This window comes from Hibiscus syriacus, unplaced genomic scaffold (genome assembly GCF_006381635.1).
Source record: "Hibiscus syriacus cultivar Baekdansim isolate YM2019G1 unplaced genomic scaffold, ASM638163v2 tig00116997_pilon, whole genome shotgun sequence".
NCBI lineage: Eukaryota > Viridiplantae > Streptophyta > Magnoliopsida > Malvales > Malvaceae > Hibiscus > Hibiscus syriacus.
In genome coordinates this window covers 6,275,183-6,419,361 of record NW_024063513.1, presented here as the reverse complement: position 1 = coordinate 6,419,361, position 144,179 = coordinate 6,275,183, and the positions used below count along the sequence as shown (strand labels likewise).

General features: G+C 35.7%; 7 protein-coding genes, 2 long non-coding RNA genes and 2 pseudogenes across 11 annotated transcripts; 6 read left to right on the top strand and 5 right to left on the bottom strand.

The window, feature by feature from the left end:
- Positions 1-1,389: 1,389 nt before the first annotated feature.
- Positions 1,390-3,439, bottom strand: LOC120194015 (patatin-like protein 2). The gene is made up of 7 exons (XM_039196417.1): positions 3,113-3,439; positions 2,844-3,034; positions 2,567-2,753; positions 2,326-2,487; positions 1,948-2,250; positions 1,697-1,869; positions 1,390-1,603 (listed from the first exon to the last, which is right to left on the bottom strand). The coding sequence occupies exons 1-7, from the start codon at positions 3,287-3,289 to the stop codon at positions 1,489-1,491; spliced, it is 1,308 nt and encodes a 435-aa protein (XP_039052348.1). The 5' UTR covers positions 3,290-3,439; the 3' UTR covers positions 1,390-1,488.
- Positions 3,440-8,060: 4,621 nt separating this feature from the next.
- Positions 8,061-9,599, top strand: LOC120194016 (annotated as a pseudogene).
- A 1,467-nt stretch (positions 9,600-11,066) lies between these two features.
- Positions 11,067-16,143, top strand: LOC120193940 (probable protein phosphatase 2C 12). Its single transcript, XM_039196362.1, is given in 11 exon segments — positions 11,067-11,281; positions 11,619-11,781; positions 11,784-11,908; positions 12,161-12,332; positions 12,960-13,113; positions 13,196-13,259; positions 13,716-13,823; positions 14,397-14,522; positions 14,899-15,134; positions 15,363-15,565; positions 15,679-16,143. Coding segments are annotated over 10 exon segments (1,284 nt in total). The 5' UTR covers positions 11,067-11,281; positions 11,619-11,711; the 3' UTR covers positions 15,705-16,143.
- A 36,025-nt stretch (positions 16,144-52,168) lies between these two features.
- Positions 52,169-53,274, top strand: LOC120194110 (BRI1 kinase inhibitor 1-like). Its single transcript, XM_039196504.1, has one exon. The coding sequence runs from the start codon at positions 52,267-52,269 to the stop codon at positions 53,200-53,202; it is 936 nt and encodes a 311-aa protein (XP_039052435.1). The 5' UTR covers positions 52,169-52,266; the 3' UTR covers positions 53,203-53,274.
- Positions 53,275-75,086: 21,812 nt separating this feature from the next.
- On the top strand, positions 75,087-82,459 carry LOC120194066. Its single transcript, XR_005522934.1, has 3 exons — positions 75,087-75,369; positions 75,466-75,493; positions 82,446-82,459. It is a non-coding gene; the product is annotated as an uncharacterized LOC120194066 (long non-coding RNA).
- A 14,245-nt stretch (positions 82,460-96,704) lies between these two features.
- LOC120193934 (protein WEAK CHLOROPLAST MOVEMENT UNDER BLUE LIGHT 1-like) lies at positions 96,705-101,169 on the top strand. The gene is given in 4 exon segments (XM_039196354.1): positions 96,705-97,012; positions 98,165-98,861; positions 98,863-98,992; positions 99,151-101,169. Coding segments are annotated over 3 exon segments (2,676 nt in total). The 5' UTR covers positions 96,705-97,012; positions 98,165-98,184; the 3' UTR covers positions 101,020-101,169.
- A 1,551-nt stretch (positions 101,170-102,720) lies between these two features.
- On the bottom strand, positions 102,721-105,300 carry LOC120193935 (protein CYPRO4-like). The gene is made up of 2 exons (XM_039196355.1): positions 103,573-105,300; positions 102,721-103,165 (listed from the first exon to the last, which is right to left on the bottom strand). The coding sequence occupies exons 1-2, from the start codon at positions 105,196-105,198 to the stop codon at positions 102,884-102,886; spliced, it is 1,908 nt and encodes a 635-aa protein (XP_039052286.1). The 5' UTR covers positions 105,199-105,300; the 3' UTR covers positions 102,721-102,883.
- Positions 105,301-105,507: 207 nt separating this feature from the next.
- LOC120193937 (alpha-amylase-like) lies at positions 105,508-107,602 on the bottom strand. Of its 2 annotated transcripts, none has more exons than XM_039196359.1 (4): positions 107,439-107,602; positions 107,093-107,225; positions 106,031-106,809; positions 105,508-105,873 (listed from the first exon to the last, which is right to left on the bottom strand). In XM_039196359.1, exons 1-4 carry the CDS (start codon positions 107,523-107,525, stop codon positions 105,622-105,624), a joined length of 1,251 nt encoding a protein of 416 aa, XP_039052290.1. In that variant the 5' UTR covers positions 107,526-107,602; the 3' UTR covers positions 105,508-105,621. The 2 variants fall into 2 exon arrangements, with proteins under 2 accessions (XP_039052290.1, XP_039052289.1); XM_039196358.1 differs by having other exon boundaries at positions 106,031-106,821; positions 107,439-107,600.
- A 1,347-nt stretch (positions 107,603-108,949) lies between these two features.
- Positions 108,950-110,630, bottom strand: LOC120193938 (non-specific lipid-transfer protein-like 1). Of its 2 annotated transcripts, none has more exons than XM_039196360.1 (4): positions 110,357-110,617; positions 110,198-110,258; positions 109,343-109,445; positions 108,950-109,226 (listed from the first exon to the last, which is right to left on the bottom strand). In XM_039196360.1, the coding sequence occupies exons 1-4, from the start codon at positions 110,480-110,482 to the stop codon at positions 109,145-109,147; spliced, it is 372 nt and encodes a 123-aa protein (XP_039052291.1). In that variant the 5' UTR covers positions 110,483-110,617; the 3' UTR covers positions 108,950-109,144. The 2 variants fall into 2 exon arrangements, with proteins under 2 accessions (XP_039052291.1, XP_039052292.1); XM_039196361.1 differs by having other exon boundaries at positions 109,182-109,272; positions 110,357-110,630.
- A 377-nt stretch (positions 110,631-111,007) lies between these two features.
- On the top strand, positions 111,008-111,817 carry LOC120193939. The gene is made up of 2 exons (XR_005522917.1): positions 111,008-111,148; positions 111,380-111,817. It is a non-coding gene; the product is annotated as an uncharacterized LOC120193939 (long non-coding RNA).
- A 963-nt stretch (positions 111,818-112,780) lies between these two features.
- On the bottom strand, positions 112,781-115,468 carry LOC120193936 (annotated as a pseudogene).
- Positions 115,469-144,179: the final 28,711 nt, after the last annotated feature.

Sequence of the window (144,179 nt, the reverse complement as noted above, 5' to 3'; positions counted from 1 at the left end):
CAATTTCATCCGACTTATAAAAAAATCCCGGCCCAATTTGGTAATCATACACTATTTTTTTTTATTCATTAGTATTTAATATTAGGGTAAACTACACGGGAGACCACCAAACTATGATCATTAATCAATCTTACCACCAAACTATTTTTTGTCTCAATTCGACCACCAAATTTTTTAATTGATTCAATCAGACCACTCTCCGTTAAAAAAATAACGGATAATCTGACGTGTCCGTTAATAATTTGACATAATTATATATTTGGTCCTTAATATTGGCATAATTATACATTTGGTCCTTAATATTTACATATTCTATCAATTTAGTCACTATTTTAATTTAATTAAATAAATTTAACTATCCAATTAAAACGTGATACGTGTCAATATATGATTGGAAGATTTTATTTATGAATTTCAAATTATTTAATTAAATAAAACACTTTCTTGGATACATCGACGAAGCTTGGTCGACTGAAACCCCAACTTATGTTGTTTGCGACATGCATCATAAAACTGCAACTTTAAGAAAACTCTTCGGTTTGAAGGAGTTAATTGTAGATTTTGAAGTTTACTTTTCAAAATGGAAATGCTTTGCCCTATATTTGAAACTTCAACACGTGAAACTTGACCATATAGTATATGAGCAAATATGCAGTGGTTCAGACCCCAGATTGAAAAGCCTTCCATTAAATTATCGACAGGTGAACCACTGTCGATTTGTTATATGCTTTGCGGTTCAAAGAATCAGTAAAAAAATTAAATTATTGAGGACTTCTACTAATGGAGGAAGTGGTCCACGTTGACTGTACTTTTCAAACCATTCTACGTCACTGGCCAATGATCTGTACCGCCTCTGGTGTCATAATCAGAGTATGTTTCCATGCAAGTTTCTGTAAGACAAAGTAAATCATGCAAGTTTCTTGAACAAAGTAAATCACTGGCCAATATTGGATATTAATATTAGTATTAAGGTTAAAGTACATGTTTAGTCTCCAACTATCATTGTTGTTCCATTTTGGTTACCTAACTAATTTTTTTCAAAATTATATATTTAACGTTACGTTTTCTTTGTTTCATTTTGGTCATCCATATTAAAAAAATTAACAGAATTGTTAATGTTACATTTTTTAAATATTTTCAATGATGACATGGCATAATCTTATGGTTACTCATTAATGTTACTATTGATTTTCTAACGGTGTGTGACTAAAATGAAATTAAAACTAAATATTAGGTATGATTTTAGAAAAAAAATATTTGGGTGATCAAAACAAAATAAAAGTGATAGCTAAGTACTAAATGTGTAGTAGTTTACCATAATAATAATAATAATAATAATAATAATAATAATAATAATAATAATAATAATAATAATAATCGTATTGTATTTATGGTTACATAAAGAAGGCAGAAACACTTGCACCAAGTTATAAAATGCCAAAAAGGATTAGGAGATAACATAGAATTCTACTTTGAAAGCTAACTAAATTAGGTACTTGTGTTATTAATGTGAGCGCAGTCTTCATCTTCCTTTATCGAAAGCTTTCCATGGGGTGATCTCGCGTCGCGCAGCCGCTTCTCCTTGGAAAGAACTTGTGCTACTCTGTAGAATACTAGAATTATTGAAAGCCAACATATATATATATTTATATATGTTAAATAAGATAGACAAACAGACAGTGCAAATGTTGCATACCTGATGAGAGCCTCTTCATTTGTCCAGTCACCTGTCGGTTCAAGTCGGCCATTCTCCAAATTCACTACGGAAACAGGCTTTTTAAGCAATTCTTCTCCGGCTTTTACAAGATTCTCCAGGTTTTCCTTGGTGGCAATATCCACAGATGACATTTGCTGCGACAGTGTATCGTCCTGCATGATTTTGAGCTTTGACTTTGACTCATATACGTACATATGTTGCTTTTTTGGTGATAATTTTCTTGTGCAAACCTGAATTCGGAGATAGCACTTTTCAGATTGAAGTGCTTGGAAAACAGTGGCAATGTGAAAGTCGACCATGTCACTGCTTGCATCCATGAAAATGTCCACCAATGGAGTAGAGTGCTCGCCGGCCAACCATCCCAAAACACCCCATTTAGCTGCTACACTAGCGTCGTACTTCTCTTCGTATTTTGGTGAACCAGTCCCCAAAGATACAACCAGGAACCGAGTGTAATCAGTCGGCTTTATAGGGAAAAAATCAGGATTCCCACGAAAGATTTCTTTGGTCACTTCATTTATGGCAACCAATGTCTGAAAGAATAACATGCACGATTAAGATTTTCACCAGAATAACACTAAATCCCCATCATATCAATTTGCACGTACCGGGTTATTAGCAGCAACTCCTCCATCAATAAGATGGAATTCTTTTGGTTCACCAGTGGAATCTTGAGTTTGAAAATGATGGGCGGGAAGGTAAGTTGGAGCTGCAGAAGTTCCAATGCAAATATCCGATAATAGAGCATCTGTGGAAGGATCCATCCTTACCTACGTGATGGAAATTTCATAAATTCCAAAGCGGCATTAGACAAAAACAAAATAGTTTTTCATGTATTAATTCTTGCACCTCATAGCTGGAGAAAATTCTAGGCTGGAGTCGCTTGACGTCAAAAGTTGGGATCACTACATTTGTTAGGGTCTGGTGCAATCTAGTTTCTCCCAGCTTTTCCCTCAAAAGACCATGGAGATATCTACCGTCATATTTTGGTCCCATTAGAGATTTTACCATACTTGTAGCTGGTCCAAAGCAACAACTGAACGGAAAATCATCTTAATAACTGCTTGAGAAATGATTTATATTCATCTTAATTAACTTAATTCTAACTTGTTACCCTGATCATTACCACGTATCTTGTGGAAAGATTTTAGGACAGTGTTGAAGGTAGAAATCGTTGATATCTTTGGCAGCAAAAAGAGGGCGGTTCCCTTCTTTGGGGTTTGGCGTAGTTAGCATGGCGGTCACGAGGCCACCGGTACTAGTCCCGGAAATGACGTCAAAATAATCAACCAATCTCGCTTGCTCACCATCCAGCTTCTGTATATACCCCAAAACCTCAATTAATTCGTAAAAAACAAAGCAAAACATACATAAAATATCAAAATTTGAAGCTACCTGAAGCTGAGATTCTAAAAAGGCAAGTATAGTTCCGGGAATAAGTCCTCTGATGCCCCCGCCATCAATGCTAAGAACGGTAATCAAATTCCCATATGTGGGAGGTTGAAGGGGTGATATTGGACTATCCGTGCAAAGATTGCATCCAGGAATAATATGTTTCGGAATTCCTTCCATCGAGTAAGTTACTGAGTTGCACTCGTTGTTTCTTTTAGGGCAAAACAGAGGGACCTGCTATTTATTTAGGGTATTGTCAGGGTTACATTACTCTCTGCAACCTCAAGTCAATTACTTGTTCCAACCTCCATTCGTGATGGTGCTTCCCTTGTGAATTAGTCTAATCGTATAATGGTTACAAATTCTAATACTACTATAGTCTCCGGCCTACAGGCTTCAACAGATAAAAGGAGACTTGTAGGTAACTACTCTAGGTATGCACAATCTCTGCAATTCACAGATTCAATTACTTCAACAATTGAATGACCAAACTTGTGAAATGATGAATAAATCAACTCGCATTTGGTGAGGACAGATAGGATCAAGTCTTCAATGCTGATTAATGTTCATACGTCAATCATCTTAAATTTGCCAATAATCAGCTGCCACCAAATAGTTTGTCCGAAACAAGTAATTAATGACCTCTTTCTTAAATAAATTTGGCTAATGTTAGCGGAGGAAGAAATATCTAATTTTTATTTTATTTTTTTGGTTACAGTTATTATTTTATTTTCAAGTATGTGTATAAACATGACAAAGTCTAAGAGTGTGGATAAACATAAACATAAAATGATAAACAATGTAGTCGCACAAACTTTTCAACGATTTATATAAAATTCAGTTTAAATCGATTTGAGCTAACAAATGCTTGTGCTTCACTAAGAGCTTACTTCATCAATGCAAACTTAACTAAAAATGAACAACTCCAGTTCTACACCAAATTAACTTGCAAGAAATATATACATCTTAACTGTACGTTTCCTCGTTCTCGTCAGTAAAAAAATGAAAATGATGCGTCGTTTTTAATTGTTTTTCCCAGCTACGCAGTTTAAAGTATATCCTTTCGATATATCAATTAGCTAGCCAAGCCTTAATGATTAGAGTCATAACTTAATGTAATTATGGCTTGGTTATTTGGTTTTGCAGCCGATCTTATTATTTTGGAACCAAAACCTCTTTCCGTTATATATTTAATTATTTGTCAACGATATTCATCAATTTCTATTCTCATTTAAAATATAATATACTCTATGTTATCATAGATGGACGTAAAATTTTATGTTGTTGTGAATTTTTAAAATTTTCGAAGAAACAAACTTATAAAATTCTAGGGAGGAAGCAAAAATATATTTTTAATAAAAATACAAATAAAAAATTAAAATATATGATAATTTTAAAATTTTAAGAGAGCGACTGCCCCCACCCATCCCTCTATCACTCCATTCCTACTACTTGTTATCATAGACAAATTTAGATAAAAAAAATACGAAGGTCAAATATAGATAATAATTTTAAAAAAAGACCGAAATGTAATTGTTAAGTTAAAATTTAAAAATTGAGATTAGAATTTAATTTGTTTAGTTTTAAAATTTATAACTATTTAGAAAGATCTAAGAAACAAATGAACTATTTTTTTAAGAGAGAGAGAGAGAGAGAGAGAGACGGAGCTTAATTTACATAGTTTAACACTTTTATAAAGATTAAGATGTAGTTTAACTTAAAGATTGGACGACCCCTCCCACATTAATTGTGGCTTCAACCTTGCTCATTATGATTTGGGAAATAAATTTAAGATAAAATAATAATATGAATACAATATAATATAAAATCATATTAAAACATAATATAAAAGATATTTAAAAATGATGTAAATTTATATATTTCACTTAAAAAAATGTACACTTTTAAAATATATGTATTTATCACATATGTATTTGTTTATAATTCAAGAGGGGGTTTTATTTCTAAAGTAAACTCAATCAATAACTTTATGGAAAATTCTACAATGATCGACGAGCAGCGATGAACACCACTAACGACGAACACCATTAATTTAATTTATAAAAATATAAATTTTAAATGACTCAACGTACAATTATAAATTAGTTGAAAATTTAAAGATAAATTATTTAAAATAAATGGTAAACTATACCAGTGACCACCTAACTATTATCCCTTTTCATTTTGACTAATATTTTTGAAATTTTGTTAACCAGGTCACTCAACTATTTAAATGCATTCAATTAAGCCACTTTCCGTTAATATTTAACGAAAAAGTTTATGTGTCCGTTAAAATATTTAGTATAATTACACATTTTGTCACTTTTACTTATATATACTATCAATTTGGTCCCAATTTTAATAAATTAAAATAAATTAACCCTCAAATCTTTAATTTTAAAAGATTTTAAAAGTTACATATACTATATTTATAACAAAATAAAATTTTTACTAAAAATTCCATTTATGGTTCTCAAAGCATCCCTTCAATGGTTTCATAACCTCTTTTGGTTTTAAGGAAAATTTTCTAGAGTTTGAATTTTCTTCACTAATATATGTGTGTCCACCCTGAAATTTTATGGTGTCCACCTTGAAATTTTATCCTATCAAAAAATTTATATTATTAATATATGTGTGCCCACCCTAAAAAAAGTTTCTAAATCTGGCACGGCGGCTCCCTTTCCCTTCTTTGGGAGAATTTTGACATTTTTTGTTTTTATTCCAGGCCAAAGATGATGGTGGTACCATTCAAATTTAGGATTTGGCTGTTGGCTTTCTGGTGTGAACATAAACACACAACACGCTGGTTAACGTTTTCGCATTTTCCTGCATCATACAAATGATAGTACTTGCTATGTTATTGTTGCTTAGAAGATTTTCCTTTTTTTCATAGGTTTCAATGTCTCTGGTTGGTGTTATTACTTAGCTCACAATCATTATTTCATCTTCAAGCATGCATCACATGGGTCTGAAAATTTTACAAGAAATACCAATAAAAAATAGAGGATGAGAACATAAATCATAGAGAATGCAAAGGTTACAACTGTTTCTAAATGGATAAATCTCCTCGATTTGAAAATAAATGTATTTATAGACTGCTGCAAACAGGATTGGCGGTGAAATTAATACATGGGACTTGTATAGCTTCAATAAATCGAGATCCATTCCATACGATATATAAAGCAGATAAAAACGAACGTCTAAAATATTGTTTCAATATAAAAATAAGTACTTAAATGATACAATTTTTTTTATTTAGATGTCTGAATTTTTTTTTGTTAATCTAAGTATCTAATATTATAAATGTTATCATTTTAAGTATTTTGATTATAACAAACGTTAAAATATTTTGTTAAATAACACGTGACATATTCTGATAATTTAGAAATTTCATATTTAAAATAAAAAAACTTCAAAATATAATTTCTTTGAAAAACACAATTTTCAAAGAATCTAAAAAAGCTAAAACTTTGAATATTTTTATTATAATCCCTATAATTACGCCGGCCAAAGTCGTCACCGGAATTGAGATTTAAAATCTCAAAATATCATTTTACAAGGGCTTTAAATCCTTGGAGATAGGGAGGGGGTCTAGGTGCGGGGGCAGTGAGGGGGTTGTTTGGGGGACGCGGAACTGGGCGGCGGTGAGAGGCAGTGAGGGAGAGGAAGGAGTTGGAGATTTTTTTTCTTTAAAAATTTGATTTCTTTTAATATGTTAAAATTGAAATATTTAAAATAAAATTATTTCATTTGCATCAGTTGTTTTAATTTATTGTATTAAAACACGATCATTCTGAAAGCTTATTCAAGCAATAGCATCGACGTTCGAAACTTGTCAATTAATTGACAAGGCTGCTGTGACTGAGCTTATTAGTAAGGCTTCTGCCTTGCATTTCGGAAGAATTCAACAACTTGAGGTCGAACATTCAGCCCAAGTCTGAGCTTTCCTCTCATGCAAAGTGAGGTCTGTGCAAGATGAACTAGAGTTTGGGATATAGTCATCAGATTCTTTAAGCCGATGCCCTTGTACTTCTCTGCGAGAAAATTCCCATTTCAACCCTATCTGATGCATTCGTCGATCCAGACTAAGACATTTATTGCTTACTACTTTTAGCATAGGCTAGTTTCCATAATCTTATAGGCTTTTAGAATTTAAATGATGGACTATATATATACGGTTGTTGATATGTAAGTTTGTAGCCTCTGTATATTCGTAGATATTCATGTAATTTTTTATATATAATTAAATGTTTAATATAATAATTTATTTATTTAAATTTTAATATATTTATAAATTTATGTCAGATTAATATCTTATTCGTGTCATGTTTATTAGTTATTTTTCTTTTGTTTTTGAATAATTTTGGTTTGTGGGGAGAACTTTTACTTCTAATGAATATTTAACTCACAACCTAAAGAAAAAAAGTCAATTAAATCTTTTTTGAATTAATCATTAGTATCTCATCTGTTGATCAACTAATCCAAATTGAATTTTATAAAAGTCTAGAGACAAAGCATGATTTTATGTTAGGAGTGAACATGAACTTATAAAATCTCAAGAGGTGTGAATTTGAACTTATAAAATTTTAAAGGGGTAAAAACAAATTTTTAATAAAAATACGTAAAAGAATTTAAAATATATGATAATTTTAAAATTTCATGGCGTGACTGCTCCTATTCGTCCTTGCCTAGGTCCCTCCTTAAAATGGTTCGTTAGGGGCAATCATTCAAACTCAATTTGCTACATACGTAAATGTTAGGATTCAACTTCTTACTTTATTTAAAAAAAATATAGTATCTAATCTTGCTATACAACTAATTATTAATTCAATTGACAATTCAAAATAAACAAAATTGTTTACCAGGATTTTGTAAATCTTTTATTATTTTAAAATTAAAAAATTAAAACTATTAAAGAGGAAGACGGATCAGCCCATGTTCTTTTAAGAAAATATGAAGATAATGGTAACTGGCGCATCAGGATATCTAGGAGGAAGGCTGTGCCACGCTTTGGTGAACCGCGGTTACACCATCAGAGCCTTGGTCCGGCGCACCAGTGACCTATCTGGACTTCCTTCTTCTTCACCCACCAATGGCGCTTCTCTGGAACTTGCATACGGCGACGTCACCGACTACCCATTCCGTTTAGATGCCTGCTCCGGACGCGTCGTCATCTTCCACGCCGCTGCACTCGTCGAACCCTGGCTTCCAGATTCATCTCTGTAAGCCAAATCAAATTGCAATTGCCCACTTACCAATTACTTCTTTATACATATGTACTGAAATTCTGCCATTAAATTGTTCGATGAAAGGTCAACGTTGGGGGTCTGAAGAACCTGCTGCAAGCTGCTAAGGAGACAAAGACAATTAAGAAGATCATATACACGTCGTCCTTCTTCGCTATCGGTCCTACCGATGGATATATCGCCAATGAGAATCAGGTAAAGAAATAAACAGTTAATCACCCTAATTATTCAACGAGGAAAATAATTTTTTTTTCTGATTTTCTAAATTCTAATTGACAGACGCATCCAGAGAAATTATTCTGCACGGAGTACGAGAAATCAAAGGCCACCGCGGACAAGATTGCTTTGCAATGTATAGCTGAGGGGATGTCAATTATTCCAGTATATCCCGGTGTAATTTATGGTCCTGGCAAGCTTACCACCGGCAATGTTGTTGCTCAATTAGTAAGATTTTTTCTTTCTTTCAAATTTTGTATTTTTTATAACTTGCGTTAGTTCTATTAATTGATAAATTGAATGGCACATTATTCAGATAATTGAACAATTTAATTGGCGATTACCTGGTTACATAGGCAGTAGAAGTTTTCTTTCAGTCATGTGGATGATGTGGTGGAGGGCATATTGCAGCCATGGAAAAGGGTCGACCTGGGGAAAGATATTTACTTACAGGAGAAAATGCATCATTCAGGCATGTTTTCGATATAGCTGCCATTATCACTGGAACTGCTACGCCTAAATTCAACATCCCTTTAGGATTGATTGAAGTTTATGGATGGATTTCTGTTCTTTTTGCCCGAATTACAGGAAAGCTTCCTCTCATTAGTCCCCCGGTATGATCTCCTCAATGGCTTCTGTCCATTAATATATTAGAACATTTAAACCTGTTGAAATTTGTTATGATGTTCCCTACAAACATCATAATGTTTTGTCTTGGCTCTTCATATTCTTGGCTTTGCTTAACCATTTGATAAAGAACTCTGTTTTCTATGTTGTGCAGACTGTGCATGTTTTAAGGCATCAATGGGCATATACTTGCGAGAAGGCCAAGTCGGAGTTGGATTACAGACCTAGAAGCTTGAAAGATGGACTAGAAGAAATGCTCCCCTGGTTGAAGAGCTTGGGAGTGATAAAATACTAAACTCGATCTCACTCATTGGGCCAGTGAGAAGTATTCGATTAAATGTGGAGTGGAACCCTTGTTGTTTGTCTTGTAGAACTTTCTGCTCGAAGCATTGGCTTGTAATGGCGGTTATATGAGCAGGTTCAATTCTTTCTTGATGCTTGTTGTAAATGTATGATGTCTAAGCATATGGATTTGTCAAATAAAGACGATGGTTCAACCTCTTGTTATTGGTTGGTTTTTGCTGGTTTGTCTATTAATATAATCCATGGATTGTTTCCTCTAGGTTGCAATAAAACGAGACAGAACAATGAATGACACAACCACAATTATCACCAAACCTCAAACATGCCTGACGATCCACCCCTTTTTTTGCCAAAGTCTGGGTTCAAGTATGTTAAGTAGTCGATAACCTTGGCCATAAAGGAAAAAGTAGATGCAAGTTGACAACCATTGCTTAGGAACGTACGTCAGTAAAATACGGAGGAGGAAGGAATATCAAAATTAAGCAAATAAACTTAACGTGTGCTTTTCTTTAAGGGTTTTTCGGGCTTTTAATTTTTCTCTAGAATATAATAACTCAAACAATAGAGAAAAAACATGTGTATTGACATTGTTTCGAATTGAACGTGGCGAACGTTACACACTTGTTTAACTTTAAATGGTATGCGAGTTATCCATATTACAAGGACTAGTCTTTTTCCTACGTGCAGTGCAGGAGCTTTTATTAATGATGTGTTCGTTAATCGATGGAAATATCAACAATTGTTATCAAAGTAGAGTACATGTGTCCAGTAGAATCTTGTCTTGATAAATACAACCATTTCGGAGTCCTTATCTTTCTTCTCTCCTTGTAGCTTTCAATTAAAACATTCATTTTGTAGTTTTCTTTGTTAATCTTCAGACATTGGGACCTACTCCTTGAAGTGCTCTGGTCATGGACTTGTTAAGGAGACATTCACCTTGTCCCTCACTCTACTCATTTCAAGTATCAGCACATGGTTGCGTATTAGTAAACGTAAGAGATATTAGGAACCAGAAACTCCATCAAGCTATTTTATCTTTGTCATGTGCCTGAAAATGGGGTACCTGAAACTTCCGTTTTAGACTTCCACCAAGCTTGTTCAGCAAGAGATATACGCGGTGAGTCAACATGGATAACGCTAACATTGTGGTCTAACTTTTGATGACAGACAAGTGATAGCTGTACCTAGATTGTTATCTAAAGGTTTATAGCACAAATGACCTTTTTTTTTATTAATTTCCATTTTGCTGGTAAAAAGATTAACTTATTTGACCCGTAAATATTTTAATTTATATAAAAAAACAAAATAACATTTGACATGCAAAATAAAAAAGAAAATGGTTTAACGTGTGGCCCACGATTATATCTCGGTGTGGGCCAAACCGAGAAAAGCTCCATTCGTTAGATATTTTGATTCATATACACCTTTGATCGGACGGTTCAAAAATACCACTGCTCGTGGATTGGAGCATAAAATTAACAAAACACAAACGCCTTAAAAACGGCTCCGTTTCCTCCACGTCAGATATAAAAAAGGAGGCAAAATCAAAGAAGAGGGTCCGCTTCATTTCAGCAGTGTTTTTCTTTCTGTTTTAATTTCTCTCCGCAAGAGTTCGTTTTTTCCAATCGAGAAAGAATGGAAACTATACCGGGATCCGCGTTTCTCGATCGCAGCGACTAGTTCAATTCTCCGCGTCGTCGACTTCTCATTCTCTTCGCCCGTAATCTCTGCCATCAACGGATTTCTCTTCATTCTCCTTCCCTTCTCTTTTTTTCACGCTGTAATTTTCTCTTCCTTTTTTCCCCCTTTTAATATAATTTTTCTGCATTTCTCTTTACGAATTGATATTCGTTTCTTTGATGTTATGGTTTACTGATTATATATATATATATATATATCTTCCATTTTGTTTCTTTTTCGGTTTTGATGTAAAATCTGATTGTCAAAACTTCATGTTATTTATATCTTCTAATGTTTTGTCGAAGCTCTCGATTTTCACCCCGGCCGTTGCCGTCTGTGTAACTAAAAGTTGTTGATTGATCTATTCAATTTTTTATTTTGATTCCTTGGAGATGAGATTGGTCGTTGAAGCTTTCGTTGTTTTTTTTTCCTTTCAGGTTTTGTTATTGGAATTCATGGAGAATTAGAGGCATTGGTTTAGGAGGAGTTTCGCTACTGGTTTGTGTATTGGATTTGTAAAGTTCAGAACAATGTCCTCGAAAGGCGAACATCAAACCGTGCCTTTGTCGGTTCTTCTGAAACGAGAATCAGAAAGCGAAAAGATGACAATCCAGAGATTTTACATGGACAAGCGAGCCAGAGCAAGAAAGGCGAAGACTTTACGTTGCTTAAAACAGAATGCCAAAGAGCAATGAGAGATGGTGTTGCCACATTCTCAGTGTTTGGGGTATGAATTTTCTGTCACTTACTAACTAAACAACTACTAGCTACATTCAAAATGCTCAAGCAAAACCACCTATCTTCACATTAAAAGTTTTGAATTTGCATCAGTAGAATATAAATGTATAAAAGCTTTTGTCTGTTAGGTGGTGTTATTATCTGTACAATTTGTTTGGTTTTGTGCAAATATACTTGCCCGTGATCTATTTGCTTTTGGAAATCCTTTTTATAGCTTGGCTTGCTCAACTATTTTTTATAGCTCTTTGATGGACACAACGGGTCTGCTGCTGCTATTTACACTAAGGAGAATCTCCTAAATAATGTCCTAAGTGCTATTCCTGCGGATCTTAATAGAGATGAGTGGGTTGCTGCACTGCCGAGGGCTCTGGTTGCAGGCTTTGTCAAAACAGATAAAGATTTTCAAGAGAGAGGTATGTGTTTTTTAATGTGTGTAAACATTTCTGAGTAGATGTTTTGTAGGATAACCTTCGGACCAAAAAGGAATATATTCCTAGATAAAAAATTTATTAGATTTGTACACTTACTTCAGGTGTGGTTGATGCTATCATGCAAATTGCATCTGATTGTATTTGTATCCTATTTCACCAATAACATTTCAATTTTCTCCCTGTCAATTTAATTTTTGTCACTGCCTTTTGCTTTTATGTGAGGTCATGTAAGTGGGGTGACTGTTTGTGATTGTGTTCTACATTGGAACTGTTTGCTTTCTTTTGTACGACAATAGGCAGAAAACATATTTGAAGATAATTATTTATAGAGCAGTTTGTCCTATATTTGTATTTTCTTATTGCAGAAGCTCTTTAGTTTATGACTATTCTCCCCTCTATTTATTTAGAATGATTATACTTAAGCATATAATTCTATGTACATAAGCACGCATTTTGTTTTCACCCATTAAGTGGGAATTGAGAAGCAGACGAGACATATTGTCAAGTAGGTATTTTTTATTTAATTCGTAAAATTTTGGGTAATAACTTTTGTTGGGTTGTCTTCCGCATTTTTAGTAATTTGTATACATGTTATGTTTTTCGATTCAGCAAAAACTTCGGGAACTACTGTAACCTTTGTGATAATAGAAGGATGGGTTGTAACAGTTGCATCTGTTGGTGATTCCCGTTGTGTACTTGAATCGGCAGAAGGTGACATATATTACTTGTCAGCTGATCATAGGCTTGAGTGCAATGTAGAGGAGTAAGTTATTAACATCTTGTTTATTGTATTTTAAGAGTTTCCCTAAGTATTGATTTCTTACTTTCTGCTTTCATCCTTTTAGAAGGGAGCGAATCACAGCAAGTGGCGGTGAGGTTGGGCGGTTAAATACAGGTGGTGGTGCACAGGTATCTCATCTCCCATTACAATTATGCGACTTGTTTTTTATTGCTTCAACAAAAACTCTCTAGATTCTTAGCCATTTCTTTCCATTAGTGAAAGTGAAACTCGATGTCCTCGAGATTATTCAGGTGAATGGATGCGCTAACACATTACTTGGAGTAGAAGATAGTTTCATAGTTTACATGACTATAGAAAAAAGTGTTCCAAGAAGAACTTATAAGATAATTGATGTGAATTAGAGGACTCCTCTGTAAAACTAACTAACAATAGCTGTAGCATTTGTAATTGGCAACATCTTTTTCTGTATTCATCTTGTTTCAATTCAGATTTAAAAACATGGTATTGATATGCTGAGATAAATTAGTTCTTCATAGAGAATTTCAGTATCTGCAGTGAAGGATAGAACCATATTTGATTAATTGTATTTATCAAAGTGGGTGACTGGTAACTCTATTTTGTAGATTGGTCCTTTGAGATGTTGGCCTGGAGGCTTGTGTCTTTCACGTTCTATTGGTGACATGGATGTCGGGGAGTACATTGTTCCTGTTCCATATGTAAAGCAAGTAAAGGTTCGTCTTTCATATTCTAACTGCATTCTGTTTGATGTCTGTTGTTAGCTTGTATTCGTCTTTTTATTTAACTTCTGTGCTTAAGTAGTGTTTTCTGTGCATTTCCTTTCATGGCACCTTTTAAATTTGATTTTTCCTGCAACTTTGCTAAGAATTGGTTATATAGTTGGGTATGAAGGACTTCCTTGAACTTGAGACCAATATCTTTTCTGAATTCATGATAGCTGAAGGATATTGTTGGACCATTAATTTCGTATCCGCATGTGTCCTATACTCGCACATTGCTATTTTGCTAAGAAATATAAACTTCCTGGAACTGGGGTCCAATATCTTTTCTGAATTCATACTTGCTGAAGGACATAGTTGAGCCATTAAATTCCTATCCTCATGTGTCTTATACTTGCACGTCGATTTTCCTTTTTTAATTTTTTACCCTAACCAGTCCTTTGGAAAGGTGCTAGCTGTTTGACCAAGCTAGTTCCACTTCCACCCGTTCCCTGAAATTAGAAAACCTTTTCTTTAATTGTTATTCTTATTAATAGTTTATTTGACCTACTGGTTTATTTTCTTCAGTTGTCTACAGCTGGTGGTAGGCTAATTATCTCTAGTGATGGTGTTTGGGATGTGTTATCGGCTGAAGTAGCTCTTGAATGTTGTCGTGGGATGCCACCAGATGCTGCAGCTGCACAGATTGTGAAAGTATACTCCCGAATTACTTTTGTTCTAACACTTGACTTGTCCGAGGGCTAGGCTTCCCATGCACCTTGGTAAACCTGACCTGATTTAGACTGAGCACTAGACAAGGATTTTTTTAATAAATATTTTTATTTAAATTTTATTGTAAATATATTTAAAAAATAAAATATTAAAATCTTACTTGAGGTCTGACAGGTCGGGTGCGACTCGTGCAAGGATTTTGTCCATTCGAGTCAAGCCCATGGACACATTTAATCTATATTATGCTCTCCAAGTTCAAATGTTGCTATTGGGAGCACAAAGCCCTTCTGGTTTTGCAATATGTTAGTATCAGTCTTGTTTCTAAATGACTTTTGACTCTCTGGTCTCCACTGAGCAGGAAGCTGTTCAGGCAAAAGGTCTTCGAGATGATACAACCTGCATTGTTGTCGATATCTTACCACTAGAGAAGCCACCTCCTCCTTTGCCACCCCCAAAGAAGGCAGTAAAAGGTAAGTTGAAGGCCATGTTTCGCAAGAAGCCTTCTGAATCATCTTCTCATTCTGACAAAGAATACATGGAGCCAGATGCGGTGGAGGAACTATTTGAGGAGGGATCTGCTATGCTTGCAGAAAGGTTTGTGCATATGATAATTCTCTATTTGTTGAGATATGAAATTTGTTCTTCGTGTGTTGGATCAATCATCATGACTATAAACTCCTTTCCTTTCTACCCATTGTGGTGAATATAGGTTGCTATGAATGAGGAGTGTATTAACTATCAAGTACATTGTAGTTTTATCTTGTATTAACTATTAAGTACATTGTAGTTTTATCTTATTAGGAACCCTTCTGTTGGATGCAGGTTTGATACAAAATATCCACTGTGCAACATGTTTAAGCTGTTCATGTGTGCTGTCTGTCAATTAGAGATGAAACCTGGAGAGGGTATTTCAATTCATGCTGGCAGATCTGATTCAGTAAAGTTACGTCCCTGGGATGGTCCTTTCCTTTGCACTAGTTGCCAGGAGAAGAAAGAAGCCATGGAAGGGAAAAGACCGTCAGGAAGTAATGATTAAACTATCATATTCCTCTCTTTGTTCCTTGTAAATTTATGTAACTAAAAGCTCCTTGAAGTTTTTATTTATCTTTTAATTCTTTCTTGCATTCCTTGTTTTCAGATAGACACGATAGTGACAGTGATTAGCTAGAGCTCCCAAATTATTGATGCTTAATGGACTAACAATAGTTTTGGAGGTGGGCGTAAATGGGAAGATATCATAATCCCATATAGTTTCCCTTCAATTTCTTATCGGGGGTCATGGAGCTTTCTGGTCCACTTGCAACTGAGGATTCATTTAGATCTATGCTCCAATTCAGATCAGAGTTCAAATGTGTTTAGATTTCTGTTTTCTATGCTGAAGTTTTCATAGCTCCGGCATGCATCAGAGGTAATTCTTTTTTTTTTCATCTGTGTTCATCCCATTGTATACCAGTCGCTCCAATTTATAAAACTAACACTAAATGATAATGTACTTAAAAGTGTAATGCTTATACTACATATATAGGGAAATTGTTGACTACTCGAAACACCTGTCAGAAGCAGTTCTATTATTTCTTAATCAATTCAATGCATTATTTCTTGATGAGAAGTTTCTTTTAATTAGCTGTGGTTGATTAAACGTTTAGCCAGAAGTACACGTATGCTTAATTTATTTGTATGGCTTGATCTTTTATGATAAGGATGGTATTGCTAGTAGCTGGAACTTGCTGTGTCTGAGGATAATATGTTGAACACCAGAATGGAATTGCGTGTTCGTATGTTACAGTTGAGGCCAGCTTTGCTGTAGGGACGAATAGAAAAACGCGTTGCTGGAGGGTGTTTGGCTCTAATCAACATACATGTGGAGCTCGCTTTCAAGTTCTCGAATAGGACGAGTGGCCAATTTCTCTAACAGGAGGATTTAGGAGTTTTTTTTTAAAGTTATTTATATACAGAGAAGGTAGAGAGTGGGGGGATTGTTGGTTTTTCTTGTCCTCAACTAAGGTATTGAGTGGGCAAAGGCAAAAGCAGAAAAAGAACCGACCCAAGGAATAACGATAAAGGAGCGCAATTATATGGGTTTAGTTCTCCCATTCCATTCTTTAGAGTGAAATGAAATTATTATTTTGATTATTTTGAGTGGCGAAAATGAGCCTGTCAGGCCTCCAAAATAATGCCTCCATGATTGAGATGTTGACCTCTTAAGCAAATGAACAAAAATCCCCCCATAGGCTGCTGGTTGTGGAAGGGGACCATCTTCGTACACGTGCGTGTGGGTCTACGACAATCTCACCTAACTGTGTTTCTCTCTTCTTAATCGGACGATTCAAGCTTGCTGCCACATGAAACTTCTTCTTGACTGATGATTAAAAACCTTTGCCCCAAACCTCTGCTTGCAATTTGCTTGTCACAGCTTGTTAGTTCATGATGAAGCATTAATGGAGGGGTTGACATCCCTGCCCCAACAATTAAAACCATTCGCATTTGTATGGATCTATTCTTAAAAGTTAAAACAAAGGAATTCAATTTACAACTGTGAAGATGCCGTTGTCTTTTTTTACCATTATCACTTTGGGTTAACCCCCAAAAAATGACAAAGTAAGCTTTATAAATATTAAAAGCGGCATTTCAAATCGGGTCCGTTCGAAGAGAACTTCTGTATAAATGCATATGAATCTGATTAAGAAGAAAAAAAGGTGTATTGAAGTTGGACCATAAAAGTAGCAGATTCGGACTGTATTGAGCTCCACGGGACAAGAAATGGGGCCTCAGCTCAATGATATCATTTCCATTGTCAAAATGGCAGGTGAGCATCGTTGAAACCTCGTTTTACACACAGACATTATAGACCTAACCCGACCATTTCTCTCCTCATGGTTAACTTGCGTGCAAAAGAGAGGATAGGTTATTCCCAGTAAAAAGTTAAAAAGGATAACAGTGTTTTTGTTATTATATCCCAATCCCAGCTTTCTAAGATTCCTCTTGAAATGAACGCACATCTCTTTGTGCGTACACTGCGTAGTGTATCTCAACATGATTCACTTTTTGTTTGCCCTAGTCCGTCGTGAAGACATCAATTTTTTTTATTTTATTTTAAATTTAAATTTATTATTATTATTATTATTATTATTATTATTATATATAATTTATTAATATTACAAAACCCAAATCAGAGGCCCAATAATCTCGGAAGCCCAGACCCAATAGTAACCCTAAACCCATTTAGGGTTTGTTTCATCACCAGCAGCCGCCTCTCCAAGCTTCCAGAAGACCCCAGCCGCTCCACGTTGCCGATTCAGCTTCCAGCCGCCTCGCCAGAAACCTCTACGTCGTTCTGTCATTGCCACGACGCCAACAGAGGACTCCAGAAGGCCAGCTGCCCTCCACAAGTCGCGGCTATGGGGTGAGTCACCACATAGCTCGGTGACTCACCGAACTTCCCCCCTCTGGACCGGTCCGAGCATGGCTCTGTGGTGGCTATAAAAGCCACCGGATCCTACTAAAAAAAAAGAAAAAAGAGAGAGGAAGAACCGGAGATAACTGAAATAACAGCAAGCCAAACAAAACCCATAGCAACAAATCAAAAAGCAAAGAGAGAATAGAGTGAGAAAACTTACCACCGAGGAAGCTACGCCATAGTCAGAACCTCCGCACGCCGTAAAAGAAATTGAAATACCGAGAGTATTTCTGTAGATCTAGGTAACTATAAGGCTTTTTAGAAAAAAAGGACACCGGATTCGTCTTTAGGATGTTCGGATCTTTATTTTGGGAAATTTTGAAATTTTCCGGCCACCGGCAGTGGTGGCCGGCGGTGGTTGCCGATGCCGTAGCACGGCTGCCGGGCGGTGGCCTCTCTCTCAGTTTTAGAGAGAGGCGAGAGAATTCTGGCTCTCTCTCAGTGTTGAGAGAGAAGGGATAAAGGAGAATGAGAGAGCTGGCCCTTCGGGCCAACCGTTTGGGGGATTTATACCCCTTCCCGAACGACGTCGTTTTGGGAAGGGGTATATGCGTAATTTACATGTATGGCTAAACCCTTTCCGTAGCCATTCGAGTTTTGTAATTATTCATTTTAGTCACTGAAACTAACTTCTGAACGTTCTAATTCAGTCTTCGAATTTTATTTTATTATGTTTTAGTCCTTACCAGAATTTTATATATATATATTAGAGCAAATACCCATTTTAGTCCCTCATAGTTTAATTAATATTTATTTTAATCCCGTATATATTATTAAGGCTAAATTACACTTTAGGCCTCTGGATTTTATGATATTTTGAAGTAGAATACTAAGTTTAAATATTCTACATTTTAACACTATATTTTAATCATTATTTATTTACAATATTATTACTTTTATTTTTCAATTATTGCTTTAATTATTATTTTATTATTATCTTAGTCATATAAATATATATAATAATAATGTTTATTTATTTATTTATTTGTTTTCTATAAAATAAAAATCCTATTTATGAACTAGATATGTTTAATTTTATTTTATTATTATGTTTTAGTTATTTATTTATTTAAATATCGAAGGAAAGAGCTGTCTTAAAACAACTAGAAGCCCTTTTCTAATATTTTTAAATAAATAAATATCTTACTATATTAAAATAAATTATATAATTATTTATTTATTTTTTAATATCAAAGAAAAGAATGTCTTAAAGCACCTAGAAGTCATTTTCTGATATTTCTAAATAAGTAAATATCTTATTAATATATTTTCTTAAAATTATAAATTTGAAATAAAAGGATTATGAATTAAATATATTTTTAAATTTTTAATTTCCAATAATAGAGACAATTTATAATTAATAAAGTACCAATTTTGGGCGTTGTAGGGGTGCTAATCCTTCCCTAAACGTAACCGACCACGAATCCCTTTTTATTATTAAAAAGAATGAATTTTTGGTTAAAACGCAGATCAGTTTATCTTTTAATCGATGTTTTCTTAAAAACTCTTTTAAAAGATGATTTTTAGGTATTCGACCTACCTGACCCAAAAGGACGATGGCGACTCCCAAATTATTTTAAAAACCATTTATTCACATCACTTTTCCCGCCAAGTAAAAAATTCGTGCCCGGACGAAAACCGGTTACGACAGCTTGGCGACTCCGCTGGGGACGTCAAACTTTAAAATTAATTATAAATTGTCTCTATTAATTAGTAATTAAAAATTCATTTATTTAATTTTTAATTATTTTCTTTCAAATTTTTTATTACTTATTATTTTTATATTAATATTTTTTTCAGGTATTAATTATTTTATTTATCTGTTAGAGGTTTGAACATTTCTCCTCACACACAACACTTGCATTGCATAACATAAGCTTTTTAATCAAGCTTGTCCCTTTTAGGTGGGAGTGAAAGCACGTCTTCGTGAGAATTTATTCTCCGTGTCAGACCTAGCAAGTAACTTTCGGGGTTCATATGCTCTATGTCTTCGTGAGAATTTATTCTCCATGTCAGGCATAGGGAAATGTATCTCCTCGAATTGAACTCGATCCACTTAAGTCTATAATGGACTAGTATTGAGGGTTTGACAGCCTAAGGGGCATCAACAAGAACAATTTGAGTACCTTTATTTCTAGAACTGAAACTCTGCATATAATAAACCCTAGAAATTCACCTACAGTACTGAACCTCTGTTCATAGGTGTACACAAAGGAGAAATAAGTTTTAGCTTTTAATTTATTTTATTTCCTTTTCTTTTTCCTGAATAAATGCATGCGAACTAGAAATCATGCGGTTAGGTTAAATTTTCCAAACAAAGCATGGAACTAGAAAGCATAAGGTTAAGATTTATACCTTGATAGATAGATTTTTTTCCATTAGTTGGTACTAACTATTTTTTTATGCACATTACATTGCTCTAATCTGTTCATATTGATTTCTTTTGTTTACATTGCATGATCATGGCATAACCAAAAGGTGTTTACTTGAAAGACTGTTCATTATATTGGAAAGAAATCGTAAATGGACAAAAAGTTTTATGATCAAACAAAATATGATGCGACCAAGAAAAGGCATCCCGATGGAACTCATCGGATAGAAGAGAGCTATGCACCTAGAGATCATGTGTCCATTAAGGAGCAAGAGGAGATACGAGAAATAAGAGAGCAGATGTCCAAGATGATGGATAGAATATCTGTTTTGGCCAAAAGAGAAGAGATTCATGCACAGAAAGAGAGAAAGCTTAATGAACATAATCCTGCAATCTCAAATATACAAGGGACTTCTGATCCTAATCAATTGGAAAAGTTACAGACAATCATCATCCGTATTCACAAGTCATCTGGAGATACCAAAGAAATGATGAAAATTGTAAAAGCTTCCAAAGAAGAAAAGAAATCATGTAACCTGAAATCATCGAAGTTCAGTATGCTCCCGATATCTAAAACTCAGGTTCAATTCAAGACAAAAAGCGGTTCACATGTTGATGCTATACCTATATCATATAAAGAGTTGTATGAAAAGTTACTTGAAGCATGAGAAGTGACTCCATATTACATAAAACCATTCCAACCTCCGTATCCAAATTGGTATGACATCAATGTTCATTGTGAATATCATGCCGGAGCTCAAGGACATACCATCGAGAATTGTCTTGCCTTCAAACGTCGAGTCCAAAGTCTTTTGGAGCATGGAACCTTACAATTTATGGTAAATGATCGACCTAGTTTGGTAACCGAGGCTCCTGCTAGATTAATACCAAAAGTCTTCAAATGTAAGAATATCAGAAGGGGCGCCCATAGAGAAAAAGATTTGCTGAGGTTTGAAGCTCAAATACGTCATTTGAAGATTGAAAACGATAAATTGAGCACCAAAATGGAAACCATACATGAGATTTCCAGAAGGTCAGTCAAGCCTTTTCAAATGATGGCATAGGAAACACCCCAAAAGAGTGGATAGCAGGGGTCACCAAACTGAAAAAGAGTTGCAACATACATGAAATCTTGTCCAAAAACTTTTTGAACACAAAGGTTGTCTCACATGGGACAATGAGCAACTCCGAGAATTGACACAGGAGATGAAAGAACACCAGAATGTCATGGAAGAAGCTGCAGTCCAGACAAGCAATATGGCTCATAAGCTGATAAACTAACTTGGTTTTAGAGAAAAAAATAAGAAAGTTATTCCCTATATGTAAAGTTTTATTGAAGTTAGGACTGAAAGTTGTCCCCTATATGTAAAAGTTTTGTTTAATGCACGGAGGCTTTTATGTTCAATGAAATATGTTCTAAGATGATCACTCTTGAGTAACACCTTTTCATATATGCATTTTCATTTTGCATATTTGCATTTTTCATTTTGCATTCATACTTTTATGTTTGCCTTTGAATTGCACATTTTGCATTCTTATTTTTCCATTTATACATTTTTCACATTTTTATTTAAGTACTGTTATGTACTTTAATTATAAAAACATGTAAATAATTCATGAAAGGTTTTGTAACAGTAAAAACCAAGACCATTCATTTATATTACTTTACTAGCATCATGAAAATAATGGAGCAATCTTATAAGGGACTACAAGACCAGTGGCCAGAACAATTGACAGGGTTACCTCGGGATACAAGGAAAGAAGCGTCAGATTCAGTACCAGATGGATCAGATCAAATTATTCAGGGAATGGAATCTGATAAAGAAGAGATAACTGCTAAAGAGAAATCATGCTATCAGATTGAAGAGTCGAGAAAGATAACATACCCTGGGGCATCCCAATTGAACCCAAAGAATAGCCTTGTTCATTATTCACAATATGAAGAGAGAGTCAAGAGGACAGAGAAAGCAATCAGAAACATGAAAGATGTTAGTGCTCACCACAAAGAATTAGAAGCAAGAGAACTCAGTTTGGTTCCAGACTTGGTTATTTCCCATGAATTCAAAATGCATGATTTTGAGAAATATGATGGCACCAGTTGTCCCTTAATCCATTTGAGAATGTTTTGCAGAAAAATGGAAGGATATTTGAGTTATGATGATCTATTAATTCACTCTTTCCATGATAGTCTTGTTGGCCCAACAGTAGTCTGGTACAATCAGTTGACCCAAGAACAGATCAAGAGATGGGTAGATCTAGCTGATGCATTTTTGGGACAATATCGGTATGTTAAAGGCTTAGCTCCAACACGTATGGATCTTCGAAGAGTAAAGAAGAAAACCAATGAAAGATTTCAAGAATATGCCCTAAGATGGAGAGGAGTGGCAGCACAAGTTCAACCTCCCATGTTAGAAGTAGATATATCTCATATGTTTCGGGATTCCATTCCCGCTCCTTTTTGCGAATTGATGCAGCCAAATCCGACGAAGGAATTCAAGAATCTTATGACAAGTGGAGATTTAATTGAGAATGTAATCAGTGAAGAAAACTCAAAAGTCACATCCAAGAGCCCGACTGATCAGAAAACAAAAGCTGATGATGTGAATGTATGTCGCATCCAGAATCCCCGCAACTGCAAAAGAAAAAGAGCAAATAACTGTTCGGATCAACCAAAGAAAGTCATACGATCAAGAAAAACTTTGGAAGTGTTTTAAACTTCCATTTCAGACTTGTATCCTCATTTGGTTAAAGGTCAATACATCACACCAAGACCAACTAAAGTGACATCAAACCCTTCTGCTCATAGCTATGATCAAGATTGTGTTTGTAATTTCCACTTGGGAGTAAAGGGGCATTCTATAAGCAATTGTAGGCCACTATTAAAAGAAATTGAGATGCTTGTTGACAAAGGGGTTTTGACACAAGAAATGATCAAGAAATGGGGGGCGAATGAAGAAAAGAACCATGATCCTATTACATACCCAACATTATAGGAATAATGAGGCATGATAAAATAAATAAGTGGAAGTGTTATCTAGCACTGTAGTACCTTTCTACTTTCAGCATCTTGTTTGAACTTGTTTTTTGTTTCCTTTCTCGCCCTTTGTAATAAATAAATTTGTGTTACTTTTATGGTTATGAGCAAGGAATCAAGTTTAACCTTGAGATTCTTGAGTATCAAGTAGATTAAATATTCTTTTAATTTTTCAAGAGTTATAGATCTTTGGCAAGTGGTAAAATTATATCTTCCATATCCTATCCAACGCCAATTACTCGACCCTTACCAAAACCAAATCCTGACACTACATTTATCTGAGACTCTGAAGTAATGTCTCCACCTATTTTTGAGACACCAACTCTAGATGTTTACCTTTTCGGGTAGAGTTAATTGATGATACTACATTCCACCATATACATGACTTTAAAAGTCACACATTTGTCCTTCAAAACACAAAACCATCATAAACCAAAAGACCTCAAAAGAACCAAACTTTCAATTATCTGTGAATCTTACTGCAAGAAGAGACGAGATGAGGCATCATGGACCAACTCATTAAAGATAATTTCGAGTGATTAGGGCATACTCAAGAAGAAGGAAAAAGTGATTAATTAAAATAAATATATCATGCATTAATTACATTTTTCATGTAAGTAAAGTTAATCTTGAATATTCATCCCCCTGGAGATACCTCTTTTTACAAGGACTTCTATGTATGAGATGACTGCACTTCGCGCACAGATCAAGCACGCCAACTCAGTGTCATATCACCCAAAGATGAATGGGGCATTTGCAGGAGCAAATAAGAACATCAAGAGAATCATTACAAAGACCATTGAAACTTACAAGGATTGGCACGAGAAGCTACCTTTTGCCTTATATGCATATTGAATTACTGTGCGAACATTTAAAGGGGCAACACCTTATTGTTTAGTCTATGGGAGGGAAACAGTATGGCCAATTGAAGTTGAGATCCCATTATTTTGTATCCTAAAGGAGGAAAAATTAGAGAAGACTGAATGTATTCAATTTCGATTTGATCAATTAAACCTTATTGATGAGAACCAATTGAAAGCTATTTGCCATAGGCAGAGGTATCAGAAATGGATGATGAAAGGTCACGAACAGAAAGTACATCCAAGAGGCGTATGTTATAAAAAAGGCCTTTTCCCGAGAAGCGTTGATCTTGGCAAAAACGGATGGGAAAGTTCTGAGAAACCAAATAAACTCAGATTCTGTCAAGAAATATTATACTTGAAGAAGAAAAAAGAACAAAAAAGAAAAGGAGGTGTTCAAAGCAATTGAAATCTTATACTCATCCAGCAAAGAAAGAAGAAGGAAAAAGAAAAAAAGAAAGAAAAAAAATGAAAAATGAAAAATGAGAAAAAAAGAGAAAAAAAGGAAAATTGAATCAAGATGGGTGAATTATTGAGCCTCAAGTTACAAGGTTGATCAAGTACAAACAAGAAGAGCAAGAAATGCTGAAGATATGAGAAAATGGAAATGAATCCAAAATTTGGCAGTCTAGAGGGATCCAGATGATGGAAAAATCCCCAACAAAGTAGATCCAAGTCAAGCAAAGCAAAATTGAAGGCATCCAATTAAGAGAGAATATCTTCAGAATTCATTCCGCCTCTCAAGATTGATTTTTATTTGCAAAAATTGATTTTTAAAATCTTTAATGCATGATATAAAAAATGATAAAAGGGGGTTCAAGATGTAAATTTTTAAATAACATCTTGAAACCAAAGGAAGATTCGAGTTGGAAACCTAAAAAGGCGGCTCGAATATTGAATGGTGCAACAACGACATAAAAGACGATCTTAAGCTCTTAATGAAGCACCACACATCCCAAAAGACGTTCCTGATATTCTGGAATCAAGAAGCATCTCTACAAGATGAGCATAACAACCATTTCTTCAAGTTAGTGGAAACCCGAAGCGACATACTGAACCAACTTAAAAGAACCTACTTTACCAGAATCCACCTACACCTTAAATCAGTCAATAGTTTTGACACTTGCCATAAGACTATGATTTTTGAATGATTTAAAAGTGTAGTTGATTTATTGGATATTCATTAAACTTATTGTTTATGATTTGATTATATTGTGAACCTGAGAAGGGCATTACTTTTCAAAATTCTTTCATTCTTCAATAAAGAAAGGAGAAAAAACATTTTCAAACATGACAGTCTCAAATGAGGAAGGTCCTTGAAGCAATTGTTGCTTATTCTACTTCTGTTGTAGAAAAAGAATGAACGAGGCTAGAATAATGAAGCACTTCATATTTTTGAAGGCAAGTGGTCTAAGAAGCCAGAAAGTCTGGAGAATTGAACTTTTGACAGTCTCCTATGACATTATTAGCAGCTCATCAAGAAAGATTATTGTTTATCTCATACTGAGGATGATAAGCATCACCAGACAGATTATTTTCCCTAACCATCAATTCATGTTCTCTAGAAGATTACATCATAGAACCATGAATAAGTTACTACCTGCACTCTGGTTATACCATGATGTTAGCTCAAGTCTTGATACTTCATTGCTACTTTTTCTATGCCGATCACTTTCTTTTTCAAAATGATATCCATTATATCCTTCAGAAGATTGTTGAATTTGAATTTGAGGACTTATGGCACAGAATAAGACGTTGTAACAAATTCTACATTTGTATGCCGTACAGGATTCCAAAAGTTGAGATAACCAGTTTACCATCAACTAAACCTTTCCATGGTTAGGGAAGAGTAGGATATGGCAGTGTGTATTTTGGAGCAGCAGAAGAGACAGTCACTGTGGCAGTCATTGCAAGAAAATGCACCAACAAAAATCTTATATTTCATCCTGATGATGTTTATTTCTTCCAGTAAGGTTGTTACACTGGATACCATCGACAACAAGGTTGAATCCGCCAAATCTACTCATCAATTGCTCAAATCAATCATCATTCAGTTCTTGCACATCTGTTTTCAAAAATATGCCAAGACAGTAGAAGGCGACCTCTGCATCACTGATCCCAGAAAAAAAGACAGGACATTGATATCACTGGAGAACATGTCTCTAGCATATCCTCCTCCTCGTGTATGGTTTTTAGGGAAACCTAGAAGCAGTTCCACCTCATCAGGTTCAAGTGGAACAACTTTATTCCTTCCAACCCATACTAGATTCCATTTTCGGCATTCATCAAGAATATACTTAAGGACACTCGAAGATGGCTCATCATCACAAAAAAAACCTTGTGAATCCTTTCTGTCGATTTGGCACTTCTTGTACATGTTTGTAAATATTTCAACCTTGTTCGTGGATCCCAGGAAGGCCACCATTTTGTCAATGGAAAAGCATCATGTATAGTGCGTGGAGAAAACAAGATAAGAGGAAATCTGTTCTCAATTAGCAGATTATGAATATAGCCCTTTTCAGTGTAGCAGCATGAAAATACTTCGAATCTACAAATTATGGCTCTACATTGAATAAGTACTGTAATATTCCAGTCCAAACATTAACCGGAGCAAATGCCACGTTCTCATAGCAGAAATAAGAAGACCCAATAGCATCTTCTGGAATTGTTCTTTGAGTTATCTGATCCGGTTTGATATGAACCCAAAAACCAATCATTGGATTTGAAAGATGAATTTGCTTATAGCAGAAATAAGAAGACCCAATAGCATCTTCTGGAAGTGTTCTTTGAGTTATCTGATCTGGTTTGATATGAACCCTAAAACCAATCATTGGATTTGAAAGATGAATTTGCTCATAGAAGAAATAAAAAGACCCAATAGCATCTTCTGGAAGTGTTCTTTGAGTTATCTGATCTGGTTTGATATGAACCCCAAAACCAATCATTAGATTTGAAAGATGAATTTGCTCATAGTAGAAATAAAGAGGCTCAATAGCATCTTCTGGAAGTGTTCTTTGAGTTATATGATCTGGTTTGGTATGAACCCCAGAACCAATCATTGTAATTGAAAGATGAACTGCATGATTGTATTCATTAAGAAGCTTCTTTTCAAGCTTCATCTGCTTCTTCCTTTTCCAAAAATCATAGCCCAAGTTTCGCCTTTTCTTGTAATTGGGATCATTGTATAATGAATTCCTACCTTCTACTGGAAGAAGTACGTCAGCAGCCTTAGCCATTTGATCAGCACATATAAAATCTGTCAACTCTGCAATTGATGAATATGAACCACATCTCTTCATGGCTATTGAAGCCTCAGCCTCTGAGAATCCCATTTTTGTCAAGTATAACATTTTATTCTCCTCATCATAATCAGAATTCAGGATTTCCTCGGTATCAGAAAGAACTATCAATATCTGTGAAATCATCCTGAAAGATCGCTTCATAATCAGATGAGTTATTATCAGAATCAACATGTTGCATGGGTGTAGATTTTTCAAGAGCCTGTACCACTGTATATGTAGTCTTGCCATTGCATCAGATTACTATTCGCATAAATTGGTTTCTCTCCCACAGAAAAATATATTTCAGAGATGGCCTTCACTGAAATATGATAAGCCACTGTGTCAGCCTGGAATGGATTACCAAGCTATTTATATTGCTCTGTCTGACTAAATCCCTCCAGATACAAAAAAAGGTCACCTCATTCAGAAGACACATATCTCAGATGTTTCTGTCAGAATGATTGAGTACTTCTTAAATTTGTGACAACATGAAGAGAATTTCTCCAGTTACTTGACAACACTGCTGTTCAGTGACACTAGAATGATAGTATTTAAGATAAACAGATTTGGGGCACGAATAAAGCTACAAGTACCTACAACAGTTCATTGTCAAAATTAGACCTCATGGGGATCATGACATTTCAGTCAAACAGACATTGAGAGTGAATCAAACAAATCTAGAGGGACATATTAAGGGCCCATTTCAATCAGAAATAGAATATTGGGGCATTTTGAAGGCTCACAACAATATGAATATTTGGGAATTCTTAGAGGCTCATCTCAATAAGAAGTAATGTTGAGCACACTTTTAACATCTGTATCAGCAAATGTTGGGGCATTTTAAAGGTTCCTTCAGACAGATCCATGTGGGGCATTTTGAAGGCTCAGATTAACAAGAAGCAAATATCGAGGCATGCTGAAAGCCCATTTCAATTAGAATTAGGACCGTTAATGCATTTTTGAACGATCGTATCAGCAAATGCTGAGGCATGCTGAAGGCCCACATCATCATGTGCTAAAAATCATTGACTTGAGCAGATATTTCCAATGAGACAGAAAAATATGAAGAATGAAAATGGTGAAACAATAGCAGTCAATCTGACTACACATAATTGCTTCGTTCATCAGGCAGTTGCATTAGGGTCCTGTTGTTGAACAAATATTTATTCAGCAAGTATGGTTTCAAATACCCAATCTTTTTAAACCATGTGTCACATGACAGTGTGTTCTTTGTTAAGCTACATCATGGTTGCATGAATAAAGATGGTCCCTTTGTAGACCATTCGATCCAAGGATCAGTTCCTCGAGACCTCGAAATCTGAATTTGGCCTTTTGTGTATCGGTGATAATTGAAAATATTTCTTAGAGATTCCTGTCAGTTAGTTTTAACCATATTGTTGAGGTTACGAAGCTGTTTTTCACATCAATTTTGTTTACTTGATGACATTGAAGAGAGAAGCTCATGTATATTGCTCTTTCTCGATGTTATTGGGGTTATCATTGCCAGCTAGACTGAATCGAGTTTTCATTTATTTGGTTTATCATGTGCGTTTCATCCCCAGCATCAAGAATTCTACGGATATCTTTCCATACATGGCTCTTATAGTGGGTGTGTTTCTAATTCTTACCAACGTGCATTATAGAAGAAAGTGTGATCAGTATTACACTTGCCCTTGCCGAGATGATATCTAGATCAGTTGGTATCTTTTATTCAACTCGACACTAGCATATATCGTGAATTTGACCAACTTTTTGGTCATACCAACATCTCACTTGTATCCCCACTGAGTTTTGTTCTCAAATGGTCCTGTGACATCATACATAAACTTTGAACAACATGCAAAGAGATTCAATGATTGAGAAATCTTGGCATAAGCCACATGAAAGGATGAATGTGTTATCAAATGTTTTACGAACATCTGAGTAGAAGCCATAGGAAAGGATGAATGCGCTGTCAAATGTTTTACGAACCTGCTATTCTGATGTTGAACCAATGTTGCGATCATATGGTTTCCATTTATTGATCCAAGATGAAATCTGTCTTCTTCAACCCTAAGATTAGAAGTGAGATATATAATGATTTCTTTCCACAGAATGGAAGCATAAATTTTAACAACAAGAAACTAGTGGAGCCAACTATGGTTGAACGACATGTTGTTTTTAAGCATCTCGATATGATATGGTCCAAGTTGCCTTATTCGAGATCTGATTATATGTGAAGACATGAAAGGAATTAGAATAAATCTTCCTTTTGATGTGTTTCAAGAGTCAAATCAGAACAGACTCTACTCCCCTAATTAATCCCCGCTGAGTTAGACATATCTACATCTACACTCTTCAAAGATGATAAGTTCTCTTTTTAAAGATGATAGATTCTCTTTTCAAAGATGAAAGCTTTATTGGATTTCTACACAAGTCCAAGCAAAGAAAGTTGGTTTTATCAAAGACAAAATGGGGCATCAGGGTATAATTTTGACTACGACAAGAGTTCCACAAGTGAAACATTTCTTCTGAGATTTAAATGAAGCAAAGAAGATGCAAAGATACAAGTTGATCAAATGATTCTGTAGAAATGCAAGCTTGATAGCATAAGTTTCTATACTGATATCCAGAGGTAACACTGGCAATAAATGATGAAGTGAAGGAAGACCAAGTTCACCACTTTGAAGTCGAATGAAGATTGCATCAACATTCATGCATTCATAAGAATATCATTTACACAATAGACAATGCATCACATTGATACATTTGAGTGCATTCAAACATGAAGTTTTACAGATCTTTGGAAGAACAAGAAGATTCATGGTAAAAAACTACCATACAAGAAAAAGGTATTCAAAACCGCAAATACAGGAATCAGGCAAACATCTGAAGAAGAGATGGAAGCAATCCACAAAAATTAGCATTATCTTGAGATTGGGGCATGTTACCCAATCAACATGTTATTTAAAAAAAACAGAATGAGAAAACGATTTTCATAGTTTCTCATTTTATCTTTTCTAAAATGAAATTGTTGAAAAGTAAGAAAATGATTTTCTTAGTTTTTTACTTAGTAAACTATTTCCAATAGCCTTATCTTGAGATTGGGGCATGTTACCCAATCAACATGTTATTTAAAAAAAACATAATGAGAAAACGATTTTCATAGTTTCTCATTTTATCTTTTCTAAAATGAAATTGTTGAAAAGTAAGAAAACGATTTTCTTAGTTTTTTTACTTAGTAAACTATTTCCAACAGCCTTATCTTGAGATTGGGGCATGTTACCCAATCAACATGTTATTTTGAAAAGAAAAAAAATAATGAGAAAACGATTTTCATAGTTTCTCATTCAATCTTTTCTGAAAATGAAATTGTTGAAAAGTAAGAAAATGATTTCCTTAGTTTTTTTACTTAATAAACTATTTCCCACATCTGTAAGTCCTGCAGTGCATGATGTTTCCAAAAAGCCTTCGGGAGCTTTTTGATGTTTTCAAAGCCTTAGGGTTATCTGTAAGTCCTGCAGTGCATGATGTTTCCAAAAAGCCTTCGGGAGCTTTTTGATGTTTTCAAAGCCTTAGGGTCATCTGTAAGTCCTGCAGTGCATGATGTTTCCAAAAAGCCTTCGGGAGCTTTTTGATGTTTTCAAAGCCTTAGGGTCATCTGTAAGTCCTGCAGTGCATGATGTTTCCAAAAAATCCTTCGGGAGCTTTTTGATGTTTTCAAAGCCTTAGGGTCATCTGTAAGTCTGCAGTGCATGATGTTTCAAAAAAAGCCTTAGGAGCTTTTTGATGTTTTCAAAGCCTTAGGGTCATCTGTAAGTCCTGCAGTGCATGATGTTTCCAAAAAGCCTTCGGGAGCTTTTTGATGTTTTCAAAGCCTTAGGGTCATCTGTAAGTCCTGCAGTGCATGATGTTTCCAAAAAGCCTTCGGGAGCTTTTTGATGTTTTCAAAGCCTTAGGGTCATCTGTAAGTCCTGCAGTGCATGATGTTTCCAAAAAGCCTTCGGAAGCTTTTTGATATTTTCAAAGCCTTAGGGTCATCTATAAGTCCTGCAGTGCATGATGTTTCCAAAAAGCCTTCGGGAGCTTTTTAATGTTTTCAAAACCTTAGGGTCATCTGTAAGTCCTACAGTGCATGATGTTTCCAAACATTTTCATCCTACTCAATAGAAGCCAAATGAAAAAATTATTGTCTTTTTCGTCTTTGCTCTATTCTTGTTAACACAAGGATGAGCAAAGAGGGGCAGCTGAAGACATCAATTTTTTTATTTTATTTTAAATTTAAATTTATTATTATTATTATTATTATAATTATTATTATTATTATTATTATATATTATTTATTAATATTACAAAACCCAAATCAGAGGCCCAATAATCTCGGAAGCCCAGACCCAAAGTAACCCTAAACCCATTTAGGGTTTGTTTCATCACCAACAGCCGCCTCTCCAAGCTTCCAGAAGACCCCAACCGCTCCACGTTGCCGATTCAGCTTCCAGTCGCCTCGCCAGAAACCTCTACGTCGTTCTGTCATTGCCACGACGCCAACAGAGGACTCCAGAAGGCCAGCTGCCCTCCACAAGTCGTGGCTATGGGGTGAGTCGCCACATAGCTCGGTGACTCACCGAACTTCCCCCCTCTGGACCGGTCCGAGCATGGCTCTGTGGTGGCTATAAAAGCCACCGGATCCTACTAAAAAAAAAAAGAGAGAGGAAGAACCTGAGATAACATAAACAACAGCAAGCCAAACAAAACCCATATCAACAAATCAAAAAGCAAAGAGAGAATAGAGAGAGAAAACTTACCACCGAGGAAGCTACGCCATAGTCAGAACCTCCGCACGCCGTAAAAGAAATTGAAATACCAAGAGTATTTCTGTAGATCTAGGTAACTACAAGGCTTTTTAGAAAAAAGGACACCGGATTCATCTTTAGGACGTTCGGATCTTTATTTTGGGAAATTTTAAAATTTTCGCCCACCGGCAGCGGTGGCCGACGATGGTTGCCGATGCCATAGCACGGCTGCCGGGCGGTGGCCTCTCTCTCAGTTTTAGAGAGAGGCGAGAGAATTCTGGTTCTCTCTCAGTGTTGAGAGAGAAGGGAGAAAGGAGAATGAGAGAGCTGGCCCTTCGGGCCAACCGTTTGGGGGATTTATACCCCTTCCCGAACGACGTCGTTTTGGGAAGGGGTATATGCGTGTAGACATCTATTTTTTATTAGTATTAATATATATATATGTATTATATTATAATATATATTTTATTATTATTATTACTATTATTATTAATAATATTATTATTATTAATATATGTTACATTTTTTTTCAGACCCAATAAATGAGGCCCAATCCAGATTATAACTCACTCAAGACCCGGATCTACAATAGGCCCAATAACTAGGATGACCCAACCCGTTTAGGCCCAGATTGCCCTAACCCGTTAGGGTTTTTCCACCTTAGCTGCTAGCTGTTTGGGATGCCGACCGTTGGATCAGATTTGATCAAACGGTCCAAGATTGCTCCATATTAGGGTTTCCTAACCCTAATGTGAAGAAGCCGCCATCGCCGCCAGTCCTCAACAGTGACCAGTTCACTGCCCAAGCTGCCAACCGCCATAACAGTGAGCCACCGACGCCGCACGCTCCGCCGAGCACCGCCGAGTCACCAACAAAGCCACCAGCGTCATTGCATGCGTCAAACAACAACCAACAATCAACCAAACCAAATCATCATCCATCAACCGAAAAAAATAAATAAAAAACATTATCATCCATCCACCGAACCAAACATCCACTAAAAAATACTCTAAAAAATTTTTGTATCATGCTATGCCACTGCTTGAAAACCAGTGGAAAATCCACTCAAAGGGTGTTATAAATACAACCAGAAAAACAAAGCAAGAGGAGGGGGGTATTCGAACACCAAAACCAAAAAATACAAAGGAAAATAAAGAAGGAAAGAAAGAGCTTACCGAAGGGTTGGTTCGTCGGAAGCCGGAGAACGCTAAAAGTCATCAAATATTCGAAAGGTAATTTCTAGATCTACGTTTCTAGGGTTGGTTTTAGGTGAAATAAACCAGATTTTTGGGTCGAGGGTGACGAGAGGAAAATTTTGGGACCATTCGGTCCGTGCGCCGCCGTGCCGGTCGCCGTGGACCACCTACCGACGGTGAACTCTCTGAAGAGAGAGTTGAGAGCATTTCTCTCATACTCTCTCTCTATTCAAACAGAAATGAGGAAGAAATGAGAAAATTAAGCTTAAAATTGGGTATAAATACCCAAAGCAAAACGACGTAGTTTTGCCTTCTCCATTCCCGTGTTTTTGAGAAATTAGGGGGAAATATTGAATTTAGTCCTTCACTCTTTGTAGTCAGTCGTTTGTGTCCTGAAATAAAATGAGAATTATCGTTTTTAATCCTTTTTACTTTACATCCGTTTTATTTTAGTCATAATTTTAGGCTTAATTGCATGACAAGTTTTTATTAAAAATGGTTATTTTTTATTTATTCATATTATTTTACGCATATTCATTCTAGTCACTGTAATTAATATTTTTTATATCAATTTTAACTTAAAATTTTTAATAAATTATATTTTGACCACTTGAATAATATTATACGAATTTGTATACATTATAAATTATTCTATTGGTTTATAAAGTTTGCATTTAAGTCACTAATTTAATATGTGTATATTTTTAATATTATTCGAATTTGATTATGATATTTATAAATATATTGTTTTAATCCTTCTTTTATGTTTTGATTTAGCCTTCACATTTATATTTATTATATTTTAATCCTAAATTTTATTTTGAGGTTATTTTTATTTTAATACTTATATTATTTAATATTTTCAATTTTGAGAAATTCATTTATCTTTATTTAAAATTTAATATTTTATTTTTTTTAAATGTTAGTTTTTATTATTGTAAATTAAAGTTTTTATTATATATTTTTATTATTTTAGTTACTTAATTTTCTATTTTTTTTATTATTTTAGTCTTTAAACTATCTATTTTTATTATTTAAGTACCTTAAGTTTTTATGACATTTTGATACTTTTAAACTTATATCTTTACCATTTTTTTAGTTTTTAAATTTTTAGTTGTACTATTTTGGTATATTTATTATTTTTTTAAAAAAAATCCATGTTTTTATTGTTTTATGGGATCAAAAATCAAATTAAAATCGAACTTGTAAATTTCATTGTAAAGGAATTAATTAATCGACTAAGTACCGATTTAGGGCATTGTGGGGGTGCTAATCCTTCCCCACACGTAACTGACTCCCGAACTCATTTTCTGGTAACGTAGACATAAATTTGTCATTTTAATTAAAATTAATTTTTATTTAAAATGACAAAACATTTTTGGGTGCCCAATCACATCCTAATCAAATATTGGGGGCGACTCATCGAACATTATTTTTCTATCGTAAAAGGAATTTCCAAATTTTCGAAATTTAAGGTTTTTAAATCATATTCACTTTTAATTTAAATTAATCAATTAAGAAATAATTAAAAATGACATGGTTTTCAAAATCTCGCTCTTTTTTTAAAAAAACGGTTACGACAGCTTGGCGACTCCACTGGGGAACTTTTTTTAGAGAGTCAGGCCGATAGTCGATTAATTAATTGTCTTTGTAAATGAAATTTTTAAGAACGTTTTAATTTGGTTTTTGATCCTTAGTTTATTTTTTTTTATTTTTTTATTCTAATTTGTAATTTGATTAACGAATAAATAGTTGTACTAACGTGTGATTTACATGTTTCAGTTTTCTGACCTTCACTTTAATCTGTTGATTTTCTTGGATCGAGGCAAAGGATTATGAGTTTCCCCACTGTCGTTATAACCCTTATATATTTAGAGCCTTCTAACTGTGCTCTGTCCCGTTAGGTAGAGGTGAACGCTACGCTTACGTGAGAAAAATTGCTTTTCTCCGCATGGGCTTTAGCAAGTAACCTCTGGGGTACATATGCCTTATGTTTACGAGTGAAACATTGCGTTTTCTCGCATGGACATAAGGAAATGTATCCTCTCGAATTGAACTTGACCCGTTTAAGCCTATAATGGGTGAGGGTCGAGGGTCTGGAAAGCCCAAGGGGGCACCAGCAAAGGACAATTCGAGGATCCTGTTAGTGTTATAAAAACTCTGCCCGTCTTATGATGAAACTCTGTCCACAGACACAAAGGGGAAACTCATTCTAACCTTTTCCTCGAATTTATTTTTGCAATAAGTATGAGAACTAGAAAAACATGCGGTTAGGTTTTATATTTTTCGTACAAAGACTGTGAACTAGAAAAATATGGTTAGGTTTTTTTTGTGAATGACAAAGCATGTGGGTAGATATCATGTTGGGTAAATTCCATATGGATAAGGGTTAGGATGTAAATATTTTTAATATTTATTTATTATATTGTTTTTCTCGATTATTTATTATATATACTAACACATTTTTTTGTTCGTGTTTTTGTGTTTTATTTATTACTGTTGCATTACATTATCATTCATAAAGAAAGGTGTTGGTTCACGAAGTGGTCATCAAAGTAGAAGGCGGTCATAAAATGGACAAGAGCTTTCATAACAAGGAAATAAAAAAACGCGGAAGTGAGGTCGTGGTCAGAGGAAACTCAGAAGAAGAAAGGTGATAGTCTGACTGAAGGTTATATATCGGTACTACCAGAAGTTGCTCCGGTCAATCTAAAGCAAAACGATCTGCAAGAATTACGTGAAATTTGGGAGGGTTGGAATTCTGATGTGAAGTATGCTTTCTGGTAAAAATATGGTGACATAGCCCTGTTGTTGTACGTGAAAGTAAACGAACCCTTGATCAAAGCTCTTATCCAGTTTTGGAATCCAGCATATAGTTGTTTCACCTTCAACAAGGAAGACATGACTCCCACGTTAGAAGAGTACACTTCCCTGTTTCATTTCGACACGATACATTTGGATAGGATCTACTCAAAGGCCACAAGAATACAATCCTTCAAAAGTAAGCTTGCAAAAATTACCGGAATGGGGGAGAAGTGGGTTGCTGATCGAATCCAAAAGAAAGGAGAATCTGATTGTTTCCCTTGGCCGTGCCTGAAAGAACTTATTTTCAAACATGACGATATTGAGAAGAGAATGGAGATGTTTACTTTGGGAATTTACGGTTTAGTGATTTTCCCGAAAGTTCTTTGTCATGTAGAATCCGCTGTAGTCGATTTATTCGAGCATTTGGAAAGAAAAGTGAATCATGTTCCTACGGTTTTGGCAGAGACATTCAGGGCGCTTAATAGTTGCAGAAGAGCATAGAGTAGTCGCTTCACTGGGTGTATCCAGTTGCTTACTGTTTGGATACGTAGCCACTTCTGGAAGATAGATCGAGAGTACAGTAGTCGGTTTTTAATTGCCTATTAACCATTAAAAGATTTCCTCACCAAGGAATGGCCGGAGGATCTCACCAGGAAAGATTGGGTTTCACTCTTCAGAAATCTACAAGATCATGATATAGTGTGGCGTGTTCCTTGGTTAGATTTTGCTGATGTATTGTACAAATGCGGAGATTCTGATTGGGTAACCCTATTAGGGTTATGGGGTGGAGTAGGTTATGCTCTATTAATGGTATTATGACAATTTGGGGCACGCCAATTCGTCCCAATTACATCTGGTCTAAAGATATCTGAATTTGTGTACCACGGAGATCACTACAAGAAAACTGCTCGAGTGATGTCAGATGCATGGAAGTCAATCTTTAGAATCGATTTAGTAGCAGCCGAGGTCATGCTAACACCAGATTATGTGGCATGGAGAACGGTAAGAAAGAATGATGGCATTCCATTGGCAGATCGTGATCAAGTAATTTCTTTGGAAGCACAATTCAGACACGTACCATCTAAGTTAGAGATACTAAAGAATGAATTCGAAGCAGAGATCGCCAGAAAGGAGGCAGAGTGTAAGGCTCTTAGACAAAAGAATTTCGTGTTGGACAATTTGAGTTGATGCGCGAGAAAAAAGAGAAGGTGGAGGCTAATTTTGCTAACTTACAGAATGATTACCGAAGGATTGTTGGGCTCGAAAAAACTTCAAAACAGTGGAGGTTGGAGCTTAAGGTTGAAAGGGATCATCGTGTTAGGGATGTCAGAGCCGAAAAAGAACGCCGAGTCAGAGAATTAGAGGCGGAGAAGAAAAGAAAAGATCATGAACTCGAGTCAGAGAAGAAGTCATGGGCTAGTGCACTGAATAACGAAAGGAAAGAAGCTAAAGAGTTAAGACAAAGGCATACTTTGAGCAAGAAACGAGAAGAGTAGCTTACTTTTGAAGTACAAAGATTGCAAGCTAATATTGAGGAGCTCAAAGTTGAAGATCAAAGTAGATTAAACGAGATTAAGGAAGGAAAACGAAGGATGGAACAGTTAGAAATTGAGAAAAATAATATGTTTCAAGGGTTTAGAATGGAGGTGAATAGTATGCAAAATGAACTTGAGATGAGAGGACAAAGAATAAGGGAAATTGAAGCTGAAAAGAGACGAATCAATGAAGAATTGAAATTAGAAAGACAACATAAAGATTGTGTGCTCAAAGGCAAACAAGATGAAGTGTTCCTTTGGATGCAAAGATGTGTAACAAAGAACGAACGAATAGAGGTCCTTAATCAAGAGATGCAAGAGGTAGAAACAAGGCATGAGGAAAAGTTAGCTCAGGCTCAAGCAAAGAATGAAGAGTATGGTGCTTACATTCGGCAGCTCGAAAATTCCTTGTTCACAGAGAATAGTCAGCGCTGGCCGTCAGATTTAAGGGTTAGTCTCGAAAGAACGCTTCTTTGCGAAGAAAGGTTAATGATTTAGAAAATGCCTTGCGAAGCTGTCAAATACAGATCTCTGGTCTTGAGCGTACTGTTGAAAGTACCCGACAGCAATGGTAGAACTCGAGTGATCGTTTTGAAGACTGGAAAATGAATGTGAACAGCATAATCCTTGAAACCATGAATAAATTGAGCAGTGTTGCAAGATAATTAGGAGAAATGGACATTCAAGCGAGAGTTATCCAGAGCTATACAAGTCCAGCATCAGATGTAGGAAAAAGGGTCAATTGGCTTGTTAATGAGATCATGGAATTGAGCACTAGAGCTAGGCCTTTTCTGTAATAAATTTTTCTTGTAACGATGAGGCTTTTGTCCTAAATGAAAGTTGTTCTAAGACTGATCACGTCTTATGAATCAATGCCTTTCTTCATACATTTGCATTTTGTTTAAGTATTGTTTTCTGCATTTTATTTGCATTTTTATCATTTTATTACCACATAACATGCATTCATTCATTAAAACACCAAAAATAATATATAATTTCCAATCATTGTAGTTATTCTGGCATTCACCTCACACCCGTACGGTACTCGGAATTCAACTAAGAAAATGGAAGCTAGAATGATCCAACTTGAGCAAGAACAAAAACAAGCTCAAGAAGAAATGTGAGAGAGATTAAATAAGTTGGAAGCAGAGATAACAAATTCGCAAGATGGTCTACTACAAAGGATGGAAAAAATGTTTAAGAAACATGCTACAGGTGGAAGGGTTGCGGATGACCAATTAATGTCATCCGAGTAGGATCTATCACATCTTCCAGGGTTTGGAGCTAGAGCATCACATCCTGCGGGGTTTACTTCTGACCCCCAGCACCCATCAGGGTTTACACCAGAATTCCGTCCTCCTCCTGTTTTCACACCTATACACATCTCTGCTCACCCTTCGGTACCTCAAGTAGCCCAAACTCATGCATATGTCAGCAATGAGAATCAACAACACCACATGGGATCCACATTTCCAAATATTTATCAGCCTATTTCAGGTGTAAGGATAGGGGAATTTAATACCGAGCATTTAACCCCGGATCTGAACGAGTTAGCCGAGAAGGAAAAAGCCAATGAACAGATAACTCAGCAGTTGAAAAAATTGGAAGAAAGGGTTAAATCGGTAGAAGTGATTGAACCGTTCTATGGGTCTGATGCCAGAGAACTGAGTTTGGTCCCAGACCTGATCATCCCTGTGAAATTCAAGGTTCCCGAATTTGAAAAATACAATGGAACCACTTGCCCTTCATCTCATATTACCATGTTTTGCCGGAGGATGGCTGGCCATGTGAATGATGAAAAGCTGCTGATTCACTGTTTTCAAGACAGTCTGACAAGTTCTGCCGCCAAATGGTATAACCAATTAATAGGCTCATATCAAATCATGGAAGGACTTGGCAAAAGCATTCCTAGAACAGTATCGCCATGTTACAGATATAATTCTAGATCGGTGGACTCTTCAAAATATGGAAAAAAGAAGCAATGAAACTTTCCGACAATATGCTCAAAGGTGGCGTGATGTTGCTGTATATGTCCAACCCCTTTACTCGAAAAGAGGCTACTGTAATTTTTGTCAATACTTTGAGAGCTCCGTATTTGGGGAATTTACTTGGAAATGCCACCAAAAATTTTGCTGATTTGATCATCTCTGGTGAGCTCATCGAAAATGCTATAAGAAGTAGCAAGATTGAAGTAGTTGAAGGGTCTAGCTCCAGAAAACCTGTGTACCAGAAAAAGGAAAATGAAGTTGCAAGTGTCTACCACAAGAACACTGCAAATAGTGTCACGATAACCCAATCAAGGGCAGAGATGAATGACATGAACACCACCAGAAATGATTCCAGGGGACCTCGTAAGGAAAGAGAGAAGGTGTCCTTCACACCACTACTTGTACCCTATTCAGAGATATATGCCTCGTTATTCAAGGCAGATGTAGTACGCCCCTACCGTTTGACCCCTCTTCAACCATCGTACCCTGATTGGTATGACGCAAATGCACATTGTGATTACCACGATGGAATTGCTGGCCATTCTATTGAGAATTGTTTTGCCTTCAAAAAGATAGTGCAGAATTTGATTAACACAGGAGGATTACAGTTTGATTTGCCAGATGCATCAACATACCCACTACCGAATCATGGGGGTAAAGGGGTAAACGCCATCCATTAGGAGAATAAGAGGAAGGCAAAGACAAACATTCATGAAATCAAATCTCCCTTCAATTGGGTATTCCAACAAATTTGTCAGGCTGGCATGATTCGACAAGATCTTAAGCTAGAGACTAGTGAGGGTGGATACTATTGTGAATATCACCAAGAAGAAGGGCACGAAATTCATCTTTGCTCTGAATTCAGGGGGTTACTACAAACAATGATGGATAATAAGGAGGTAGAGTTCTTTGAGGAAGATAAGGAAAAAATAGAAGAAGATGTCTTCATGACAGAAAATTCTGAGCCCGTTCACAAAACAAACAAATCAGTAGACATCACTGTGAAACCATCAGCAATGAATTTTGGGTCGTCAATACCAAAAGTCGTAATCACAACTCCTTCACCATTTCCGTTTAAAGACACCCGCAAGGTGCCTTGGAATTACACTGCCAATGTTTCATTGATAAGAGAATCTGGTTCTCTAGAGAAAATAAAGGTAGTTGAAGGTGAAGAACCAGTAGTCAACTTGATGACTGGAATGGTGAATGAAGTCGGGCACTTCACAAGAAGTGGGAGGTGTTATTCTCCTGAGATGTCAAAAGAAATGGACAAAGTGAAGGCAAAAGGAAAAATTGTGGTGGTACCGCAAAAGATATTTGATGATGAACTCCCACCAATGATCAATGAGCCGGTAACAGAAACGCAAGCTCAAGAATTCTTGAAGTTTTTAAAACATAGTGAGTATAGTGTAGTTGAACAGCTACACAAGCAACAAGCACGAATTTTGATTCTGGATTTGTTAATGAATTCAGAAGTACATTGGAATGCTTTGTTAAAAGTTCTCAATCAAACATTTGTGCCTGAGGATATATCAGTGAACAAGTTGGATCGAATTGTAGGGCACATAGCTGCTGACAACTACATAACTTTCACTGATGATGAAATTCCTGATGGTGGAATGGGATCAGTAAAAGCCCTCAAAATCACAACTCATTGTCATGGTCATATCTTGTCAGGCATTTTGATTGACAATGGGTCTGCACTTAATGTTATGCCTATGGCCACATTACGGAGGTTACCGGTGGACAGCTCACATATGAGGGCCTACCAAAACATTGTTAGAGCTTTTGATGGAACCCAGCGGGATGTGCTTGGAAAGATAGAGATACCACTGTTGATTGGACCAACTGTCTACAATATTGATTTTGTGGTGATGGACATCAATCCCTCATATAATTGTTTGCTTGGGAGGCCATTGATTCATTCTGCAGGGGCAGTCCCTTCGTCCTTGCACCAAAAATTAAAATTCATGACAAATGGTCAGTTGATTAGTATTGGGGCCGAGGAAGAGATTATTGCTTCTGTGACGACTGACGCCCCATATATTGAGACGAATGAGAATGCCATAGAGTGTTCCTTCAGAGCTTTAGAATTTTTCAATGCTACTTTCATTGTTGAAGGAAATAAGATTCCTTGCTCACATTTATCTAATTGTACTAAGATGACTGTGTGAGAGACTCTCGGAAAAGGAGCCAAGACAGGAAAGGGTCTCGGTATATGCTTGCAAGGGACTTTATATCCCAAATTTGTCATGATGAAGAACGATCGCTTCGGGCTGGGATTTAAGCCTGATTTTCAGCAAAGAAAGAAAGAAATGAAAAAGAGAGGTGAAGTGAGAAGAGCTAGACTGAAAGGATAGGATATTCCATGGGAGCGTATGTTTTTCCCTCCCCTAGAAAGCTCTTTCAAGTTTGGGGGAGTTTTTGATATGGAGCAACAGTTAGCCAGATCAATTGATGAAGAAGAGCAGATAAAAGACAGAGACTTGTTCAATGAAGCTATAGAGGGTTTGGTCATTAACATGATAACTGGGGACGATAAAGCGGGAAGATATTTGGTTGGAATCCGTCCTTGCTTCCCAGGGGAAACGTTGAAAAATTGGACTGCAGAGGATCTCCCTGTAGTTTTTAAGATTAATTCAGAGTAATACCCAGTATTAATCCTTATACTTGTGCCCGCAAGTATTAAGGAATTTTCATAAGGGCAGCTATGTTAATTCTACTTGCTTTCAATAAAAGACAGTCTTTTGTTTCTTAAATGGCTATCATTATTTACATTTTCATTTTCATTCTTTATTCTTTATATTCATTTCATAAATTTTGGTCTCCTTTCAAATATATATTCGATTCAATTTTTCCATTTGCAGGTGTCACAATATCAATAGCATGAATGTTTCTGAATTTAATAATGAGATAAACTTTGAGCAGCCCATATGTTTGGAAGAAATCAATGAATGTCAGGATGAGGTAGAATGTGATGTTCCTAACGAATTATTAAGACTGGTAGAAAAGGAGGACAAACAGATCTTACCTCACCAGGAAGAAACTGAGGTTATAAACTTGGGAACTGATGATGACAAGAGAGAAGTTAAAATCGGCAGCACACTTTCTGTTGAGATAAGGCAAGAATTGATAGATCTGCTCTGAGAATTCAAGGATATCTTTGCGTGGTCTTATCAAGATATGCCATGACTGAGTACAGACATAGTGGTGCACAAGCTTCCGATAAAGCCTGAGTGTAAGCCAGTTCAGCAAAAGCTCAGAAGAATGAAGCCAGAAATGTTATTAAAAATTAAAGAGGAAGTGATGAAACAGATTGATGCAGGGTTTCTTCAAGCGGCAAAGTATCCGGAATGGTCGCAAACATAGTCCCTGTGCCAAAGAAAAATGGGAAAGTTCGCATGTGTGTGGATTACAGAGATCTTAATAAAGCAAGCCCAAAAGACAATTTTCCATTGCCTCATATAGATACTTTAGTGGACAACACTGCTGGTCATTCATGGTTTTCTTTTATGGATGGCTTCTCGGGGTATAACCAAATAAAAATGAACATGAAGACATGGAAAAAACCATATTTGTGACTATGTGGGGCATATTTTGCTATAAAGTGATTCCAATTGGTTTGTAAAATGCTGGGGCAACTTACCAGAGAGCTATGGTGACTCTTTTCCACGACATGATGCATAAAGAGATTGAAGTATATGTGGATGACATGATTGCCAAGTCCAGGACTGAAGTTGAACACATTCAAAATTTGAGGAAGCTTTTCCAAAGGTTGAGAAAATATCAATTGAAACTCAATCCAACTAAATGCACCTTCGTGGTAACATCAGGAAAGCTTCTGGGTTTCGTGGTTAGTCAAAGAGGAATTGAGATCGATCCGGATAAAGTAAAGGCCATTCAAGATCTTCCACCACCTCGTACACAGAAAGAAGTTCGAGGTTTCCTAGGAAGGTTAAATTATATATCTCGATTCATTTCACAATTAACTGAAAAATGTGATCCAGTTTTCAAATTACTTCGAAAGAACAACCCCGAAGTTTGGAATGACGAGTGCCAGGAGGCTTTGGAGAAAATCAAGAGATATTTGTCTAATACTCCAATTCTGGTGTCACCAGTTCATGGTAGACCATTGATCCTTTATCTAACGGTCTTTGAGAATTCGATGGGATGTGTGTTGGGGCAGCATGACGGATCTGGAAAGAAAGAGAGAGCCATCTATTATCTAAGCAAAAAGTTCATCGATTGTGAGATCCGATACTCGCCAATTCAAAAGCTATGTTGTGCTTTGATATGGGCTACTCGAAGGCTCAGGCAATACATGTTATACCACACTACTTGGTTGATATCTAAGCTTGACCCTTTGAAATATTTAATGGAATCACCGGCTTTAACTGGCAGATTGGCTAGATGGCAGATGTTGTTATCAGAATTTGACATTGTATATGTGAATCAAAGAGCAATCAAAGGGAGTGCCATAACAGATTTCCTTGCAAGTCGTGCTTCAGATGATTATGAGTCCTTAAACTTTAATTTTCCAGACGAGGATCTGATGTGCATTGCAACCAAGGAGGAAACAATTTCAAATGATAAATCCTGGAGGTTGTATTTTGATGGGTCATCTAATGCTTTGGGACAAGGAATTGGAGCAATATTGATTTCCCCAGAAAATGTATATTATCCTTTTACAAGCAGATTGGAGTTCTTTTGCACCAACAATATGGCAGAGTATGAGGCTTGTGCTATGGGATTAAGAGCAGCTATTGAAAGAAAAATCAAAGTACTCCAAGTATATGGGGATTCCTCACTAGTGGTGTATCAATTGCGAGGAGAATGGGAGACAAAGGATCCAAAGTTAGTGGAATACGAAGATTGATCCTTGAATTGGTAAAAGAATTTAAAGATGTCAATTTCAATTATCTCCCTCGAGAAGATAATCAAATGGCAGATGCTTTGGCCACACTGGCTGCAATGTTCCAAGCAAATAGAAGAGTTGACATGATGCCAATCAAAATGCAAATATATAAAACCCCGGCACACTGTTATGATATCGAAGAAGAAGTAGATGGTCATCCATGGTATTATGACATTTTGCAATATATCAAACATCAAAGTTACCCACTACATGCATCTGAGATCGATAAAAAGACAATAAGAAAGATGGCTGCTGAATATGTATTAGATGGGGAAGTTTTGTACAGAAAGGGTAGTGATCAAGTTTTGATGAGATGTGTGGATGCCCGAGAAGCAAGAAGTATACTTGAAGAAGTGCATGAAGGGATATGTGGAACATATGCAAGTGGGTTTTCTATGGCCAGGAAGATCATGAGATATGGATACTATTGGGCCACTATGCATTCAGACTGTATTGATTATGCAAGAAAATGTCACAAATATCAAATCTATGGGGATAAGATCCATGCATCTCCGTCACCTTTGCACGTGATGAATGCACCATGGTCGTTTTCTATGTGGGGTATGGATGTCATTGGGGCAATTATACCAAAGGCTTCGAATGGACATTGCTTCATATTTGTGGCAATTGATTACTTTACCAAGTGGGTTGAGGCTGCTTCATATGCAAATATCACGAGATCTACAGTTTGTAAATTCATAAAGAGAGAGATAATTTACCGGTATGGGATGCCAGAAAGAATCATCACAGATAATGCCACCAATTTGAACAACAAAATGATGGTAGAACTTTGTACTCAGTTCAAGATAAAGCATTCTAATTCAGTGACCTATCGTCCAAAGATGAATAGAGCAGTGGAAGCAGCAAATAAAAATATTAAAAGGATCATCACAAAGACCACTGAGACTTACAGAGATTGGCACGACAAATTACCTTTTGCTTTATATGCATATCGTACTACAATGCGAACTTCGACAGGGGCAACGCCTTTCTCTTTAGTCTATGAGATGGAAGCCGTCTTGCCATTGGAAGTAGAAATCCCATCACTTCGAATTCTGAAAGAGGTGAAGTTGGATGAAGCTGAATGGATTCAGTCTCGGTTTGACAAGTTGAATCTCATTGAAGAAAAGAGACTAAAAGTTATTTGTCACGGTCAGATGTATCAGAAACGAATGATGAGAGCTCATGATAAGAAGGTTCATCCAAGAGAATTTTGAGAGGGAGATCTAGTGCTAAAAAAGATTCTGCCAATTCATAAAGATTTCCGAGGGAAATGATGCCTAATTGGGAAGGTCCATATGTTGTCAATAAGGCCTTCTCTGGGGGAGCATTGATTTTAGCAGAGATTTATGGGGAAAATTGAGAAATCCGGTAAACTCAGACTCTGTTAAGAAGTACTATGCTTGAAGAAAAAAATGAAAAAAAAATAAAAAGAAGGAAAAAATAAAAAAAAGAAAGAAAAAAAAATGAAGAGAAAAAAAAGGGTTCGAGATGAAAATCCACAAAGGACATCTTGAAACCAAATGAAGACTTTGAGTTGAAAACCTGAAAAGGCGGTTCAAAGGCATTTTGAGATTAGGCGTCAGGCAGCTAAATCCTCTCGAAAGTATGATATTTTGAGAGAAGCTTCACGTCTACAAGATATTTTGGCAATCTTTGAAGTCCTCCAGACAGAAGCTCAACTCAATAGTTATATCAAGTGGATTGGTTTAGGAACACTCATGCTAGTGATCCATATGGACATCTGATATGTGTTTTTAAATTTCCACTATTTATGTGATTGCCATAACTTTGTAAATTCATTTCCTTGTCAGTGAATTTAAAGTGTTTTTTATTTATTTCAAGTCCCAATTTTATTCATTCTTCTTATAAGTAGATTAACATGGCATTAAAAAATAAAAGGATTTTTGGTATTATTCTGAATTAATACTTCCATATCAGAGATGTTAACCTTAATTTTTGAAGAGAGTAGGGTAAGACATGGCCAAAGAAAATGCATATGAGCTGAGAAAAAGCACATGGAAACACTGATATTTTGATGCGTTGACAAAGATGAACAGTTCAAAAGGGATCAGAAAAAGATTTATATGGGAACAAGAGAAATGAGAATTTGCTTAAAATAGCCCAAGCAAAGTGTGAGGTGCAAACAAAAGGTCGAATGACGTGTTTGAAATGAAGATTTGCAAGACCACAGAGCTCATAATATTAAAACGACATCATGAATACATTAGAAGGCATCTATAAATAGGAGCATGCTCATTCATTCATATTCATTGAAATGCTTTGAATGTTTTGACAGAAATTCAGAGAGAGTCAATAACAATTCAGATTCACTGCAAAAGGAGGTGGATCAACATTACCAGAAGAGTTCATAATGAGAAGAGCTCGTCTTAAAGGAGAAAGTTCATAATGAGAAGAACTTGTTCCTTTCGAGTCCATCACAAAAGGAGGTGGATCAACATTTTCAATGGAGAGTTCATAATGAGAAGAATTCATCCAACGAGGAAGAAAAAGTTCATAATGAGAAGAACTTGTTTGACCTCGCATCAGTATTTTAAATGGAGAGTTCATAATGAGAAGAACTCATCCGACAGAGGGAGAAGAAGTTCATAATGAGAAGAGCTTGTTCGACCTATCACTCAATTCACGACATTTCGAATCAGTGATGCCTCTCTTGAGGGATTGACATTTCCAATGGAGAGTTCATAATGAGAAGAACTCATCCGACAGAGGGAGAAGAAGTTCATAATGAGAAGAACTTGTTCCTTTCAAGTCCACCACAGAAAGAGGTGACTTAACATTTTCAATGGAGAGTTCATAATGAGAAGAACTCATCCAACGAGGAAGAAGAAGTTCATAATGAGAAGAGCTTGTTCGCCCTATCACTTGATTCACAGCATTTCGAATCAGTGACGCCTCGCTTGAGGGATCAACATTTTCAATGGAGAGTTTATAATGAGAAGAACTCATCTAACGAGGAAGAAGAAGTTCATAATGAGAAGAGCTTGTTTGCCCTATCACTTGGTTCACGACATTTCGAATCAGTGACGTCTTTCAATGGAGAGTTCATAATGAGAAGAACTCATCCAACAAGAAAGAAGAAGTTCATAATGAGAAGAACTTGTTCAATCCAACAACGAATGAAGACTGAATAAAAAATTGGTTGTCTTTTTTATCTTTGCCCTATTCTTGTTAACACAAGAATGTGCAAAGAGGGGCAGCTGTAGACATCCATTTTTTATTAGTATTAATATATATATATGTATTATATTATAATATATATATTATTATTATTATTAATATATGTTACATATTTTTTTTCAGACCCAATAAATGAGGCCCAATCCAGATTATAACTCACTCAAGACTCGGATCTACAATAGGCCCAATAACCAGGATGACCCAACCCGTTTAGGCCCAGATTGCCCTAACCCGTTAGGGTTTTTCCACCTTAGCTGCTAGCCGTTTGGGATGCCGACCGTTGGATCAGATTTGATCCAACGGTCCAAGATTGCTCCAGATTAGGGTTTCCTAACCCTAATGAAGAAGCCGTCGCCACCGCCAGTCCTCAACAGTGACCAGTTCACTGCCCAAACCGCCATAACAGTGAGCCACCGACGCCGCACGCTCCGCCGAGCACCGCCGAGTCACCAACAAATCCACCAGCGTCATTGCATGTGTCAAACAGCAACCAACAATCAACCAAACCAAATCATCATCCATCAACCGAAAAAAATAAATAAAAAACATTATCATCCATCCACCGAACCAAACATCCACTAAAAAATACTCTAAAAAAGTTTTGTATCATGCTATGCCACTGCTCGAAAACCAGTGGAAAATCCACTCAAAGGGTGTTATAAATACAACCAGAAAAACAAAGCAAGAGGAGGGGGTATTCGAACACCAAAACCAGAAAATACAAAGGAAAATAAAGAAGGAAAGAAAGAGCTTACCGAAGGGTTAGTTCGTCGGAAGTCGGAGAACGCCAAAAGTCATCAAATATTCGAAAGGTAATTTCTAGATCTACGTTTCTAGGGTTGGTTTTAGGTGAAATAAACCAGATTTTTGGGTCGAGGGTGACGAGAGGAAAATTTTGGGACCATTCGGTCCGTGCGCCGCCGTGCCGGTTGCCGTGGACCACCTACCGACGGCGAACTCTCTGAAGAGAGAGTTAAGAGCATTTCTCTCATACTCTCTCTCTATTCAAACAGAAATGAGGAAGAAATGAGAAAATTAAGCTTGAAATTGGGTATAAATACCCAAAGCAAAACGACGTAGTTTTGCCTTCTCCATTCCCGTGTTTTTGAGAAATTAGGGGAAAATATTGAATTTAGTCCTTCACTCTTTGTAGTCAGTCGTTTGTGTCCTGAAATAAAATGGGAATTATCGTTTTTAATCCTTTTTACTTTACATCCGTTTTATTTTAGTCATAATTTTAGGCTTAATTGCATGACAAGTTTTTATTAAAAATGGTTATTTTTTATTTATTCATATTATTTTACGCATATTCATTCTAGTCACTGTAATTAATATTTTTTTATATCAATTTTAACTTAAAATTTTGAATAAATTATATTTTGACCACTTGAATATTATTATACGAATTTTGTATACATTATAAATTATTCTATTGGTTTATAAAGTTTGCATTTAAGTCACTAATTTAATATGTGTATATTTTTAATATTATTCGAATTTGATTATGATATTTATAAATATATTGTTTTAATCCTTCTTTTATGTTTTGATTTAGCCTTCACATTTATATTTATTATATTTTAATCCTAAATTTTATTTTGAGGTTATTTTTATTTTAATACTTATATTATTTAATATTTTCAATTTTGAGAAATTCATTTATCTTTATTTAAAATTTAATATTTTAATTTTTTTTAAATGTTAGTTTTTATTATTGTAAATTAAAGTTTTTATTATATATTTTTATTATTTTAGTTACTTAATTTTCTATTTTTTATTATTTTAGTCTTTAAACTATCTATTTTTATTATTTAAGTACCTTAAGTTTTTATGACATTTTGATACTTTTAAACTTATATCTTTACCATTTTTTTAGTTTTTAAATTTTTAGTTGTACTATTTTGGTATATTTATTATTATTTTTGAAAAAAAAATCCATGTTTTTATTGTTTTATGGGATCAAAAATCAAATTAAAATCGAACTTGTAAATTTCATTGTAAAGGAATTAATTAATCGACTAGGTACTGATTTAGGGCATTGTGGGGGTGCTAATCCTTCCCCACACGTAACCGACTCCCGAACTCATTTTCTGGTAACGTAGACATAAATTTGTCGTTTTAATTAAAATTAATTTTTATTTAAAATGACAAAACATTTTTGGGTGCCCAATCATATCCTAATAAAAGATTGGTGGCGACTCATCGAACATTATTTTTCTATCGTAAAAGGAATTTCCAAATTTTCGAAATTTAAGGTTTTTAAATCATATTCACTTTTTAATTTAAATTAATCAATTAAGAAATAATTAAAAATGACATGGTTTTCAAAATCTCGCTCTTTTAAAAAAAAAGTTACGACAATGCGTAATTTACATGTATGGCTAAACCCTTTTCGTAGCCATCCGAGTTTTATAATTATTCATTTTAGTCACTGAAACTAACTTCTGAACGTTCTAATTCAGTCTTCGAATTTTATTTTATTATGTTTTAGTCCTTACCAAAATTTTATATATATATTAGAGCAAATACCCATTTTAGTCCCTCATAGTTTAATTAATATTTATTTTAATCCCGTATATATTATTAAGGCTAAATTACACTGTAGGCCTCTGGATTTTATGATATTTTGAAGTAGAATACTATGTTTAAATATTCTACATTTTAACACTATATTTTAATTTATTTTATTTTAATCATTATTTATTTACAATATTATTACTTTTATTTTTCAATTATTGCTTTAATTATTATTTTATTATTATCTTAGTCATATAAATATATATAATAAATAATATTTATTTATTTATTTATTTGTTTTCTATAAAATAAAAATCCTATTTATGAACTAGATATGTTTAATTTTATTTTATTATTATGTTTTAGTTATTTATTTATTTAAATATCGAAGGAAATAGCTGTCTTAAAACAACTAGAAGCCCTTTTCTAATATTTTTAAATAAATAAATATCTTACTATATTAAAATAAATTATATAATTATTTATTTATTTTTTAATATCAAAGAAAAGAACTGTCTTAAAGCACCTAGAAGTCCTTTTCTGATATTTCTAAATATGTAAATATCTTATTAATATATTTTCTTAAAATTATAAATTTGAAATAAAAGGATTATGAATTAAATATATTTTTGAATTTTTAATTTCCAATAATATAGACAATTTATAATTAATAAAATATCAATTTTGGGCGTTGTAGGGGTGTTAATCATTCCCTAAACGTAACCGACCACGAATCCCTTTTTATTATTAAAAAGAATGAATTTTTGGTTAAAACGCAGATCAGTTTATCTTTTAATCGATGTTTTCTTAAAAACTCTTTTAAAAGATGATTTTTAGGTATTCGACCTACCTGACCCAAAAAGCCGATGACGACTCCCAAATTATTTTAAAAACAATTTATTCACATCACTTTTCCTGTCAAGTAATAAATTCGTACCCGGACAAAAACCGGTTACGACACGTCGTATTCACATAACAACTCACATTGGAGAACAAAACTTTTTTGCATTGCCATTCCATAAGCCTGTTGTGGGCAAATTTGGATGTTTGTAATCTAAATTTCTTTGTATCAGTTGTTGGATTTGACAAGGACCCACCAACCCTTTCTATGCTTCATCTGCTAAATATTTCAATCTCACCCCATCTTCAAAGTGCCACCTACGGGTGTAAACGAGCTGAAACTTTGAAATGAAGCTCGACTCGACTCGAAAATTCGTGAGCTTAAAATTTTCAAGCTCGACTCGAAATCCTAAACTGAAGCTCGTGAGTAGCTCGAAAAGGCTCGAAATGAAAAAAAAAATTCTTAAACTTAACTCGATTGAAGCCTCAAACTCGAACAAAAACCTTAAATACAAGAAATCTTACTATATTTTTTTAATAAAAAATCAATACATAAATATTAATATTATTAATAATTTATTTCTAAAAAAATAAAATTTTAATATATTATATTTTCGAGCTGTTCACGAGATTTTCGAGTCGAATATCGAGTAGCTCGTTCCGGCTCGTTAAGAACTCGAGTCGAGTCCATTCGATCCGAATATTTATCGAGCCTTGATCGAGTCAATCTCGAGTAGCTCGCGATCTATCTCGTCTCATTTACCGTCATAGTGCCACCGCCACCACCCTTTTTATCTTATTGAATAATGCATAAAGGTAACCAAAATATGTCCCATTTACAAACACTCTCTCTCTATCCATATTCCCCACCCCCTCTCCCTCTCTCAGCAGGGGGAAAAATCATTTTATTTAAGATACTGAATCAGATATTGTGGAGTTAGCTTAATTACAATCATGGATGGTTATCAGCAGCAAAAAACCAGGGAGGAAGTTGCAGAAATAAAGCTAGAAGAAGGGTCAGCAGCATATAAGCAATCCCCAGCTTCACCTCCTTCAGCATCTTCATCCCCTTCTCATGAATTCTCCTTCACAATCGTATCTCTCCATTCTTCCTCCAACACTGTCCCGGGTAAAACCAAAACCCCACCTTCAATGGCTATCGATTTGTCACCAGCTGATGACATTTTCTTTCATGGTCATTTGCTCCCCCTCCACCTCCTTTCTCACCTCCCGGTGTCTCCACGCTGCTCTACGAATTCATTGGATGGATGCAACGTTCCCGTTAGAGATTTATTGGATGAACCCAAACCTGATAAACTCAGCAGCACCGATTGTAGAAGCAAAAGCGACAGCAATATCAGAAACAGCAACAAGAACCATGGGAATGCCAAAGTTGGTAACTTTCATCAAAGCCACGACGTTGAAGCCAAAGGAAGACCCAAGTCCAAGTCTTTCTCCTTACCCCATTTAACAAAGTGGCACCACCACAAAGGGCGTGGCGTTAGAGAAACAGAAGAAAAAGAGAAGCACAAGACAAAGATGAGATTCGACTTGAGACATGTTTTGAAGAGATACGTGAGGCTGGTTCGGCCGTTGTTGTTCTTCAGAGGAAGGAGAGAGAACCGCCATCTCCATAGGCAATCTCACTCATTTTCAGGCAATTTAAGTTCGAGAAGCAAAGACAAAGACTTGAGAGCAAGGAGAGGAGATTGCTGTTCAGCGCCGGCTTCGATGAGGACATCGCCTACGAACAGTGGTTTTCTTGTTGCAACCACGGGCTACTCTTCTTCAACCAGTGACAGCACCATGGAAGAGTTGCAGGCTGCAATTCAAGCTGCGATTGCCCATTGCAAGAAATCCATTAAAGGGGAAGACAAACTTAACTGCTAGGCCTATTTTCGATTTTTTTGTGTGGATAATTCTAGTTTCGATTTTGTTCTTTTCATATTTATCAACTTCAATAGGTTATTTTACCTTCTTTTCCTTTTTATTGCATATATATAATTATATTTTCCTGTGTATAAAATGGTACATATTATAAAGTAGTATGCAATTAGTTTGAAGATAAAAGTGATGATTGATTTGATAAATTTCAACATCTTAAACTGAAAACTGATAGTACTTTCTTTGCCTTACACGAGAGGTGGGTTGCATTAAATTAATAGTTAAATTTATTAAATTTCAGAATGTCAAATATGAGATTGCATTTATGATGTATTTTGAATATTCTTAATATTTTTTAGTAGAGCATTTAATATTTCGTACTCCCTGGCCCTTGATGAGCTCTAAAGGTGTGATTATTGGTATCCTCTGCTTGTTCCTATTGAAATGCTAAATCATGGTTAACCTCTGCATTTTCAGTAAAAAGAGCAACGCATCATCATCAAGCCTGCCCTTTTTTCTCAACTGTTCATTTTGCTTGAAAAAGTTTCTTTATTTAGAAATTTCCCATGAATCAAACACTACAAGAGCCCCCACAGAAAAAGGAGAGCTTAGAATCTACTCTAAGTAGAGGGAGAGAGTAAAGCTGAATAGAAGAGCACGGACCACGGGGGGTCTCAAAAAGAGCTGCGGGACACTCATGATGACTTGACAGCTTGAGAAATTTGTGTAAAAGCATCGAGCACACAACTAATTGCATCTGCTTTCAAGTTCAACAATGTACTTTGGACCTTAATATCAAAGACATGATTCATTTGAGTGCCACTGATTAAATATTCAAAACCCAAGACCATAATAATGAGGATGATGATAGGTTGTAATGATGGCTGCAATTTTCCTACTCCCCCCCCCCTTTTTCTCTTTCCGGTTAAGTTTAAATTTGTGTCCACCAGGTGATAAATTTCCCATCATCACGACAAAGCTACAGAGTCTATAAAGGCAGAAGATCTTCCAGCCTCTAGATGCTACTTTTTGAAGCCTGCGTGCATGAGCTTATGTACACATGCTCGCACCGCTGAAACAAGTTGAAACTAATATTTTATTGGCTGAGTTTTTAGATATGGAATGATTATTTCTGAAATAATGGAATTCCATTTTCTCAAACAGCGTGAACAATAAAGGAGCCCCACAAAAAGGTGATCCCTGCAGGGCTCAAGAAAGAAAAAACCGTGATTGGAATTTTAAGGCAAATTCGGCATATGAAAATTATATGCAATTTTCTGTTCTGCAGGGCACAAACAATGAACATAAAACTTTGAGAAAATAGTAGCAGAGATGCAGATTTCATTGAACAGGAAAGATGAGAAGAGCGAAGGAGCACCTGATGAGTGGTATACTTTCCCCATCAAATTATAAGGGAAGGGAAAGAGACATTGAGAGATTGTTGTGGTCTTATGATGTGTCCGTTCCATTGGACCAACAAGAAAATTCCATACCTTCGAAAATCTTGTAAAACCAAATGTTAGAGAATATTTTCATTTGACTAACAAATCATTATTCTTTATATTTTCCTTCTTTTCTTCTTGTTCTAAAATATTTCTAAAGATCATAAACAAGTTTTGTCACAGTGTTTGTGTTTTCTCTTGAAGGGTTTTTTTTGTTTTTATTCCAAAAAGAAAGGAATACGTTAAAATAAATGACAACTTTTTAACATAAAGTAGTAGGAATAAAGCTCCAAAAATATCAGAGTAGGACGAACTTAAATCTCATCATCAAATATAACTGTGAGCCCTATCAGTCAGATAATAACAATACGATTTCTCCCATCTACAAATCTGGTTAAGGATCTATAACATTCCGCTGGGATGGATAAATCGACAAACGGGGAACCGGTTTGGTAAAGCTATTAGGAGAACCATCGCTATCGATCTCCGAGAGGGAGAAGGAAGACTCGGTGATTTTCTCAGAATACGGGTGGTGATAGATAGCAAACAACCTCTACATAGATGCATCAATATAGAGTCAAAAGTTAATGGCCAACCGAGGTTATGTCCAATTGAGTACGAGCGCCTACCTACCTTTTGCTATGAATGTGGAATCATTGGCCATAGTTCTTCTTCCTGCATAACCAAACAACCTGAAACAAAGGAACCACCACAATACGGAGAATCTCTCAAGGTCAACCCGATTAAGAAGAACGTTCCAAAAAGGGATGCACGAAACAAAGGAACTGTGATAGTGGAAAATGAACCAGAGAAAACATAAAGCATTAATACAAGAAGCTGGTGTGCAAGAACTAAGCATTGGAAAAGAGCCAGTAGAGGATATGACGATTGTTCCTATCTGTCGTGAAGATCCAAGAGACAAGTCCGAGGGAAGAAAAAGAAGTATCAAAAGAGCTTTTTTGGAGGAAAAGTGAAATGGCTCATAATTTGACTCCTAAAAAGTCACGCAGAAAAGACATTGAGAATAATCAAGCAGAAGATGCGGAGGTGAGCGGCCAAGAAAAATCACATGTCGAATTGGCAGAGCCTGCAAACAGCAATGATCGTTCTTGGATGAAGCTATCGTGGGTTTGGGAACTCATCGACAGTTTGTGAACTAATGAGGTTGATATCCTCTAAAGATCCCAGTTTGGTGTTTGTATGTGAATCTCGCCTTAGAAAGACCAAAGTAGAGAAATTGAGAGTGAATATGGGAATGAGTGGCAGCAATGTTGTGGAACGGAATCAGGATAGTACTGGACTCATTTTGATGTGGAATGATGAAATTAAGGTGGACTTCTTAGGCACCTCTAAGATGTACATTGATGTTGTGTATCAAGGGACAAATGAGCATTTTCGTTTTGCCGGTTTCTATGGCATGTGTGTTCGACACAGGAAATGGGAGAGCTGGGATCTTTTGGACCAAATTCGGGACCACTCGAATCTTTCATGACTGGTGGGTGGATATTTCAAAGAGATCCTCCTACCTAATGAGAAAGTTGGTGGCCGTAGAAGACCATGGGCGGACATGAATAATTTTGGAGAAGCTCTAAAAAGGAATGAACTCAGCGATATAAAACCTAGAAAAGGATGGTTCACTTGGCACTATGGACAACTTGTTTCAAACCAAATCCGTGAGCCACTTGACAAGTTCGTGGCCTTCATAGGTTGGTGTGTTGAAAGTCAAGCAATGCACCAAATTAAAAGGTTCAAAGTTTGGCAATCAATTTTGGAAAAATGGTTTTCAAAGTTTGATAAATGTTTCTTTGAAAAATGGGTTTTTAAAGTTTGGTAGATGTTTGTTGAAATATTGTAATGGGATAATCCTAATTAGTCACTAGACTTTAGGGTATTTACATGATTAAGTCCTTAAGTTTCAACTATAAATACCCTAGCTCATTTAGCTTCAAATCCATCCCAAAAATCATTTCTTTCTCCCAATACTAGAGAGCTTTCTTGTGAGTAGTGAGTGTTTTGTAAATACCTGTAAATTTTCTCTCTCAGTAAAAGATCTGCAGCAGTCCGGAGACATAAGCAAAATTGGTTGAACTCCGTTATCAATTTCGGGTATTATTTTAACGTTTTTATTTCGCATTCTCACTAATCTGGTTATAGGGAAATTACTTGTACTCGATTTATTTCCCAACAACTGGCATCAGAGCTTTTGGTTGTGAATTTTGTCAAATTTTTTTGTGAGGTTACTATTCATTACTATTCACATGAATAGTGAATTTCGTGAATAGTAAAAAAATTTCGCCGATACGAGCTTGTCGAATGAGGTGTTCTAATACACAGTGGTTCGTAAGAATTGTCAGAAACGATCCAAACGAAACCAGATTCGAGTGGGAGCGATGGCTACAGACGAAGGGAATGTGAAAATTGAAAAGTTCGATGGTGCGGACTTTGGCTTTTGGAAAATGCAGATTGAAGATTTTATGTACCAGAAAAATCTATATCAACCTCTCTCAGGAAAGCAACCAGAGGGCATGAAGAATGAAGACTGGGCTCTTCTCGACAGACAAGCCCTCAGAGTTATCCGACTGACGTTATCCCGCAATGTTGCTTTCAACATAGCAAAGGAAAAGACCACGGCGGGTCTTATGGCCGCTCTCTCCAGTATGTATGAGAAGCCATCAGCCTCAAACAAAATGCACTTGATGAGGCGATTATTCAATTTGTGGATGACAGAAGGGGCATCGATGGCACAACACCTAAATGAACTCAACACAATCACGACCCAGTTGAGTTCAGTGGAAATTAAATTCGATGATGAAGTTCGAGCTTTAATTCTCTTATCATCTCTACCAGACAGTTGGAATGCTACTGTTACAGCAGTTAGCATCTCGTCGGGAAATAGTAAATTGAAATTCGACGATGTTCGGGATCTAGTACTGAGTGAAGAAATTCGACGGAGAGAATCGGGTGAAGCATCAACCTCCTCAGCCTTGTACACGGAGTCCAGAGGGAGAACTTCAGAAAGAAATTCAAATCATGACAGATCGAAATCCAGACGGGGAAAATCCAGAACGGGAAAGAAAGATTTTACCTGTTATAATTGTTGCAAGAAGGGTCACTTTAAAAGAGATTGTCGAGCACTGAAGAAAAATATTGGCGCACAGAAATCTGCCAACGTGACAAAGGAGACATGTGATGCCATGATTCTAAGCTTCAACAGTCCGATTGAATCATGGATCTTGGATTCAGGGGCATCTTTCCACTCCACCCCATGCTGAGAAATCATGGAAAATTATATCAGTGGTGATTTTGGGAAGGTTCATCTAGCTGATGATGAAACCTTGAAGATCGTCGGAAAAGGAGACATCCGACTAAAGTTGCCAAACCAGACCACCTGGACGCTGAAAGGAGTGAGATATATTCCTAGCCTCAAAAGAAATCTGATTTCTGTTGGACAGCTTGATAGAGAAGGATATAACACAACCTTTTCAGGCTGTGAATGGAAGATTACCAAAGGAGTCGTCATTGCTCGTGGTAAGAAAACTGGTACTCTCTATGTAACCCCAAATTTAGAGAATATCATTACAGCCACAGATGCTGATGGAAAATCAAACCTATGACACCAAAGGCTTGGTCACATGAGCGAGAAAGAGATGAAGACACTTTTGTCAAAAGTGAAGCTGCCGGATCTAAAGAATATAGATGTCGGACTATGCGAGGATTGCATCTATGGCAAACAAAAGAAAGTCAGCTTTGCAAAGATTGGTAAGACACCCAAGGCTGAAAAGTTAGAGTTGGTTCATACTGATGTATGGGGACCATCTCCAGTTTCATCTATTGCAGGCTCACTATATTATGTCACCTTCATCGATGATTCTACAAGGAAGGTGTGAGTTTATTTTCTGAAGAAGAAATCAGAAGTCTTTGATACCTTCAGAAAATGGAAGGCCATGGTGGAAAATGAGACTGGTCTGAAAGTCAAGCGGTTGAGGTCTGACAATGGAGGAGAGTACAGAAATCGTAGATTCAGAGATTTCTGTGCAAATAATGGGATCAAGATGGAGACAACAGTTCCCATGACACCGCAGCAGAATGGCGTAGCAGAGCACATGAATAAAACTCTGAATGAATGTGCCAGAAGCATGAGGATACATGCCGGATTGCCCAAGCTTCTATGGGCTGAAGCTATCAACACTGCAGCTTACTTGATCAACCATGGGCCCTCGGTTCCTTTGGATGGCAGAATACCAGAGGAAGTTTGGAGAAAGAAAGAAATAAATCTTTCACACTTAAGAGTATTTGGTTGTATTTCTTATGTACACATAAACTCTGCTGAAAGAAGTAAACTTGATGCCAAGTCCAACAAATGTGTCTTTGTTGGTTATGGTGGTGATGAGTTCAGTTACCGGTTTTGGGACTACGAAAATCGGAAGATTATCATAAGCAGAGATGTCATTTTCAATGAGAATGTGATGTACAAAGACAGATCAACCATAGAATCAAGTAGCTCAAACATCGAAGCTGAAACAAATGAATTTACTGAGTTCGAGGAGATTTCTGGAAATGATGTTCAGATCAGTCCTGAAGCAGTTCAAGAAGAACCAGACACACCGGAACTAAGACGCTCCTCTAGAATTCCTAAACCAACCTAACGGTATTCTCCTTCTTTGCACTACTTGTTGCTGACTGACAATGGTGAACCAGAGTGCTATGATGAAGCAATGCAAGTGGAGGATTCAGTCAAGTGGGAGTCTTCCATGAAAGATGAGATGGACTCGCTTATGTCAAATCAGAAGTGGGAATTAGCTGAATTACCACCAGGCATGAAAGCGCTTCACAACAAGTGGATTTACAGGATCAAAGAAGAGCACGATGAGAGCAAACGTTACAATGTGAGATTGGTTGTCAAAGGTTTTCAGCAAAAAGAAAGTATTGACTACAATGAAATTTTCTCTCCAGTCGTGAAACTGTCTACTATCAGACTGGTGTTGAAAATTACAGCTGCAGAAAATCTACATCTTGAGTAGTTAGATGTAAAAACAGCTTTCCTTCATGGTGATTTGGAGGAAGAAGTCTATATGAGGCAGCCAGAAGGCTTCATAGATGCAGGCAAGAAAAACCTGGTATGCAGGTTGAAGAAGAGCTTGTATGGTTTAAAACAAGCTCCTAGACAGTGGTACAAGAAGTTTGACAGCTTCATGAGTAGCAGTGGTTTTACCAGATTCCAAGCAGATCATTGTTGCTACATCAAGAGGTTCGACAACAGTTTCATTATTTTATTGTTGCATGTTGATGACATGCTTGTTGCAGGCTCAGACATGCAAGAGATTATACACTTGAAGCAAGAATTGTCAAAGCAGTTTGCTATGAAAGATATAGGCGCTGCAAAGCAGATTCTTGGGATGAGGATCAAGAGAGACACAAAGTCGAGGACTTTGATGTTATCACAGACTGAGTACACCTTTAGGTGTTCATTTTAGACTCTCCAAAGAACAGTCACCAAAGATGGAGGAAGAACGTGCACACATGGTAAAGGTGCCAAATGCCTCAACAATTGAAAGTCTGATGTATGCCATGGTTTGTACTAGACCAGATATTGCTCATGCAGTGGGAGCTGTTAGCAGGTACATGAATAATCCAGGCAAGGAACACTGGGAAGCTGTCAAATGGATCCTCAGATATTTGCGGGGTACTACAAACAAAGCACTTTGTTTCAAAGGTGGGGATACGATACTGACAGGCTATATAGATGCTGACTTAGCCGGAAATGTTGACATCAGAAAGAGCACTACAGGGTATGTTTACACTCTAGGAGGTACTGCAGTGAGTTGAGTTTCTCAACTACAGAAGATAGTTGCTCTCTCCACAACTAAAGCAGAATATATCGATGTTACGGAAGCCAACAAGGAGATGGTTTGGCTCCAAAGTTTCTTGGAAGAGTTAGGCAAGAAACAATAAAACAATGTCTTCTATTGCGACAGTCAAAGTGTTATCCATCTAGCAAAGAATCCATCTTTTCATTCCAGGACGAAGCACATAAAATTACGGTATCATTTTATCCGGTCTCTTCTGGAAGATGGGATTTTGAAACTTGAAAAGATTAGTGGAGCTCAAAATCCGGCAGACATGTTGACAAAGACGGTGACCACGGACAAACTGAAGTTGTGTTCAACTTCAGTTGGCATGCTGGAGTAACAAGACCAGAAATGTTGCTGCATTGATCGAGGTGTGAAGACAGATTACAATCAGTCTTCAAGTGGGAGATTGTTGAAAGTCAAGTAATGCACCAAATTAAAAGGTTCAAAGTTTGGCAACAAACTTTGAAAAAATGGTTTTCAAAGTTTGGTAAATGTTTCTTTGAAAATGCTTTTCAAAGTTTGGTAAATGTTTCTTTGAAAAATGGCTTTTCAAAGTTTGATAGATGTTTGTTGAAATATTGTAATGGGATAATCATAATTAGTCACTAGACTTTAGGGTATTTACATGATTAAGTCCTTAAGTTTCAACTATAAATACCTTAGCTCATTTAGCTTCAAATCCATCCCAAAAAACATTTCTTTCTCCCAATACTAGAGAGCTTTCTTGTGAGTAGTGAGTGTTTTGTAAACATCTGTAAATTTTCTCTCTTAGTAAAAGATCTGCAGCAGTCCGGAGACATAAGCAAAATTGGCTGAACTCCGTTATCAATTTCGGGTATTATTTTTCCGTTTTTATTTCGCATTCTCACTAATTTGGTTATAGGGAAATTACTTGTACTCGGTTTATTTCCTAACATGGTGAACAATGTTTCTGAATGCATATATGATCTCTGAATATTCTATCAATTCTGATCATGCAGTTACTATTCTTAACACTCAAGAGGAACCATTAAAACCATTGCTTCATGGTAGACCAAACTACTTTAAGTTCGAAACTTATTGGGCAAAAGAGGAAGAATCGATTATTGAAAACGAGTGGAAGAAACCCTATGGTTCAACTTTGTCAAAAATTGAAGCGGTAGGACATCATCTTAACCATTGACAAAAAAAAGAAGGCGATGGGAGGTTAAGAAAAGGGAGGCAGAACTTCGACAACTCATTGGCCGGTTCACAAGAGAAGACAAAGGAAGACAATGTAAAGAAGCTGTTTGAGGCAAAGAAACAGCTTAAGGAATTGGTCGATAAAGATGAAATTCTTTGGATGCAAAGATCCCGGGCTGCATGGCTTAAAAATGGCGATAGGAACATAAAGTTCTTCTATGAAAGAGCTAGTAGAAGGAAGAAGAAAATTTGGCTTCAAGGCATCGAAAACAACAATGGGGTTTGTGTCGAACAGACTGATGATGTTTTTGAGGTTGTTGCTAGTTTCTTTACCGCTCTCTTCGGTTCCTCCATAGGCAAACCAGCAGATTCGATTCTCGATGCGATCGAGAATGCATTACTCCAAAAATTAACTCCAAACTTTGTAAGGAGTACACGGCAGTGGAATGTCTTATTGTTTTTTAGAACTTTTTTGGCATATTATAGGCAACGATGTTATTTCATTACGTTTAAATCTTTTTAGTGGTCATACTAGCTTTGAAAGTGTTAACCAAACTGTGATTACCGGCCCAAAGTCGATTGTCCACGTCTAATGAAAATTTTCGACCGGTTAATCTTTGCACGATCATTTACAATGTGGTGTCTAAAGTCATTTTTAATCACCTTAAAATGCTTATGCTTTTATGTATATTCGAAAATCGTTATGCTTATGAACTTCTTAATTATCTCAAAGGATCAAAAAATGACTCAAACAAAGGGTTGACTATTAAACTGGACATGGAAAAAGCTTACGAAAGGGTAGAGTGGCACTTCGTGGCTAGCGTTATGGAGAAACTGGGTTTTAAAGAAAATTATATTCGACTCATCATGAACTGCATTATCACAGTTTCTTATTGTATCCGGGAAAGTTTTTGGGAGTGTTCAAATCAGAGCGGGGACTGAGACAAGGAGACCCACTATCTCCTTTTCTTTTCTTATTTTGTGCGCAGGGACTATCAGTGACACTACTTTCTAAACAACGAGATCAAGGGGTTAGAGCAAGCAGTAATGGTCCATGGGTCAACCACCTTTTCTATGCGGATGATAGTCTCATCTTCACAAAGAACTCAATTTAGGAGGAGAGGAGACTAAAGGAGGTGCTCAACATCTATGAAAGAGCTTCCGGCCAAAAAAGTAACTACGATAAGTCTATTATTTTTTCAGTAATAAGACAAGGAATGAAGATTGAATAAGGATTGTTGAGATTTTAGTTTGGTTTTTTACGTGACAAAGTGGTGGGACGGATAAGGGCGATAGATTTTTCTAAAACCGACCATTCAAGTGCTGCCTAGTATGTCATGTCTTGCTACTTACTTCCAAATGGAGTGATTAATGCGATTACCTCTCACATATGATCCTATTGGTGGTCTGGAAAGTATGATGCTCGTGGTTGTGCTCATATCGAATGGAAAAAGGTTTGTCGACCAAAGTGAGACAGGGTTATTGGTTTTATAAATCTCAAACTTTTTAATATGTCGTGGTTAGGAAAGCAAATTGCCGCTTCCTTCACTTTCCCGACTCACTCCCGAGCAGAGTGTTCGTTGTAAAATATTTTTCACGATCCTCCTTTGAAGCTAAACTTGGAGATAGGTCGTCTTACGTTTGGAGTTGCATATTCAAAGCAAAGGAAGTATTCAAGGCTAGTTTCTTTTGGAGGGATGGAATTGACAGTCTCACTCAAATGCGTCGAAGCTGGTGGGAAGGAGTGAAACTGATGGATTTCAGTTGCATTTTCTCGGACAGTGATGAACACCTGATACATTATCGAGAGTTTATGGTGCAAGGAGAACCACGATGGGATGAAGAGAAGGTTCGAGGGGGGCTTTTCTAAATCAAACGCTAAGCAAATTTTAAGAATCCTTATCACTCCACAACAAGACGATCAGCTCTCATGGGAGCATCATAACACCAGAGTTTACACGTCCAAGTCGGGATACAATTGGTTGTTTATGGGGGTTGAAACTGAAAGAGATCGCTCGCCCATTTGGAAGTCTTTGATGAAACTTCACACATTACCGAAAATCAAACTTTTCGGCTGGCGAGTCTGCGATGAGGCTCTACCCACTGGTGTAAAACTGGACGCAGTAGGACTGGGTTCAGGAATCTGTCCGATGTGTTACCAGGAGCGTGAGACGACCATCCATACGCTTAAAAACTGCTCTGCGACAAGAGAAATTTTCAGGTTTTGATCAGAAACTTATGAATATGCCAGCAGCTAACTGTAAAAATTGGCTTGAAGGTCCTGCAAGTTTGCTGGACAAATAAGGTTTCACAAAGCTGATCACACTCCTTTGGAAAGTATGGAATCGAAAAAAATAAATGGGTACACGAAAAAGAACTTCAAAGAGTGAGGGACACTGTTAACGCAACTTGGCTTCTTGCTTTTGACTTTTCGGGGGCTCTTGGAACACCATCATGCGAACGAGAGCGTGGTCTACAAAAGTGTAACAAGCTTTGGAGCAAACCGGATGAGGGCATGCTGAAAATCAATGTTGATGGGGCTTTCATCCCCAACACCGGAGCTGCCGCAATAGGGGTGATAGCTCGAGATCACAACGGGTTAGTCATCGGCGGGCTCACAAGACCACTCAACGGACCACAAACAGCATAGTCTTGAAGCTAGCGGTTTCACGAAGGGACTTCGCTTCGCAACTGAGAATGGATGGGCAAAAGTGATCATCGAAGGATATGCTTCTTCCGTTGTTAATCCGCTGTCAAATCCACGAAGGAATATTTCGGTGATTGGATTGATGCTCGCGCACTCGATACTCGATAGTTCACCGTCCTTCAAAGTTCATTTTGTAAACAGGGAGGCAAAGTGGGTTGCTCATTATCCTTTTTTATTTTTTCTCGATTAACTGGAATGTATTAAGAACGATACAATTTTCGATGCCATGGGTATTTAACCGGCAAAATTTTCGAGATAATGTTCTCGAAAATTTTATTTAACGATATAACGTACTCCCAAGATTAATTGCTCAAATAGGGTGAATTGCACAGTGTTGGCCGTAGGTCGCCATGCCTTCCGGGCAACCTACAGCGTGGCAGCTTCCCAGCATAGGTCGCCATGCACTCATGGCGACCTTGTAGGTCGCCATGCACTCCTGGCGACCTTGTAGGTCGCCATTCACTCCTCCTGCTCCTCGCATGATTCCTCTTGCCCTCGGATGCCCTCGCATAGCTCGCTCGAATGGCATCGGTTGGATGCCCTCGGTCGGATGCCTTCGGATGCCCAACGTGTTGGAACATGCATGACACATGCAATCTCTCTCATAGCTCGCCGGGAAGACATGTCGACCTAGTAGGTCGCCCGGATGGCATGGCGACCTACGACCAACACTGTAGATTTCACCCTATTTGAGCAATTAATCTGAGGAGTGCATTATCTCGTGAATTAATTTATTCGAGAAAATTATCTCGAGAGTTTAGCCGTATTTAACCTATCAACTTTCCTTTTAAAAAAAAAATTCTCGACCACATATTTAAAAGCTGCATAAAAAAAGACCCAAAAGGTCACAACAGTCCAAAGCTTCATCTAACGTTTAGAATGTTGACATAAAACTCAATCAGTTCATCATAAGATGGATTGATTTAGGGTGTATTGGAATTTGGAAGTGAATTCCTTGTCGCCCACCATTCACCAAGGGTGAAAGTTCCACGCCTTTTTCGGCCTCAGAACGGGTATATTATTGATTGGGCTTTTTCAATTGAATCCTGTTTTTGTTTAGAGCTCAGGAGGCCCAACCGCCTACGCACGTACTTGTTCCTCTTCAAGATAAGGCATTTCAATTTTTTATCCATCATCAATATGAATCTTAATGGTGTTAGGGTTTAGCTCAATTGATTTGTACATACAATCCCTTTTGTGTAACATAATTATCAATGTTACTTCGGATTTTGTTATGAGCGTCCATGGGAAAATTGCTCTCATGATGTTTAGATTAGGAGAACCACGATGGGAAAATTATAGTATATATTGCTCTCAACACATATGGACCACGATGGAAAATTATCAATGATTTCTCTCCCAAATTATCACGATGGACCACGATGGACGCTCATATTGCTCTCATGTTCGGGTTTAGCTCAATTGATTTCTCTCCCTTTTGTGCAAGGAGAACCACGATGGGAAAATTCCATCTCCATCTATCACTCTCTCCGGCGACATCCGTTTCTATATCCAACGACATCCTTCCTCATCTCTAATTGTTTTTACATAATTTTATTTCTATATAATTTTTCAATGATTTCTCTCCCAAATTATCAACTATCAACTTAATAAAGGTATGTTTTTCTCTAAGTTAGTGATGATATCTAGTTTATAGCTCGTTTGTTTAGTAAATTAATTTACAATTTGTAGAATGAAATCATCTAATGTTGATCATGTTTGGATAGATTTGTGTTTTGGAGGGTCATGGGAGAATGTTCATGGTATTTTACAATATGTGCCTTTACCCATGAATCTTCAACTAAAACTGTCATTAAAAAAGTTAACTTATGAAACTCTAATGTTACGTGTTGCAAAGAAATTGAATTTAGAGCCTCTAAGTGGATTTAGGTTATCTTATAAGAGAAAAGGTAAAGTTTATTTGTTAACCGACAATGAAGATGTTGAACGATTCATTGCTTACATTAGTGTTTCGCAAGAAGATGATGTTACATTGTATGTCGTTGAACCTAGAAGTAGTGAAGTTGGGTCAGTAGCGGGTAGTAATCAACTAAGTTCTTCAACCCCAGTTTATGGTGCTCACAATGTACAACGTTGTTATCAACCTCAAAATTTAATGGTTCCACCACAATTTCATCACCAAGAAAATTTTGTTTCACCATATTTCCAATACCAAACACAATCTCAAAACCCACAACCTTTTCTTAATCCAAATCTCAATCAACTTTCAACACCAAATTCTGGTTTTCGTATTGACCAGTTAGACGATTATGAGCCAAAAGAAAAAATTGTGAGTACTAGTCAGTATTCGAAATTTGATCTTGGTCAATACCCGGACTTTGATCTTGGTCAATACTCGGATTTTGATGATGTGATGGAAGAAGAAACAAACACTGCATGTAATGATTTTGATATTGGTCAATAGCCGAATTTTGATGATGAAACAGCCACTGCCAAGGAAGATGTTGTTGATGATAATGAGGAGGAAGTTACGACTGTGAATGAACATGTTGAACATCCATTCTGTAATTCATATAACCCCGAAGAAGAAAAGAAGAAGAAGAAGTCCCCGAAGAAAAGAAAAAGAAGAAAATGCCACGGGAGTATAACTGGAATATGCCTGAATTACTTCAGATACCGGAAGAAGAGTTGATAAAGATAGCAGTTGATTGTTACACAAAAGTTATTCGTATCAAGAAAGATGATTTTTTTGATACAAAGGAATACTTGAAGATAACTTTGTATACGAAATGTGTAGAAGATGGCTATCAACTAAAAGTTAACAAATCAAGCAAAGATCGTTTCGAAACAAAGTGTATGATTGACAAAAACTGCACGTGGCGTATGATTGCAAAGAGGGTAAAAGATTGCGAAATGTTTCAAGTTAGGACTTTTATTGATAAACATACATGTTCAAGAACCCAAGTTTTTCCTCACCATAGACAGGCAAACAAAAAGGTGTTGGGTGGTTTTCTGGCTGAGTTAATGTTTTTGAATGGAAGGGTATATCGGGGACAAGAAATTATGACTGACATGAATACTCAGTTCAAGATTAGTATCTCATATTCTCAAGCTTGGAGAACCAAATGTTATGCCTTCGAATTATTGAGGGGGTCGCCAGAAGCATCGTTTGCCCAACTGTCGGCTTATTGTCACAATTTAAAGCTGAAAAATCCTAGGTCGGTAACTCATATCAAACCAGATAGAGATGGACGCTTTGAGTTACTGTTTATCGCCATTGGTGCTGCGGTTAGTAAATAATTATAATTTTGTTGACTCATTTTTGTTAGTTGCATGCATTTCACATTTAAATGATTATATTTCTTGTGTATATGATTTTGTAGATTCGTTCGTTTATTACTTGCATGCGCCCAGTTATTATAGTTGACGGAGAACATTTGAAAGATTGATACCTTGGAGCAAACTTATTAGCAGTAGCCATGGATGCTAACAATGGGATACTGCCAATAGCTTACGGGGTTGGCAAATCTGAAACCTTTGATTCATGGACATGGTTTATGGGGCATCTTAGGGATTACATAGGTCCTATTAGCAATCTGACAATCATATCCGATAGGGTAAACTCAATTGACAACGCTGTTAGAAGGTGTTTTCCAGATGTTTTTCTTAGACTTTGTGGTGTTCATTTGTACAGAAATCTAAAATCAAGGTCTGTTGGTATAAAAAATCACAAATGGACATACTGGAATGCTGTAAAAGCTTATCGGGAAGTGGATTTTAATAAGTATATAAATTGTTTAAGACGTATTTTGCCTCAATGTGCTCAAACACTAGAAGATGTCGGGTTTGAAAGATGGTCAAGAGTACATCAACTTGGAGCAAGATATGGTTTCATGACGTCTAATAGTGCAGAATCAATCAATGCTCTAAGTCGTCATTCCTGGAAATTACCTATTACTATGTTAATGGAGTTTTTTCAAGCCTCTATTCAACAGTGGTACTACAAGAAAAGAAACCATACAGGTATTATTTCTTTAAATTCGTAACTTATCATATATTTTACTAAGTATTAATTATTTAAATTTACAGGAACATTGGAACGTCGTGTTACACCATGGACTGAAAAAAAGATAATGAAACGTGTTGTGAAATCAACGTCATGGAGAGTTGAACCATGTTCAAACACTTTGTTTGAAGTATTGGATAATAACTTAAATGGGCTTATCGATCTAAATGCAAAGACGTGTAGTTGTAAGAAATGGCAAACATCTGGTTATCCGTGTGGCCATGTTATAAAAGTTGCTCTTCATCTAAACCAAGATGATTCAAGCACATACACTATGGATTGCTACACTACAGAAGTATATCGACAGACTTATGTCGAGATTGTCTACTCATGTCCACATCCTTCTGAGTGGGACATACCAGATGACTTACAAACAATTTTTCCACCAGTCATGGATAGCAAGATACCTGGCCGACCAAAAAATCACGATCGTATACCGTCTAAGGGTGAAGAGAAGAGGATATCAACATGTAGTCGGTGCAAGGAAAGTGGTCATACAAGGTTGACCTGTGGATCACCAGTGTCATCACAATCATCTTTTCCTCTACCAAAAAATGGATCATAATCAAAATCCAAAGCTCATATGGTGCCAAGCAAAAAGAAATCAAAATCGCAATCAAAATCAAAATCCCAATCACAACCGGCTTCACCTTTTGGGACTTATTAACTTAGGTGATTTTTAAATGCAAACGTTGTATTATGTGTATTTTATGTGTGAATGCATACATTTTCAATTAGACATTCATTAGTAACTTGAGTTTGAACATTGCTATGATCTGTTCAGTTGTTATCATTTTGGGATTTTCTCTTATGTTTGATTGCTTTGATAGTTGTTCTCTTGCTTCTTCAAGTGTCCTTAGCTTGTATTTATAGCTTGGAATGTGTTTGATGTTGTATATAACTTGATATTGTATGTTGCGATCAACGCGAAAGTCAAATTCGCAACGCGAAATCGCAAACCAAATCAACTTTTACAAATCAACTTTTATAAATCAATTAAACAAGCAAAAAAATAATTCTTATTTACACATCAAATTAAACAAATCAACTTTTACAAATCAACTTTTATAAATCAATTAAACAAGCAAAAAATAATTCTTATTTCCTCATCAATTAAAAAAATCAACTTTCAATGTAAAATTCAATTAAACAAGCAAAAAAAGTGTACCCCAAACTGTTGTTTATCCACAAATACATCAATTTCACGCAGCTCACTTCAGGAATAACCTGCAGAAACCAAACATTTGCTCAAACAACACTTTCTACACATCTAAAACCAACAAACAACAAATTATTGAATTCTAGGTATTTAACCAAACATTTTCAAACCAACAAAGAGTATATATGTTAACAACACTTGCTCAAACTTATCAATTGTTTATGCAAACTTTCAGCACGCGGATGCAGGTAGGCAACGTCTCGCATATATCGTTCGAGCCATAAAATACCGAAACCATAAGCCTACTGCACCTCTATCTCTATCTGTGGGAGGTAGAAGGTGTTTACTTCATGTAGTCAAATGCTCCAAGCACATACATACAAGAAGACCACAATCCCCTCTGGCTCCCTCCGTTTGTTGTGACGCGGTATCGTCTCTGATCATTGTAACTTTGAACTTTTTTGGCTTCTTGTTTCCAGAATTAGTCCAATAATCAACCGCGTCCAAGTATTTCACCAAATGAGCCCTCTATCCCTTACAAATAATATCTCTCAAATCAGACAATGGTATGTAATTCAACATGCCGTCATATACCATTGTCTTCAGGGATGAGAGTTGAAGCTCGACGAGAAACCAATGACGACATTCTAAAACAGGGATAAACACCTGCAATCAGAAATTATTGCGCACATCAAATAAAATTTATGAAAACCTTTAAAATATTCAAAAAATAAATATTAACCTTATCGACCTCCCACCACGTAGGATAAAGTTTAGTTTTTCCATTACCCAACGTATATGAAGCATCTCTCGGATCCTTTAAGTGAGCTACGTGAAAAGACGTCGGCATAATAGTCCATCGAGTATTTTTATTTTCCTCAATTTCCTTATTATTAGAAGACGTGACACCCATGCATCAATATGTTGTTTTATAAAAAAATACATATATTAGTGAATTTATTAATAATTAAAAAAAATTAATCAAAATGCAATATAAGAAGAATATAAGACTTACCACCCCATCGAGATAGCCATTATCTTCAACCCCTACTAAAATACCCCACCAAGACCGATCAAGAAACAAATGAATAACATCGTCGAGTTGGCATAGGTCAGAATAACACCCCTTGCTCCGCTCATGTAGATAAAAATCAACTACGCTCTTAGCTCAAAGGGTATTATCCGTAATTGTGTCTGGTAGTGTTTCCCTCTCTTGCTGAGGAATGGTACTGGCCGGTAACACATACGAAAGCCAACTCGCATCCATCATATCGGGCACGAGAGGGGGTTTATCAATATGTCGACATATGAAGCCATGTGAATCGGGCTTTTGAACGGCGGACAGGACCTCTTGAACGATGACAGGGGCCTCTTGAACGGTGGAAGGGGCTTCTTCGATGATGAGAGGGGCCTCTTGAATGATAGGAAGCGCCTCTTGAATGATAGGAAGCGACTCTTGAATAATGATAGGTGCATCGGGCTTCTTCTTACGGAGTCTTGGCACTAGTGGGGTGAACGAAGACGTAATGGCAAGTGCACAACGTCTGATACGTGAACCCCGTCGTGCAAAAAAACCCGACGTAAAGCATATACCTTATCAGGCCGCTGAAAATAAATTAATACATAAATCAGTAAATAAATAAATAAATAATGCCGAAAAAAGGTTATTTGCATTTTTAGTATAGTATTAAACTAATTTACCTCATTGTGTAGAGTATGAACCTCGTTCTGCAACGATGAAACAATCTCGCGTAGAGCGACAACCTCATCACGTAAAGTAGATACCTCACCACGTAGCACACCAATGTCATCGCGTAAAAAATCCACCTCACCACGTAAAGACTGAACCTCATCACGCCATGCACCATTATCTTCACGTAAAGTATCGACCTCATGATACAAAGCATCGACCTCATCACGTAACTCCCCTAACTCATCCCGTGTAGGTGGAGAATAGGGAGATAAATGTCGTGGCCTCTTTGTCGGTCGTCTATCATGAGGTGATGGTGGAGAAGAGGCTCGGTGATGTGATGAAATAGTTGATGGTGGAGGTGGAGAAGAGGCTTGATCAGGTAATGGATCCGGGTGTCGAGCTGTATAATCGGCCCGATCAGGTGATGGCTCTCGAAGTGGGGGGTGCTCATCATCCGTCCCATCAAAAAACCGCTTACTAGCTTGCCACCAATCAGAAGCAAGCTCAGCCTCTGTGGGTGTCAGCCTTTGTAATGGATAATTGGCCTCCTAACAATATAAAAACTCAAACAAAGTTAAACTTGTACTAGTAATAACTTGTTTATATATGGTATTATTTGTGTGTTAACTTACATCATTCATCGTCGTATATGGGAGTAACTCTTCCCAATCCAACATGCAGATCCTCTTCCAGGTAATAGCCCTAGGAATATCATTTGATCTTTTTATCGCATATGTCTGCATGCTGGGGAAAGTCTCAAATATCCAAATCTACAAACAATATAATACACAAGCATTAGTAATTGTTAAATAATTAATTATAATTTTGGAAACATTATATAGAAATTTTTACCTTAAAGGCCCAAGTAAAGCCTGTCAAAGTGTATTTAGAAACATCGCCCCTCAAACTTTTTCGGTCCTCAAAGGCAGACGACAACTTCTTCCAGGTAGCTTTCCATAGAATGAACCCCGCGAAAACAAGTTCCATGCATTTAGGTCCAGGTCCTCAGAGATAGGTTGTCTGCCCTCTTTGCCTAAAAAGTCGGCATGCAAAAGTAATAAATGGCATACTCGGACAACATCAAGGTTATCCATCCGAGTAAAACCATCTTTAACAAATAATCTCTTTAAGTCGTCGACGTGTAAAATTGGCTTCGACTTTGCCAGCTCAGGAAAAATCCGAGATAACCATGATGGGCGGGAGATAGGACTAGTGTACCGGGTTACTTCATCGTGTCTGAAGCGTAGACCAGTGATTAAACAATACTTCTCCCGCCCAAAACAAGTATACGCCGATGCCCGAGGAAAATGAAACCATATCTCTTCATCACCACGTTGTATCCTCTCGGGTAGATCGTTAGTCATGGTCTGAAGAAAAAAATGTGTCAACATAGCATCTCCACCCGTATGTTGTACTTTCAGCCATGGCCCGAAGCAAGTATCCTCAAACAATTTTCTTTGTAGAGGTGTAAGCGTCGATGCAATTTTAGTGGCTAGGCTTAATTTATTCCTTAAGGTCAATGCAGCCGAAAAAAAAATTCTACAAAAACAATAAACATACCAAGTTAGATATACCAAAAACTACAAATTATACACTATAAACAGACATGATATTAAACAGTGAAAACAAAGCCAAATATGTTTCAAACTAGCACGGTATTCACATGTTGTCATTATTCCATCATAGTTCACAAAATGCATCAAATAACATTCCAGAAGTAAGCACTTATATAAACATTTAAAAGGACAACATATAGGTTTAGTGCAGGTTCAAGGACAACATAAAGAGTAGTAGTTTATTCTTGAAACTTAAATTAGCAACACTGTGAAGTTAGTATTTGTCTTTTTTTGTCTTTTTGTTGAAGAAATGCAATTCATTCAAGTTTCAATTTGCAGAATAAGAGTAGTTTCTGAAACTTAAATTCGCAACGAGAAAATCGCAACGTGAAAATGAAAATCGCGACGCGAAACTAAAATCGCGTTGCGATTTTGGTGTTGCGATTTTCATTTTCGTGTTGCAAATTTAAGTTTCAAAAACTATTCTTCTACAAATTGAAACTTGAATGAATTGCATTTCTTCAACAAAAAGACAAAACAAAGACAAATACTAACTTCACAAGGTTAAAGACTAAACAGTTTAGCAGTATTGGCAACAACCGAATGAATTTACTAAGCAATCTCAGTGAAATGGTTAATCTTTATATATATTGAAATTACTAGTAAATTTATCATCAATATAAGAAAATTCTAATAATAATACAAAATTTTCAAAATAAAAATAAGAGATTAAAAAACTAACCCTCGGTGGTTGATTTTCCATTTCTGACCGTGAATGGTTGTGAGGGTTGCTCTGAGAGATGGAGATAGACGGATTTCGTCGGAGATGGGGACGGATTTCGTCAGAGATGGGGACGGATGTCGCCGTAGAGAGTGAGAGATTGATATGGGACTGAGTTGTGATTTAGGGTTTTAGGTTATGATTTGCGATAATACTATTTACATTTGTGTTGCGAAATTAATATTGTGTTTCGCGTTGCGAATTTGACTATCGCGTTACGAATTTGACTTTTGTGTTGCGAATTTGGCTATCGCGCTGCGAATTTGACTTTTGTGTTGCGATTTACAAATTCGCGTTGCAAATTTGACTTTCGCGTTGCGAATTTGACTTTTGTGTTGCGGATTTAACTATCGCGTTGCGAATTTGACTTCTGTGTTGCGATTTACAGATTCGCGTTGTGAATTTGGAAAATCACAATGCGAACTTGGAAAATCGCAATGCTATTTACATATTCGCGTTGCGAAATTGAAAAATGGGTTGCGAAATTGGAGTTTGCGTTGCGAATTTGTTGGTCATTTTGGCAAATCCAAAAAAAGTTGGTTAAAATCGTATATTATAAGGCATTTTCGGTCACTGAGGTTATTTTCTCTAACTAAGATGAGTAATCATAGTTGTACCTTTAAAATTGATGCATGATACATACGGTTACAATTTACAACCCAAAAGTCAAAGTTTTAGTTGTATTGACACTTTGAACTGCTACAAATATGAAAGCTTGTTCTATTTTATTTTGTTCCGGTTTCCTCTTAGGTTCCCTTTGGTTAGGAAATTAAAAGCTTCCTGTGCTTGATCACTTTTAAAATTAAATTGAAGGTTAAGATGTTATTGTTTCTGATTTGGAGAATGTGCTTTTAACCCCTTCCATCATATTAGAGTTTTCTATATATTTTTTTTCTTATTTGTTTCTTTGTCTCTCATCCCAAAAGATATATCTATTCCACATTATTAATTCTTAAATTTCCTATATATTTCTCAGACATTAGAAGAGCATTGTTTTTTTAATCTTTTGGCTTATAGGATATCAAAGAATTGTTTCCACCTGATTGCAATCCATTCTATGCTGGCTTTGGGAATAGAGATATTGATGAAATCAGCTATCTTAAGGTTGGAATCCCAAAAGGGAAAATCTTCATTATTAATCCAAAGGTAATCCAAGGATTTCATGCTTAAAGAAAGGTTACCAAATGCTGCCAATGTTACTGCACCAAACTTCTCTTCTAACGGTTTCAAGTTTGCTGGGTGAGGTAGCTATCAACCACTGTGTTGACAAATCTTATAGTTCCCTTCATGATTTTGTCCATGCCATGTTTCCGCCCATGGCCTCCGCGGAGCAGGTTTGTTACCTTTCTTTTTCCATTGATAAACCACTGCATGGAGTTTGTTTCCCAATCGGAGCCTTTTGTATATGTCTGTTGGTAAACATGGTTGTGATGGTGACTAGGCTGAGTTTTCGTACACTTATTTTTGTGAAGAGAGACCCGATTGTTCCCTGCTTTCTTTTAGATGTCCATCCTTAGGTGACATCTATCATGCCGGAATAGCATCTTACTGAGAATATATTGTCTAAATTCTCAAGATTTTAGTTTAATTCGTTTTAGGGTGTTCATTTTATTTATTTTGCTCTGCATCTTAATTTACTTCTATTAGTTACAGGAGGATTTTAATTCGTGGAATTTCTGGAAACTGCCACCTCCTTTGATTGATATATGAAGATGTCAGCTAGAATAATATTTGCTTGAGCATTCGAATACCAAGATAGATGTACGATGTCAGCTATCTTTTTGGTGCTGTACATGTAAATTTCGATGTTGGTTTCAAAAATTTGTTATAAAACTCGAGATGGATCGCTGGGTAGTCATCTGAAATGAATCGTGTCCAATTAACATTCTAGTATCTGCTTGGAACTTGAATGGCAGTTTGTTAGACATATAGTTGAGGCAGAGACCTTGCATCTCCTTGCCTGCACTTTCCAAGATCCATCTAGCCAGCACCGTTGAAGTTTCGGAGTGTATCTATTTTTCTGACTTTCTACCATGAGGTTGCGCAGGAAAATTACAGGTTTATATGTGACCCACGGCCGTTGGCGAGAACTTCCACCATGGTCTTGAAAAGGCAGAACTGGCCGACTATCGTTGTCCGAAGTGATTTAACTTGGATAGAAAGAAAGGGTTGATTCATCTCAGTTGTATTTGGGTTCAGAGTTGTTTGATGTATAATTCTGTATAGCGAATCCATGTGATTCGAGGTGGACAAATTGTTAAAATGTGTAAACTTTTGTTAAAAACTTTCAAGGAGAGAAGAGGCAGACTCTAATATTAGAATCTGCCATCTTTTAATTACTAACTCAATGATTTTTTTTAATTACTAACTCGTTCAAATCAACAGATGGATGAACATATCATACAAGAAGAAAGGAGCAAAGGGATGTGAACTCAAATCAAACACTTCACAAAAACAAAATCCTAACATTCAGGTGTTGCTCTGCAAACTGCACAAGGTTTTTGATCTCACTGTCATCAATAAAGCCGTTGCCATTGGCATCTACAGATTGAACTCCCTGCTTGCTCTTCCTGTTAGCAAACCATCCTCCCGAGACTCTTATGGCATCGGCAAGCTCGTCTTTGCTTATCCTTCCATCGTTATCTTCATCAAATCCCTTTAACCAGCTAGTAAATTCATCTACAGTCATCACTCGCTTACCGTCAACGGAGTAGTAACGAGTTTTAATCGCCATTTCTGATAATCAAAATCCGCTTGTCTGCTCCTCTCCTGACACAATGGTTGGTTTGCTTCCCAGTTTACAAGTGCTTGAAGGCTTCTCATATTTATACACTCGTGTGGTTCTTTAAGTCTTTGCAAGCAAATAAAACATGAGAATTAATTGGGTTAGCATAATTAAAACATGCAGACGCGTAATTAAAACATGCAGACGCATAATTAAAAGCATATGTAAAACAATAGTTTTTGCAATTGTTCGATGCTTGTCCAGAACCGTGTGTATATATATATAGAATTGTGTTTGACTGCTTGTATAAGTTGCCGAACTGGGTGGGCAGAAAAGGTGGAAGCCGCTTGATTTATTATGTCAAAAGGTAAAATAGCTTATTCGCCTGATATTGTAGAATTTTCGACCATTCTGAATGTCATCTTTTCGCTTTAAAGTAAGCCTCGATTGTTTCTTTCTTTTGAACTAAATTTATATCAGTTTGTAATGATTAATAGGCCGACATTTGCTTCCAAATTTTGATACTTCACCTTCCCTTTTGGCTTTGGTCATCTACTTTGTAATAATTTTTAAATGGATCATCAATTCATCATATATGCTATGCTTATTCTCTTGTAAATAAATAAAATAAAATATATTTTTGAAGAATTAATTAATTTTCAACTGTAGGGGCTAAAATAGACGTTTCATATCATGTAAGAAGTTGACAGGGAAATCAGGTTGTTGTTGGAACTCGGAAGACATCTAAAATTATTATTCACGTAAATTATATCATGACATGACATTTACCCTCCTATCCCTTATATTTTGTCTCTATTTATTCTCATAATACTAAAAGCCTTTTGTACCTAAAAAAGTTGACAAATTAAGCTGTCTAGAAAAGTGTTGCCACCTTTTAATTTCATCATTATTGATGAGAGGGAGGAATTCATTTTCTGCATGATTTTGGAAAGCAAACATTTGGTTGGAGGCAATGAATTTGGACTCCCATCTGTTACCTAACATTAAGTGTTATAATTATAAATATGAATACGCTATATATATGATAAGTAATATTTCCCTAAAACTCTTTGTAAGACATACATGTACTTGTTCTCGAAACATTGCAAAAGCTATCTTTGACAAAGGCTTTGTAAATCCATCTGCTAGTTAATGTGCAGCAGGAACATAACTAACATATAACTGATTTCCAGCAACTTTTTCCCTGACAAAGTGCACATCTAAATCGACATGTTTAGATTGTGCATGATGAATCGGATTCACACTTAATGATATGGCACTCGTGTTATCACACCAGATGATTGGTTTTTCCTGCTGTGTTACTCCAATATCATTCAACAAGGCATCTATCCAAGTAACCTCTGCAACAGCATCTGCAAGACTGCGATATTCGGCTTCCATGGTGGATATGGAGACAACCTTATGTTTCTTTGTACTCCAGGACACCAAGTTACCACCGAATAGAACACAACGTCCAGACATCGATCTTCGATCATCGATACAACCACCCCAATCAGTGTCTGCGAATGCAACGACTCTTAGTGTTTCCTTTGATGGTTTGAAGAGCAAACCATACTCAGTTGTGCCAGCTAGGTATCGTAGAATACGTTTGGCAGCCTGCAGATGACTCTCGCGTGGTTCGTGCATAAATTGAGCAACCTTGCTCACGCTGTACACTATGTCCGGTCTTGTGTGACAAGCATAAAGCAGTGCACCAACCATACTTCTAAATTCTCGAGCATCTTCAATAAGTTTTCCAGCGTCCCTTTGAAGTTTATTAGAGATCACCATTGGTGTACTGGTAGAAGTTGCTTTTGTCATGTTTGACTTCTCTAGTAATTCTGAAATAAACTTCTTTTGAGATAACATTAGACCGTGTGGACTGCACTGAACTTCAATCCCCAAGAAGTAGTTCAACTCACCAAGGTCCTTTAACGAAAAATTGATTTTGAGTGACTAAACCACTCGTTCTATTGCAGCAACCGACTGACCAGTGATCACAATATCATCGACATAGACAAGTATATAGTTTATTTCCTCTTCAGTGAGTGAAACAAACAAGGACACATCTGCTCTGGACACGTGAAACCCCATTTGTAGCAAGTTATCTTTCAGTTTGTTGTTCCAATTTCTGGGAGCTTGACGCAGCCCATACAAAGCTTTATGAAGCTTACAAACAAGCCTGGTCCCATCCTCATCGAACTGCTCAAACCCAGGCGGCTGTTGCATAAAGACTTCCTCAGTCAGATCACCATGGAGAAAAGCGTTATTTACATCCACATGTCGAAGTGGCCATTTGTTTGATACAGCTATGGAGAGAATAACATTTAGAGTCGGGAATTTGACTACGGGACTAAAGGTTTCCTTGAATTCATGTCCTGGTACTTGCAGAAATCTCTTTGCCACTAGCCTCGCTTTGTAACGTTGAATTGAGCCATCGAGATTTTTTTTAGTTTGAACAGCCATTTACATCCAACTGTTGTTCGTCCAGTTGGCAATGGAACCAACGTTCATGTTCCATTTCGGTGTAAGGCATCAAGTTCATCATGAACTGCAGAAGTCCATTTACTCGACTTCATAGCCTGACTAATATCAGTAAGAATCATATTATCGTCTACAGGAAGGAAAACCTTAGGTTTGAAAATCCCATGTTTACTTCTAGTAACCATAGGGTGAGTATTGAGCAGTGGGACCTGATCAGGAACACTGTCATCCTCGACAGGAGGTTGGGCTGACTCATTAACTTATTCAGCACTGAGCATGGGAGGACTACTCATGTGTGAATTTTGAAGCGAGTGATCGGAAGATTCAATTGCAGTGCTCAACTCATCTTCATGAGCCACTTCATTTTCAGGCGAGCTAGCCTGAGACGACGTACCAGGATGTTCCAGAATTGGAGCCACTGTAGTAGAACATGCGCTATGTCTTGGAGGAACGACCTCTAGTGATGCTGAGCGTAGAGATGAAACCATGTGATGAGCATCATCCTGTTTAGCAGCTGCAAAGGGAAACACAAGCTCATCAAATTTAACATGTCTACTAATAAAGATTCGACCATTGGCTCCAAGACATTGAAAACCTTTATGTTGTGAGCTATAGCCTAGAAATGTACACTCTTGAGATCGAGGCATCAATTTATGGGGTTGAAATTCTCGCAGATGCGGAAAACATCGACAACCAAAGACGCACATAGTTGTGTAATCAGGTTTCTTGTGAAATAGCTTCTCAAAAGGAGAAATATTATTCAGCACCTTAGATGGAAGACGATTTATCAGGTATGCTGTTGTGGTAACAGCATACGACCAGAACTTGATTGGAAGGGATGCTTGTGCTAGCAATACAAGTGCCAACTCAATGAGGTGTCTATGTTTACATTCAACGACTCCATTTTGCTCGGATGAGTGAGGACATGTGACTCTATGCAAAATTCCTGTATGAGTTAACTCAGCTGTCCAGTTTCTATATTCACCACCCCAATCGCTTTGTACGGCCTTGATTGACAAAGAGAATTGAGTCTCAACCATGCTCTTAAATAATCTAAAAGCAGTAATAGCTTGTTACTTATTCTTCAACAAGTAAACCCACGTATGCTTGGTACACGCATCTACAAATGATATAATACCGAAAACCAGCTGAGGGCGCTGGCGAGGGCCCCCAAAGATATGTGAAAACGAGTTGAAATGGCTCATCATACACCGTGGTTGAGTCAACAAAAGGCAGTTTATGGCTTTTACCCAAACAACAAGCAACACACAGCTGATTTGCATTACTTGGAATATCAATAGCAATGGAATTACAAACCAATTTCAAAGTTGAAAATGCTGGATGACCTAATCTTCTATGCCAAAGCTCAAACGAGTTACAATGAGTATGAACTGCATAAGCCTTAGCATTATTACAAGCATTCAACTGACTATCCAAGGTAAATGTATAAAGTCCCCCTTTCTGCCTTCCTCGAAGTAGAATATTGCATGTTGCTTCATCTCGAACACAACAAGTATCAGCATGAAACTCGAAGAAGATGTGATTATCCCTAGCAAGCTTCGACACAGAGAGAAGGTGTTTAGTGATTTTAGGAACATGCAACAGATCAGTAAGTAGTAATGTTTGTGAAGAGGACCTTAAAACAGACCGTCCTACTGATTGAACATTAAGAGAGGAACCATTACCAACCACGATATTACCTGGTCCATCAAGATCAGTAGGGTGAGTAATGTGAGATGCATCAGGTGTGACATGATGCGTCGCCCCCGAGTCAACAATCCACTGAGTACGAGACGATTTCGCATTTGTAGAAGAAGTAGCAGCACCTTGTGTAGCCACTGAACTGACTCCAGACTTATTAGCACAGCACGTACAAGCAACACTATCAAGATTAACATAGTTGATGTTGCTCGAATCTTCCTTGTATTGTGATCGAGCATTGTTGGCAAGGATTCCTACAAAATCACGGTCAAACCTGTACCAGCAACGATCAACCGAATGGCCAATCTTACCACACAACTGACACTGCAGCCGTGCACGACCCCTACCACCAGCTCGACCTCCACGAGTTGTTGAGGGCTGCTGTTTGAATTCATTAGTGATGCCAGAACCAGTGCTTACGTCCTCGGTGCCTAGGCGACGCTAGAAAATTTATTATTCAATGATAATAGGTTTAGGTTGCATCTCTATTTATAATAGAAAACCCTGGTACATAATTCCAAAATTAACCCTGTACCGTACTGCGGGGGCGCACCCCCTGTACCCCCAACCCATATAATCGTAACCCCCTCTACGAGACTTTCTTTGTAAGGACAGTTGATGTTCGCTTCGCTCACTCCGCTCCATCCCATGTCCTCTTTACCGGTATATTTATGAGCCATACCTTACAAATCTCCACCTTGGCGAATATCCTACCCCTTAAGAAACATTCAATGTGGGTTGGGTTACCTTACTTCTTTAACAACTTGAAACATTCAACAAGTCCAAGCAATGCTTGAACTTGTCTGTTGTAACTGGCTTGGTGAACATATCAGCGGCATTCTCATCAGTGTGTACCTTCTGAAACAAAATCTCTCCAGATGCAACCAACTCTCTGATCTTGTAAAAACGTACATCAATGTGCTTAGTTCTAACACGATATACCTGATTCTTAGCTAAGTGAATAGCACTTTGATTGTCGTAGAGCAGCTGAACACCCAACTCCTTCACTAAACCAGTGAGCCATAAAGCTTCTTTTGCAGCTTCAGCCGCTACCATGTACTCAGCTTCAGTTGTAGATAGTGCCACAACAGATTGAACAGTAGACTTCCAACAAATAGGTCTTCCACCAAGAGTAAAAACATACCCTATCGTAGATCTTCTATTATCCAAGTCACCTGCATAGTCTGAATCCACATATCCTACAACCAAAGGATTATCTCGTTGACTACCAAAAACAATTCTATGTCCCACAGTACCCTTTAAGTACCGAAAGATCCACTTGACTGCTTCCCAATGTTGCTTACCATGTTTAGACATGTACTTACAAACTTGACTAACAACATAACCTAAATCAGGACGAGTACATACCATTGCATACATCAAGCAGCCAACAACATTAGAATACGAAACCTTTGCCATATCTTCAGCTTCCTTATCTGTCTTAGCGCACTGTTCTGATGAGAGCTTAAAGTGGTTCGCCAATGGAGTGCTAACTGGTTTTGCGCTGCTCATCGCAAACCTTTCTAGCATTTTTTTAACATAACCCCATTGAGATAGCCACAGTTTCCTTGAGTCTCTGTCCCTGCAAATTTCCATTCCAAGAATTTTCTTTACAGCACCTAAATCTTTCATATCAAATTCCTGACTCAATAAAGTTTTCAAACCGATAACATCATCCATGTTCTTCGCAGCAATCAACATATCATCAACATACAGTAATAGAAAAATAAAAGAACCATAATCAAGGCTCTTAACATAGACACAACAATCATACTCACATCGGTTGTAGCCAATCTTGATCATATAGGAGTCAAACCGTTTATACCACTGTCTCGGAGATTGTTTCAACCCGTACAAAGATTTCTTCAATCTGCAAACTAAATGCTCGTTTCCAGGTTGAGTGAAACCTTCAGGTTGCCGCATGTAGATCTGATCCTCTAAATCACCATGAAAAAAAGCAGTTTTAACATCCATATGCTCTAAATGCGAATCCCAACTGGCCACCAATGCAAGTACTGCTCGGATTGAAGTGTGTCTGACCACAGGAGAAAAGATTTCATCATAATCAACTCCTTTCTGCTGTGAAAAACCCTTTGCTACCAAACGAGCCTTGAACTTCTCCCCCTTTTTTCTGTTACTGTTGGTTTCTTCTTATACACCCATTTGCAACCAATCGGCTTTTTACCCTCAGGAAGGGGAACCAACTCTCATGTACGATTGTGATTCAAAGCCTCCATCTCCTCAACCATGGCTGTCATCCACTTGTCGTTTTCCTGACTAGTAATAGCATCATGAAAAGTAACTGGATCATCACTGCTAACAATAAGTGCAAAAGAGACCAAGTCTTCAAAACACAATATACTCGGAGGCTTTATATTCGTCCGTCTCACCCTATCTCTGGCGAGACTATAATCCTGCAAATCATCCGTAGTGGAACCACCAGAAGTCGGTTGAGACGTTTCTGGTTTCTCAAATGGAAACTGCTCGAAATCCACCACTGTCGTGTCTTTCTTCTGTTGCAACATGGATTGTTCATCAAAAACAACATCTCTACTGATCACAATTTTCTTCGCAACTGGATCCCAGAACTTGAATCCTTTGACACCTTTCTTGTAACCCAGAAAAATGCACTCCTTCGATTTTGCATCAAGTTTGGATCTCTCATCAGCAGGTACATGCACATAAGCAGGACAACCAAAAATCCGTAAGTTATCAAAACTAACATCATGACCAGTCCATACCTCTTCTGCAACTTTCCCAGCCAATGATGCCCTTGGCGATCTGTTGATAAGATAACATGCCATGTTAACAGCCTTGGCCCAGAAGTGTTTGGGAAGCCCCGCATTCAACCGTAAACATCTGGCTCTTTCATTCAACGACCTGTTCATCCGTTCCGCAACACCATTCTGTTGTGGTGTCTTGCGCACTGTAAAATGTCTCTTAATCCCGTGCTCCTTACAGAAGTGTAAGAACTGTGAATCTGTGTACTCCGTACCATTGTCAGACCGCAAACACTTGATTTTTTGTCCTGTTTGGTTTTCTACCTCACCTTTCCACAGCTTGAACTTCTCAAAAACTTTAGATTTCTGTTTCAAAAAATACACCCAAACTTTCCGTGAAAAATCATCAATAAAAGTAACATAATGCCTAGATCCACCCAAAGACGATATCGTGGAAGGCCCCCATACATCAAAATGCATATAATCAAGAATTCCTTGAGTTGTGTGCTTCACAGTCTTGAAACGGACTTTAGTCTGTTTACCAAGAACACAATACTTGTAAAAATCGAGCTTACAACTTTTGACACCATGCAAAAGATTTCTTTTGTGTAATTCTGTCATACCACGTTCACTAAGATGAGCAAGACGCATATGCCACAGTTTTGTAGTATCATCACAGGACTCAACTGAATGAACTCCACCTGCAACGGTACTCCCTAACAATCTATAAATATTTCATGCAGTCATCTTTCCTTTCATCACAGTCAAAGCACCTTTTAACAATCCGAATGGTTTCGCTATCCTCATCAGTCTTAGGGATAAAACCATTCTTGTGCAAAGTGCCCAAAGAAATCAAATTCTTCTTCAAATCTGGGATATGTCGAACACCACTCAACGTCCGAACAGAGCCATCATACATCTTAATTCTGACATCACCAATACCAACAATATTGCAACATCGATCATCACCCAAATAAACAAAACCAGAATTAACCGACCTGTATGTCGAAAACCATTCCCTATTTGGCGTGATGTGATAAGAACATCCAGAATCAAGAATCCACGCATCCGTCAATTGAGTCGTTGAAATAAAAAGCATATCACCCTCACTGCAATCAGAATTGTCATCCTCGACCACGTTCACAGACTTGGATGAAACATCACGTTTCTCATCAGTCTGCTTTTTTTAACTTCAGACAGTCTCGCTTCATATGTCCCGCCTCCTTGCACTTGTAACAGTGAATTGTCTTCTTATCCCTAGATTTGGATCTGGAATTCCGCTTGCCAGACCCTGCCTTCTCTGGCTTCCGTCCACGGTCTCGATTACCCTTGACATATAAGCTATCTGCTTGAGAGTTTTCCCCTGCATTCTGCTTCCGCTGGTTGTAAGCCAACAAGGCTGCAGTAATCTCCTCAACGTTGATAGTCTCTTTCCCATATGTAAGAGTAGTCACCATATGTTCGTAAGAGGGAGGCAACGAACACAACAAAATCATCGCTCTGTCTTCATCCTCAATTTTTACATCAAGCCGAGCCAAATCAGAAATGATTTGATTGAAGACATTCACGTGTTGTGCCAAATCATGATCGTCCTGAATCTTCAGCCCATACAGTCGCTGCTTTAGATACAGTTTTGTCGTTAAGGATTTGGACATAAACTGACTTTCCAACTTCCTCCAAATTTCGTTTGGAGACGATAAATGCATGACGTGATACATTACCTCGTCCGCCAAGCATAATCGTATGGTTCCTGTCGCTCGTTGTTGCAATTCTTCCCAATCTTCCTCCTCCATCGACGCCGGCTTTATAGGTCGCAAAGCCTTCAGGATCCCCTGCTGCGCCAACAGATCATTCACCCTCGTTTGCCATAATCTGAAGTTAGCCAGACCATCGAATTTCGCAACTTCGAATTTTGCTCCTGACATCTGATACCAATTGTTGATAAATCGGGCAAAGTAAACGAAAGAACACAAGAATTTTAACGAGGTTCGGCAATGTGCTTACGTCCTCGGTGCCTAGGCGGCGCTAGAAAATTTTTTATTCAATGATAATAGGTTTAGGTTACATCTCTATTTATAATAGAAAACACTGGTACATAATTCCAAAATTAACCCTGTACCGTACCGCGGGGGCGCACCCTCAACCCACATAATCATAACCCCCTCTACGAGACTTTCTTTGTAAGGACAGTTGATGTTCGCTTCGCTCACTCCACTCTATCCCCTGTCCTCTTTACCGGTATATTTATGAGACATATCTTACAATATACTTTATTAACATGTTATTAATTATTAATGATAATAAAAAAATATTAAATATAAAATTATTTTTAATAAAATAAAAACAGTTAATTTTACTAAAAGTAAAATAAAATAAAATTATAATCAATATTTATAATTATAATCATAAACTAAACATATAATTAGAACGTATTTTTATAATCGTTAACAACAAAAGTAATCACTTGAGATTATATGAGGATTATACATAGAAAATATTAAGAACCCAATCAAAAAAATAAACAAAAAGATATGTATGAAACAGATCTGACTACATCGATAAACAAAACACAAAAGTATATCAAACTATTGGAAAAACTATTGACACCCGTAAATCAAAGTATCAAACTACTGAAAAACTATTGTCACATGTAAATCAAATTCGAGTGCGTAAGAAGATTATTCAAGAACTTAAATTGCATATTCAAATATAATCTAAAATTTCTAAACATGAAAGAATAGATAGATAATAAATAAATATCATATTGATCAGTTGGTACTACATCTAATCTAATCCTAAAAAAGGGGCTATCAATCAATTGATAAAAAGATTAATTTTTTTATCGAAATATAGAGAAAAACACACTAAAATGTAGAGAAAATAAAAAATAAAGATATATATATAATATAAAAAATTAATTAAAAAAACCAACACCCAAATTAGTGTAGTCGTATGTCAAATAAAGATGAAAGAAAATTATTTTTAGTATAAAATGCTTTGTAAATCTATCATTTTTATTTTTACTTTTTACATATTTAATTGAATATAAAATTAAATTAAATTTTTGAAAAATTGACTTTATATTTATATTAAATTATTATTATATATTTTTTAAATTTTATTATTATTGTTTGATTTTTTTATTATGTGATTGATAATATGGTCTTATACGGAGATGGTCGAAGGGTGAGGACAATTACCTCTTGAAAATTTAAAATTGTCAGATATATTTATTTTTATGTATATTTTTTATTAAAAATCTATTTTTACCCCTTCTAAAATTTTATATATTTGTCATCTCCTAAAATTTTAAAAATTCTTCCCTTAACATAAAATCTTACGTCCATTCATGTGATTCTTATACACTATAAATGTTTTTTTAATAAGTTTATCGTAGTGTTTTGAAATATTAACTTTTTATTAATAATTAATTATATATTTTTTATTAATAATTATTTATATTTTTTTGATTAGGATAAGGTGGTTACAAAATAATATTTTTTTAAATATTCTCAATCATTGTGACAATGAACACTCAATTACCCCTACTAAACTCACTGATGCTCAAAATCAAAACCTATAGAAATAACAATAATTCATTTAACTACTAAAATAATTTGATTTGTGCCTAAGAATTATGTGTATCATAAATAATATTGATATTAAAGAGAGATTAAAGATCATGTTAATTGTTGATAAAATAATGGTATGATATTTATATATTAATTTTATATCTTACTTTTAAAATTCATTTAAGTTAGAGTTTAAGTGAAACTTAAATTATAGGGTAAACTATATCAGTGACCGCCTAATTATAGTCCATTTTTTATTTTAATCATCATTTTTGAATTTTTATCAATCAAGTAAAATTACACTAATTATAGGGTTTACTTTATTACTGGTTTAACTGATAAAATTACACTTTTAGTCATTGTTACTTATATATTCTATTAGTTTGGTTCTAATTTTAACAAAGTAAATAAATTTAATATTCGAATCAAAATATGTCATGTGTTACCAATCAATTGGAGGGTTTAATTTATTTTAATTTAATCATTTTATTTCACACTAATTAGAGGGTTTAGTTTATTTTAAGAGAAAATCGCCTCAGTGACCAAAAAAAAGTTATAATATACGATTTTAACCAACTTTTTTTGGATTTGCCAAAATGACCAACAAAATCGCAACGCGAAATAAAAATCGCAACGCGATCCCCAGAATCGCAAATCAGTTTCCAAAATCGCAACGCGATTCTTGAAAATCGTAATGCGATAGTACAAATTCGCATTGCGATTTTCCAAAATCGCAACGCGAATATGAAAATCGCAACGCGAACACATAAATCGCAACGCGTATCCGTAAATCGCAACGTGTATCCGTAAATCGCAACGCGTATGGGTAAATTGCAATGCGTATCCGTATATCGCAACGCGTATCCGTAAATCGCAACGATAATCCGTAAATCGCAACGAGAATCTGTAAATCGCAACGATAATCCGTAAATCGCAACGAGAATCTGTAAATCACAACACTGAAATTTTGGGTATATAACACTGAAATCATAAACTAAATCCCTAAATCGCAACTCATTCCATCTCCATCTATCACTCTCTCCGGCGACATCCGTTCCTATATCCAACGACATCCTTCCCAATCCGGCAACAGGTTTAGTTTCGCAGCTCGTCTGTTTAGTAAATTAATTTACAACCATGAAATCATCTAATGTTGATCATGTTTGGATAGATTTGTGTTTTGGAGGGTCATGGGATAATGTTCATGGTGTTTTACAATATATGCCTTTACCCATGAATCTTCAACTAAAATTGTCTTTACAAAAGTTAACTTATGAAACTCTAATGCTACGTGTTTCAAATAAATTGAATTTAGAGCCCCTAAGTGGATTTAGGCTATCTTATCAGAGAAATGGTAAAGTTTATTTGTTAACCGACAATGAAGATGTTGAACGATTCATTGCTTACATTAGTGTTTCACAAGATGATGTTACATTGTATGTTGTTGAACCTAGAAGTAGTATTGTTGGGTCAGTAGCGGGTAGTAATCAACTAAGTTTTTCTCAAAACCCAAAACCTTTCTCTAATCCAAATCCCAATCAACTTTCAGCACCAAATTCCGGTTTTCGTATTGACCAGTTAGACGATGATGAGCCAACAGAAAAAATTGTGAGTACTAGTCAGTATTCGAAATTTGGTCTTGGTCAATATCCGGACTTTGATATTGGTCAATACACGGATTTTGATGATGTTTCAGAAGAAGAAACAGACCATGCGTGTAATGATATTGATATTGGTCAATACCCGAATTTTGATGATGAAACAGCCGTTGCCGAAGAATGTTTTGTTGATGATAATGAGGAGGAAGTTACGACTGTGAATGAACATGTTGAACATCCATTCTGTAATTCATATAATCCTGAAGAAGAAAAAGAAGAAGAAAAAGTCCCCGAAGAAAAGAAAATGCCACGGGCGTATAACTGGAATATGCCAGAATTACTTCAAATACCGGAAGAAGAGTTGATAAAGAAAGCAGTTGATTGTTACACAAAAGTTATTCGTATCAAGAAAGATGATTGTTTTGATACAAAGGAAGACTTGAAGATAGCTTTATATACGAAATGTGTGGAAGATGGCTATCAACTAAAAGTTAACAAATCAAGCAAAGATCGTTTCGAAACAAGGTGTATGATTGACAAAAACTGTACGTGGCGTATGATTGCAAAGAGAATAAAAGATTGCAAAATGTTTCAAGTTAGGACTTTTATTGATAAACATACATGTTCAAGAACCCAAGTTTTTCCTCACCATAGACAGGCAAACAAAAAGGTGTTGGGTGGTTTTCTGGCTGAGTTAATGTTTTTGAATGGCAGGGTATATCGGGGACATGAAATTATGACTGACATGAATGCTCGGTTCAAGATTAGTATATCATATTCTCAAGCTTGGAGAGCCAAATGTTATGCCTTGGAATTGTTGAGGGGGTCGCCAGAAGCATCGTTTGCCCAACTGCCGGCTTATTGTCACAATTTAAAGCTGGAAAATCCTGGGTCGGTAACTCATATCAAAAACAGATAGAGATGGACGCTTTGAGTTGCTGTTTATCGCCATTGGTGCTACGGTTAGTAAATCAATATAATTTTGTTGACTCATTTTTGTTAGTTACATGCATTTCACATTTAAATGATTATATTTCTTGTGTATATTATTTTGTAGATTCGTTCGTTTATTACTTGCATGCGCCCAGTTATTATAGTTGACGGAGCACATTTGAAAGGTCGATACCTTGGAGTAAACTTATTAGCAGTAGCCATGGATGCTAACAATGGGATATTGCCAATAGCTTACGGGGTTGGCAAATCTGAAACCTCTGATTCATGGACATGGTTTATGGGGCATCTTAGGGATTGCATAGGTCCTATTAGCAATCTGACAATCATATCCGATAGGGCAAACTCAATTGACAACGCTGTTAGAAGGTGTTTCCCAGATGCTTTTCATGGACTTTGTGGTGTTCATTTGTATAGAAATCTAAAATCAAGGTCTGCTGGTATAAAAAGCACAAATGGACATACTGGAAGGCTGTAAAAGCTTATCGGGAAGTGGATTTCAATAAGCATATAAATTGTTTAAGACGTGTTTTGCCTCAGTGTGCTCAAACACTAGAAGATGTCGGGTTTGAAAGATGGTCAAGAGTACATCAACTTGGAGCAAGATATGGTTTCATGACGTCTAATAGTGCAGAATCAATCAACGCTCTAAGTCGTCATTCCCGGAAATTACCCATTACTATGTTAATGGAGTTTTTTCGAGCCTCTATTCAACAGTGGTACTACAAGAAAAGAAACCATGCAGGTATTATTTCTTTGAATTCGTAACTTATCATATTATATATTTACTAAGTATTGTTTATTTAAATTTATAGGAACATTGGAACATCGTGTTACACCATGGACTGAAAAAAAGATAACGAAACGTGTTGTGAAGTCAACGTCATGGAGAGTTGAACCATGTTCAAACACTTTGTTTCAAGTACTGGATAATAACTTAAATGGGTTAGTCGATCTAAATGCAAAGACGTGTAGTTGTATGAAATGGCAAACATCTGGTTATCCGTGTGGCCATGTTATAAAAGTTGCTCTTCATTTAAACCAAGATGATTCAAGCGCATACGCTATGGATTGCTACACTACAGAAGTTTATCGACAGACTTATGCCGAGATTGTCTACCCTATTCCACATCCTTCTGAGTGGGACATACCAGATGACTTACAAACAGTTTTGCCACCAGCCATGGACAGAAGGCTACCTGGCCGACCAAAAAGTCACGATCGTATACCGTCTAAGGGTGAAGAGAAGAAGAGATCGACATGTAGTCGGTGCAAGGAAAGTGGTCATACAAGGTTGACATGTGGATCACCAGTGCCATCAAAATCATCTTTTCCTCTACCAAAATATGGATCCTCATCAAAATCCAAAGCTCATATGGTGTCAAGCAAAAGGCAATCATCTTTAAAATCCCAATCACAATTGGCTTCACCTTTTGGGACTGTTAACTTAGGTGATTTTTAAATGCAAACGTTGTATTATGTGGATTTATGTGTGAACTTTTAACATTTTCAGTTGAATTAATGACTCAGGCCAACCATTTTGACTTAACCAACTCTTGTTATTCAGTTGTTATCACTATTAGGCATGCATTTGACTATCGCAACACGGAAATTACAATCGCAACGAGAGAATCGCAATGCGAAATGAAAATCCCAACATGAAATCGCAATGCGGAAATGAAAATCGCAACGAGAGAATCGCAATGCGAAATGAAAATCGCAACGAGAGAATCGCAATGCGAAATGAAAATCGCAATGCGAAATGAAATCGCAACGAGAGAATCGCAATGCGAAATGAAAATCGCAATGCGAAATGAAAATCGCAACGAGAGAATCGCAATGCGAAATTATAAACGCATTGCGATTCTCTCGTTGCGATTTTCATTTCCGCATTGCGATTTTCATTTCGCATTGCGATTCTCTCGTTGCGATTTTCATTTCGCATTGCGATAGTCATTTTTGCCTTCAACATAATGCGATTTTCATTTCGCATTGCGATTTTCATAACGCATTGCGATTCTCTCGTTGCGATTTTGGTTTCGCGTTGCGATTCTGTCGTTGCGATTTTCATTTCGCGTTGCGATTTTGGTTTCGCGTTGCGATTTTAAGTTTCGTGTTGCGAAAGTAAACTATTTCTTCTTCTGCAAATTGAAACTTGAATGGATTGCATTACTTCAACCAAAAGACAAAACAAAGACAAATACTATTTCACAGTGTTAAAGAATACACAGTTTAGCAGAATTGGCAGCAACCGAACAAATTTACTTTCAACCAAAAGACAAAACAAAGACAAATACTATTTCACAGTGTTAAAGAATACACAGTTTAGCAGAATTGGCAGCAACCGAACAAATTTACTTTCAACCAAAAGACAAAACAAAGACAAATACTATTTCACAGTGTTAAAGAATACACAGTTTAGCAGAATTGGCAGCAACCGAACAAATTTACTTTCAACCAAAAGACAAAACAAAGACAAATACTATTTCACAGTGTTAAAGAATACACAGTTTAGCAGAATTGGCAGCAACCGAACAAATTTACTTTCAACCAAAAGACAAAACAAAGACAAATACTATTTCACAGTGTTAAAGAATACACAGTTTAGCAGAATTGGCAGCAACCGAATAAATTTACTAAGCAATCTAAGTGAAATGGCTAATCTAAGTGAAATTACGAGTAAATTTATCATTAAGTTAAATATGGAAAATCTTAAACTTACCTCGTTGCGTAGAGTATGAACCTCATTCTGCAACGATACTATCATCTCACGTAGAGCGGCAACCTCACCACGTAAAGTTGACACCTCCACACGCCATGCACCATCGTTATCGCGTAGAGTACCGATCTCCTCACGCAAGGCATTGACCTCATCACGTAACTCCCTTGACTCATCCCGTGGAGGTGGAGGTGGAGAACAGGGAGATAGGAGTCGTGGCATCTTTGCCGGTCGCCTATCATGAGGTGATGGTGGAGAAGAGGCTCGATGATGTGACGGGATAGGTGATGGCTCTCGTTCTAGAGGTGTATAGTCGGGTCGATCGGGTGATGGCTCTAGGTGAGGTGATGGCTCTCGAATTGGAGGAAGTGGATGCTGCTCATCATCCGTGCCATCAAAAAAACTCTGACTAGCTTGCCACCAATCAGTGGCAAGCTCTTCCTCCGTGGGTGTCAGTCTTTGTAATGGAATGTTGGCCTCCTAAAATATAAAACTCAAACAAAGTTAAACGTCTACTATTAATAACTTGTTTATATATTATATGAAAGTATTTGTGTTAACTTACATTATTTATTGTCGCATATGGTATTAAGTCTTCCCAATCCAACAGAGTTTTCCTCTTCCAGGAAATAGCCCTGGGAATATCATTTGACGTTTTTATTGCATATGTACGCATGCTGGGGAAAGCCTCGAATATCCAAATCTACAAACATATAATAACAAAATTAGTAATTGTTAAATAATTAATTATAATTTTAGAAACATTATATAGAAATTCTTACCTTAAAGGCCCAAACAAAGCCTGACAAAGTGTATTTGGACCCATCGCCCCGTAAACTTTTGCGGTCATCAAAGGCAGACGACAACTTAGTCCAGGTAGCTTTCCATATATACGAACCCCACGGAAACAGATTCCATGCATTCAGGTCCTCTACCAATATTATTAGCTCCCGATGAATAGGTTGTCTGGCCTCTCTGCCTAAAAAGCCGGCATACACAAGTAGTAGAAGGCATACTCGGACAACATCGACGTCATCCATCCGAGTGAAACCAGCTTTCTTATTAACAATTTCTTCAGGTCGTCGACATGTAGGTTCGGCTTCTCCATTGACTCATCCGGAAAAAACCCGGGATAACCATGATGGGCGGGCGATATGACGAGTGTACCGGCCTACATCATCGTGTCCGAATCGTAGACCAGTGATTAAGCAGAACTCCTTCCGCCCAAAACAAGTATACGCTGGTGGAAAATGAAACCATATCTCTTCCTCACCACGTTGTATACTGTCGGGTAGATTTGATGTCATGGTCTGAAGCCACAAATGGGTCAAATTAGCATCTCCACCCGGATGATGTACTCTCAGCCATGGCCCGAAGCAGGTTTCCTCAAACAATTGTCTTTGAGCAGGTGAAAGCTTCGAAGCAATTGTAGTGGCCAGGCTGACTTTATTTCTCAAGGTCAATTGAGCCAAAAAAAAATTCTACAAAAACAATAAACATACCAAGTTAGATATACCAAAAACTACACTGTGAAGATATACCAAAAACAATAAACATAAAAAGTAGTAGTTTATTCTTGAAACTAAAATTTGCAACACTTTTGTCTTTTGGTTGAAATGAAAATCGCAACGAGAGAATCGCAACGCGAAATGACAATCGCAACGAGAGAATCGCAACGCGAAATGAAAATCGCAACGAGAGAATCGCAACGCGAAATGAAAATCGCAATGCGATTTTGGTTTCGCGTTGCGATTCTCTCGTTGCGATTTTCATTTCGCGTTGCGATTCTCTCGTTGCGATTTTCATTTCTCTCGTTGCGACAGTCATTCTCTCGTTGCGATTTTCATTTATCTCGTTGCGACTCTTCTGCAAATTGAAACTTGAATGGATTGCATTACTTCAACCAAAAGACAGAACAAAGACAAAGACAAATACTAACTTGAAAATCACAACGAGAGAATAGCAACGCGAAATGAAAATCGCAACGACAGAATCGTAACGCGAAATGAAATCTAAGTGAAATGGTTAATCTATTATTGAAATGACCAGTAAACTTATCATCAGTTTCAATATGAAAAACCTACAATAATGCAAACATTTCAAAATAAAAATAATTAAAAAAACTAACCCTCGGAGGTTGATTTTCCATTTCTGAATATTGTGAGGGATTTCTGACCGTGAATGGTTGTGAGGGATTTCGCCGGAGATGGGGACGGAAATCTTCGGAGATGGGGACGGATTTCTTCGCCGTAGAGAGTGAGAGATGGAGATGGGACTGAGTTGTGATTTTAGGTTTTAGGTTATGAGTTGCGATTACGGGATTTTGTCTTAATATTCGTTTTTGTAATTTGAAAATAAAATACGCGTAGCGATTATAATGGCGCTTTAAATATCGCGTTGCGATTTACGGATACGCGTTGCGATTTTATTTATTATCGTTGCGATTTACGGATACGCGTTGCGATATACGGATACGCATTGCGATTTACCCATACGCGTTGCGATTTACGGATACACGTTGCGATTTACGGATACGCGTTGCGATTTATGTGTTCGCGTTGCGATTTTCATATTCGCGTTGCGATTTTGGAAAATCGCAATGCGAATTTGTACTATCGCATTGCGATTTTCAAGAATCGCGTTGCGATTTTGGAAACTGATTTGCGATTCTGGGGATCGTGTTGCGATTTTTATTTCGCGTTGCGATTTTGTTGGTCATTTTGGCAAATCCAAAAAAAGTTGGTTAAAATCGTATATTATAAGGCATTTTTGGTCACTCAGGCAATTTTCTCTTATTTTAATTTAATCATTTTATTTCAGACTAATTAGAGGGTGAAATGACACCCTCTGGTGGAAAGAAAATTAAAGAAGTTGAAACGGGAGAGCAAGGAAATTGAACTTGGTCTTTTGGAATAAAACTCACTACAAATGTTATATATATCAAATATTAGTTTAACCTTAATTTTTTATTATTTTATATATCTTAAATTAAATTCACATATTAATTAAATTAACATCTAAACATTAAAAATATATTTTTTATTCTTATCTTAACTTTAAAATATATTTTATTCTTATTTTACTTTAAAATATATTTTATATATCTTATAAAATATATTAAATAATTTAAAATAAAAATATTATATCAAAAATATTTTTTATTTTTATTTTAACTTAAAATATATTTTAATCTTATCATAACTTTAAAATATATTTTATTTGTATCTTAACTTTTAAAAATATAGCTTATTTTTATTTTAACTTATTACATATATTATATTCTTATCTTAAATTATTGAATATAAATTATCCTTATTTTAAATTAAAATATATATTTTATTCTTATTTTTAACTTAACATATATATTTTATTTTTATTTAAAAATATTGACATTAATTTTTAATTTAAAAACACATTTTATTTTTATCTTAATTTTTTAGAATAAAATATAAATATTTAAGTTAAGGTAAGAATAAATTATTTTTTTAAGTTAATAAAAAATAAATTATATTAAAATAAGAATAAAATATATTTTAAAGTTAAGATAAGAATAAAATATATAATTTTAATGTTTAGATGTGAATTTAATTAATATGTGAATTTAATTTAAGATATATAAAATAAAATAAATCAAGGTTAAACTAGTATTTAGTATATATAGTATTTGTAGTGCATTTTATTTTAAAGGGTTTGCTTGGTTCAGTAGTTAAACTGCTGTTTTCCCACTAAAAGGACCCAAGTTCAATTCTCTTGCTCCCCATTTTAACTACTTTAATTTTATTTCCATCCGAGGGTGATGCAAAAAATATTAAATTAAAATAAAGTAAATCCCCTAATCGAATGGTGACACATGACATGATTCGAAGATTAAATTTATTTAACTTGTTAAAATTAGGACCAATTGATATAATATATAAGTAACAGTGACTAAATGTGTAATTTTACCAATTTTACTATCACGTCGTCACTTCTACTTATGGCTAGTGGCTTGATTGAATGCATTTAAATAGTTAGGTAGCCAGATAGATTAGAATTCAAAAAATAATGATCAAAATAGAAAGAGGCTATAGTTGGGTGGTCATTGTTATAGTTTGCCCTAAATTACATAAATTACTTTTAAATTAAATTTCACTTAAATGATTTACAACAACCACGTAAAATAAAATGAACGCCACATGCAGCGCAAGATGCTGATTTGATGCCCTAGTAGCCCTAGAAAAGTTTCAAGGTAGGGCCCATCTGCCTTTTTCTCCTTTCTCTTTAATTTTTTTACTGCCGTTTACAGCAAAGAACTTTCTTGAGGACACATCGACCGACGCAATCATCTCCAAACTCTCACGTAAATCTCGGTCGTTCCCACTTACCCAAACCCCCAAACACAGGGAAAAACCCCTTTGAAGCTAATACCATAATCTCGATCCGTTTTATTCCGATCCAACGGTCTTAATTATATCTCCAACGTTAGCCTTTAAGGGATTTTCCGTCATTCTCTATCATCGTTCCTTTTCCGTTTGGAAGTCAGCTGATTTGAAGGTTTGAGCTGAGCTGAGCTGAGTTGTGGTCCAAATTTTAAAGCCATCTCTTTTGGAAAATAAAATATCACCTCATTTACGAGAATGAGATTCCTTTAAACAAAGCACCATTCTGCACTGCTCCATCAAAGCCAATCCCTTGTCCTTTAAAAATAGAGAGTTCCAAGTTTAAAATTAAAACAAAAACATGCAGTTCAACTAAAATTGAAACAAAATATATTCCTGAAGAGATCAAGCAAACTGCTATACACTGTATAAGAAGACGCGACAATAGATTGGCCGGCACGTGGCTTTCCCTCTGCCTTTTCCCCTAAGCTGAGCTGTGAAATTTCCTCATTCATTTCTAATAATTCATGATTTGTTTCTCTTTAATTTTCAGAATTCCTCATCGCTCACTTTTCTACTCCCGTCAGTCTTTTGTTTCTGGGAAATCCGGGTAAGTTCCTTTCCTTTCTTTTTTTTGGATGAAATTTATTGACTAGCTTGCCATTAATCTCTGTCAAATCGATGCTTTTGTTATGAATTAAGCAGCGGATCTTTTTTCCCCTTAACTTTTGCGGTGGAAATGAAGCTCTGAGTATTTTGAAATTGCTGGTGTTTGAATTGGTTGGATTGATTATCAGTCGTTGACTTAAGTTAATCAAGCTTACTTTCTTGATTTATTTTCCGTTCTTTTTTTTTTTTTTTGCAGAAAGTTTAGCAATTAGATTCAATATTAGAGATTTTATAGACAAAAATCGGTCTCCTTATCTCAAAGAATTGTTATGATTATCTTTCTATGGATAGGAAGCAATATATTTTTTTAAAACACTAGTAAAGATCTTCAATCATGATTAAATTAAGTAGTTTATTTGCTCATAAAAAGAAATCGGATTGAAATATGCTTCTAATCTATGAATTGGACCGGATTTTGAAGTATCTGGGAAAAGTTTATTTGCTTATTACATTGCTAGTCTTTATCAGAAATGACCATCGAGTCCTACGGAGGGCATTTTATAATTCGAGGTAGCCTACTATCTTACCTCCCCATTACCCCATGCATATGGGAAAAAGGGACAGCTATTATTGCTAGTCTGTATCATTGACAGACCTTCTAATTGTGGGGCTGAACTTAGCATCCACGATTAAGAGGGTTCTGTATTAGAGGTACATAGAGATTTGATGTGAAAACTGGAATGGGCCTTTTGCATGATTAATAGGGGTTCATTCCTTGGTGTGATTAGTTGTTGTTAATGTGTTTGCTGATTGAATCTTAAATTAAACATCTGTGCCTGATAAGAGATTGGATATCTATACTGTGCATGAGCTAGCTTAAACATAGAGGGAAAACAAGTTTGAGAGGACAAACTGTTCCTGTTTTCCAGGTTCCAATTGATTTCTTTGGTCAAAACTTGTCAAATTGAGGATCTACTATAGAGGAATGTAGTTGCAGACATTGATTTGTTTTGCTGAATTTTACTCTATATGTTGAACAAATAATTGCTGATTTTCATGTCAGTTATGTCTGAAATTAGATGGATTAGGCAGTAGTTTCTTGTGAATTTATTTTTTCCTGTGTCTTGAATGGTTTCTGTTTACTTGATTTCAGACACCTTGTCTTTTTCAAATATGGAGAATGTAAATGCAGAAGAGATGCCTCGTTCAGAATCTGCTTCATTGCCTGTAGATATGGAGCATAATTCTGGTGAAGGTCAAACAATTTCAATTAGTAATGGGACAAAACAACCTGAAAGTCATTTGCCGATAATGGAAAGTTCTAAATCAGACTCTTTAAAAAATGCTTCCAATGACCAAATTAGAGGACAAGAAGACTGTAGAAAATATAGTGCAAGTTCAACTTCATCAGTTAAAATGGATCAAACTGAGACAAATCATCAAGGTAGACTGATGGAAGATTCTAGGACTCGGGGAATGCATGACAGTTCTGATGAGCAGCCATCTCAAAATACTGGTTCTCCTGGCATTGCACATATCGAGGACATATCTGTTCCTCCTGCTTCCAGTCTGAAGGTTGGAGATTCTGAAAATGACCAAGTCACACCTGCCGGTGCTTCTCTTGGATCTATACATGGTGTATCTGATGGAAAGCAATCTCAGGAAGCCAATTCTATTGTCAGTTCTGTTGTTAATAATGAGAGTGGTGTTCTTTCATCCTCGCCCAAGGTCAATGACTCTAAGGCAGGAGATCCTAAAAATGAGGATCATGTAGCCAAAATGAATGATCTTACTCTTCCTCATCAAAAGATTATCAGTTCTGCTTCCGAGTCCCCAAAATCTATTAGCCCTACACAAAAAGCAAGTTGATTTAAATAAAGGACACATTGATACAGCTGTGCCTTTCGAATCTGTTAAAGAAGCTGTTTCCATGTTTGGGGGAATTGTTGATTGGAAAGCTCATAAAATGCAAACTTTGGAGGTAGTATAGTAACTATAGTTTTGTCATGTCTAGGGAACGTCATTCATCTTGAATTCCGTTGTCTTTATCAACAATTAATGATCACCATAATTTTTCTTTTCTGCCTGCCTACTTTTGTTCATCTCCACTAAAACTTAAAATTTATTTTTATGCTACAGAGACGCAAGCTTGTGGAACAAGAGTTTGTAAAAGTCCAGGAGGAGATGCCTGAATATAAGAAACGATCAGAAGACGCTGAAGAGGCAAAAATGAAAGTATTAAAGGAGCTCGACACCACAAAGAGACTAATAGAAGAGCTCAAGCTAAACCTGGAGAGAGCACAAACTGAAGAGAATCAGGCAAAACAAGACTCTGAACTTGCTAAGCTCAGGGTGGAGGAGATGGAACAAGGGATTGCTGATGAGGCTAGTGTTGCAGCAAAGGCACAGCTTGAGGTTGCTAAAGCCAGGCATGCAGCTGCAGTTTCAGAACTTAAATCTGTTAAAGAAGAGTTAGAAGCGTCAAAAAAGGAATATGCTTCTTTGATGAATGAGAGAGATATTGCTGTTAAGAAAGCTGAAGAGGCTGTTTCTGCTTCAAAAGAGGTTGAGAAGACGGTGGAAGAATTGACTATTGAACTGATTGCCACAAAGGAGTCCTTAGAGTCTGCACATACTGCCCATTTGGAGGCAGAAGAGAAAAGGATTGGAGCTGCCATGGCCCAAGACCAAGATACACACCATTGGGAGAAGGAACTGAAACAGGTTGAAGAGGAGCTCCAGAAACTCAATCAGCAAATTCATTCAGCAAAGGATCTAAAATCAAAGCTAGACTCTGCTTCAGCACTGCTACTTGATCTGAAAGCTGAATTAGCTGCTTATATGGATTCTAATCTTAAGGAGGAAACTGATGGACACCACAATAATGATTTGCAGGAATCAGAGAAAAGAACTCACACCGATGTACAAGCCGTCATTGCTTCATTGAAGAAGGAACTTGAAGATGTGAAGGTCAATATAGGAAAAGCAATTGCAGAAGTTGATTGTTTGAAAGTGGCTGCTATTTCATTAAAATCAGAGCTTGACAAGGAAAAGTCTGTGCTTGCCAATATTAAGCAGAGAGAAGGCATGGCTTCGATTGCTGTTGCTTCTCTGGAAGCTGAGCTGGACAAGACTCGGTCAGAAATAGCCGTAGTCCAGATGAAGGAAAAAGAGGCCAGAGAAGAAATGGTGGAGCTGCCCAAACAACTGCAGCAGGCAGCACAAGTGGCTGATGAGGCCAAATCACTTGCTGAAATGGCTTGTGAAGAGCTGCGCAAAGCAAAGGAAGAAGCAGCGCAAGCAAAGGCTGGAGCAAGTACCATGCAGAGCCGATTACTTGCAGCTCAAAAGGAGATAGAGGCTGCCAAGGCTTCAGAGAAGTTAGCATTAGCTGCAAGCAAAGCGTTGCAAGAGAGTGAATCAGCTAAAAGAACCAATGATGTTGATTCACTAGTTGGTGTAACGCTTTCCTTAGAGGAGTACTATGACCTCAGTAAACGGGCAAACGAGGCAGAGGAACAGGCCAACATGAGGGTGGCATCTGCCATTTCGCAAATTGAGGTAGCTAAGCAATCTGAGTCAAGAAGCTTGGAAAAGCTGGAAGAAGTAACTCGAGAGATAGCTGAAAGAAAGGAAGCACTAAAAATTGCTATGGAGAAGGCTGAGAAGGCCAAGGAAGGGAAACTAGGTATTGAGCAGGAATTGAGAAGGTGGAGGGCTGAACATGAGCAGCGGCGAAAGGCTACTGAATTGAGTCATGGAGAAAAAGCTCCAAGGGCAAGTATTGAGGGAAAGAAAGAAATGAAGAACTTCGAACCTGTACAGGCTGCTCCTGTCATCACTGTAGCGAGCCCAAAGACATATGATCATGGGAATAACACAGAAACTGAATCATCCCCGGAACCGAAGGTTGTAAAGAAAAAGAAAAAGTCTTTGTTCCCCAAGGTTTTAACGTTTTTGTCCAGGAAGAAGTTAAGTTCATCCAAGTCCCACGTAAGTCGTCAATGAATTGTAATCTGTTGTTGTGATTTTACCTCCCTTTTTCCTTGGTTATAACAGTGTCCATATATTTTATAATTTGACAGATTTTTACTTGTTTGAGTGTAAATTCTAGTGATTTATTTGATGTATGATAAAAGTTGAGAACATATTTTTGCATACCGGAAAAGGTTGTATGGGTAAGGGACCTGGATTCTGGAGTAAGACATAAAGATGGTTATGTATAGGCTTTGAGACGCTTGGATGATGTTTCTTTTGATGACGAGATTTGGTTTGTTGTTCGCATTATGTTTATGTAAGTGTTGAGGGGTCTATTGAATCCCTATTTCTCGGTTAGAACCTCTAACAATAGGAGAGTTATATGTATTCTCAGGATATTTGTATGTCGTTTTAGTTTCAGAATTTTATATCTCCACCAAAAATAAGGCCCCATGAGTTAGTTAACTGAGAAGAGCATGATCCTTAGATCATGTATAGCTTGCTGCGTCTTCAGTCATGTTCTGAGCCGTTGTATGGTTTACCCTAGTTGATTTGGACCGACCATGGTGAACTAAAGCCAGCAGCTCGGTATGTATGTATGTATATATATATATTGGTGGCAAGAAAAAGGAAATAAAGAATTAAGGATGACTCCTCCAAGCCTGGTAATCAACTTGAAGAGCAGCACGGATAGCTTCTGGTGGATTCTGGAACTTTGACAAACCACCCGAGCACGAGTAACCATAATGGGCAAGAGAATCCGCGGCACCATTGGCTTCACGGCCTATTAGAGAGAGTTCGATCGACCAATCCCTCTGCATCAACTCCCGGATCCTCCGAATGATAGTAGCTTCATGAGTATGGAATCAGCTTGAAAGCATGGAAGAAACTTTGCCATTGTCTTTCTCCGGCACCACCCTGGTGACTCCATGGTTCCACGCCATGTGCAGACCATCAAGCACCCCCCCATAATTCAGCAGGAAGAATGGAGCAATAGCCAATGTTTCGACAATACCCCACGATCCAATCGCCGTTCTGATCCCGAATAAGGCCGCCAGCCGCGGCAGTCAGCAAGCCCTGGTTCACTGCACCATCTGAATTGAGTTTGACGAAACCCACTCTCGGCGGGCGCCAGCTGTGGATCCTGGTTAAATGACTGGCCCCAGCAGCTCGATATTTAAGTCACAATAAGTTAAACAATATCTATGTTCAGTATTTTCTTCATTCGAGGCACTCTCAAAACCCCTTTTAAGATCAAGAGACAAAATCTTGAAACTAAAATGACGCACAAATGCTCAAGAACACAATACATTTTCATTTATTAGTTCAGATCGACCAAGGGAGAAACCCCTCAACAATTAGGAATTTCTATCATTTCAAAAACTAAATCCGAATAAGATCAAGAAAGAAATTAAATAATTAATTTATCTAGATTTTTTGTTCAGAGGTCAATTCTTTTATAATCCCAACTGAAGATTTGATGTCAATTTTTTTTTGCTATTTCACTTGAAAATGCCCCCATATGCATGTCCAAAGCATGATATGCTTCAATCAGAACAGACCATTCAAAATAGTAGAAAGCAGATCGATTCAATCACATTAAAATACTTGAAAGGAGATACTATTAAAGCATAACAAAGTCTTCCTAGCTGCCAATAGCTTTTGAGTTAGAAAGCAGTGGCTTCACTAAAACACAGTGATGAGTACAAATACAGATACTAGGATCACATACAAGAAGCTTAAACTAAACAAGGGTTTGCAGAAAAACTTTCAAAGACACCTAATCTAATAAGGAAAATAAAGTTGAGAAGCACTGTAAATTGCAGCAGTGACTTGCCCAGCAACGTTTGGAAAATGATCAAATAAAGCGAAAGAATTGTATCTGACAATGTCATCATTGCTTGCTGGATATGCTGAATGAGCTGACTTTCAAGGAAGTGGCAATAACCAGTGGAGCTTCGGGAGAATCAGTGACAGAAAACTTGTCGTGCATGAAACGACTATCGACAATGGAGTCGTCCTTAAGGACTATCTTATAACAGTAGCAACTCTTGAGACCCTCTTGGTTATGGTAGCATTCATGAGATCCATTCTTCACTTGTTGGAAGTTCCATATTACACTAAACTTGCCTACCGTTGCAACCAGATGGCGCTCCTGCTTCCCATTCTCTGTGACCTATGTAATGCAGTTACACACATGGTCAAAGCATTTTATTCATGGATCTAAGAATATCACAGAAATAGCAGTTTCTGAATCTTACAAAAGGGCAAGTCTTAATCTCAGTCAGTTATCTATTAAACAACAATGGAGTTTTTCCATTCTCTTTCTCCACTCATCTTATTTCAGCCAATCATATCAGTTTTCGGACCCTAAACCTAGAAAATGCTAGTCTGCATGATTATGCAACCAAGGTATCAATGAATAATGCAAATTAAAGGAACCGTATTTTCTTGGCAACAAAATATAAAATCAAGGGATGTAAAATATTTCCACTAATAAAAAACAACCACCCTGCCAACTAAGTTCTTCATTCCAAATTAAATGGTTCGTCATATCTAAGTGAGAGGTAATGTATACTTTACCCAGGAAAATTGAGCATTACGGAACTTGTTATTAACCCCAGCTAAATGTGAATCCAGAGGAGTGAGCTTCAACAACCTTGGGGCCGCAATCCTATTCCCCATACGCCCACCAAAACCTGTCTTTGTCTTGCCATCCTTGTCAGTGAAAAGGGTGCAGATAAGAATCAAATAGGTATCAGTTGTGCCCAATATCCACTTTCCATCAAAGGTAACATCAACATGAGTGATAGGCGACCCAAGGCCTGGAAAAGCTGTCTTTGCCTGTCTCATAGAATTGGTCGAGTACAAACGGATTTTCCCATCAAGAGACCCAACAACAATGGAGCCATCACCAGTGGTTGCAAAGCACTGGAAATTAGTCCCTCTTGAAAACTGATGCCCTTGCGCCCAGTTCAAAACAGGGGTGCTAGTAGCCAGATTCTGAACTATCCCATTCCGGTCTCGCATATCCCACCTGCAAAGCCTGTTATCATCCAATCCTAAGAATGTGGCTCCTGATGGGTCCAACTGAGCTCCCTTACTATCATTTGTAATATCTCTCATTGTAATATCAGTTCCATCTTTCCCGAACTTCCACTCCGTAACTATCTTCCCAGTCTCGATATCCAGCTGATGAAGCCCTGCTGTGTGAGGCTTCCCTTCAGTCGTTGGACTCATGAGCAGCATATTCGTCTCAGCTTTCATAAGAAGAGCTCTCTTCGGTGTTGAATGCACCAGTTTGGAAGCACTCTTCTGATTCCCATGGTCAAAATTTACGTAAACACCTTTACCATGAATCCCGTGAGCAAAATTCTTAACAACTTGAATACCTGAATCACCCACCAAAAAACTATTATCCAATGCCCCCAGGGCCAAGCTTTGAATCCCTCCGTTGGCCGCCTCCTCAAACTCCTCCCTGAGATCCTGATTTGCCCTCACTGGTTGAGGGCTGTTGAACGAAACATCCTCAGCATCTTCCCAAATAGAATCATCAGCTGCTTCAGGCTTGGCCCATCCAATAAAATCTTTTCCGTAAACCTTAATTTTGTTAGCATCATTCGACTCGATCCCATAAGTATTCTCAAATAAACAGTCGTTAAACTTGCTAATGAAGTTCCTATACTCTTCATCACTAAAAAACTTCATAGCCCAAACCCCCTTGGTAACGAAATCAACCCTACGTTGATCTCCAAAACTCTTAAGCTGCATTTCCACCCCGACCTTCACTTTAATTTTGTTACCAACCTTCAAAACCCACCAACCTTCCTCGTTTTCACTCTCTTCATCATCATCATCCTCTCCATCCTGACCGTTGATTTTCGACGTCTTGACAAAAGAGTAAGAGGTGAGCTTCTCGGAAGTGACCCATTTGGCTTTAGGGGTGTTACCACCGATGTGAAGATACAGCTTAACGGCGTTTGTAAGAGATGGATTTTGGGCGTTGGCCGATCCGTATTTGAGCTTGAGGGCTTTGAGCTTAGTCTCCACTTCGTCGACAGAGGACGGCGTTTGGGGTCTTCGATCTGAAGATCTTTCCGGAGTCTCGTCTTTGGAATCTTGGTAGTCTTCTTCTTCTCCGTTTTCTTCTTCATACTCCTCCTCGTCTGAGTCTGAAATCAGATCCTCGCGACTGTGAGCTCCTCCCATTGCTATTGAAAGAGAACTGAACTGTGAATTTAGAAAATGGTTTTCTTTTTTGGGGATCGAAGCGGAAGGGGGAAATGGTATATGCAAAGAGCGCCAAGTTTCGAAATTGGTTTTTACTTTTTAGGACTTTCGGCTTTTCCACATTTATTAGGGTTCGGAATTTTGAAAATGTGTTATTTGGCGGGCTGAAACTGAACCTTTCTTAATCCGAATTTATATTTACAGGTTCAAATTAATTTTATAGATTTGATAATTTAATATTTAAATATTATTAATTAAATAAATATATCTAATGATCATACTATCACATACTAAAATAATCTTCATGATGGATAGATATTTATTGTACTCACAATATTCATACAAACAGAACTCTTAACAAGTTTAGTACATGAAATTCAACATGGAAATGTGTGGACTGTCTCACTTGTTTACCCACACGGCATAGTCTTTCCCTGAGGTAGCAAGCTGATAGTTGGAAGGTACAAGACTACCGAGGTCCATCTTTGGGCCAATTTTGGTAAGGATTTTGTCGTCAATTGCAGCCACATACAGATCAGAATCAGAGGCTATAATATTCACTTTACTTGTTTCACTGATCCCATTATTCCTCCTTATTGCTGACAGTTTAGTAATCTCGTCCTTTAATCCCCAATCAACAAAGTGATCATAGAACTGCACATCACAAATTCAACCATTCATTAGGATGCTTGACAGCACAAGTATAGTAAGTTGTACAATGTCTATAGTACAGAGGGGGCAGAGAATGAAGAAAGGGTTACAGATAAGGAAATTCGACCAATTGCAACCACTAAAAAGATGAGAAAAATACTATTGATGGAGTGCCGGGATGGGTGAGGATGTAAGCATAGCCCTGCATGACTTTTTCGGATGGGAAAGGCCAAAGCCTCTGAGTAGAACCTGTGTCATGATTATCAATGAAAGTCACTGCATTTTGAGGCAAAATTCCAATCATTCCAGGACACTTCCCATTTGAATCCTTCAACCTCCATAACTCCCCTTGCACTGCAGCATTGAGAACCCCTTTCGTGGTGAAATCAAATGCTTTGACAACCCCACCAGCAGCTTCAACCCAGTCTTTTAATGCTCCACGATGTGCATCTTGACCACCCTGCCCCAAGGAAAGATCATCCCATTTCTCCCCAACAGCCAAATCCGGTGATGTTCGTTCCATATAGATTTTCGTAATGCTCGGGGCATACCCTCTCACAAAATCAAACCTCCATCCATTGAACCCGATTTCAGTCTTTAACCAATTCATCCAATCAGATAACTCTTTCTGTACCTTTGGGTTGAGATGGTCGATGTCAGGAGCTGGTTGATAATCAAGTCCAGTGTCGGGGTTGCCCGTGCCATCCGAATAGTCCTTGTCATTGCCACAAATGAAAGATGGCCCCCAGTCTAATCGATCATCCGGAGTTCCACCTTCGAAAATGCAATATATTCCTCTCCCATCTTTCCTCTCAGCTGTTCTATGGTTTATCACTATGTCAGCTAAACATTTGACTCCCTTTTGATGGAAGGCTTGAATTAGTGACTTCAACTCAGCCTGAGATCCATACTTTGATGCATCGAGATCATATAGCCTTCCTGGAAGATATCCTGGATTTTAGTTTGGAGCAAACATGGAAAAATATTTGTTACCTGCTTCCTTAATACCCATTGAAAGTAATTAAAAAAAGAGAGTAGGGAGGTAAGAAACTGGAGAGAGCAAACTAAACAAACAGAGATGATACATATGCACGACTGATTTTTCTTTTTCATGGTAATTTAGGTAAACTGTAAAATCTCATTCATGGAGAGAGTACTAAAAGAACCGTAATCGGCATCGGTTCATCGGCACAAGCAATGCCTTAATAGACACTTGAAATACCTTGGGGTCCAACTGACTGGGAAGGTGGAGGAAGCCAGACGTGAGTGACCCCAGCGTTGGCAATATCAGGGATGAAGTTCTTGAGAGAGTTATACCATCCTCCAGCCTTCTTACATGACTCCCAGTTGAACCCCTGCATGTTATCATCAAAGTTATCAACAACAATTAGTTGAGAGTTCCGCATAAATGTATGTATCATGTGAACTGTTTCAGGTGTTGCTTTCTGTAGTATTAGTGGGCTGTACCGATATCTGCTGTATGAACTCAGTAATCAATAAAATTGCCTTAGCAGATATGTGTTTGTACAAGGGGGGAAAGGGAGATGAATATTGAGTGCAAGCTTTACCTGAAATAGCAAGTTTGAAGATGACAAAGCTGGAAAGATCAACTGGAGGAAAAGATAAAGAAAGCAAAGCCAACTTGGAGAAGTCATTCTGGTTCCTTTAGGGTTGAGACGAGCTTGGTGAATGAGGAAATATGTTGCGGGCTTTATATAGGCACCAATGCCTGTTTCCAGATTCACTATAAACATACGGGTTCATACATTGTGAACAACGAAACCGAGAAACTCGAATAAAAAAATTATCTGGAAACATATCTGTTTCTTATCTTCTTCAATCAGGACTCACAAATAAGTCGTCTTTATTAATAATTGCCATGGGCATTCTTATCCTCTTATTTGATTCAGGAAATAACAGCCAAAGATGTTGGACTTTGCTGAGAATAATCAGGGGGAAGTGTTTACACTAAAACACTTATTTGGCAGAAACTGGTGCAGAAGCGCATGCATTATGGTGTGTGGGACAATGACTTGATCTGCCATCAATCAGTTGAATCCAAAAACAGACACTTCTTACGTTCTTGGTTTCACACGACACTCCGAAGGGGGAATGCCCAATCAGGCCCCTTCAAGTGAGATTTCTGGTGTGGGACACTCATGCATTACATGGGAATAATCTCTTTTCTCACACGAAATTCTCATCATCTACTTCACGTCGAAATTATTTCTCTTGGCTACGCACAGATCACGTTGTAACGTGCAAGTTGTATGAATTGCAAAAATACAAGTACATTTTTTTGCGTCAAAAGAAAATACCATATGAAATCCATTTAGTGCATATATAGACCAGCAAATAACATTCAGGGATACTATGCAAAGGTTCTGAGATTGAGGACTGATGGAAAGAAATAATAATACTTCACTAGGAACATATACGGAGAAATTGCGGCCAACCTTCATTCACACGATAAAAGAAAACAAAAATTATTTAATCAAAAGCTATTAGTTTGGCTAAATATAGTATAATAGTAACGATAAGGATGAATTATAATATAATCAAAAGCTATTAGTTTGGCTAAATAAAGATCCTATTCCTATAGCTTTTGTCTCAACCGAATGAATTCCTTCAATCATTGCTATCATTAAGAGGCGATGTTATCATTTCAATTTAGGAAGGAAAACTAAGCAACGCTGACGCTAAGTTTGGGAAGAAGAGAGAAACGGTGGTGAGAATTCATGATTCAATATAGCCACATTCATCGGTATTTTTATAGAAATTGAATTATTTTGTTAAAAAGTAGGTGGAATTTCGCTTAACTTTTAAACAAGATCAAAACAAATGCCACACATAAACGTGGGAATCAAATGCCAGAAATATTAAATGGTGAATGTGGCCTTCAAGGATTTAAAAAATCTAAAATATATAATAATTTTAAATTTTCAGGTAAAAATCCCCCAAGAGACCCAAATAAACATCAAAATTTGCCAACAGAATCAATGGGAACAGCACATAAGCATGGAAAACAAAAGCAGCATCCGATTACACATAGTGGCCTGAGCAAAATGGTAACTGTGGATCCAGCAAAGCATTAAAAAAAACATATATATTTACTTGGAAGAAAAGAGGAATATATTGAAGTTGTTCGATAGTCCGAGTCCTTATATGCCTTACTATCTTCTATTCTAGTATATAAGGCGGAGGAGATCAAGTGGAGTATACTAGCAAAGGACACATTTGGGAGAACAAATACATAACACATTAGCATCTCTGCTCACATCTTTGCAGGCTTTGGGAAAATGTCAGGAGTGAATTTCTGAGCTGCACTCAAGCTCCCTTTAATCTTCATTGCACCCCTGCATCATCATTGTATTAATTAAGGAGATCCTCGGCATTGGAAACCTGCCGTCCTCAAAGACAAAAGAAATCAATAATATTAGAGGGCAAAGATAAAGAAATTAGAGAATTGCACCTCATAAAAGCCATCTGGGGATTCATCTTTCCAGTGGCGACCTTTATGAAATCATCATCCTTGAAGGAAAAAATAGCATCAGGCTTTCCCCCTCCATATTTACCTACATTTTCAGAGAGATAGGATAATGAACATCTTTAAACTGAAAAAATGTAGCATTTTACTAATGAAATAGGAAGGCCGATTTGATTGTATATATCTATGAATGGATATAGTCATACTTGAATCTCCAAGAGCAAGTCACCAAGATAAACACTGACCATATACAAATAGAACAGTCATGCCACCAATTTCATATTGCCAAAAACATACTGAAACAGAGAAAATTTTATCTTTAACATAAGATAATAGCGCAAATGTTAAAGAGAGTTAGGTAGCCCTTCCACCCTTGAAAAACTAATGATGGGAAACAGTTAAAGCTGAGAAAATAATTACCATGTCAATAAATAAATAAGTAAAATGGTGAAGCTAGGGAACTAATGAAATGGGGTCCGCCTCCTCTCCATTGTCACATAGAGGGAGAGGTTGATAACCTTTACAGATGATAGAAAAAGGCAGAAAAAGAGCCTTGGCTACAAATCTTATATTATAGTTAGCAAAGAGCATTGGACTAGACGGAAGATACCTGCAAGTAGGCATTTCAATTCCAATAAAAGAGTAACAAAAACTTCTCCAGATTGTAAATGCAAAAGATACAAACTTCAAACTCTATTCCCTCATAACAATTTCGATATCTATAATTTTATCAAGGGGCAGAGCAACATAAAGCCATAAACAAACCCTTCCAAGACAAAACGAAACCAAACTGAAAACGAAAAGAATAAAATTGAATTACTAAACATAGGATAGGCTAACCTTTGGTAACTTCTCCTTTCTTGAGATCAACAACGTAAGAAACTTCATCAATCCCGATTTTCTACAAGTCACAAACAAAACCAGAAATTAGATCAAGCCTTTAAATCAAATTGAAATTTAAAGGGGGGGGGAAGAGGTAAAAATGCATAAAGGATGGACCTTGGAGGCAATATTGATTTGGTAAACGAGGCCGATCTTCTTGGTGAGTTCTTTACCAGCATCACTAGCCAAGTGACCCTTCATCATCTCAAACAAATTATCGGATTTCAACTCAGTATTCGCCATCGTTACAACAAAGTAAGAGAAATCAAAGAAGAAGAAGAAACTGGAAATTGGATTTGGCTTTCAGTGGAAAAAATTATTTTTTCTTCACGACACTGTTTTCCAGGCGATCTGATCAAAACTGAGTACTGACACGTTTCCAATAATTTTTCTTTTTTGTGGGTTGGTTCACAGTTGCTTGCTTTTTCAGTTTTCCTATGGAAGGTGGCTTATGGGCCATCAGGCTTTGGGTTTTGATATTTTAAGATCAATGGGCTACCCAAAATTATTTTCTCATTCGAGACCTCATTTTACTTGGTACTAATTAGATGTTTTAGGTGTGCACTAAGACCGAGCATAATAATGCGATTCAATCAATGGTCTCGACCATATTAATCAAGTAGAAAGGAGGAAAAGACTGTTCCCATTTAATTGGAGTACCGTAACTGTATACATGTTAATTCGGTTTGATTTTGTTAGAATAATTACAGTGGGATTGGATTTGGGACAAAATGATGTCCCACTAAGACAAATAATAAGGGAAAACAATGGTTAGATTACAAAGGGATATTTGGATAGAATCTGGAACTTGAAAAGCGGATATGGTGTTGGCGTGTCCGTTTCTCATTCGAAGTTTCTTCACTTCTCTGATGTCTCCACTCACGACTCTCGAGTCTCGACTTCCCCCAGGTAAGCTGCTGTTCTTTAATATTTTTTTCCAATTTCCAAGTAATATGATCAACAGTCTCCTTTGCAAAATCTTCCAGTTTTAATACCCAGTTTCTTAATTTAGCTTGCTGTTCTTGTCGAAACATGTTTCCCCCTTGTTTATGTTTCTAGCAAATCTGTGAGGACTCAAAGAGTATTCCATGAACTATATAAACTGATAAATATTTTTATCGTACTTCTATAAAAATGGAGTTCTCTTGGAAGCATTTCCAACCAGAGACAAGGAGAGAATTGTTGAAGCCGTCAAAGAAATATACGTCGACAAATGAAGATGCCTAAGCAAAGAAAAGGTGGCCAGTATTTTCAAACTTTGCTTCTGCAGAAAAATAATCAGTAAGATACTTGGAATAGATTGGACTACATTATCTACCATAGAACATATTACTACTGTAATCATTATTTACAGGATTTACTTGGAAAGTGAAGCTGTTTTCCTTTTAACCCCATTGTTTTGCGCTATATGATCGATGGCTTTGTCTGTTTAGTTATATGCTTTGAAAATATCTGCTGAAGAATAAGAAGCCTTTTAGATATGGTTTTTGTAAAAATCATTGAATCTCTCAAGTCAAACACTAGATATGGCATATCTAGAATTAGATGACCAGGAATGTGACATGATTCAAATTAGGGAAAAACATATAAATCCCTGGCCACTTACCAGGCCAGTGCATGATGATTAGGTTCAATGTCTGTCTTGAATAAAGATTATCCAATGGCAACAATTGAAAAGTGTGGTTAAACAGGGTTATGGAAATGCATTCACCACATTAGTAAAATATGCTTAAAAATATCATGGCCAACCAGAGTAGGTGTTGCCATGTTAAATGGAAATCGAATCCAGGCTATCGAGCTCTGGTATCCACATCTAAATTGACTAAGCAGGGTTATGGTAATGCATTCACCACATTAGTAAAATATGCTTAAAAATATCATGGCCAACCAGAGTAGGTGTTGCCTGGTAATTGTTAAATGGAAATCGAATCAAGGCTATCGAGCTCTGGTATCCACATCTAAATTGATTAAGCAGGGTTATGGTAATGCATTCACCACATTAGTAAAATATGCTTAAAAATATCATGGCCAACCAGAGTAGGTGTTGCCTGGTAATTGTTAAATGGAAATCGAATCAAGGCTATCGAGCTCTGGTATCCACATCTAATTAGTAGGGTCCATAATTGAAGACACTACAAACTGTGGTCTGCAAGCTTGGGTGTCCTTCGCGGGATGCTAACCTGCCGGAGATCATCTATTCCAACTTAGCCAATGGTTGTTTAAAATGTCTCCTATGCAGCCAATGACAGAGAGCTCCAAGGGTACATCATAGGTGTGGCCATGATTTAGTCATGATTTATGGAAAACGGCAAGATATGATGTTTACTCCTTTCTGAAAATGCTTTGCAGATAAATGTAAAACTTGGAATACTATTTGATTTCTAATGGAAGCCTTTCGATTACCCTAAATATCAATTCTGGAGCTACAACTAAAAGAGAAAATAGCAAAGAAAGGCTTTGAATGACAATGACAATGAACTCAAAACTGGGATGGATGGGAAAACAACTTGCTATTCCAAAAAACTGGAAATAGCCGGTAAATTTACTGTAGGTGAGCATTGCGTTGCTGCTGTTATTATAATCCACACCCATCATCCATGCCTGCCTTTTCTATGTTGTAGATTCTTTCCAAAATCTGGTGGGAAGTCCTTGTACAGGAACTGGAAATGGGCCATACTGAATCCCACTTTCGGATCCTACCACTTCCCATCTGCAAACCCCAACAAAAATGTGACTGTCAGCAGCTATTCTTTGCAAACAAGTCATCTTCCAACAGCAGTTATAATACGTGTTCTCGTTGTCCTTCTCCATCATTTTTATGAATTTAGTCACCTTATTTCATATAGCCACTAACATGAACAACTGAACAAGAATATCATTTAAGGGTTGTCCAAAAACAATCATATAGTAGAACATTCCCTTAAAAATTGACAAATATTATTTTCACTTTGGTTTTCAAACAACATACCTGAAGTTAGAAACCAAGTGGTGGGTCACTATAAGCATCTCCAACTTTGCAAGCTCATTTCCAGGACAGGCATGCACTCCACTGCCAAATGGCATGAAAGTGTTGGGTTTTGGGGAAACCTACATCATACAATGACAATAACTCATCTAATGTATAACAAACCAAAAGAAACGCCTTTAATCATAAGCCATAAATGATTATACCAAACTCATAAATGAACCAGGGAAATGAAAATATCCAAACGCAATGTATATGTCGAAAATACTTTCGTGTCTGTTCACACCTCAAACCTTGAAGGATCGAATTTCCGGGGATCGGAGAAAATGTCAGGATTGTGATGAATGTTTCTGAACAGAGGCAGCACTTTCCAACCTTTCGGAATAAGGTAACCTGTTGGTAATTTTAGAGTTAGCAATTGCCTTATATGCCATTTTATGTTCAGTTTTATTTGACGTCCGATATGCTTTTTTTTTTTTGTGTGTGTGTGTATGTGACATGAATTGATTTATTCTTACCTTTGTATTCCACATCAGCGACTGCTTCTCTAAAAGTGAAGGATATGATGCTTGCCATTCTCAGTGTCTCTAATATAACCTGACCCAGTCAAATGCTTTCCACTGTTAGCCAAGATTCGGGTATCTAAATCCAACTTAGGGGATTCAACAAAAAAGAACTATCACGGTTCTCAGTCACCTTGTAAGTAATTGGCATATTCCTTGTGTGTGACCAACTCAGAGGTTGATTGCTTTCTTCAATCAATCTTTTAATTGCCTTGTGTTCAGCCTACAAAGACAGGCTCACCCATTAGTTTTATTAAGATTATGCTCCCTGGACATAGAATTTCAATGACAAAGACCATCAATAAATGATAGTATTGTTCATAAAGAAAGACCGTTCTAGACACTGGAAGAAAAAAAAAATGGATTGTTCAAGGCCCACCTTGACTGCCTCCAGAAGTTTCGGATTGTCATGGAGGTACTTGAAAATCCATGTCATAACACTAGCCGTGGTGTCCTGAGCAGCGAAAAGTGTTCCGATGATGTTGTCGGCGATTTGATCATCGGTTAAAACTTCACCTTTTTCATCCTTGGAATTCAACAGACAGCCCACCAGATCCTTTTCGAGCAACTTCTTCTCCTTCCTTTCACTTATGATACCACTCAATATCTTGCGTAGCCTCTTTCTTGCCTGCAGGGAATTCGTATTAATTACATGAAATATGAAAGAATTCAAGGAGTCAACTAACAGAGATAAGATCATTATTACCTGTAATGCCTTTCTGTATGGGGTTCCAGGGATGTTTGTAGGGAAGGAATTGTAGCCTTTGTCGACTATGAAGTAGTTCTTCTCCAGCTCCTCTCGATATCCAGCCTCCAGACGGCCAAAAATCATTTGTATACCAACCTCGAAAGTAATCTGCAATTATTTGGACGCAGTTATAATATCAACAAAACTTTTCAACACTGTACATTTTAATATATGAAAAAATAAAACAGTTTGTCCCAGTATTTCCGTTAAAGTGGGAAAAAGAAGTATAAAAATCATTGACCCCAATCATTTGTTTGACGACGACATTGGACCGAACATTCGAACAAACCTTTTTCATTTCATGAAAGGTGTTAACGGCATGCCCCTCGGGCCAAGAATCCATAGTAGAGGCTACTAGGGCATCGATATGTGGCACCAAGTTCCGAATAGCCTCGATAGACAATGAGGCCTTAACCAGCTTCTAAGACGAGTGTGGTATTCTCCTTGGTGAAAAAACAACGCCGCTGGACCAACGAGACGCTCCTTGCTGCTGGGGTACGTGGGCTTAAACAAGTGAGCTTTTGTTACTAAAACAAACCCAGCAGCCTCGGGGCTAGCCAGCATGACGGAAGGGCAGCCTAATATACGAGTTTTGAAAATCTCTCCATACCTGAACCACCATGTAATGAAGTTCAGTGAAAAAGGCACAGAAAAGAAAGCATCAAAACGAAGAGGGTTTGAAAACCTTTTCTGTCTGGAAGTAAAAACACATTGGGGTCTTGAGAATAGAGTTGGAGAGTTTCTCCTATGTAAGGCCATCCCATTGATCCAGGAGGAAGCTCCGTCTCAGCTTTTCCCTGGTGTTTCTTCTTTTGCCTTCTTACCAATCTATACCAGACTAGACTCAAAAGGAAGATGATTGCATATGCAAGAATTGCAGCCATTTTTCTTTCGGGGGACTCTGATCTCCTTTGGAGCTGCCAATCTTCTATAATACAATGCGAAATTAGGTTTTTGACGATTTGAGTCGCTGGGGGGAGGAGAGGGCAATGACTTATATAGGAATTGAAAGAAGATAGATACAAGAAGGACGTATGCATATACATGAAACTTTATTCATTTTTTCTTAAAAATAAAATGAAATTATGACGATAACTATTAACATTTAATTTATAGAAACTTTTAACATAGAATTAAATTTTAGTAGCAGATTTGTTGGGTTTGTTAAAAAAATTATTTTTTATTCTATTAAAGTATTTGGAAAGAAAATTTATTTTTCTTTAATTTAATTCTTTAGTGTTTATTCAAAAATTAAAACTAATTTGTATTCATCTTAGCTTAATCAACAAAAATAATTAAAACTACTATAAGAAAACAAGTTATGATTTGAGAAATAAGAATAAAAGTATTATTAAAATAAAATGTTAAGAAAAAAAATTATTGTGTGTATATATCAAGTATATCATAATAATTTTGAAGTTTTTATTTTCAAGAAAAAATAATATATAAAAATAAAATAAAATTTATATAGTTGTATTTTTTATAATTATATATATGTATATTTAAATTTTGATAATATTAATACAACTTAATTTATAATTATATATTAATATGAATTTTTATAATTTTAACAGTAAAATAATTTTTTTTCAAATATTTAAAAATATAAAATATAAATTTATAAAATTTTAAGAGATTTAATAGTAATTCCTTCAAATTGTGGGGGCATGGCCCTTTTGTCCTATTGAATAACACCACTCGTAACATTAAGATATTCATACAAAATCCCCCCAAAACCATTGGATATTATTTTACAGACAATTTTCACCACGTATAAGCCAATTCAAAATTATCCACACATTTCTTTATCTCTCGTAATTTAGTATACACAAACCAATCAATTTTGGTGATAAATAAATTATTGTTATTTTTTGAAATTCTGATTTTAAATATCACAAATATTATAGATATGAATATTAAATTATTGAAAGTTATTTTGAAACAAATAATGTACACCTATTCCAAATTAATTAAACAAAACTTTAATTTAATATTAAATTTGAAATATCAATTGTGAAATAATTATTTATTCAATTTAATTAAATATTAGAGTTATCTCGATAACTACATCTTATTTATTTATATAATTATATAGTGCGGCATCTCAATAAATTACTATTCAGAATTTAAATTCATGAAATTAAAAGTACATATATTAAATTTTAAATAGGTGAAGAATGCAAGAAATGGAAACATAATTAGACTTATAATTCTGAGGTTTAATATAAAAATAAGTATTCAAATTATATATTAAGTTAATTTTAGGTTCTTAAAGACGAGGTTATATTTTTCAATAAAAACATGTCTAATGTTTTTAATGTTAAACTTTAAGATGCCTAACATTTTCTTCTTTGCATTTTTCAGTGCCTATGCAAAAACTATGGTTAAAAAATGGTTAATTGACACGTGTTATGTTTATATTTTGATTTAATATATAAATAAGTATTCAAATTATACCTTAAGTTAAACTTAGGTGCCTAACGTTTCCAACATTACACTTTTAAGTGTCTACATAGTAATGATTGTTAAAAAATCATTAAGTAACACATGTCATGTTTATATTCTATAATATTTTTTTTAAAAAAACTTAATAATATTTTTATTTATTTTTAAATTACAAAAAAATAACAACCCTAAAATCTCTCATTATAACTCAATTATGAGTTGTCGTCAATTATCATCAGTCGTTTTTGTCATCGTCGAATAACTACTCATTTGTTATCAAACCTCTATTACAACTTAAGCACCTAAAAATGAGATACAAGTTAGATAATGGTTGAATTTAATGTTCGTTACAGCCTAAGCACCTAAAGGTGTAATGCTGTAAATGTTAGACACTTATTCTTAACAAAAAATTTCTTTAGGCACTTAAAGTTAACTTAGGATACAGTTTGAGCATTTATTTTTACATTAAGTTAAATTATAAACATGACACATGTCACTTAACTTTTTTTTGACAATCGTTATTGCATATACACTTAAAAGTGTAACGAAAAAACATGAAACATATTTTTCTAATTAAAAAAAATTAAGCATATTTTTAAAATAAATAATTTAATAATTTCAATCGTTGGTCTGTGTTACACATGTTGCAAGGAAAACCTTGAAAAAAAAAGAAGAAAAAGTAATTACATTTCGATAAATGGGAAAATGAAAGAGGGTGGGAGTGGCATCCAGCGAGCTTAATTCTTATGATCTCCCGCCTCGCTCGCTGGCCATCCCAAAATCCCAATCGGGGTTTGGTCCCAAACGCTACACTCAACAGATTCGATGGGCCCCACCTCTTGTCCTTGATACCAAACATAATCTCACCTAAACTAACGAAACTGTGTGCCCAGGTGGAACCTCTCCTCTCACCAGCATTGGACCGCAAAGTTTTCGGGTATGGCAATTATCACTATTGCTCGACGACGAATGAATGAGAGGAAAGGCCACGGACCGAGGAGTTTCTATTGAAGTCCCGAGGTGGTGCCCGTCACCATCACGGCTAGCTGGATCTTCGACACATGTCTCAATCTTGATGGACCATTTCCAGAGCCTTCCAACTCCCCTGATCGTCTCATGCCCCCCCTCCCACAATAACCTAAACCAGTAAACATCAACTTCCGTTTCTTGTCTCACACTTTGGATTCTGAAGTTTGACCTTAAAACAAGTTTCCGTATTTTAACAAGAAGATAATTAATGTGATAATTTTCTTTTAAAAAATACAAATTATAATGTTACATTTAAATTTATAGTCCTTTGAATGTTATAAGATCAACTGAATTAATATTTATTCGATAGATTTGTACTATTCTTTCTACTAACCAACTCTTTTGATATGTAAATGGAGCGTTTAGCATTGTAAATTTGTCATTTACCATGAAGGGGTAATACGTAAAACAAATTATTTGGATATTGAAATAAAGTTATAAAATGCAACAGAACCCGATAAGAGATACCTGACAAAAACAATATTTTCCAGACCCATAGGAGTAGACTCTGTGGCAGTGCTAATGTCTGTCTGTACATATGTACCCATTAAATTATTTAAGCACTTCATTCTCGAAGGAGCTTTTATCCTTATTTATAAATATAAAATAAATGAATCTGAATAAAAGTTTTAAATTTATTTATTAAATGAATTTACTTGAGTAGGTGTGTATTTAAAAAAAACTTGAATAGATGCACTCATTCTTTTATTTGTTTGTTTTTTTCATAAATTGATTTATAAAATTTAAAATTTTTATATTAATGACTTTATTAATATAACGTTGGATTATTTTATATCTGAAATATTTATGTTTGATTATTTTATATCAAACATAATAATAATAATAATAACAATAATAATAATAATGTTCATTTATAATTTATTTTTTTATTATATATTAATCATTAATATGTTTCTAATTATTCATAAGCATGTTCAATTATATCTTTATAAATATATTCATGAACGGTTATTTAGTGTTAAGAATATATTAATTTAATATTCGATAACATTAATCAAATAAATATAATTTTAAATAAACTAACACAAAAGTAATTTTAAAATATTAAAAATAAAAAAAAAACATGGGGTAATAAGCGGTAGCACCAGCCTTAGTAATTGTCGTCGACTGTGTGTATTCCTTGCTTCTCATCTATTTTTTTATACAGTAGATTTATTTTTCTTTTGTTATTTTAGTTTCTAACAATTCTTCATTTATGTCACATTTTTCTATTTCTTTATGACATATTTTTTGTCTTTCTTATCCGTCGTTTGACATGTTTTTTTGTTTAATTTTTTATTGTTGGATTTGACGTCACTTCGATTAATCAAGATATCGCTTAGTTTGTTATTTGTTGATCTCCCTTGCTTTAGACCTCATATTGGACTTGGATATGCGGTTTGTGCTAGTTTATAGTTTTCTCAAGAGTCACAACACTCAATTTTGATTTACGATTGTCGGTGATCTTTCAATAGTTTAGTTTCTTGTTGTGGTCCATTCATTGATGCAATCAGATTTATCTGTATCTATCTTTTATTCTAATTTTTAAATGAGTTTTAATATTTTTCTTTGTATGATTCTAATATAATATAGAATGGCTAGTTTAACTTTATTATAATTTTGAATATTCTATTTTCATAAAACTACATACTCTATTTGCATTAAAAGAACAAATCTAAACAAAAAGTTATTCATTCAAACTTAATTCATTTGCTACTCTATTGCCCTATCAAAATGTAACACCACTCAACTTTCTTAAAAAACAATAATACTCGCTTTCGGTTATGAATAAACCCACACAATAAAATAGACCTCATATATATAAACTGTAAACATGTTTCAGTCCCGACGTGTTTACAGTAAAAAATCGACCTCATACAATAAAGGTACATTATTTAAGGATGGATAAGGGGACTGATGTACGATTGTACCCCTAAAAATTTTAAATTTTCTTATATTTAAAGTAGTTTCTTTGTATTACACATAAATTATTTATTTAATTTCACGCCCCTTAAATTTTATAATTTCATATCACTTAAAATTTTAATATAATTTCTTAAGTTCGTATCACTTGACATAAGTTTCTGTTTCCGTCCCAGTATTCAAGGGTCCAAATATTTTTATTGTTTTTAAAATACTTTTAAGTATTTATACGTATGATTTTCCTAGTTATACACATGAACGCTAATAATAAATATATTCTTTTTGACAGTGCCGAAGAGAGCCCAACAGTTCACATATAAAGCGTGTTTTTCTTTAGAAGACAAAACCCTATTTCGTGTCAACAAACGTTTGATCTAACCTTATCATCCGAAGAAACAGATATTTGGAGGAAAAAAATGCGTATGTAAGCACACCATTGATTGTCGCTCGATATGTCTCAAAACTGCAAAATGCTGAACTGGATTATGTTTTAATTACCATAACTTGCAAGTTCTTTGGGAAAAAAACATTTTGGCTCCTGCTCGGCAAACATTGGATATCTAGACATCATAGTATTATCATTTCAACGAAAACAATCATGCATGGAAAAAAAAGTAAAATGTACTAAGATACGGGACATTACCGCGTGTCGGGTGATGAATTAACAATCCCTATGTTTTCGACACGTAGTTGGACATTGATTTGATTTACGTAATCTCAAATGACAAGGAAATCTACCATGATCCAATTGTGCTGTCAACCATCTAGCATGTGTCCGCTTCTCACAAGGCTCGAGGTACGATACGACTCACCTTGCCATGGTGTTGGTATTTGTTTAAGCACTCGTCTCAAATACTTTAGTCTTTTACATTATATTTTTCTTTCAAGTTCAAGAAAGCTGTGATTGATGTCGGAATAAATCTACTTTTTTGACAAAGATGCCTGAATAAATCTTAATGGAGAGATTCGGTAGCTGCCTTCTAAAGGTGAAATGGGATTTTGGTTACTCTGTTACGGATTGTTCAAAGTTTCGTCTACATTGCGTTTTTATAAAAGTTCACGTTCAAATTCACTCATCGTATTCCACACACGATGACGAGTTAAAATTTAATATAATAACTATACATTAATTCTTTTATACGTTTTGAAATAATTAATTGGTTTGAACAAAACTATAATTAATATAAATTTTAATAAATTAAGATGTATTCTGTTAAATTAAAAAAATAAAAAATAATAACATATCTAAATCTGTTGGTAAATAAAAAATCTTATTTTTATGATATTTTTTATATTTTAAATTTACACACAATATTTTAAAGAAAATGACTCTAATGTGATCTCAAAACATTAGCCGTATCTACTCAAAAAAACGCCACTAAAAGTGCCACTATATACCAAATTTGATGTAGTGTGTAATTTGAGGAACATAAATCTTAATAAACTTTATACATTAATATTAGTTAATAAGCAATTTATCTTTTTCTTTCGTGATCTCTAAGAACAATAATGATTTCTTTAATCACTGAGGTAAGTTGGTTCGTGCAATAATCAATTTATCATCGATTATAAATTAATTATTTGGATATATAAACATATGTAACTCGTACTTTATTTAATTCTAAAACTAAAATAACCTTAATTGTATTAAATTATTTTAACTTAAAATGTTTTTTATAAAAATAAATAATATATAATTATTACTTATTATGCATGTCATTCATATAATCTAACATTATTCACCCAGTTTAATATATATATTTATATGCATGTACACATACACTAAGAAACGATGGAACCTTTGCATATATAGCTTTATGTCATTTCTAAGTGAAACACTGAGGAGCGAAATAATATCTTCAACAGTTAATGGTGAAGATTGCAATAACTCCAATTCTTTTATTTTGCAATGCCTATCATAATTGGCATTGCTAGAACAATAGCTGTCGTATTATCTTTAAGTTATGGCTATTTACCCCCTTCCGTTACCAAGGCTTTGCCTGAAATACTTTAGATCAACTCACATCATACGTCTAATTTTGGTGGGTCAACATTTCAGTAAGAATTTTATGTATATACAAATACTCGAACTCTAGACTTTACTTAAAACATATCAAACTACTTACCGCTTGAACTAACCCTTGTTGGTTTAAAAATTAAAACTGTTTATGTCTTCTATATTCGAGTGTGTTTGATAATTAATAACTTTTCAAACATATTTAATGATCTTAATAGAAAAGAGAAGTTGCTTTTCTTGAATAAAGATGAATGATTTCTGTTTATACCAGATTTCATCGGTTACATATTGGAAACTCATGCACCTAATCATTAAGTACTTAATATAATTTACATGCACTTAAAATTATTAAACAAATAAATTTCAAAGGTTTGAATTGATTGAGTGATTATTGGTAAAAGGAAAATATTATTCTATTTAAAAGAACAATATTCAAATATTAATTTGTGTTTGTGGGGTGTACGAGTTTTATTAATAACCAATAAAATTATAAATAAATATTACCTTATAATCACTTCAAATATTCAATAAAAATAATTTTTGACAAATAGAAAAACTAAACTATACATATATTAGGGTCCTCTTGTCACAATGCAATAGATGACAACCTTTGGTGAATTTAATGAAGGGACTTGGTCAATATTGAGGAATGTTTTATTATGGCTACGAGAACTCAATGGTACTAATTTTAAGTTAAATTTATTATCAATCCTACAATTTGTGAAGTAATTTCTCTTATTAATTAACATCCTTTTAAACTCCATAAATTTTAATAATGAATAAAAATCCATATTCTTAAAATATAATTATATATACGATATATCAATAGATAAGTATGTCTAATTTAAATTCATATAAGAAAATTATTAAGGACAGCGGTGAAGCCGCTTTTGTTGATACCAATATTTTTATTTAAATTTATATAAAAATAAAATTAATAGTAACATCATTTTAAAAATAATTAAATTTCTTTTAGAAAAAACTCGCATATTTTGTTACTTTTAAAAATCACTTATATTTTTTTGAAAAGAAATTTAACATCATAATTTAAATTTTATGATTTCGTTATATATTAATGATCTATAAAAATTGTTTACTATAAATTTATTTTACTTTATCAATTTATTGTATTTTGTACCTATAAAAAGAGAGAATCAAATGAATTGAATAAGTTTCAATTTTCATTATAGTGAAATCAATGATTTTTCGAAGTTGTAATGAAACGCCGAGATATTCTACCTGCATGAAATAGTCGTCAATAGTGAACTTTGTCACGCATGACATTTTATGAAATATCTTATTTTATATGTTGGATGTTAAAAATTATATGACTCCAGTTCACTCGTCTTTCGGGACTGTATATCTGCTATGAGTACGTGGCAGGAGGTGGTCAAGCCGGAAGCTATTAAACAATTTTTTAGTTTGGATATCCGGAGATGGGTCGTGCCGTAACCGATTTTCGTCCGAGTACGAATTTTTTATTTGGCGGGAAAAGTGATGTGAATAAATTAATGATTTTTATTTTTAAAAAAATATTTTGGGAGTCACCATCGGCCTTTTGGGTCAGGTAGGTCGAATACCTAAAAAATCATCTTTTAAAAGAGTTTTTAAGAAAACATCATTTAAAAGATAAACTAGTCTGCGTTTTAACCAAAAATTCGTTCTTTTTAATAATAAAAAGGGATTCGTGGTCGGTTACGTTTAGGAAAGGATTAACACCCCTACAACGCCCAAAATTGGTACTTTTTAATTATAAATTGTCTCTATTATTAGAAATTTAAATTTTCAAAAATATATTTAATTTATAATCCTATTATTTCAAAATTATAATTATGAAAAAAATATTAATTTACATATTTATAAATAAAATATTTATTTATTTAGAAATATCAGAAAAGGACTTCTAGGTGCCTTAAGACAGCTATTTTCTTCGATATTTAAAAATAAATAAATAATTAAAACAATTAATATATAATTTATAAAATAGGATATTTATTTATTTAAAAATATTAGAAAATGGACATCCAGTTGTTTTAAGACTGCCCTTTCTTAATATTAAAAAATAAATAAATATTAAAACAGGATTAAAATAAGTTAAAAGTAATAAGATTTTAATAAATAAAATAAATATTATTTATTATATAAATATATATATTTATGGCTAAATAATAATAATAGTATTAATAATTAAAAGTAAACATATAAAATTAACATATAACTAAACAATGAATAAAATTAAAACTATATATTAAAATAAATAAAACTTGTAAAAAATAAATAAAAATTGAAATTAGTGACTAAATTATAACCTAATAGAATTAAATACCTAATTCATAATTAATTATTTAAAATTACAGGGATTAAACATGTTATTTTACTCATTTATTAATTTACGGACTAAAATAAAACTATATTAAATTCGAATATCATATTAAAATAAATTAAAAACATGCATTCAAGATTAAAATATTAATTATTAAAAGTAAAGGATTAAATCAGTAATTTACCTAATATATATTGTTTTATGTAAAAGACTAAAATGAATATATGTAAAATTCGAATACCGAATTAAAAGGATCTAAAATTTGTTTTAGTGACTAAAACGTAAGGATTACAAACTAGGATGGCTGCGGAAAGGGTTTGGCCATGCACGAAATTATAGATATACCCCTCCCAAAACTTAGATCTTCACTTTCTAATTCCGAATAAGGCATTTATTTATCCTAAAAACCCTTAGGATTTCCTAGATCTAGGATTTTACCTTCGAAGTTCGAAGATTTTCGGTGATGTTTCGAAGTCTCCGATGACCGAGTAAGCTCTCTCTCTTTTTTTTTGGCTTCTGGTTGCTGTGTTGTTGGTTGGGATCGTTGGTAGCTTTCTGTCTTCCTTCGTTTTTTCCCTTCTCTCATTTCTGTTTTTTTTTGTTGCTCTCTGTCTTTTTTTTTATTGCAGGTGAGCCAAGGCTTTATAGCCTCGATGAGGCTCTCATCGGACCGGTCCCATGGGTAGCATCCTTGGTGAGTCACCAAGCTATGGCGGTGACTCACCATAGAGCACTGATTTGGTGAGGCAGCTGGCTTTTGGAAAGCTCGACGAGGTCGGCGTCGTGGAAGCAGCAGCGTCGGCAGCAACTGGTTGGACCATCTGGCAGTGGAGACGACGTCTGGACGAGACACCTGGAAGAAGACAGTCGGTGGGTTTGGTTGGCTTCAGGGGCGGCGCCGCGTGGTCCCTATGGTTATGATAACCCTAGGGTTTCTTGATGGAGCATCTGGGGACCGTTGGATCAAGGACAGATCCAATGGTGGTGATCAATGGCGGCTGGGAGTGATAACACAAACCCTAGTTGGGTTTAGGGTTCTGTTTGGGCTATTTCTGATCAGGCCTGGTTATAATCGGGCCAGAGTTGGGCCTTGGGTTGTATCTGTAATAAAATAATAATATTAATAATAATAATATTAATAATAATAATAATAATAGTAATAAAAATAAATATAATAAATAATAAATATAATAATAAAAAACCAAATGTAAAAAACTAGTGTCTTCAGCTGCCCCTCTTTGCTCATTCTTGTGTTAACAAGAATAAGGCAAAGACGAAAAGACAATAAGTTTTTTCATTTGACTTCATTTGATTATGATGTTAATGTTGAACAAAATCTTCTTTGGGATTAGTTCTTCTCATTATGAACTTTTTCACTGGGGATGATAATTTGTCTTCTTTTGTAATGTAATTTAGCAAAAAGTTAACAAGTTCTTCTCATTATGAACTCTTTCACTGGGGATGACAATTCATCTCCTTTTGTGATGTAATCTGGAAATGTTGATGTTGATCTATCTCCTTCTGTGATAGAATCATGCAAAAGATTGAACAAGTTCTTCTCATTATGAACTTCTTCTTCCTTCTTCAGATGAGTTCTTCTCATTATGAACTCTCTCTGGAAAAGTTGATCCATCGAGTGATGAATTCGAGCAAAAAGTTGAACAAGTTCTTCTCATTATGAACTTCTTTTTCTTTCTTCAGATGAGTTCTTCTCATTATGAACTCGCCCTGGCAATGCTGATTCATCGAATGATAAATTCAAGCGAAAAGTTGAACAAGTTCTTCTCATTATGAACTTCTTCTTCCTTCTTCAGATGAGTTCTTCTCATTATGAACTCGACCTGGTAATGCTGATCCATCGAATGATGAATTCAAGTGAAAAGTTGAACAAGTTCTTCTCATTATGAACTTCTTCTTCTTTCTTCAGATGAGTTCTTCTCATTATGAACTCGACCTGGTAATGTTGATCCATCGAATGATGAATTCAAGCGAAAAGTTGAACAAGTTCTTCTCATTATGAACTTCTTCTTCCTTCTTCAGATGAGTTCTTCTCATTATGAACTCGACCTGGTAATGCTGATCCATCGAATGATGAATTCAAGCGAAAAGTTGAACAAGTTCTTCTCATTATGAACTTCTTTTTCTTTCTTCAGATGATTTTTTCTCATTATGAACTCGCCCTGGCAATGCTGATCCATCGAATGATAAATTCAAGCGAAAAGTTGAATAAGTTATTCTCATTATGAACTTCTTCTTCCTTCTTCAGATGAGTTCTTCTCATTATGAACTCGACCTGGTAATGTTGATCCATCGAATGATGAATTCAAGTGAAAAGTTGAACAAGTTCTTCTCATTATGAACTCGACCTGGTAATGCTGATCCATCGAATGATGAATTCAAGCGAAAAGTTGAACAAGTTCTTCTCATTATGAACTTCTTCTTCCTTCTTCAGATGAGTTCTTCTCATTATGAACTCGACCTGGTAATGCCGATCCATCGAATGATGAATTCAAGCGAAAAGTTGAACAAGTTCTTCTCATTATGAACTTCTTCTTCTTTCTTCAAATGAGTTCTTCTCATTATGAACTCTTCCAGAAATGTTGATCCATTGAATGATGGATTTGAACTTTGCTAAAATCTTTGAAATTCCTGTAAAATATTCAACATGGATAAAATGAATGAAAATGCTCCTATTTTGCAAATGTCTAAATATGATGCATGAATGTTGATGCAATCTTCATTTGACTTCAAAATGGTGAACTCGGTTTTCCTCCACTTCATCATTTATTGCCAGGGTCACCTCTGGATATCAGTGTAGCAACTTATGCTATCAAGCTTGCATTTCTGAAGAACCATCTGATCAACTTGTATCTTTATGTATTCTTTTCTTCATGAAAGTCTCAGAATAATTGTTTCATTTGTGGAACTCTTGTCGTAGTCAGAACTATGACCTTGATACCCCATTTTGTCTTGGATAAAACCAACTTTATTTTCTTGGAGTTGTGCAGAAATCCGATAAAGCTTTCATCTTTGAAAAGAGAATCTGTCATCTTTAAAAAGGGAATCTATCATCTTTGAAGAGTGTAGATGTAGATATGCCTAACTCAGCAGGGATTAATTAGGAGAGTAGAGTATGTTCTGATTTGACTCTTGAAACATATCACAAGGAGGATTTATCCTAATTCCTTTCATGTCTCCACATCTAATCCAATCTCAAATACGGTAACTTGGACCATATCATATCGAGATGCTTAACAACAACATGTCGTTCAACCATAGTTGGCTCCACTAGTTTCTTGTTGTTAAAATTTTTGCTTCCCTTCTGTGGAAAGAAATCTTTATTATATCTCACTTCTAATCTTGGGGTTGAAGAAGACAGACTTCATCTTGGATCAATAAATGGAAACCATATGATCGTAACATTGGTTCAGCATCAGAATAGCAGGTTCGTAAAACATTTGACAGCGCATTCATCCTTTCCTGTGGCTTCTGCTCAGATGTTCGTAAAATATTTGACAACACATTCATCCTTTCTTGTGGTTTCTGCTCCGATGTTCTCAATCATTGAAGCTCTTTGCCTAGTGTTCAAAGCTTTTGAATGACGTCACAAGACCACTTGAGAACAAAACTTAATAGGAATACAAATGAGATGCTGGTGTGACCAAAAAGTTGATCAAATTCTCAAGATATGCTAGTGATGAATTGAATAAGAGATACCAATTGATCTTGAAATTGTCTCAGGCAAGGGTAAGTGTGATATTGATCACATTTTCTTCTGTAATGAGCGTTGTAGGAATTAGAAACACACCCACTATAAGATGCATTTATGAAAAGATATCCGTAGAATTCTTGATGCTGGGGATGAAACGCACATGATAAACCAAATAGATGAAAACTCGGTTCAGTCTAGCTGGCAATGATAACCCCAGTAACATCGGTAAAGAGCAATATACATGAGCTTCTCTCTTCAATGTCATCAAGTAAACAAAACTGATATGAAAAACAGCTTCGTAACCTCAACAGTATGGTTGAAACTAACTGACATGAATCTCAAAGAAATATTTTCAATTATCACCGACATACAAAAGGCCAAATTCAGATTTCGAGGTCTCGAGGAACTAATCCTTGGATCGAATGGTCTACAAAGGGACCATCTTTATTCATGCAACCATGATGTAGCTTAACAAAGAACACATTGTCATGTGACACATGGTTTAAGAAGATTGGGTATTTGAAACCATACTTGCTGAATAAATATTTATTCAACAACAGGACCCTAATGCAACTGCCTGATGAACGAAGCAATTATGTGTAGTCAGATTGACTGTTATTGTTTCACCATTTTCATTTTTCATATTTTTCTGTCTCATTGGAAATATCTGCTCAAGTCAATGATTTTTAACACATGATGATGTGGGCCTTCAGCATGCCCCAGCATTTGCTGATACGATCGTTCAAAAATGCATCAACAGTCCTAATTCTGATTGAAATGGGCTTTTAGCATACCCCGATATTTGCTTCTTGTCAATCTGAGCCTTCAAAATGACCCACATAGATCTGTCTGAAGGAACCTTTAAAATGCCCCAACATTTGCTGATACAGATGTTAAAAGTGTGCTCAACATCACTTCTTGTTGAGATGAGCCTCTAAGAATGCCCAAATATTCATATTGTTGTGAGCCTTCAAAATGCCCCAATATTCTATTTCTGATTGAAATGGGCCCTCAAGATGTCCCTCTAGATTTGTCTGATTCACTCTCAATGTCTGTTTGACTGAAATGTCATGATCCCCACGAGGTCCAATTTTGACAATGAACTGTTGTAGGTACTTGTAGCTTTATTCGTACCCCAAATTTGTTTATCTTGAATACTCTCATTCTGGTGTCACTAAACAGTAGTATTGTCAAGTAACTGGAGAAATTCTCTTTATGTTGTCACAAATTTAAGAAGTACTCAATCATTATGACAGAAACGTCTGAGATATGTGTCTTCTGAATGAGGTGACCATTTTTTGTATCTGGAGGGGTCTAGTCAGACAGAGTAGTATAAATTGTTTGGTAATTCATTCCAGGCTGACATAGTGAACCTTGTTTTCAGTGAAGGCTATTTCTGGAATATACTTTTCTATGGGCGAGAAACCAATTTATGTGAACAGTAATCTGATGCAACAGCAAGACTACATATACAGTGGTACAGGCTTTTGAAAAATCTGCACCCATACAACATGTTGATTATGATAACAACTCATCTGATTATGAAGCAATATTTCAGGATGATTTCACAGATATTGATAGTTCTTCTGATATTGAGGAAATCCTGAATTCTGATTCTAATGAGGAAAGTAAACTGTTATACTTAACAAAAATGGGATTCTCATAGGCTGAGGCTTTAATAACCATGGAGAGATGTGGTCCAGATTCGTCAATTGTAGAGTTGACAGATTTTATATGTGCTGATCAAATGGCTAAGGCTGCTGACGTACTTCTTCCATCATAAGGTAGGAATTCATTAAACAATGACCCCAATTATAAGAAAATGAGAAACTTGGGCTATGATTTTTGAAAAGGAAGAAGCAAAGGAAGCTTGAAAAGAAGCTTCGTAATGAAGACGATCATGCAGTTCATCTTTCAATTCCAATGATTGGTTCTGGGGTTCCTACCGAACCAGATCAGATAACTCAAAGAACACTTCCAGAAGATGCTATTGGGTCTCCTTATTTCTATTATGAGCAAATTCATCTTTCAAATCTAATGATTGGTTTTAGGGTTCATACCAAATCAGATCGATAACTCAAAGAACACTTCCAGAAGATGTTATTGGGTCTCCTTATTTCTACTACGAGAACGTGACACTTGCTCTAGTTAATGTTTGGACTGGAATATCACATTACTTATTCGATGTAGAGCCAGAATTTGTAGATTCGAAGCATTTTCATACTGCTACACTGAAAAGGGGCTATATTCATAATCTGCCAATTGAGAACAGATTTACTCTTATCATGTTTTCTCCACGCACTATACATGATATTTTTCCATTGACAAAGAAATGATGGCCTTCCTGGGATCCAAGAACAAAGTTGAATTGTTTACAAACATGTACAGGAAGTGCCAAATTGACAGAAAGGATCTGTAAGGCTCTTGAAGCTTATGACGATGAGCCACCTTCGAGTGTCCATAAGTATGTTCTTGATGAGTGCTGAAAATGGAATCTGGTATGGGTTGGAAGGAATAAAGTTACTCCACTTGAACCTGATGAGGTGGAAATGCTTCTAGGTTTCCCTAAAAACTATACATGAGGAGCTGCTAGAGACAAGTTCCCCAGTGATATCAATGTCCTGTCTCTTTTCTCTGGAATCAGTGATGCAAAGATTGCCTTCTATTGTCTTGGCATATATTTGAAAACAAATGTGTAAGAACTGAATGATAATCAGTTGGAGCAATTGATGAGTAGATTTTTCGAATTCGACCTTGTTGTCGGTGGCATCCAGCGTAACAACCTTACTGGAAGAAATAAACATCATCAGGATGAACTAGAAGATTTTTGTTGGTGCATTTTCTTGCAATGACTGCTATGACAACTGTATCTTCTGCTGCTCCAATATATCCCACTTTTTTAGAATCATGGAACGGTTTAGTTGGTGGTAAAACTGGTCATCTTCAACTTTTGGAATCTTGTAACCAATGTTACCCTATATAAAAGGCCTATAAGGGTAGATTCTGTTCCAATGTCTTATTCTGTGACATAAGTCCTCAAATTCAAATTCAGCAATCTTCTGAAGGACATAATGAATATCATCTTGACAAAGAAAGTGATCGGCATAGAAGAAGCAGCAATGATGTATCAAGACTTGTTCATGGCTCTATGATGTAATCTTCTAGAGAACATGAATTGATGGTTGGGAAAAATAATTTTTATGGTGATGCTTATCGACCTCAACATGAGATAAACGATAATCTTTCTTGATGAGCTGCTAATAATGTCATAGGAGAGTGTCACAAGTTCAATTCTCCAGACTTTCTAGCTTCTTGGACCACTGGCTTTCAAAAATGTAAAGTGCTTCATTATTCTGGCCTCGTTCATTCTTTTGTTTCTACAACAGAGGTAGAATAAACAACAATTGCTTCAAGGACCTTCCTCATTTGAGACTGTCCTGTTTGAAAATGTTTTTTTCTTCTCATTCCTTTATCAAAAAATGAAAGAATTTTGCAAAGTAATGCACTTCTCAAGTTTACAATAGAATCAATTCATAAATAATGAGTTTAATGAATATCAAATAAATCAACTACACTTTTAAATCATTCAAAAATCATAGTCCTATACCAAGTGTCAAAAATATTGACTGATTTAAGGTATAGGTTGGTTCTGGTAAAGTATGTTCTTTCAAGTTGGTTCAGTATGTCGCTTCGGGCTTCCACTAACTTGAAGAAATGGTTGTTATGCTCATCTTGTAGAGATACTTCTTGATTCCAGAATCTCGGGAACGTCTTTGGGATGTGATGTGCTTCATTTAAGAGCTTAAGATCATCTCTTATGTCGTTTGTTGCACCATTCAATATTCGAGCCGCATTTTCAGGTTTTCAACTCGAATCATCCTTTGGTTTCAAAATGTTATTTAAAAATTTATATTTTGAACCCCCCTTTTATCATTTTTCATATCATGCATTAAGGATTTTAAAAACCAATTTTTGCAAATAAAAATCAATCTTGAGAGGCGGAATGAATTCTGAAGATATTCTCTTTTACATAGAAATCCATGTATGATTAAAATGGACTTTTCAGGTACATAACGTAGGCCATGGCTTATGGTTATGAAAGAAAGGGATAAAAAAGCCCAAATAAGTGTTTAAGGGTAATCAAACCAAGGATCAATTCATTCTGATGCCATCGATCTTGCCTTGCTTAACTTGGATTTGCTTTGTTGGGGATTTTTCCATCATCTGGATCCCTCTAGACTACCAAATTTTGGATTCATTTCCATTTTCTCATATCTTCAGCATCTCTTGCTCTTCTTGTTTGTACTTGATCAACCTTGTAACTTGAGGCTCAATAAGTCATCCATCTTGATTCAATTTTTCCTTTTTTTTTCCTTTTTCCTTTTTCCTTTTTGTTTTTGTTTTTTTTCATTTATTTCATTTTTTGTTTTTTTGTTTTTTTTTCTTTTTTCCTCTTTTTCTTTTTTCCTTTCTTTGTTGGATTTTTCTTTCTTCTTTCTTTGCTGGATGAGTATAATATTTCAATTGCTTTGAGAACCTCCTTTTCCTTTTGCATTTTGGAGATTTTCCATTATTCTTGATTGGATTGATCTTCAAGCACTCTGTATTTGACATACCTTGTAGTTCAAAACATTCTTGACTTTATGGAAACTTGTATTCGTAATAAAACTGTATTGACAATCTTTATTCTTGTGAGCCAATATCCTTTACCTTGCCCCTCAATGTAGAGGGTGATCCTTGGTTAAGGTTGAATTAAAAGAAAAATTATTCAGGCTCAAATGGGGACAACAAAGGATATATATATATATATATATATATATATATATATATATATATATATATATATATATTAAAGGATAAATGAAACAATGTCGTTCATCATCTCATACACAGAAACCTTTGTAAAAAGAGGTATCCACAGGGGGATGGATATTCAAGATTAACTTTATTTACATGAAAACAATGTAATTAATGCATGATATATTTATTTCAATTAATCACCTCTTCTTTGAGTATGTCCCAATCACTTGAAATCATCTTCGATAAGTTGGTCCATGATGCCTCATCTCATCTCTTCTTGCAGGAAAATTCATGGAATAACTGAAAGTTTGGTTCTTTTGAGGATTTTTTTTATGATGGCATTGTATTTGGAAGGACAAATGTGTGACTTTTAAAGTCATGTATATGGTGGAAGGGGTAATATCATAAACCAACCAACTTTATCCAAGAAGGTAAACATCTAGAGTTAGTGTCTCAAAAACAAGTAGAGACATTTCTTCAGAATCTCAGATAAATGTACGGTTAAAATTTGGTATTAGTAAGGATCAAGTAATTGGCATTGGATGGAAGGTATAATTTTATCACTTGCCAAAGATATATAATTCTTGAAAAATTAAAAGAATATTTAATCTACTTGATACTCAATAATCTCAAGATTAAAATTTGACTCCTTGATCATAACCATAAAAGAAACACATATTTATTTATTGCAAAAAAGGCGGAGAAATGAACAAAAAACATATTCAAACAAGATGCTGAAAATATAAAGTACTACAGTGGTAGATAACACTTCCACTTGTTTATGCATCATTACTCCTCTATTGTTGGGTGTGTACTTGGCCCAGGATTTTTATCCTTATTTGCCTCCCCCATTTCTTGATCATTTCTTGTGTCAAGACTCCCTTGTCGACGAGCGTCTCTATTTCCTTTAACAGTGACCAACAATTCCCTGTTGAATGTCCAGATACTCCCAAGTGAAAATTACAGAAGCTATTTTGATCATAGCAATGGGCATAAGGCTTTGGTGACACCTTCACCAATCTTGGTGTAATGTATTGACCTTTAACCAAATGAGGGTACATGTCTGAGATAGATTTTTGAAACACCTTCAGAGTTTTTCTCGCTCGTGAGGCTATCACTTTCTTTGATCGTTCTGAACGAATGAATGCTCTCATGTTATCGAGGGGGTTCTGAATACTCATTTCAGCTATAACTGGGGTAATATCAACCAGATTTCTTAAGTTTTCCTTTGCCTTACTGGATTTTGGAAAATCTGATACATGTATCTGAGGTGTCTTCTGGGTTATATCTGCCTCATTCTTTCTTAGACCTATAGGCCAATCTCGAATTACATCCATGGGAGCCTTTTGATTTCTTTTCCCATTTTCTTGTGCCCGATATTCTTCGTAGGATTTGGTTACATTAGTTTCTGTTGTAACAACGGTTTCTGAACATTGAACCTTAACCCCTTCTTTTATCTTGCATTTTTTGAATTGCTTGATCTAAAGGGTCTTGGAAATTTCCCTTAAGGTTACCAGGAACCTTAGCTGAACAATTTGGAATTCCAGTCTGATTTATCCAAGGAACTTCCTTATAGGTCCAATTCTCATTTGGAGGCCACTGTGATTGATCAAGTTGTGGAGTAATTGATCTGGCTGAGAGCATTTTTGGATGCAATTTTTCACTCGAACAGTGGAGGGGAGGAAATTGAAATCCCTGCACATTCTTTTTCTTCTTGATCACTCTATAAGGTTTGGCACCATGTTTAACTGAATAAGACCTCACTGTATTAGCCCCAGCTTCTTTCTTGACTTTAGTATTGTTAGAGCCTCTTATCTTGCCATTCTTTATAGCCATTTCGATGATTTCTCCACTTATGATGATGTCAGAGAAATTATTAGGGACAACCCCTATCATGTGATTAACATAAGGAAATTTTAATGTGCTGATGAACAAAGTAGTGAACTCTTTTTCAATCAATGGTGGATGTACTTGAAAAGCAACGTCTTTCCATCGTTGTGAATATTGTCGAAAGCTTTCATTGCACTTCATATTCATGCTTTGCAACATTGTTCGATCAGGGGCCATATCAGTCATGTGCTTGTATTGACCCAAAAAAGCTTGAGCTAAATCCATCCAAGAACGTATTTGAGTACATTTTAGCTGATTATACCATCTGGATGCAGACCAAGATAAACTGTCTTATAAACAGTGGATCAACAACTTTTCATTTTCTACATAGCCAGTCATACGACAACAATACATAGTGATATGATATGAAGGGCATGTGGTCTCATTATACTTCTCAAAATCTGGAACCTTGAACTTTGGTGGAATAACCAGGCCAGGGACCAAACTTAGTTCTTTTGCATCAAACCCATAAAATGACTCAACTGTCTCTATAGATTTTATCACCTCTTCTATATTTTCCAGTCGTTGAGTGAATTTTTCCTTCTCAACTGATTTGTTTAGGTTAAGGACCTCATTACTAATACAAAATTCATCAGGCTTCAACTCAGAAGTAGTAGGACAAACAGTGGGGAACGATGCTCCAGCTTGATATGGTGAGTTCTTAACAGCGAAGTAAATCGGTGATTGAATTTCTTGGGGTACAGAGGTGAACTCAGGAATATGAACATGTGTAACATCCAAAGAATTTATGGGGTTTTCAACAAGACTCTTTCCAGCGGTCTGGTGCTTCTCAATCATTTCTTTCATATTGTTCAGTAGATCGATATGAGAATTTGTGATATTAGCTTCAATTTGTGCCAACTTGCTCCTCAATTCCTCTTGTATTTTCTTTCTGCTCTATCTCAAATTTGGCTAGCCTATCCTCAGTTTCTTTAGACATTTTTTCTTGTGTTGTGCTAAGCGTTCTTCTACAAGGGAAAACCAAGATCACTTCGGTTGAAATCCTTATTTTAATGAATGAATGTTTTAACGTATGATATTAGTTTGAAACTATAAATGTAACTATACAAATATGCAAATGTAAAGATGTAAATGTAAAAATAAAATAATACAAAAGCAAACAACAAATGCAAAATGAAAATACAAAAATGCAAATGCATGTATGAAAAGGTGTTACTCAAGAGTGATCATCTTAGAACAGATTTCATTGAATGCAAAAGTTTCGGTACATCAAACAAAACTTTACATATAGGGATATATTTCATTCCTAGCTTCTCCAAAGCCAAATTAGTCTATCAGCTTAAGGGACATGTTGATTGTCTGGACTGCAACTTCTTCTATGACATTCTCTTTCATCTTCTGTGTCATTTCTCGGAGTTGCTCATTTTCCCTTGTAAGAGAACCTTTCTGTCCAAGAAGTTCTTGAACAAGATCTTCATATATGTTGCTGTTCTTTTTCAGCTTGGTGACCCCTGTGATCCACTCTTCTGGGGTGTTTCCTATGCCAGCATTTTGAAAGGCTTGACTAATCTTCTGGAAAACTTCATGCATGGCTTCCATTTCTGTGCTCAATTTCTTGTTTTGGTCCTTCAAGTCCTTCAAATAACATGTTTGAGCTTCATAAAAACCTCCACTACTCTGTATGCCCTGACTGTTTTTCTTACCGTAGACTGCTTTTGGTATCAATTTGGTAGGAACTTTGTGTAACACTTTTGGTATTAATATAATCGGTTCTCTATGTACAAAACTTCCCTCGATCCTCGTAGTTTCTTCAGGATGTCTTTCCTTGGCCGCATCATATTTTGTTTGATCATAAAACTTTTTGTCCATTTACGATTTCTTTCTAATATGATGAACAGTCTTTCCAGTAAACACCTTTTGGTTATGCCATGATCATGCAATGCAAACAAAAGAAATCAATATGAACAGATTAGAGCACTGTAACATGCATGGAAAAATAAGAAAACAAAAATAGAATAATTAGTACCAATTAATGGAAAGAAAAATTCTATTTATCAAGGTATAAATCTTAACCTCATGCTTTCTAGTTCCATGCTTTGTTTGAAAAATTTAAACTAACCGTATGATTTCTAGTTCACCTGCATTTATTCAAAGAGGAAAATAATAAATTAAAATCTAAAGCTTATTTCTCCTTTGTGTACACTTACAGACAGAGGTTCAGTACTGTCTTAGATCAGGAGAATTTCTAGGATTCATTATATGCAGGGTTTTGGTTCTAAGAGTAAAGGTACTCGAACTGTCCTTGTTGATGCCCCCTTGGGCTGGCAACCCTCAATCCTAGTCCATCACAGACTAAAGTGGATCGAGTTCAATTCGAGGGGATACACTTCTCTATGCCTGACACGGAGAATAAATTCTCACGAAGACATAGAGCATATGAACCCCGAAAGTTACTTGCTAGGTCTGACACGGAGAATAAATTCTCACGAAGACGTCGCTTTCACTCCCACTTAAAAGGGACAAGCTTGATTAGAAAGCTTATGTTATGCAATGCAAGTGTTGTGTGTGAGGAGAAATGTTCAAACCTCTAATAAACAAATAAAATAATTAATACTTGAATAAAATAAGTAAAAAAATAATAAAAATAATAAAAATATATAAAAATAAAAAATAATAAAAAATTTGAAAGAAAAGAATTAAAAATTAAATATATGAATTTTTAATTTCTAACTGATAGAGTCAATTTACAATTGATTTTAAAGTTTGACAATCCCCAGCGGAGTCGCCAAGTTGTCGTAACCGGTTTTCGTCCGGGCACGAATTTTTTACTTGGTGGGAAAAGTGATGTGAATAAATTAATGATTTTGATTTTTAAAAACAAATATTTTGGGAGTCGCCATCGGCCTTTTGGGTCAGGTAGGTCAAATACCTAAAAAATCATCTTTTAAAAGAGTTTTTAAGAAAACATCATTTAAAAGATAAACTAGTCTGCGTTTTAACCAAAACTTCATTCTTTTTAATAATAAAAAGGGATTCGTGGTCGGTTACGTTTAGGGAAGGATTAACACACCTACAACGCCCAAAATTGGTACTTTTTAATTATAAATTGTCTCTATTATTAGAAATTTAAATTTTCAAAAATATATTTAATTTATAATCCTATTATTTCAAAATTATAATTATGAAAAAAATATTAATTTATATATTTATAAATAAAATATTTATTTATTTAGAAATATCAGAAAAGGACTTCTAGGTGCCTTAAGACAGCTCTATTCTTCGATATTAAAAAATAAATAATTAATTAAAACAATTAATTTATAATTTATAAAATAGGATATTTATTTATTTAAAAATATCAGAAAATGGACATCCAGTTGTTTTAAGACTGCCCTTTCTTAATATTGAAAAATAAATAAATATTAAAACAGGATTAAAATAAGTTAAAAGTAATAAGATTTTAATAAATAAAATAAATATTATTTATTATATAAATATATATATATTGCTAAATAATAATAATAGTAATAATAATTAAAAGTAAACATATAAAATTAACATATAACTAAACAATGAATAAAATTAAAACTATATATTAAAATAAATAAAACTTGTAAAAAATAAATAAAAATTGAAATTAGTGACTAAATTATAACCTAATAGAATTAAATACCTAATTCATAATTAATTATTTAAAATTACAGGGATTAAACATGTTATTTTACTCATTTATTAATTTACGGACTAAAATAAAACTATATTAAATTCGAATATCATATTAAAATAAATTAAAAACATGCATTCGAGATTAAAATATTAATTATTAAAATTAAAGGATTAAATCAGTAATTTACCTAATATATATTGTTTTATGTAAAGGACTAAAATGAATATATGTAAAATTCGAATACCGAATTAAAAGGATCTAAAATTTGCTTTAGTGACTAAAACGTAAGGATTACAAACTAGGATGGCTGCGGAAAGGGTTTGGCCATGCACGAAATTACAAATATACCCCTCCCAAAACGGCGTCGTTTGGGAAGGGGTATTTATACCCGAAGGGCCAGCTCTCTCATTTCTCATTTCTCTTTTCTCTTCTCTCTCTCAAATGAGAGAACCAGAGTTCTCTCTGGCCTCTCTCTAAACCCTCCACCGGAGGGAGATAAATTCCGGCCGGCAGCCGTGTTCCGGCACCGGTCACCACCGCCGGCCACCGTGAACGGTGGCCGGAAACTTACAAAATATCCCAAAACTTAGATCTTCACTTTCTAATTCCGAATAAGGCCTTTATTTATCCTAAAAACCCTTAGGATTTCCTAGATCTAGGATTTTACCTTCGATGTTCGAAGATTTCCGGTGATGTTTCGAAGTCTCTAATGACCGAGTAAGCTCTCTCTTTTTTTTTGGCTTCTGGTTGCTGTGTTGTTGGTTGGGATCGTTGGTAGCTTTCTATCTTCCTTCGTTTTTTCCCTTCTCTCGTTTCTGTTTTTTTTTTTGTTGCTCTCTGTCGTTTCTGTTTTTCCCTTCCTTCGTAATCTTATAATCTCTTTTTTTTACATAAATTTTTTTATTATGTTTTCATATTTTATTTCGTTAAAATTCTTTACGTAAATATTGATATCTTATTTCCTTTATCTTTTGATTTTACGGCGGTTTATAGTTATTATTGTATATTGAAGTTCTTAAACTCTCCATATTTTTCAGAAAAACAAAAGGTCAAAGTTATTTATTTAAATTTTATTAGATCCATCAGCTGTCCGGTTCTATCTCCTCGAAGCACAACATTTATTGGATGCTCATCTTCACATCACCATTTGGTTTATCCGGTGAGAGGCGAACGGGGCAACACATGCACTAGCAAACTACGCCACAAAGTCGACCGAACCCCTTTATTTTACTACTGTAGTTTCGAACTGGCTACATGCTGTAGTTCATGCTGATTCTATGTTTGCTTAATGAACACAGGTTAATTTAAAAAAAAAATTAGCGTTTTCATTTATAAAAATACAATCATAAATAAAATATATGTAATTCATTGTTTAATATTATAAAAATAAGTTAAAATAATATTTAAAACGAACATATACATAATTTATATAAGTTATTTTTTTAAATATATATTTATTATTAAATCAAATGGGCATAATCCAATTACATTTGGTGTAAAATTTTTAGTTTTACAGATTTTTATTACTGTTGAATGAGTAAAATCAAATGTTGAGATTAACAATAAAAAATATGTAGATATTCACTGGAAAAAGAAAAACAATGAGTTGATCTCAATCTTTGATTTTTCTCGTTTAACAATCATAAAAAGGTGTAAAAGTAAAAATTCTACACTAGATCGATGTAAGTGGATCCTATTTCTAAATCGAATATCAATTAATTTTTTTTATCAATTTTATCTAATAAATAAATAAGGCTTAAATAAAAAATAAGTGTCTAAACTATTCCGTTTTTCATGAATAGGTTTCTAAAGTTTTTTTAACTCATCCCGATGCCTAACGTTACAAATGTTACTATTTTAGGTGCCTGAGTCGTCGAAGGTGTTAATTTCTCCCGTTAAGTGACATGCGTTATGCTATGATAATTTTGAAATAAAATTTTTAAAAATTATATTTATAAAAAATAGCCTATTTCCCCCTAAAATTACATAAAAAAAACCCAAAACCCCTAAAATCCCCAAATTCCAACCCTAATCCTAACTCCACCACCGTTTCCAGCCACAACCACTACCTCCGACACCTCCCTTGCCATCTCTGTAGTCTTACAACATTGTCCTTGCTATGGAGTCGGCATGGCCTTCACGATGGTTTTCGTTTGTTTCATTCGTAGGGGTGATTTCGGCGTTGATTTTGTTGAGATTTCGTTGCTTTTATGGTGTTTGTTTATCGGGGAACAATTCTTCGATTGAGGCGTGACCAGATGGAAGTCCAATCAATGACAACGACAATAGCGGGTGACGAGCATTGTTATAGGACTAGATTTAGGATTTTCAAAGTTTAGAGGAGATTTTTAAGAGAAGTGACCAGATGGAAGTCCAATCAATGACAACGACAACGGCGGGTGACGAGCATTGTTATAGGACTAGATTTAGGATTTTTAAAGTTTAGAGGAGGTTTTTAAGATTTTTTAAGATTTTGGATTTTCTATAAAAAAAATATATATATATTTCTAAATTTTTTAAATAAAAAATTTAAAATTTCCAAATTATGAAACATGTCACTTAATGTAGAAAATTAACGTCGTTGATGGCATGGACATTTAAAATGATAACATTTGTAACGGAAGGCACCGAGATGAGTAAAAAAAATAGACACCTATTTATAGTAGCGGGTCTAGAAATTGAAAAAATGGGGGTCCAAAATTTTAATACTTTATTTTAAAAAATTTGGGTATGCAATTTTTTTCTACTTTCAATAGCAAATTAAACTAAATTTAACATTTTTACTCAAAATAGTGGATGCGCAATGACTCCTCTATGAAGCCATGTTCATCTATCCGCTATTCATGAAAGATGGTATAATCTATGCACTTATTTTATATTTAATCCAATTCATAATAAAATTTTGCTAAACAAGGATCCAATCTCAGTCCACAAAATAATGCATTCATGAATCATAAGCATAGGGGATCCACGACCTCGGTATGTGGGAGGAGGGTCTGAGACGTACAATAACCAAACAGTCTCAAAACTCATGGACACTCGTTCTATAATGTCAATCGTAACCAAGCATACTGAGCAAGGTATGCTATAGATTATCTATTGCATAATTCAGTCGGATTCTGATCAGACGTTTAATAATTTTACCACTGATTTAATATAATAAGATAAATAATCTATATGATCTCACGCTCAATCCACCGACTATATAGGGCCTCCTCCGTCCAAGGAAAAGATAGAACTTATGCACAAGTAATGTCTAAGGGTAAACAAAACTCGACTGATTCGAAAAATTGATTATTTTCAATTTCGAGTTACTCGAGTTAACTTGAATTATAAATTCGTTTTTCGAGTTTAGTTGAACTTTTGTATCTTTGAGTTACTCAAAAAGCTGGAAATTTGACCCAATTCTTTGACAGTTTTACGATTTAGTCACTGATTTCATTATTTCTTCAATTCTTTTTTCATTTTAAGTCCATTTTTTTAACCAAATTTGAACCACATGCTCCTAAACCATAGTAGAATACATGAAATATTAGATAAAGTAAAAAAATTGGAACAAATCATTGCCATAATACTATGAATAATTATAATAAAATTAGTATAGAAACTCGAATAACTCGACTCGACTCGAAAAAATTTCAAGCTAAGTTCGAGTTATAAAATAAGATTCGTTAACTCGATTAACTCTAATTCTTTTGGACTCGAATAGACTCGATTTTAATGCTTATCCCTAGTACTGTACAATTTCTACTGCGATACCAAAAACATCACTAACCACCTCCATGTGCTGGGCCAATGGGAAATAACCCATTGCGAGTTTTTTAAGCACCACTTCAACCTGGAGAGTATCTCCGAAAGCGTCTGAATTATTGATTCCTTCGGCTCTTGGGTCATTTGTTTGAGCCTTGAGGTAGGGTTGTAAACCATCTTACCCAAGTTCGATTTTACTCGAAACCATACGAGTTTAAAATTATTAAACTCAATTTGAATTCGAAAACATTTTTAGATTTAACTCGATTTAATATTAAACTCGAGCTCAAATCCGAACCTTAAATACATGAAAATTATATTGCATTTTATTAAAAATCATATAATTGTTAATATTATTAATAATTTAATTTAAAATATATAAAATTGGAATATTATTTTTTGAGCTATTCGCGAGCTTTATGAGTCGAGTATGAAGTAGCTCGTTAAAATTCGAGTTGAGTCAATTCGAATAAAGTGTTGATTGAACTTTTATAAAATCGAATAACATACTATTTATCTCGTATCCTTTAAAACACTAGTTTGAGGTAGACACCCAATCAAATTGGAAAATTCTTAATTGCACCCAGGGACGGAACCAGAACTAAATATCGACAGGAGCCGAAATATTGGACTATTTAAAAAATATAAAGACTTATTAAATATTTAAACTCAAAATTTAGCATGAACTAAGCAACGTTAGTGATTAAGGGATTGTTGTTATCCTTGAGGTCTCGAGTTCAAACACTGCTCATGTGGGGTATGTGCGATCATTGTTAAATAGTTGAGAGTCTTTGTACATATATTACCTTGTATTCACCATAGATTTATAAAAAAAACTCAAAATTCACAAGATAACACTTAATTTGTGTAATATTATGACTTACAATGACCTAAATTATTATTAGACCAAAAATTTTGAGAACACGTGGTTACTCTTCTTTAGTTCGATCCTACTTGATTAAATAATTAATAAAATTTTATATTTTTAATTTAAATATTAATTTTTCTATGAACCAAAATACTAATAAACCAAAATTATATTAAATATATAAATTTAACATGGTCCTGGCCCCTTTGGGCCCTCACTATGCTCCGCCCCTGCTTGCACCCTCCAACTTTGCTTTTCGTGTCATTTTCTTTGTGTATATAATTGAATGGTCAATATACGTGGGTTCACTCTCATCATCCTTTTTATTTTTATTTTCTAAACGCTCTCATTAATATTGATTAACAGTCTTTTGTGTTCCGTGCCAAATGTGATTATTACTTAATAAAATTAAAATCTAAAACTTTGATGAAGTGACTCGTTTTATTTAATCGATGAGTGGCGTACTGTCATACATTAACGCAATTTGTCTTCCATAGCCCGCCTCCTCCTATCTTGTCTTCTTCACCCAAACCCTTTATTAATGTTACGAGGGGGTGGTGGAGGTCTTGGTAGGAACAACGATAATTGATCGCCATTAACAGTGTTAAATGTGGCCCATAGTTGGTCGAAACTGAAATTAAGTGTAGTCAAAACATGTGCCAGTTCAAAAGTAAAACCTAAAGTGAAAAGTGTCCCGTAAACAGAAATTAAGTTAAGAAATAACAAGAAATTAAAATAAAAAAATGAAGCAACTGAAAATATTATAAAAAGGTATAACATTTTCGATTAAACGCAATTTCAAATAATAATTTTTTTTAATATTTTTTGATTTAATAGCTAATATTATAAATTTAACATTATAAATTTCGCTCATTTCCTTATCGTCGTACAACAGAAACTTCCATTAAACCATCGTTGCTAGCTGCTGCTGTCGCCACAGCCACCACCTAGTTTATGGTACGGCCACACTGAGAGTGAGTTATCTCTACTTGAGTTGTCAATCCATAGAATTTGGACAACACACTTGGTAACATCAGAGAAAATAAATTTCAAACTATATCAAGGTGATGATGGACTATTTATCCCTGACAACTTCAATGCTGAAAAATTTGTTTTATTTATTTGCATTGAAAAGAAAAGGCAGATTCAATAAAGGTACAAAAAGGAAACTTACTGTAATTGATTTGTTCTTTTTAAAAATTAAGCTGGGCCAGGCCAACAGATCTGGATCTGGCTAGGGTGACTCATCAATCTTTCCAACCAAGCTCTCAATGAGAAT

Bases quoted from the DNA above. Each gene is read 5' to 3' on its own strand.
- LOC120194015 (XM_039196417.1), bottom strand. From the start codon at position 3,289: ATGGAAGGAATTCCGAAACATATTATTCCTGGATGCAATCTTTGCACG. The intron at 3,035-3,112 runs GTAGCTTCAAAT...GGGTATATACAG, and splicing joins TTTTAGAATCTCAGCTTCAG to AAGCTGGATGGTGAGCAAGC. The intron at 2,488-2,566 runs GTGCAAGAATTA...TCCATCACGTAG, and splicing joins GAATTTTCTCCAGCTATGAG to GTAAGGATGGATCCTTCCAC.
- LOC120194110 (XM_039196504.1), top strand. From the start codon at position 52,267: ATGGATGGTTATCAGCAGCAAAAAACCAGGGAGGAAGTTGCAGAAATA.
- LOC120193935 (XM_039196355.1), bottom strand. From the start codon at position 105,198: ATGGGAGGAGCTCACAGTCGCGAGGATCTGATTTCAGACTCAGACGAG. The intron at 103,166-103,572 runs GTAAAGTATACA...TGCATTACATAG, and splicing joins GTAATGCTCAATTTTCCTGG to GTCACAGAGAATGGGAAGCA.
- LOC120193937 (XM_039196358.1), bottom strand. From the start codon at position 107,525: ATGACTTCTCCAAGTTGGCTTTGCTTTCTTTATCTTTTCCTCCAGTTG. The intron at 106,822-107,092 runs GTATTTCAAGTG...ACTAAAATCCAG, and splicing joins CCAGTCAGTTGGACCCCAAG to GATATCTTCCAGGAAGGCTA. The intron at 105,874-106,030 runs GTATTTTTCTCA...TGTGATGTGCAG, and splicing joins ATCCCGGCACTCCATCAATA to TTCTATGATCACTTTGTTGA.
- LOC120193938 (XM_039196360.1), bottom strand. From the start codon at position 110,482: ATGGCGAATACTGAGTTGAAATCCGATAATTTGTTTGAGATGATGAAG. The intron at 109,446-110,197 runs GTTAGCCTATCC...CTGAAAATGTAG, and splicing joins GAAAGGAGAAGTTACCAAAG to GTAAATATGGAGGGGGAAAG. The intron at 109,227-109,342 runs GTGCAATTCTCT...ATGATGATGCAG, and splicing joins CCCCAGATGGCTTTTATGAG to GGGTGCAATGAAGATTAAAG.